The 126777-nt window shown below is 39.8% G+C and overlaps 2 protein-coding genes across 5 annotated transcripts; both read left to right on the forward strand.

Annotated features, from left to right (window-relative positions):
- Positions 1-1835: 1835 nt before the first annotated feature.
- tmem51a (transmembrane protein 51a) lies at positions 1836-6896 on the forward strand. Its single transcript, XM_039679008.2, has 3 exons — positions 1836-1978; positions 3960-4419; positions 6212-6896. The coding sequence occupies exons 2-3, from the start codon at positions 4061-4063 to the stop codon at positions 6603-6605; spliced, it is 753 nt and encodes a 250-aa protein (XP_039534942.1). The 5' UTR covers positions 1836-1978; positions 3960-4060; the 3' UTR covers positions 6606-6896.
- Positions 6897-8791: 1895 nt separating this feature from the next.
- sema3b (sema domain, immunoglobulin domain (Ig), short basic domain, secreted, (semaphorin) 3B) lies at positions 8792-72150 on the forward strand. Of its 4 annotated transcripts, XM_089119581.1 has the most exons (19): positions 8792-8984; positions 13257-13361; positions 57185-57468; positions 57551-57708; positions 58922-58984; positions 63542-63661; positions 63776-63869; positions 63961-64080; positions 64249-64391; positions 64487-64601; positions 64703-64772; positions 65632-65776; positions 66287-66506; positions 66609-66697; positions 67784-67825; positions 67939-68096; positions 68234-68289; positions 69321-69460; positions 69639-72150. In XM_089119581.1, exons 3-19 carry the CDS (start codon positions 57357-57359, stop codon positions 70116-70118), a joined length of 2325 nt encoding a protein of 774 aa, XP_088975707.1. In that variant the 5' UTR covers positions 8792-8984; positions 13257-13361; positions 57185-57356; the 3' UTR covers positions 70119-72150. The 4 variants fall into 4 exon arrangements, with proteins under 4 accessions (XP_088975707.1, XP_039534678.2, XP_088975709.1 ...); XM_039678744.2 differs by lacking the exons at positions 8792-8984; positions 13257-13361 and adding an exon at positions 39412-39906; XM_089119583.1 differs by lacking the exons at positions 8792-8984; positions 13257-13361 and adding an exon at positions 39412-39906 and having other exon boundaries at positions 65635-65776.
- Positions 72151-126777: the final 54627 nt, after the last annotated feature.

A 126777-nucleotide genomic window follows, 5' to 3' on the forward strand; every position in this document is an offset into this window, starting at 1 on the left:
CCATCATACTGCCCATATTGTGGGCACCATACTACTCCTATGTAACAATTGCCATTCTCAATTTTGAATAAAATAAAATATGATATAATAAGATAATATAATATATCATGGTATATAATATAAGATAATATAATATAAGATAACCTTCCCCCACATCTCATCAGTCCCTATCTTTTCCTTTTTTTGTGTGTGTGTGTGTGTGTGTGTTATGTGCAATGTCTAAGGTGCATTAAAATAGGGAGTACAGTGCGAGATGTCAGTTGATTAGCAGATCCATAATTAAAGTTTACTACTTAATTATTCTTTCCCAATCACAGTGTACAATTTGTTATAATATGAAATTTCTGTTGGAAGCCCATTTAAAACCCAAATGGTTCAAACCTTTTGTGTCCTAACTGTAAATCACCAACCTCATGCACATATACCACAGTTAGTATACTAACTCCAAGGTCATGCACACTGATAAGTTGTAGCAGAGGTTATTCTAATCGTCACACCAAATGTGCAAACTGCAAAGATCAGAGATATGACCTTTGAAAGTTTTTGAAGCAGTGTAAGGTGCGTTCTTATTATAGATTACAAGTTCTCCATTTAAAAAATTATATTTTATTCGGTATTCTTCTTTATGGTACCTCTTCCTTATTTTATTCTAGGACATTAAGACAAGAAACAATCAGCTATTTTTTTTATTTGCTTCTTGTGTATTTGTTTCACATTTTTCTAGTAATTCCAACAACTTCCCCACACAGGATTAATAATGTACTTTATTTACTGAGAAAAAATACGTTATACCTATCATAGCACTCCTTGTTCTGTTTACTATAAAAGTTACATGACATCCCTTAACTTGAACAGACAGTTATGAGGAAGCATATGGTCAACCTTTGCTCTACATCATTAACATTGCCCAGAATCACAACTGCCCATAAAGTAGTTAAATATTGTTGAGCGTTTGTTCCGCTCTAGGGATTTATGTTTGAGTGAACCCTGTTTTGACACATTTATGTGGGTGCTGCCGGTGATTTGACGTGCACCACCCTGACTGCCGATTAGTGTGATGCTTGTATCTTAAAACCTGGAAGAGATTGGCTATTTTCTGAGAATCATAAATAAACTCAGAATGCCAACAGATTGACAGTCTTCCTATTTTAGGGTGAAAATATTAAAAGATGAATGAAAATGAGATTAAGACTTAATTGACTGCTTGATCTGTTACAAACTCGGTTCAAAGTTCATGAGTTTATTTAAAATAAAGTTTACATTTTCTCTTTAGCTATATAATGTTTTTAGTTTTATATACTTAAAGTCTAAAAATGTGGTTCTGTAGTTTTATGGATCACACTGCCAGGGGATGGGGAACTTTTTACCCTTCAGAACACATGGGCGGGGCAGGAGCATGAATGGGTCTGTTAAAGGGTTATTTTGGACTCTAGCATATGATGTTTTTATTTTTATTCACTCTGGAATCATGCATCAATATCTGTCTCACTAAAAGTCTAAAAATGTGTTTCATAGTATAATGGACCATACTGCCAGGGGATGGAGAACTTTTGACCCCTCAGATCACATGGGCGGTGCAGGAGCCTGAATGGGTCTGTTAAAGGGTTCATTTTGTACTCTGTAGCCTATGAAGTTTTTATTTTTATTTACTCTGCATCTTGCATCAATATCTGTTTCACTAAAAGTCTCAAAATGTATATGGACCGGGGATGGAGAACGTTTTACCCCTCCGAACACATGGGCGGGGCAGAAGCTGAATGGGTCTGTTAAAGGGTTAATTCTGGACCGCTGGGACAGGAAGATGTTCATATCTGTGAAACTTAAGGCCATATCTACTGCTTTAAGGAATTCAAGTTCAGTTTCTTAAGGAATAAATGCTCCGGTATATCTTATCCGCTGTATCTTATCATAGGATTAAACGTGGTTTCATCCAGGATTGAAACGGACTGGGTAAACACAAGGAAGGGAAGTTTTCTCGGTAAGACTCTTAAAGTGAGCTTGAAATTTGGCTCGTTTTCCTGGAACGTTTGTTACTCTTTATTTTGTTTTACATAGCGCGTTAGGTTTTTCTTTTAGCATAGGCTGTTAAGAGCAACGTGATTTTTTTGTTTTTGTTTGTTTTTTTATCTTTGTCTGAGAGTGGGTTATTTCGCCCTGCAGTGTGATTATTTTGAAAAGAATTGTTTACGTTATGGGGGATCTGTTTGTGTAAAGTTGCATTTATGTCGTTAATGTTTGTGTAAAAGTTGAACTCTTCTTTATTTAGTGGTTTTGTTTAAATGTTTTACTTAATATATATATATATATATATATATATATATATATATATATATATATATATATATATATATATATTGTATTTACACAATCCTATTAACGTTATTTTTTCTTGAGTAGCCTACATACCGGTAAATACAGAGATGTTTGGAGTTGTAGGCTACGCACTGACAGCCTTGCCATTCACACGTAACATGTTTTTGCTCTTAAAAAATGCGGCATGATTTAGAGACCGAGCTTTTTCTTTTATTTCTTCTATTTTCAAACTTAAATTTGTGTGGTTTTTTTAGAACACACTGTGTGGAAATGTATTGTTTTTCTATGTAAAAATTCGCTTTACAGACGTGTTTCTTTTTTTTTTGCATCATGTCATTCTTAAAAACGCGAACGCTCAAGTTGAAATTCAACTTCAAAAGTTTACCTCAACTTTTTTTCAATTCCACTGTCTTGCGTAGATCTATGTAAATGTAAAAACATGTTCTGTCTTAACAGCGCCTTATTTTGCTTTCTCTGAATGATGAAATGTGATAGCTTGCAGTTCCATCTAAGATAGCCTACTGAGATAAACGTACAAATGGGGGTGTTGCTTAAGTTTCTGTACCCCTGGTAACCCATTGTTGCCTCAACAAGCTCCCTCAACTGTAACCTTATGGTACCCCTCTGTGTGTGTGTGAATTTACGTGGCAGTATTTTTTGTGTGTGTCTAATCTGGCCAAAGTGGCTTTTGTGAGAGAAGGAAATTCTTGCCATTCTCCAGTGTATTCACTATCAGAATTTTATCTGTCTGCATGCTTAGGCGTGCTTAGTAAACTTAGTTTTCGGTCTTATGCGTCAAGGAATTCACATTCAACAAGTCGATGTGCTGGGATGAAATTATGTCTGCCATTGGAGACTTTAATCACACTGCAAGAGTACAAACACGGAGCACGTGAGCAACCCACATTTTTCCATACACAGCATAATGTATGAGTCACTGCTGAAGGAAATAGATTCCATCATAAACCACCTGGCTCTACATGTTTGATTTACACTTATCTAAGACCAATAATTATTGGTGCTTCATTGCAGAGAAAGAGATTAATTAGGTGGTAAGAACCTGCCTCTACAGATAACCAATACAATTCCAGAAACTGTGTAGGCGTGACACAGCAGAGTTATGATGTGCTTTCTTTAGTGTGAGTTTATAACTATGAAACAATAACACATTGTCAGTAAAGAGAATTTTGTAAAAACCTTCAGAGCAGAGATGAAATTTCACCAAAGTCTGTGTTCATGAACTCTCTCTCTCTCTCTCTCTCTCTCTCTCTCTCTCTCTCTCTCTCTCTCTCTCACACACACACACACACACACTTCACTCTTGAATCGAACTCTTTCTTCCATTTTCTTGCACCTGTAACTAAAGCTTGTCAGGCGAGACACCTACTTAATCTCATGGAAGGAAGTTAGACAAACCTAACATGTCTACCGATGTGTGTGCAGACAATAAATGTGCTTTGATAAAAACTTTATCACTGCTTAAGCACAGGCCGGGTGACTGCTATGCTATTTTCACACAGGATTTATGGAGGGGCTTGGCCTGGATCTTTGACGTTTACTGATTTAAGACTCTTTTATGATGGACTGATTATTCCATCACATTTTGATGTCCGATGATTCATCCTTGTTTGATTTTCTGTTCACAGAGCGGGTCAGTGCTCCAGAAAACAGTGGAAAATGAGATAGGTGGAGTTTTCAGACATTTTGAAAGGTACAGGACGAAAGACAACGTGTCCGGAGGAAGTCCATGGTAAGGTTTGGAAGCATGTCCTACAGCGACCAGACTCCACCCAGTCCCAACAGGACCAGCGGGAATAACTCTGGGGCACAGTATGCTACCGCTGCACTGGGAGTGGGCCTCGTCGCTCTGGGGATCGTCATGATTGTGTGGAGCGTGGTGCCGGCAGGGTCCGGTGGGAACAGCTCCAGACCAGGCATGGAATCCAGTCAAGTTAAGGAGACCTCGTCCGTGGCTTTCGTCCTAGTGGGGGGAGGAGTGGCGCTGCTGCTGCTGTCTGTGTGTCTGAGCGTACGGAACAAACACCGGGCGGCCAGGGGACAGGAAGCCGGCAGTACACCCGCTGACACACAGGGGGAAGGGGCTATGTGAGTACATATTGTTAAATACACACCCAGGTGAAATCACATTCATTCACTTTATGTGATGCCATTTGCGCCAATGACGTGACGTTTTAATTCTAATAATACATTTAATTTATAGTGACTTGGATATACTTCTATGTTTTGTTTTTTTAGTTTCTCAATTAAAATAAATGTTTATTTATTTTTAGGGGAAGTGTGAAGTCATAAATATCAGGTTGATGCAACCCCCTGATCATAATGAAGAAATAAGTCTTTACATTATTATTTATATTTTTTTTAAATTATAAAGTACTTTTGCATAGTTTTGTATTATTATGTCTTAGAAAAAATATTTTAACAAAATTGTTTCACTGCTTATTAATACGCTGATTTCACGCAGCTGCCATTTTGAAATCGAAAGCGAGGCTCCGGTGGGAAGAATCCCGGAAGTACAGCTGCCGCGATTTAAACTATTAGATGTTAATATCCAATATAGGATATGTATATAGTTTGTTCCTGCTTCTTTTTTTATGTTCTGAATATATATTTAAAAAATGTATTTAAAAATTTCTCTGTATATATTGTCTAAACTAGGAAAGAAATGTATGTACATTTTTAGAATAACAAATTTTTACATTAAACACAACAATACGCCATCGCATTCGCGACTCTCCTATGATTTAAAAGCGACACTTCCGGTTTTCTTCCCACCGGAGCAATTTCAAAATGATGGCTGTATATTTGACTAACTTTTTTTCTGCCAAATCAATATCATGTGGTTTATTCAACATGCAGGATCAATAAGCAAGGCAGCACATTTCATACACTATGATAATTCAAAGTGCTTTACACAGAAAATACTTAAAACAATCAAAAATTAAAAGCAAGGAAAATTAAAACGATTATAAAAATATTTAAAAGGGTTAAAAGATCTGGCAAAACACCAGAGTATTATATATATTTCACAACTGCATGTTTTACTGTAAGATTTTCCCATGTTGATTGTACTGTGTTCTTTCGGCACGCCCAAGTAATCTATTGGGTGTCTCCAATAGATTTTTTCCCTAAAATCGAACAGGAAGAGCGCTAGAAAATGAAGTTGATCCAATATCATAAAATTTGGCATGGTTGGTTCAGGTTGTAAAATGTCTTGTGGTGATTCTCAAAAAAATATATTATTTATGAATTAATACAAATAAAGAAAATAAGACAAATGGACAAATATATATATTTTTTTTTACAAATGTTAAGATTAAGGTAGGAAAAAATACTTTTATACCACATGACTTTTTTTAGTGTAGTTGACATTTTCATTGAAAATAATCAAGGTTTAAGAACATTCTTATTTATTACATTTCTGTTTAAGTTTGGGGTCAAGATGTGCTCACCTTGCATTGATTTAAAAAAAAAAAACATTTTAAATTGTAACAATATTCACAATATTACCGTATTTACTCTAAATAATTCTTCCTGTGATAGAGAAAAAATTTCAACAGTCATTACTCCAGTCTTCAGTCACATGATCTTCATTCAATGAAAAAAATCATTATAATAAGCAGATTTTCTGCCCAAGTAACATTTCTTATTATCAGTGTTGAAAACAGTTGTGCTACTTAATATTTTTGTGGATCCATGATAAAAAAAAAAATGTAAAAAAATCAGCTTTTTTTTTTTTGTAACAATGTCTTTATTGACGCTTTAATTGATCAATTTAATGCATTCGCAAACATAAAGAATTACATTTTGGTCTAAATGGTAGTGTATAACCTAAATTTGCCTTGTATGGTTTTAAATGTGCGTTTATTTTTGTATCTAGGACGGATCAGAACTACATGGTGCCCACTTATGAGGAGGTGGTTATGAGTGGCCAGTATCCCATTACTCAGTCCTCTGAGCGACACAACAGCGTCACACAGCTGCCAGCCTATGAGGAGCTAGAGGAAGATCAGCACACCGTACTGGATGGGTCCAGCCCAGCACGCAGACCCTCATCCCAAATCGACCCCAGCACTGGAGCGGGCAGCCGCAGAAACAGTCGTCCCAGTCGCAAGCTGATTCCCCTTAAAATTAGGCGCATCAGATCGGACAACCTCAGAAGGAAAAGCTTAAGCGACATCCAGCAGAACAACGTGTTCACCATCGAACCTCTCACTCCACCCCCACAGTATGATGATAAAGACCCCCCGCTTCCTCCTAACACACAACAGTGAACCGTGCTGGAGGTTTACACTGACATTGAAGTGTCAAAATGTGATGAAGTGCGTTTACCTCCTTTTATGAAATATTACAGCACTGAACTCCATATATCCTCTGGATAGGATGTGCCACTATCAACAGCACCAAGTTCACAGTGTTCTGTAAAGGTGAAGAGCCTTCACAATGTCTTCCTGACTGTGTTGGTTGTACATTTCCTGTTTGGGGGAATGAACAAAACTTAACAAAAAAAAAAAGCTGTTTGGAATAAAACCTAACTGGATTTTTGAAAGATGTTTACTGAACAACTGCTGGTCTTGTCATTGCTGTTAAACTTGAAATTCAGCATCCGAGCTGCCCAGACCTTTATTTCATAGGACGTCCGCAAGAACTTTTGAAGAGATGTCAAACTATAAACTGTGAGTCACATCAGCACTGTTGCGTTTTTGCACTTATGGTTGTGTGTGTGTGTGTGTGTGTGTGGAAGAGGGCATGTGATGTTTTGTAAATTTTCTGCGAACTTGGGTTTAGTTTGTGTGTTGGCTTTAACTTTCTGTTTGTGTGCAAGTATGATTGTTCTTAGTGACCTTGTTGCCGGCATGACAAACCGTGAGGTCATCCGTATGTGCCTCTCCTCATGGTTTATGACACAGAGAGGTTCTTTGACCCTGCAGCTGCTTTATATCACTCTCTCACCAACACACACCACCAGACACTGAGAAATTCTTGTCTCCCTTTTCACTAACTTGGATACACAAACACTCAGTCTTTTCATCCCTTTATTTTTCAATTTCAGAGTTGTGCGAAGACAACTGTGTTTCTCATAGGGCAGCTGTGGTAGCATCTCCATGCTGTGAAGTTCAAGCTCCCTGTCATCTGTCTGAGGCTAGCACTACTCCTCTAAACACTCCAAGATTTTCACATAAAGACACACCCGTAACTGGTTGTTATTGAAATCAGTGTTTCTTTTTCTGGAGTTTTTGCTGATGACACTGCAGTTTAAGACGTGTGGATGGAAAATGTTGCTGAATTTCATGTGCTATTTAATGATGTTATTTGTTTCTTCTGTTAATTATTATTATTATTGTTTTCTCTTTTTTGGAATATTCTGTTCAGAATTGTAATATGGTATGATAAATAAAAAAGGTTTGGCATGTAGTAAAGTTTAAAAAAATTATATAATAAAAATGGTACCCTGCTTTAGATATTATTTTGTCTACAATTAATGTTGCACCTCTAGAGTGGACCCTGGTGCATCATCGTATACCATTCATTGTTATGCATACTTGTAATGCGTTACACCCAACATTGCTCATTTCAGATGATTGCTGTTTTGTCAGAGGAAAGCTATGTTAGAAATGTGTCCATCTGGAACATTAACCAAATCATCCGCTAATAAGGGTATTGGGTAAATTGACATACACTGGAGAGAGCATTTTAGTTGGGTTTCCACAGTTGTACCTTGACAGGCTCTAGAGATCTCTGGAATTACGTCCTCATGTTCTGATATCAAAGATACGTGAAGTTCAACATGTATGAAATTCAATTGCCTTTGTAATATCTTTATATATTTTATAATTTTCAAATGATTTTATTTAATTTTATTGATTGGTTTGTTAAAAACACACATGCTGTGTTTTTACTGTATTACGTTTAATACAGTCTCTCTTCAATTTAAACCATAAAGGTGGACATTTGAAAATCTCTTTAAAATTTTTTTTAAAATCAAATCGTTTTTCATGCCCTAAGTGCTATAAAAACACATAGGGGGAAAACATCCTGAGTTATCATTATTCATGCACTAAAAGGTTAAATATAAAGTGTGATTGAGTAAGAGAGATTCTGTCATCCAGAGCCTCTATTTTAGAAATATTAAAACAAAAATGTTGATCCATTGTAGATTTTTTTTTTCTTATTTACTCATCAGTAGGTGGCAGCGCATTCATACCAAAGAGGGTCTGCTACCCAACCCGAGCCCAGCCCGAGCTCAACGGACCCCGAAAAACTCACGTGCTGCGTCCCAATTCGCATACTATCCGTCCTAAATAGTATTCGAAAATAGAATTAATACGTCCCAAATCGTAGAATATAGAAATGAGTGTTTCAAAGATAGCCGGGTGGTTAACTATTTCCAATCAGAATCCGAAGATGACGACCGAGACCGGAAGTAGGATAAACGTTTTTCCGGTGAAAGCGCTTAATAGCCCCGACTAAAAGCGGTCCGTCTTGTTGCTTACCTTTTTATGATGTTTATGTCAACGCAAAGAAGAAACAACCTACTTTATCGCTTCAAAGCTTTCCGTGTTTTATGGAACAACTGGGGAGAAGTTAAATCACGTCAGACACAGACGACAAATACGACCAATTACATCGACCAATACAACAATATGACAAAAGTAAGAATAGCAGATGTTTTCAGTTTTGTTAATAGTTTTCAGTGAGCTATGAACAGATCCATTCATTTAAATGGCATGACACTTGATAACTGCTCGCATTCAACGTTAATATCGAAAAAATAAATAAATAAATAAATTGAAATTATGTCTGATTAGGCCTACAGGCTATGAGTGAAATCTAGTGGCTTCTGTTAAAAAAATTCATATTATATTTTCGTAAGGGGACAGACAGGTAAATATTGTGTAACATCATGATTAAAAAAAAAAACAAAACAACTTACAATATCACTCATTTCATTCATGCAATCTCCTGGATTAGCCTAATTAGTGATTTAAAAAATCATGATGTTACACAATATTTAACTGTCTGGGGTCCCCTAAAAAAAGAAAATATAATTCCCTATAGGGCCTAACGTTATATGAATTATCATAAATGGTTTAACAGTATTGGAAAACATACAGAATTATATGGTTTTAATACAATATATTGTACACTACACTCTAACGGCTGATATTGCCCACAACATTTCATTGCAAATAAATCTACCATGCCAGTAACACACGCAGTTTACAGTCTTGCTATTTATTTTAAAAGGATTGCATCTATAAACAGCTGGGAGTACTAGATTTGATTAGCATAAAGTGACATCTAAATGGGGGTTGACTGGTTTTCTTTGAGAGAGTCTTTTATTTTAAAGGGTCGGAGCTGATTTTAACAATCTTGTCTTTAATAGTATAGTGATAACATGATCTAGATCTAGGCCCTTTGGCCACTAATGGAAAGTAAAAAGAAAAGTGAAGTTAATATTTTGGGTTTCTTGCAAATGATTGAAATCAGAACATATCTGTGTTCAGAGGCTCATGTTGATATTGAAACATCCAGATAATGTATCCTTCGAGCCAGACTATACAGGATTTAAATGCTGAACACATATGATATTACTAGAAGTGTCTCTCTCCCACAGTGCTTTCTATGAAGTTAAAATGTCTCTTTCTGATGTTGATAGTTGTAATGGGAGGAGTTACTTAACTCTTGAAATGAAAAACTAGGGCCTGGAATGGAATCTGGATTGTTGTATTTTAGTTGTCATGGTAGGGTTTCCCCCTATGGTTTGTTTTGAAGGATAAAGGAAGATCTGTCAGTTATAATGTCACTTAAAAATGAGAGCTGGTCATTTTTAAACACACCTGGAGGCATTGACTGCTTGACCTTTGACTGAGGTAAAGAGAAATTTTGTTGAGGGAGGAAGGAAGAGGAGGATAGTCTTGTCAAGATTAAGGTGACAATTAGACATTCAGTTTGATGTGTCCATAAGGTATGCAGAAATCCGTTCAGAAGTTGAGAAATATATCTGTAAATCAGAGGTACGAGAAGTTCATTAGGGAAAACGTCTTGAGTCCCACCACCAACTAAAGGGGTAGAAATATCAGTAAGGTACGGAGAAGCGAGATTGTAAAGTGCCTTAATTGTGAGAAGCTGTGTAGCTGGAAAATTGGTGAAATGTGCACTGCTCAGTAGAAGGAGTTCTAGAAAGAACATGAGCTGCAGAGTTCTGAATCAACTGAAGTTCAAAGAGAAGTTTGGAAGGAAGACCATTAAGAAGTGTGCAACCAGTGTATGGATAAGGATTGCAGTGTTATTCATTCTGAGGGAAGGGCAGAGATGATTAATCTGATGCAGGTGAAAGTATGTAGTGGGCGTAAAGAAAAGTGTACTATTAAGAATGACACTCAGACTCTCAACCTGTGGGGAAGGACAAATTTCATTATGATCAATATCCACAGAGAAACAATCAGATTTAGTAGTATATCTTGTGCCTACAAGGAGGACCTTGGTTTAATCACTATTGTGTTTCAAAAAGTTATCTGAAAGCCAATCTTTAATTTAAGCTAAACAGCTAGACAAAGAAGGTGGAAGAAAAGAGTCAGAGGGTTTGGAAAACAGGTAGAGCTGGGTGTCATAGCAGTGAAAATAGATACCATATTTCCTAAAAATATGGAAAAGAGGGAGTAAGTAGATAATGAATGGAAGCACAGCCCAGTGACAATATTTGTTCCTTGTTAAGGGTGTAATTGGAAAATCATTGCTGAGTGTTTTCCTTGTATAGTTGTATTTCATTATAAATTGATAGATGTTTGGGCAATAGCCTATTTATTTACTTATTTATAACACTCATAGAAGTGGCATTGTGTGTTCTTGTTATCTTGAAGAACTTTGACACAACATTTATGGCTAAAATGACTTGCCCTAAAACATCTATACCCAGAAATGAGTGCCAATATGGTGTTGGGCAAAAAAACAAAAAAAATTCCAAATAAGCAAAGTCCAGTCAAGAATGCACCTATCCCCTGTACTGGTTCATTCATCCAGTAGGTGGCAGTGCAGTCATACCAGACGAACACACTCAGATGAATTACTGTGTGCTGTGACACCATGGTAAATTTGAATCCGTTTTTCTTTGAGAAACAAATGGTATTGTGTATTTCTGTCTGCCAGCCACAGCAAAAGCCCCATTAAATGAGAAAGAACGGGGGAGGAAATGGACAAACAGTACTGCATTGTGGGATGTTCAACGCTGTGGGTAGAATGTTTTGTCCCCTTTACTTACTGTGTCCCATTCTTTAGCCTTAGCTCACTTGTTTAAGTGTGTATGTGTGTAGGATGGTGTGAGGTCATACTGTGTGAGATATGAGCCTCTGTGGGGAATTCAGACACACTGACCAACACTGTGGGCATGCAGTGGAAGACTTAGTCTCTCTCTCGGGCCTTTCGCTCTCTTTCTGTAAGTCTCAGAAGAGCATAAAGAGCTGTTGTAAGTACTTTAATGTGCTCAGCATGATTGCTAGTGAGGAAAACCACACACATACTCAGAGAGTAAGTTACAGTTTTGATTTAATCAGAGGAAACTGCAAGACACTGGATATTAAAGTAAATGTTCACACTTGATGGTTAATAATAACTGACTGCATTTTACCTCTTTTTATAGAAAACATTCACCTTCATTTGTGCATTATAGAAGAAGAAAAAAAACATTTAACATATTTAAAGGTGAAGTGTTACATATTGGGACCATATCATTACTGACCAATGTTAATTGGATGAATTGAATTATGCATTAATCAAAAGTGTAAGCAAATGGATAATGTTACAAAAAAATCTTTAAAAAAATTCTGTATTTTTGTTCTTTTAGGATTCTTTGATGAATAGAAAGTTCAAATCTATCATTGTGTCCACAAAAATATTAAGTAGCACAACTGTTTTCAACATTGATAATAATAACAAATGTTTCTTGAGTAGTGTATTCAAATGATTTCTGAAGGATCATGTGACGCTGAAGTAATAATGCAAAGAATTCAGCTTTACCATCACAGGAATAAATTACATTTTAAAGTATATTAAAATTGAAAACACTTTTAATAATGTTACTGTTTTACTATATTTTTGTTTAAATAAATGCATATATACAGTATATATTCATATATACAGTACACACATTCACTTGTGTTGTTCTGACAGACAAAACATTTTTAGTGTACTAAACTATCAACTTAAATATTTTTTTTTATTAAAAATAATGGTCATAAATATATAATTTGCACAATAAGTAATGTGCCGTTTATGATATAGACCATTTTGCTAGATGTAAACAACACTTGTCCAGAAACACTTTCTGTTTCAGTTTGTAACTGTTTTCTTTATTTCACATCTTAAAGATGTTGTTTAACTTTTTGATTCAGTTTTACATGTTCTGTTGGTTGTATTTTATCCCAGCTTTTGTGTAGTGTTAAAAAACTGAAACAGGAAGTGCTTCTGGACCAGTGTTGTTTACATCTTGCAAAATGGTCTATATTATTTTCCACTCTCTCCTCCTCAGTATTTCTGCAAGTTAATTGAAAAAAAAAAAAAATGACTGTAACCTTTTGAAAACTCAGCAAGTAACACTCCTCGAACATGCAGTCAGTAAACTGTTCTGACTGTCCCGATTCAGCCTTAATTTCACTCGTCTATTAGCTGCTCTCCATCCTCTCTCTTTGTCTCCTGAGCTTGAGAACAGAAAGACCGAACATTCACACAGGACTGAAGAGCAGTTTAGAGGGGTGGGCAGCTTTAAAAAGCCCTTTTCAGTTTGGACGACATCCTCTGCTTTATTTTGCTCATTTTGTGTGCACTCCACCTCTCCCGTTCCCTCCATTCCTTTTCATCCTTTTGATTTTGTTCTGCCTTTCATCTCTCCATCCACAGGCTTTTTATCCTTTCTTTTTTTCCACCAGGTGACGCACTGCAAACACAATACAGCTGAAGAGGAAAAAAGACGGATGACTTTTGACTGCCTCCTCCTCTCTCTGTTAAAGGGCAGACATTCAGTGAGCGAGCTGGTGGGTGTTACTAAAGTTTGTGTGTGTGTGTGTGTGTCTCAGGGAGTTGGGGATTATGTGTGTTTGACTGTAGCTGCTAGTCTGAAAAGAGTCAGTTGAAACAGGTGCACCTGTGTTCCTATACTGAATAATGAATGAATGAATGAAAGAGAAACATGAAGAACTGAGAAATAAGGGGAAAAAGAGGGTTTTGTGAGGGATGGGTGTGTGAATGTTGTATGCACTGCAAAAATCATTTTAAAGCACGATTTTTGTTTTGTTTTACTAAAAATATTTTATAAATAATATATAATAAAACTGTATATATATATATATATAGGCTATTTTGTTCTGGTTGCAAGAATAAATAAACAAATAAATCTAACAACATTTAGATTTATGTTTCAAACAAGGGGGGAAACTATTTTTAAATGTATCTTGCAGAATGCTTATTCTGTATATATTTATTATTATTATTATTATTTTTTTATATAGGAAAACAAGACAAAAAAATATTGAGAACCATTTTTGCAGCATGCATTTTTTTTTGTCTTTATCCTAATCACCGTGTGAACCTTGTCCTGTGTCCTCTGTTTATTTTCTTTCTGTTCTTTCTCACGCTTGCCACATTCTGCCAATTCGATATGGTGTTTTATTCTTTTCGTATGCTCATCTCTCTTTCTCTCTGAGAGTTTGTGTCAGCGTGTGTATTTGGCAGTAAACAAAGATATGCTTGATTGTTCCCGTGGTTGCCATGCCTGCTGTGTCAGTGTCTTGGTTGGCATCAACACTAGGTTTTGTTTTCAAAATGTTCATGGTTTATTGACCTTTCAGATTATGACCTCATTTGAGTTTATGGGATTGAGTTGATAAAATTATATTTAATGCACTATTACTAATATTAATAATAATGATAATGATAATGACTAAAAATGTAAATACAGTGATGTCCAAAACTTTGAGACCACTTAATCTTACTGGGGGCAATAAGATTTTATTTTTTTATTTTTTATTAAGATTTCCCTTCTATTCAAAAGTGATTGTAAAAACCTTTACATTGGTACAAGAAATGTTCAAATAAATGCTGTTCTTTTGAACTTTCCATTCATCTAAGGATGCTGATAAAAAAATCCACAATAAGCAACATTAATGATAATAAAGAAACATTATTGAGCAGCAAATCAGCATAATAGAATGATTTCTGAAGGATCATGTGACACTGATGACTGGAGTAATGATGCTGAAAATTACATTTTAAAACATATTACAATAGAAAACAGTTATTTTAAATTAAACACAAACAAATCTTACCCACTCCAAACTTTTAAATGGGTGTATTTCTTTTTTTTTTTTAATATATATTTCATTTTTAATTCTGAGATTGAAGTATAAAACACCACAGCAATGGTCTTGTATAAATGGGTGTGTCACTGTGGCAGCATCTGGGTGTAGATTGTAAAGCTATGAGTTCTGGAAGGGCAGAGGTCGTTTCTGTGGAGATGTTAATGTGTAAGTGTGTGTGGTGCGGTGATGTCTGGGGCATACAGCTTTACCCCACCCACCTCAATGACCTCAACATTCACCTGTCAACCTGGCCTGTCGCCATAGCTACTTACAGCTCATAATAAAGTGTGAGATGACTGAGTAGCAGGTGGCAGGATGGGTGGGATTTCGGTATGTCACTGACAACAGTTCAGAGTGTTTGTTTTGAATACAGACAGATACAGGAAGGACTATGGAGAAATTGACTGACCATTTTATAAAATATTTGAAGTGGGTTTGTGTGTGTGTGTGTGTGTGTGTGTGTGTGTTTTGGATATGTAAGATTACTATCCCATCATTCTGGAGAATGGCCCATAGATCATCCAAAACAACCTTACTACACACAAACACATGCTCGCAGTTCACAGCATATCGAGTTTATCAGTGTCTACTGCCTTTGGTATTTGTGTAGGTGGGTGTGGATGCAGGTTCTTGGTGTGTCCACATTGTATGTGTGAGTGAGGGCACATTTGGCTATTTGCTATGCACCATCTGCATATTGAGTCTATTTTGGTTGTTGGTATGGATAAAGGTCGTAAAAGGTGTTCCTGTTCCTAGTGTGTAACTCTATTTAGTATGACTACAAAGTGACCCCTGGAGATCTGCTTTGGGTAGCGTGAGGGTTCATTTGTGATAAATTGTTCTGTATATGTACATTTTTTGTACTGTATATGTATGTGTGTGTGTGTGTGTGTGTGAAAATTTAGACTGAATTTAGACAGACCAAAGTTTTTGTCTTGTCTCTAGTTTCATCTGGGGTTTGCCCCAGTTACTTTTCACTACAGCTTACTGTCTCTCTCTCTCTTTCTTTCTGAATGTAGTAAAAATGGTGGTTATCTGATTTGCACCATTACTGCGGATCAACTTTCAATACCACAGAGAAAGTCTATAATTATCTTTCTGTGTGAAAATCTGTACTCCAAATTGTTGAGGTAAATGTTTGGATTTTAAAACGGGACCAGACTAAAAAAGGCTGATGTACCTGAATGTTTGTTCATAAAAGGTGACCTACAAAGGTAATTTACACGACTTATCAGTGTTCAACTTAGACCTGGCTCTGTTGAATTTCAGTTACATGAGCAAGAGCGACAAGTATGGCAGTGAAAAGTTTAACTTTCTGCATTAAGTCGCTTCATGCTTGAACTGGCATTTGGAGTAAAGATTGAGGTCCCGTTATTCATCTGCTTTCAGCTACTGTTGTTGTGTGTCGGAAAGATGCAGTGCAGTGAGTAATATCCTTTAATATACAGTTTTGATATTCCAGACCAGTGATATTTTCCAGTGGATGAGGTGTCGCTAAAAAAATGGTACTAAGGAATTGGCAAAGATTACCTGTTACTTGTGGCTTCATGGAACTACAAAATCATATTTATTTGTAAAAGATGTCATCCTTGGTCATATGATGTAAGAGTTACCATTCTAGGTCAGGATGAGTAAATATCATTGTGTAACTTTCGTTGAACAAGTCAGCCCATATATTTACGTGTAATGTTTAAAATAAGCTGCTGTAACTCATCTAAATTCTTGGCTTAAGATTTGAAAAGGCTGCATTTTCCAAGTAAAAGAGTAATTTGGAGCACCGGTAAAACTATCTCTTTGTTCCATGAATTTTTACACAAGTTTTTGAGACCATAATTTTCACATATCTAAGGTTAAATCCATGTAAACATTTCCAAAACAGGAACTGTTTCCTTCTCAGATCACTTTTATGATGTCAGATCAGATCATCCGTTACAGATTTATGATTATGATTTCAGATCGGCAGCACAGATTAGAAAGATTTTCATCTAGCATGTCCTACAGTGCTGCATTTTTTTCACCATGCAGGAACTCCCTGGGTGTCAGAGTCGTTTTTCCATACCTCTATCCATCTACCTTCTCATCCATCAATCAGAGTTATCCTCAGGGAATGTGTAAAGACCTATTGCAAAAGAGGTTGGGGTTATGCAAACACACTTTTACACACAGACACACACACACTCACACACACTGTGTTCTAATAAGTTGACCAGTAAGTTGCCACCTGTTCTAGCAAAACATTACACACAGAAGACAATATTCCTCCACCCAGGGGAGCAACCACCAAGAAAAGGTGTTAACACCAATTTTCGCCCAGGACAACTGGAAGCTGCTAGGGACTGGAAAATGCTGGCTGATCTTGATCAACGGCTTATTTTTTCTGAGATTGCCACCACTAACCTCCGACCACATATTGTTTTGTGGTCTGGATCAGCACGCATTGTTCAACTGATAGAGTTAACAGTGCCATGGGAGGATGCTGAGGCATATGAGAGGTAGAAACTGCGGTATGCTCATCTGGCCACTGAAGCGGAACAGCGAGGATGGAGAGTCCAAGTTTATCCAGTAGAAGTAGGTTGTCGAGGATTTGTGGCACACTCTACAACCCGCTTCCTCAGAGACGTCGGATTCAGTGGCCAAGAGTTGTGTCGCACGGTAAAAAACTTATCTGAAGCAGCAGAGAGGAGTTGAGACGGAAATATTCTGGCTGGCTGTGTACAGGCCGCCACGCTACAGTTTTGTAGAATTCTTGAAAAACTCGAAGTGTCTGTTAGTTTATATAGTTTTAGTAGTAATTACAGTTACGTTCCTGTGTATATTCTGTTAATGAGGGTTTGTGTTTGCGCTAGGTAGTGTGCCATACGGAACTGTTGCCACTGAACCTACTTTAATGACGACAGTGCGGCTCAACAGCCTTAGTCAAATGGGTTGGCGCGAATGGCTGGGTTGCGAAGAGATTGTGGTTTGGTCACATGTGAACTACGAGGAAGGAGCAATGTCAGCAGCAGGAGGGATGTAAAGATCAGTAAGGCTAAGCTGGGCTGAGTTGAGTGAGGAACGGAGGGGGGTGTCGTGGGCTAGTCGACAAAACACTGAGAATAGAAGGTGCCCACTTGAAGACCATAGAGATGTGCCCTACTCAGCTCAATCCAGACGGTTGTGGTGCTGGTCCACTGGGGAGACCACACTGTAGTTGCAGCCATCGTGTGTGCTGATGCGCCAAGTACACTGCAGCCGTTAACGCTGGACAGAAGGAGATTCACATCACCATATGGAAAGAAGCGTGATTGGATGGAGAAGCATATAGGTTACTGTAAAGCTACGAGTAAAGCCGCGTACAAATCAGCATGAAGTTTTAACGTCTACTCTTGTGTAATGGAAATCATTACTTTCTTATATAAGTCATTAACAAATAAGGATATAATGACATTAATTGTTTACATAGTTTTCTAAAACACTCACCTAAATCACCTATTGACACTAGTGTGTGTTTGTGTGTGAAGCAAGGACTGCTGGGACGACATTGTCCTGCAGAAGTTGAATGAGAATTTTAGAATCATAAATTTTGTGGTGGTTTGTTGGAAATTTGTTTGCAAGAAAAATGGCTTTACCCTAACAGTGGAATTTGCGTGTTTGTGTTAAAGTGGAAAAAGATTGTCCACTGAATGTGCCTGATATGTAGAACACACGCACGCACACACACACACACACAGTGATTTATATCTTAGAGAGGTACTGCAGGTCCTGTGGGTCCAGATACAGCCTGCACATGTCTACCTGCAAGTGTAATGTGCCACGCTGACACTCTCTCATTCACACACACACACACACACACACACACACACACACACACACACACACACACACACACACACACACACACACACACACACACACACACACACACACACAAACTTATTGTCCTACATTATAGCAACATTATATAATTTTTTCTATCTTGCTCTTTTTTTTTCTTTTTCTTTGTCTGTAATATTGTGTAATTCATTTCACTTTCTCCTATCACATCCTTATATGTAGACATTGGCAACTATAAGTAATCCATTTATTACCCCTGTATTATGTCAAGAATTTTGTTGCATCCCTGACCTTGCAACATTGGCCTAACTAGTGGCATAAGTTTTGAGGCGGGACTATCTGATTAATCAGGGTAAATTAATCTTTTGATGATGCAGATATTACACACTTTACCTTTAAAGAAAAATAGTTGACTTGAAATGAAAACTTAAATGTATTTCTGTTGCTCACATATGGCCATTGTATGGCTTTAGAAGATGGTATCAAACAAGTCTTGACATTGACCAAATTCTATACTTTATTTCACTATTTAGCAGGGATTATTTTCAAAAATTCACCCTTTTGTGTTACACAAAATAAAAGAAATGGTATCAGTAAAACATGACCGCATATTCATTTTGGGGTGGATTATCACTTTAATCAAAAAAAATAAAATAAAATCAGTATCAAACAGATATGCACAACTCACACATGATAGCTTTGTTTTGAGGTTGTTCCTGGAGAAATCAGGTCAGCATCAATTTTACAAGCTCCTGCGTTTCTATTCTATTTTCTGTTCACTACTTATGGAATTTAGATTTGGCCTCTCAATGACACCCAAGGAAATAGAAGTAACACACAAGCACACACACACACACACACCAATATTGTTTGCAGGATATGCAACAGGTACTGAGCATAATGCAGATGGAGCTATTACAGCAGGTGTGAACCCTGCTGACAAAGACCACCTTTAGATTCACACACATGAGTACACATACAAACAAATACATCAATAAGCAACATAAACACAACCACACACAGACTTTGAATTTTGCATTTTGCATCAGCCCTCGGAGTGCAATCACAGAGAGAGGGACAAGACCAAACACAGCTTACCACGCGCACACTCTTGGATACGTATTGCACATGGTACATACCAAGGGTAAATCACATGAGTTATGAGGAAACTGATGTCAGGGTGAATTTAGAAATGAATTTAAAAGATCTGTTCACATTAAAAGTGACACTGAGAGAGGGAGAGATGGAAACAGAAAAGGAACCAAAATATCATTGAAATTTATACACCCTAGCAACTTTATAGCCACTCGAAACACATTAGCAACCACATACTGTAGCAATACACTGGCAAGCACTGCAGTATTGAATTTTGCCTCAGGTGGCACTCACATTGTAGTCGGAATAATGTCACTGTTAACCTACAATATGGTTGTGAAATGCAGAAATATTCTTGAGGATAAGCTTTTGAGACCTGCCAGCAAAAACTGCAACGTTTGTCCAACAACGGCTAAACCACCAGACATTTAATACATCCTAATGCTTTAATACTACCCGAAACAAGCCGATTATCCCATTAATGGATATAAACCTCACTCTCTTTCTCTTATTGGATCAGCTGATGTTAACACCACCCCTTTCCTCTAGTTATTTGGGTAATGTAACCTTCTAATGTAACCCTGACTTTATTCCAGAACTTAGTGAGCTGCATACTTCCTACATATAGTTAGCTGCCTTTTTACGTCGACAATTTAACTGTTATGGAACCACAAAAGTGAGTGATTTGGAAAGGTCTATAGTTCCATTCACACAAAACTTGTTTTTCCATTGCATTTTATGTAAACACACATTAGACTGCCATGTTTGACCGTTGTGCCCGCGTCTTTCGTCTTTTGCGGTATATCCAGCGCAGTCTCATCCCAAGACGTCATACAACTTACGCTTTTGACCATACGTCAACATCCGCAGTTTTAGGGTACCCTTAAACGTCGGTTAGATGACGTTATCTAATCCTAACCCTACCCCAGACCTAAACCTACCCTGTCACCTAACTGACGTTAAAGGTAAAGCGTCAGTTGGATGATGCCCCAGGATCGTCATCTAACTGACGTTAAAGGGTACCCTAAAACGGCGGATGTTGACGTATGGTCAAAAGCGTCAGTTGTATGACGTCTTGGGATGAGACTGTGTTAGTATATCCTACATAGTTAGCTATACTGAACTATACTTTTCAGTTACTTAGGATTTGGCCAAAATGATATGTCTTAGGTGGCAGCATAGTTAAGAATGCCTACCTTTGTGTCATGAGCTGTCTTCCTCTTTCTGTTTACTCTCACTCTTACATGATGGGGAGGAGAGTGTTAAAAGTGTTACTTATTAGTTATTCAAAAATCCTGATTGCTTACAGTACATCTCTTCATATATACAAAGTGGTTTTGTGTGTTTACAAAAGAAAAAATGAGTGTGAGTGCGAGTTTGAATGTGAGTGTTGGGGAGGCAGGCCCAAACAACATGGAACCCTGAGGGTGCATTCTCTCCTTGTCCTCTTTCTCTCTCTGTCCTCTTTCTGTATATTTCTCTCCCCTTCTTGCAATGATACTATTGAGTCATAGATTAGGAATGGAGAGGCAGAATAATAGGGGCAGAAAATTTAAGAGCGAGGTGGAAAGGAATGAATGAACGTGAAAGTTTGAGAATGTGTTTACCCGTTAAGATTACCACTTAATTACATGTTTACAGTTGTGTGTCCTTTTCGTCTTTGACTGTCTGTAGTACTGCTAAAAGGAAACTAAATATTCCTGTTTGTGGGGATAAAATGGAAAAGTTCTTCCTTGAACAGTCTCATGGAAATAACTGCTAAAGGACACTATTCTGTTATGTGAGCCCATGTAAACACCATTCCTAGCACTTGTCCTTCAGAACAAGTCCACACCTGTCCAGGTGAACAGGGAGCGAAAGAGAGAGGGGCGAAATGCTGATATATGTGCTAATATAGTGCACATCCATGTGCTGCAAATGTCCCCATCAATCTTTTCTCCCCTCGCAGCGCTTGTTTTATCAATCTCTTTTTCTCCCCTGAGGAAGGTTTATTGGTGACATGTTTTTCTCAGCGTTTTGTATGATAAGGACAGATGGGAACAGGGGTCAGGTGTGTGTAGTGACGTCTGGATAATACTATTTAATATTTTAATGCATACCTGCATTGTAAAAAACAAACAAACAAACAAAAAAACGGATATATGTTCAGTGATTTAAAATTTGTAGTTGGCTTAATGTTTTATAAATTAATTCATTTCATTTGACTTGTGGTGATAATACTATTATGTTGGCATCTTTTCACAGTTTTTGGAGGTTACGCATTTAGCAGAGACTTTGATCCGAAGGAGCTAACATTGAAGTTATTTGTTTTATCAGTAATACATTTTAGCAACACCCTTAACGATGCTGCTGCTTGGTGCCATCCAAAAAAATTAATTTACCTTTTTTCTACTGTGGAGCACAAGAAATGATGTTTTGAGAATAAAAAATCTTTCTTTTTTCTTTTTTCTTTTTTTGGGCACCAAAACTTTTTGGTTCACCAATATTGACTGACCGTTCATTGCTATTGCTGAAGAGTGAATCTGTTTTAAAGTTTTTTGTAAATTAAGAATTTGCTTCAGCACAGTAATTTATAATGAGCTGGATAATCTTAGTAGTATGGGGTATTTATTGTTTACATTTAATGATTATTAGAGCCCGACCGATAAAGGATTTTAAAGGCCGATACTGATTGGGTTTTAAAATCCGATATTCCGATATATCGGCCGATATTTTATTTATTTATTTATTTATTTTTTTAAACTGGACATGATAGTCACAAATTTTGTCATGCTTATTTGAGTTAAGAGAACTGATGGGAATGTTCTTTTAATTGTTAATCAAGCAATGTATGTATCGTGACCAACTCAACGAGTGTTGCCAACAGGAACGGTGTAGAGTGCCCTCTGGTGGACAAACTATACAACTCCGACACTCATGACATGGTTCAAGCGTGTTTCGTCCGTTTTTATTTTATTTTTGAAATATTCATATCGGCCATTATAACTGCAGATACCGATAGTTTGGAAAATGCCTAATATCGGCCGATAATATCGTTCTGCCGATATATCGGTCTGGCTCTAAAGATTATTTTGAATTTGAGGAAAAATATTTCAACAGAAACTAAATTCTGTTGTCAGATAGGTTAGGCTTAATAGACAGTGAGGGATTTTCATTCTTGATTCACTATTAATTTGTTCAGAAATCAGCCTTCACTGGTTATGCTGTATGCTGGTCAAAATGTATGTTTTATGCTGAATAAAACAATTTCTCGATTTTCAACCCTACTTATTGCTGATTTAATGATTGATTAAATTTTTTTTTTTCTTATTTTAGATAAAATATTTTCCTACATTTGATTATGTATGCCTTTTTTTCTGATCTTAAATCATTAGTGTGTCGTCCCTGCTCATTCTTTTCGTTATGGCTTTCTCCCTCCTTCTGTAACGACATCTGCCAAGTTACCTTCAACCAATCCCATGCCCACTGTGCTCTGTGGTTGTGTGTATTACATGCTATGAAATCACAATTAATCACAGCCACATTTTAATTTCCTCCTTCCCTGTTGAGCAATACACACAGGGTTAAGAAGCACATGCCCGCACAAATACTCTTTCTTTAGCATTCACTAAAATATACACGCTATCTTATTGCACGCTAAGATTCAGAGATTTAGAATGGGCCATTGACTCGGTTCAGGACCATGTAACATGAAGGATATTTTCCATCTCTGTTTCTCAGTCTTTCTCTGTTGTTGACAGGTGTATGTGGCATTGAGCTCTGGGTATGCCTGAGTGTGTGTGTGGCTTGCCTCTTTACTAATTTGGCACATTGTGTGTTTTCTGTGGTTCACTGGCCAGCCAGGTAATGTTAGACAAGAGCAAGCAGAGGGTGAGACTGAAAAAAAAAACATGGTCTGTGAATGACAGGATTGTGAGTTTGTGTGGGTCGTACATAAAATTACTGGGGCGGGGCGGTACCTTGGTGCAGTGGTGGTATCAGATGCTAGTACCATTGTGGTGATTTGTACTATATGATTAAATAATTATTATTTTCATATTTATATTTATATTTACATGGTAGGTGGAGCACATGTTAGTCTGGGTGTCCATTAGTCTTCCCCTGGCCATGGATGTGAGATAGCGTGGAATTTTCTCTCAAGCCACTTCCTGCTGCTGCTTCTGATTGCTTTTAGATGGAAAAGCTGCCCACATATTTGCTGTTAGTTTCTCTGTAATAATAGTATATTGGCGAAACAGATTTGTCAAATAATCCTGTGCTTTTTTTTTTATTTTATTTTGCGCTTTGTAGAGCGTCAAAGGTTTCCATTTATAGTGTGTTTTTTCAGCATTGAGCAATGTAGCCAATCACAAACACATATCTGTTGATTTATTGAAGACAATGGTAAATCAGAGGTGTTTAAAGAGGTGGTATAATGCCCTTTTCACAATAAGTCAAATCAGTCTTGTGTCTGTCCCTTTAAATGCAAATTAGCTTCTGCTCTTAGCACAGAGGGCGGAGCTAAACACCTGTGTCAGCAGCTTCGATTACCTCACACAGACGTACTGAAAATTTAAAAGATGGAGAAACTCAAGAAGAAGTGACGAATGTGCTAGAGCTGAAATATATTATATTATATTATATTATATTATATTATATTATATTATATTATATTATATTATATTATATTATATTATATTATATTATATTATATTATATTCAGTGTGACATCCTTTCACCATGCCATCCAGTCAAGCGTTTTTGATCTTTGTTGGATTCAGAATCAGAACTGGACAGAGTTAATTGTGAATCAAATGAATCTGATTCATAGTCATTCAGTTCAAAGGCAGGTTAAATGGACAATCCATCATTGTGAACTCCCCCAGAGTCTCTCAACACTCCTTTTCTTTCAGTGGCTCTTTCTCTCCAGTGACTCAGTCTGTCCCTTTTGTGTTAACTCCTGGAGACACAACATGAGCGTGTGTGGCCAAGGACAGTTCAGATGGAGCTCTTTGTTTTCGTCTGTGTGGCCACTTGGTCCTTGCACACCTCATTAGCTGTAACCACTGCTGGTTGCCACAGAAAATGTGTGTCAGTGTGTAAGCGTTGTTCCATTCCCTGATCCTCTAAAATGAGCAGTTTTTGAGGGACCAAGAAAGGGAGGTTAAAAAATAGAGGCCAAGAAACTCTTCAAGAGCTCTGTGCAATTCACTTTAAGTTCAAACCACAAAATAAAATTGTCATGCACACACAACACAAGCACACTGTAGATATTTGGATGTGTGTGTGTGTGTGTGTGTAAGAGCAAGAGCAGTTCCTTGAGGCCTTACCAATTCTTTAGCCACATGGCATTCAGGGAAATTTAATATCCTGATGGTGCCTTATGCTGATGTGTCCTGAATTTTGCAGTGAGTAGTAGCTTAAGCTTTCATTAAATTATGAACTTGAGTGTGTGTAACTTTGTAATCATACAATATGAATGACATATTTTGGAAAATATGTACTTACAATAATGAATTACATAGTGTGAATGCACATACAAAAATACATTTATTTAGAAATGTATATAAAAATTCATTAAATACTCTCATCATATTAAAACCATATTTAACAAGCATATAACGCAATAGTAAATATTCATATTTTTAATAATGTAAGCTTATAATTAGGGCTGTGCAAAAGTTAATTGCGATTAATCGCATCCAAAATAAAAGTCTGTTTTACATAATATAGTTGAGTGTGCTGTATATAATTATTTTGTATATATAAATACCTATGCATGCATGTATATATTTAAGAATTATTTGCGCTTAAATTCTGTATATATATATAAATACATAATCTATATTATATAAATATAAATATTTTATATAGGAATAACACATTTTCTTAAACATATACATGCATGTGTGTGTATTTATATATACAAAATAATTATATACAGCACACACAAATATACTATGTAAACACAGACTTTTATTTTGGATGCGATTAATCGCAATTAACTTTTGCACAGCCCTACTTATAATTTAAAGCTGCAGCCTGTAGATCTTCCTCAAACATTGTGTTCATCCACGCTGTGCCATGTCGAGGGTGTCGAACTACAACTCACGTAAAGTTGATAATTCCGCGAATGACTGCGATTGCAGATTCGAACAGAGATGGCGACAAAGAGGAAAAATGCCAGACTGCAGCTTTAAGTAGACGCTGATGATGTGATTTCGAAAACATTGTCATTTTGAAGATTTATTTCTCGAAATACATTACGTTGTGTTCTTTTTATGCAGATTTGCAATAATGCTCTAATGTAGGATATATCAGTCAGTCCATGATTTTAATCTTTGTCTTTTTCTGACCTTTTTTCGACCAAAGACTTCTTGGTGGATCAAGAGATGATGCTCCGTTAAATATTACATAATTAAGTTTTGTATGCCTGACCTCTAAAAACATGTACGATATTAAAGTATTATATACTTTGTTACTTAATATATTTAATATCTGTATTGTATTTTTTTTAATGCATTTTTTCCATAAACAAATTACCTGTTGCACCGCTGCGCTGTATGTAGACCCTGATCTAACCGATCTCATACCCAATTATTATTACACGGACCTGTTAATATTCAACCTTCCTTCACCCCCAGAGTTCATTGCTGTCCCACATGTTTAATATTAAATGCTATGTCATTTTAGTTTCCTCATTCTCTCTTAAACACACACACACAACAGCAGCAGCAGCTCATACTAATGGAAGAGCCAGACAAACATCTGCTTTAACAATGAGCAGGATGAAAGATAGAGAAAGAAAGAAAAGCGAGAGAAAAGGAATGAGGGAATAAAGTGAATTTGGTGTCAGTGGGCGAACGGTTCGGAAAAGAAGCACGTTTCACAATTTAACACACAGTGAGGGATTTGTATCTGTAAAAGAGGAAAAAGTTTTACTTATACTTACCTGCCATTGTGTGTGTGCGTCTAGGACTACATTGAAGAGCGGTTGGTATCTGTCTAAATGGGCAGCTTTTGATATCCTGTGTGTGTCTTTAAGAATTATTGTGTGCTTACACTTCATTTTTATAAATGATATAGTACAGCACATCAAAGGGTTTGGGAACAGATCAAACAAAAGCGAAACAGTTGATTCTGAGCTAAAAAATGGGATGAAAGATGAAAGAACTTTCTTTCTTTCGGTCACTTAATTTCGAAATAGTTTTAGAGGCTTTAACAAAACAAGGTTTTGGTCATTTTTGAACACTATTCACCAAACCAATGGCATCATTTTTTAAATAGTGTTTCTTTTTTTTTCTTTTCTTTTTTGCACTGGACATCGAGTGCTGGCGACCCTGCACAGGCCCAACAATATGTACAATTATTAAGACAATATGGTCAAATTTTGTCAACATGTAAACGGCAGCAAGCATACAATTTACAGTCTTCATAGTTTGAGTGTTTGGTTTGGTTTGTCTCTTGAATGTTGATGGTTTCTGAACTCTTGGACTCTTAGCAGCTGATAATTCACTGCACAATACAAATGATGGTCGGCAAGTGTATTTATCCACATTGTAAATGGAACCATTTTTGATGTAATCATGGTAATATTGTGCTATTACTAAGTGGCAGATATATTTGCACCAAAATAACAATAAAAAATCAGATGCATGACCAATGATGTCATAACCTAAATGAACGTATGTTTCCTTGTTAACCTGTCGATTGGTCACCGACCTCATACTGTTCCACGTATCTGCTGACGCTGACCGTGAGCTCCAGCTTGCCTGTTTTAAGCTCTTTGATTGTGACAACATAACTGTTCACAACTTTTAAAATTATTTTTGGTATTTCACAAAAATGTAAATTGTCTGAAGTTTTGTATTTTGGTATATTTTTTATACAGCAAATCACCTTAAAATCTGGCAAGCAGCACTTTAAAAATGAATAACTTGATCAGTATTGGTAAATGCAGTTAACGTATTGGTGACCTGTAAAGGCCTCAACATTCTTGTGCACCAATGATTTTATTATTTACCCACCAGTTAAGAATCCACCTCTTTAGAAGATATGGCAAGAGAAAAGAGAGAAAGAGAAGGCACTTTGAGCTATAAAAAGGGTAAATTTGCAGATGGCAGGATGAAAGGGGAAAAAAACTGATTGAGAACAGATTGGGCTGATTGAATGCAATTCTTTTCAGAGCTTTTAATGAACTGTATTTGTCCATTGCATCAATGTAACTGATGTGATATGTATGCGTAGTAATAGAAGAACAATTAGCAATTCATTGGAAGACAATGTATGATGATGTCACGGTGATGTAAAAGGTCAGACAGTGCTAGTCGCACACACTTACAGTGATGTCCGTGAAATATCACACTCAGATTCCCACTCCTCCTCTATGTCCTCAATTGATAAAGTGAATTCCCCTTTCTTTCTCGTTCTTCCTTTTATCAGTTCATTTCTTATAAACATGAATATTTACTGCTTTTAGCAGATATACAAAATACAAATTTAAAGTCTTTTATAGTTTAGCTGCAATTTCCAAATCCCTCACACGTGGCTCAAGCATGTGTGTATGAGTCAGGGAAAAGCCCGAATGCTTTAAAGTCTCTCAATTACAGTGTCTGTAAAGCAGAGGGAAGTCCCAATCTTTGTGCAAACTTCTGTAAAACAGCTAATGTGTGTGTGTGTGTGTTTATAATTGGCATAAAGTTGGAGTAGAAACCACAGACAGACATCTGTACAATTATGTCACATGAATATGAAACAATTTCCTGAAAATTTGTTTCTTGTTCCGTTTCATCCTTACTTGACTAACATCTCTGTCCTCATTTCACATCTCACCATTTTCTCTTCAATTAGCCTTTTCGCTAGCATGGATTGTGTGTTTTATATGGTTTCCCAGTTTTTCTGTCTCCTTTTTAAGGACTAACACACATCTGTTACAGGAAATTGTAGCCTCTGTGGTTTGCTCTGTGGCTTAAAAGAGACAATTAAGGGGATAAACCACTGGGTAGTGTTAATGTGATTAGTAAATGAAGAAATGGGCTTCAAACCCACTGAAAAAACATACATTTGCAAACTTGGAACTGAATAACGAAATTCAATTTGATTAAATGTATTTTAATTGCCACTTCACATTAATTAACTAAAACACTTTTACGCATTACATAATTTAGTTTAAAACATAATTTGTTTTGTACAAATGGCACAATTAATACAATGAAAGAAATAATGAAAGCTAATGTGACAAAATAATTCTTTAGTTTAACATATCAGGTTTTCCCCTAGACATACAGAGCATTTATCAGCATTAAATGAACAGTAGGCTCATATAGACCAATTTGTCAAGTAAATCCAAATGGGTTCTGTGCTACACTGATGCTATTACTGTATAACCTGTCCATGTATGTGTCACATCCGGTCAGGAACGAAACAGAGAGTGAATCCAATCGCAAGCATTTATTAATTACACTAACAGATAATCCAGGGACCTCAGAACAGGGCAGAGAAACCGGCAGGAACCGAGTGACATTTAGACAACAACCGACAACCAACAACTGAAACACAGGGGTATAAATACACAGACAAACAAGCTAATCAAGCTAACAAGGGGGTGTGGTAAATAAGAAACACCTGTGGACACTGAGCAACATCATAACAAAAGACAAGACACATGGTAGGATCACATGACAAACAAGGAAACACGTGATACACAAAGCAAAACAAAACCCACAACGTGACATAGCCTCCCCCCTATGGGCGGCTCCCGACGCCCCTAGTGTAACACCCAAAACAAAACCCAAAACACAAGTTCAGGAGGGTGGTGACGCGGAGGTGGTCCTGGGGGAGGGAAGGAGGGCCAAGTCTGTGCAGGGGAACAGGACCAGACTTGGAGCAGACGACCAGGCGAAGGCCAGGGCGGAGCAGGACCAGGCGAAGGCCAGGGCGGAGCAGGACCAGGCGAAGGCCAGGGCGGAGCAGGACCAGGCGAAGGCCAGGGCGGAGCAGGACCAGGCGAAGGCCAGGGCGGAGCAGGACCAGGCGACGGCCAGGGCGGAGCAGGACCAGGCGAAGGCCAGGGCGGAGCAGGACCAGGCGAAGGCCACGGCGGTGAAGACCCCTCGGGCGGCCAGGGCGGTGAAGACCCCTCGGGCGGCCACGGCGGTGAAGACCCCTCGGGCGGCCACGGCGGCGAAGTCCCCTCGGGCGACCACGGCGGTGAATTTCCCTCGGGCGGCCACGGCGGTGAGAACCCTTCGGGCGGCCACGGCGGTGAGAGCCCTTCGGGCGGCCACGGCGGTGAGAGCCCTTCGGGCGGCCGTGGCTGGGACACTGGGCCCCCCCCCAAAAAATATTTGGGTTGAGTCCCCGGGTGAAGGGCAGATGGGGAGTGGATGGTCTCGGGCTGGACGGTCTGGACGGTCTCGGGCTGGAGGGTCTGGACGGTCTCGGGCCGGACGGTCTGGACGGTCTCTGGCTGGACGGTCTGGCCGGTCTCTGGCTGGACGGTCTGGACGGTTTCTGGCTGGACGGGCTGGACGGTCTCTGGCTGGACGGGCTGGACGGTCTCTGGAGGGCTGGACGGAACCAGCAGTAAAGAGCATCCAGTCTCTGGAGAGCTGGACGGAGCCAGCAGTGAAGAGCCTACAGTCTCTGGAGAGCTGGACGGAACCAGCAGTGAAGAGCATACAGTCTCTGGAGGGCTGGACGGAACCAGCAGCGAAGAGCATACAGTCTCTGGAGAGCTGGACGGAACCAGCGGTGAAGTGCATTCAGACTCTGGCGAGCTGGACGGAACCAGCAGTGAAGAGCATACAGTCTCTGGAGGGCTGGACGGAACCAGCAGTGAAGAGCATACAGTCTCTGGAGGGCTGGACGGAACCAGCAGTGAAGAGCCTACAGTCTCTGGCGAGCTGGACGGAACCAGCAGTGAAGAGCATACAGTCTCTGGAGAGCTGGACGGAACCAGCGGTGAAGAGCATACAGTCTCTGGAGAGCTGGACGGAACCAGCGGTGAAGTGCATTCAGACTCTGGCGAGCTGGACAGAACCAGCAGTGAAGAGCATACAGTCTCTGGAGGGCTGGACGGAACCAGCAGTGAAGAGCATACAGTCTCTGGCGAGCTGGACGGAACCAGCAGTGAAGAGCATACAGTCTCTGGAGGGCTGGACGGAACCAGCAGTGAAGAGCATACAGTCTCTGGAGAGCTGGACGGAACCAGCGGTGAAGTGCATTCAGACTCTGGCGAGCTGGACGGAACCAGCGGTGAAGAGCATTCAATCTCTGGCGAGCTGGACGGAACCAGCGGTGAAGAGCATTCAATCTCTGGAGAGCTGGACGGAACCAGCGGTGAAGAGCATTCAATCTCTGGAGAGCTGGACGGGACCAGCGGCGAAGAGCATTCAGACTCTGGAGAGCTGGACGGAACCAGCGGCGAAGAGCATTCAATCTCTGGAGAGCTGGACGGAACCAGCGTTGAAAGCTCGGGCTCGGCAGGGCTGACGGTGAGCGCAGGCTCGGCAAGGCTGACGGTGAGCGCAGGCTCGGCAGGGCTGACGGTGAGCGCAGGCTCGGCAGGGCTGACGGTGAGCGCAGGCTCGGCAGGGCTGACGGTGAGCGCAGGCTCGGCAGGGCTGACGGTGAGCTTTGGAATGAAACTCTCTTCACAAACGAAGATCGCCTCTCTCCAGTTCAGACCCGAGAGATTGGGGAGCTCCCTCGGGTTGACCTCCTTAGCCCCTAGCTGGTAACACAGCTTAATAGCCTCATCACCGAGAGAGCAGGAGGCAGCGAGAGGAACAAACCCCCAGGTATACTGGAACAAATCACAGCTATTCAGGGCCAAGGCCGCAATCTGACCAGCAAACTCCCGGATTTGTGCTGCTGGATTCATTTGAGGTCGGTTGTTCTGTCACATCCGGTCAGGAACGAAACAGAGAGTGAATCCAATCGCAAGCATTTATTAATTACACTAACAGATAATCCAGGGACCTCAGAACAGGGCAGAGAAACCGGCAGGAACCGAGTGACATTTAGACAACAACCGACAACCAACAACTGAAACACAGGGGTATAAATACACAGACAAACAAGCTAATCAAGCTAACAAGGGGGTGTGGTAAATAAGAAACACCTGTGGACACTGAGCAACATCATAACAAAAGACAAGACACATGGTAGGATCACATGACAAACAAGGAAACACGTGATACACAAAGCAAAACAAAACCCACAACGTGACAGTATGGCACACAAACAAATCAAAAAGTATACATTATGTATATATTATAATCTCTTTTGTTTTTAAATACACTACTTTTAAAATGTTTTGTTGTCTGTAAGATCTTTCTGTAAGAAGTCGATTATACTCACCAAGGTTACATTTATTTGATCAAACATAGAGCAAAAACAATAATATTGTGAAATATTACAATTTAAATATGTTTTCTATTTTATTTTATTTTAAAAAGCTATTTATTCCTGTGATGACTGAAGTCATTACTTCAGTCTTCAGTTTCACATGATCATCCTTCAGATTAGGGGTGTGCAATATGGTAAAAATATCATACCTTGATTTTTTTTTTTTTAATGGTTTTTTTTTCCAGGAAAATATATCATGATTGATTTTCATGTTGGTCTAACTATTTTGCAAGTGACCTGAGCATTACAGCCAAACTAATGACCCTATTTTAGAACAAAGCTTTACAAGGTAACAGCATCTCAAATAAAAAAATGTAGACATTTAGGCCGAAGTGGCGAAGACAGAAAATATTTGTCATTATTTTCTTTGTTATTAAAAGATGAGAATAAAGATACACATTACATATACACAACATATAATGAAATAAACAGTACTTTATTTTTTCAGCTAAAGTATTTAAGTGTACTACAGTATTTAGTATTTAGAAGCATTCAATAAAGAAATTAAATGATCAAATATAAAAATAAAACACTACATAGACTTACTTATTAAAGCTACTATTAAAGTTATCAGAGCAGTGAGTGATTTTTCTCTTTGCTTTTTGTTGTTTTATTAACAGTATTTATAATAGAAATTGTCGAAATGAAATTTCCCCCAAAAATGAAAATTGTCATCTTTTACTCTAAGTTGTTTTAAACCCAAATAAGTTTCTTTTTTTCTGTTCAAATAAAAGTTATTTTGAAGAATCTGACTAACCAAACAGTTGTTGGTCCCCAGTGTCTTCCATAATATATATTTTGCTACTATGAAAGTCAATAGGGTCCAGCAACTGTTTGATAAGCCACAATCTTCAAAATATCTTCTTTTGTGTTCAGCACAAGAAAGAATTGTATACAGTGAGTAAATAAGGACAGAATCTTTATTTTCGGGTGACGGTCCGTAACGGTGTGTCGATGTCCGTGCCAGTGTGTTGGTGTCTGTGCTGATGTCCGTGCCAATGTCTGTGCCGGTGTCCGTGTCCATGGCGGTGCCCGTGCCGGTGTGTCCTTATAGAATACACTGCACACTGTGTCTCCAGATCGTGGAGACATTTTAATTGTCCATGATCAAAAATCGTCATATAGCACACCCCTACTTCAGATATCATTCTTGGGGCACAATGTACGAAAAGTACATTTTCTTATTATCAATGATTAAAATAGTTGTGCTGCTTATTATTATTGTGGAAACTATGATACTTTTCAGGATACTTTGATGAAAGTTCAAAGGAACGGCTTTTATTTGAAGTAGAAATAGTAACATTATAAATTAGTTTACTGTCACTTTTGATCAATTTGCGTCCTTTTAGAATAAACATATTTTGTTCTTTAAAAAAAAAGAAAAGAAAACTGAGCCCAAACTTTTCAATGTTACTGTACCTGACTATTCAATTGCTTGAACATTACAGTTTAATAGTTAACACATGTTTTTCGGAGTCTAATTCTTCTGTTCTTCCAAAATATTTGTTGTGGTGACAGTGGATGGTGACTTCAAGGCCTGAGCTCATGGCATGATAAATAACAACAGACGTGTAGAGCTGAGTGATGCATACACACGCGCATAGATACTCTGTATCCAAAACACACGCACAAAGTCAAGCGTGCTTCAGCGGAACCCTCTTTTGCCAGAAAACGCTATGTCCCTCTTCTATTTCTTCACATTCTGATCCCATCCTCTTTTCTTCCATCACAATCTTCTGTCTCTCCCTCTCATCCTAACTGAGCCAGTTGTGATTGATAAACTGTTTTCAAGGTCTTGGCCACGCTGATAGCAAATGTGCCTCAATGCTTGTAGACCTTGAGTCGTGTATGTGTGTATATAGCTGATGATCACATTCATCAGCTTGCCATCATGTCACGAGTATTGTATGTTGTTGGCAGGTGACAAGTCATTATTGTGTGACATTAACACACACCTAACTTTGCAAGTGGCCTGAGACTGTAGGATCAGAACAGGCAGAGATATACAATATGTCAAAGGTCATCCCGGCAGGAACAATACTGACCAGACAGTCGGCTGTAAAATAATACACACACAATATAATAATGCATTCAGAATCTGAGGGGAGAGGGGGCTCAGCTCTGCATTTTGAAACAACATCAGAATTCCAGTACGCTTTGTGTGTGTGTGTGTGTGTGTGTGTGTGTGTGTGTGTGTGTGTGTGTGTGTGTGTGTGTGTGTGTGGAAGACTTTGGCCGGAATGCCTGAATTCCACTCAGTCCATCAGGAATGCTGGCTGAAGTGAATAACAGAGGAAGACAGAGGGATCAAGCAGGGAACATTTTAAATTTGATTCAGCTCTCTGACCAGTGAACGGGGTATTAAGTGTCGTTAATCATCATCAACATCATGTGTTCAGCAGAATTCATGTTATATACGTATATGCAATATCTCTGTTGGGCTATACTATGGCTCCCTTTTCCCCACTTCAGTTACAGTTGAGTTGTTGTTTATGTTTTAAATCATACTATTGGATAAGACAAGGAAGTAGCTGTTCTCTGATTTCTTATGATTTAGATGAAACAGTAAAATCTATTACAACTCTAAGCTTTTAATACTTAATCATTAGAGTCTTGAAGTGATTTACGGTGCCAATGAATGGACTGTGATTTGTGCTAGAACGTGGCATTTTTTCCACATTCGTTTTTCTTTCACAGCTGAATAAATTACAGTAGCAAGACTATATAAACTTCTGTTGTATAAGAGATCGGTGAATCCATTATGAGCAAACTTACCCTACCAAACATTTGAGCAGATAAGCCTTCACATGACAGTGACACTGAAAAGTCATATTTTAACAAAATAATTAAATACATGTTATAAGCTATTTTTCTTCTTAATGCATCAATGGAATCAATACTATAATGAGCCGTCACAAATTACAGCATTTGTGAGAATGATCTATTTAATTAAGTTTTGAATGTGACGTGTATTATTTATGGATGTAGGAAACATTTTAATTTAATGCAATCAATTACCAACATGGTTTAGTTGCGAAAGAAGGAACATCATAAATTAATATTATTATTGCTTGTGGTTAGGAAACGTACACCACATGGTTGTATTGTGTAAATGTAATTAAAATGTGTAAATGAAAAAGGAAGCAGGCATTAAAACGGAAAGTGTTCGAAGTGGGTTAAGGTGAGGGTGAACAAAGTCCCTTTAAAGAAAGTCAGTTCTTTTTGCAACCATCTTTGCAACACCCCCATCTTTTTTTCTGTTCTTTTTTTTTACGATTAACTAGATGGAAATCCCCAAAACTATTTGTCAAGATCACAATGGGATCATAAATGTTGCTCTCCCCCCATGTGCAAATGCATTCAAGAATAGGTGATGAAAAGCAATATCTCTATTGGCTCTTAACTAAAAGATCTGACTGCTACATCAGCTTACATTTTGAGCATTATGATTTCTCGCATTCATTTTTCGTCTCCTCCTTATACTGTCTCTGAGGTTAGAATAAGATGAGGAGTAATGGCTGTGCGGAGTAACAGCGCTGATGTGGTAACAGAGGTCACAGTTTTAATCTCCGGTTGGGGCAGCCCGTGAAATGAACGGTTACCAAGATGCCCATCATGTTCTGTCACCGCCGTGCCCTTGAGCGAGCCTCTTAACTCATAGTTGTACAGGAATACTCCTGTAATTACAGGAACCTGTCCTTATTGTAGGCCTTCTGTAAGATAAAAGGAAGCAATCTTGTCTTGGGAATTTAATGCAAGGTTGTATGTCTCTGATATGAGCCAGGTTAAATTAACACACATATTTTTGATTTGTTTAATTTCATGTGTTAGTTCATTTAGGGTGGTCCTGGCCTTAATGGCTCTCACAGCAGCAGTCCCATTTCTTGATTTGTTTCTCCACCTGGACCATTCAGGCCTACACACACACACACACACACACACACACATACACATATGAATGTGGCCTAGAGAGACCAAGTCTGTGTATATAAGTGTGTGTTCTCCATCATCCTTTAGCTGAGAGGAGAGCAATAGGAAAGTGGGATATGAGCAGGTGAAAATGCCATTGTACAAAATGTTCCAAAAGAGGGGTTCTGCAGTGATGCCATAGAACCATTCTGGGTTCCCCTTAGAACCTTTCAGTGTACAGTTCTTAAACTAACTCTCTTTTGTGAAGAACATCTTAATAATCTGAACTATAAACGTTTGGTTGAATATTTGAGTATAGATTTACATCAAAAAAACATTCTCATTTAGAAGTAATACCGTAAGCTATTTTCTGTCCTGTTTTTGACCCCCTCTTTCGAACTTGTCTCAGTTTTTCTGTTCCTTCATGTAAAATGGACTCGATGATGGTAAGATCAGACTTCGGTGTTTGCCCTACCGGCTACTGTCAGACTCCATGTGCATACAAAAATCTCACTGGATTATTATAATTAATGGCAAAAGGAATTTTGGAAACGTAAACAGCTGAATATAACTGACACTACAGCAAAAGATATAAAAACTGGCCAAAAAAAAAAATTTTTTCTTCTGGTGAATATACTAATGTGCCTAAGAATTTTGTATATAATTTGTTCATAATATATATATTTTTTGTTTCTTATGTTCAGCTATGTTACACATGTTCTTTTTAATAGTCAACTTATTTTTAGCAGTCATCTAGCTCGTAAAGACTGGTCACACATCATGTTTTCAGGCCATTTCAAGTTTGATTTCGACGTGCGACATAAAGTTGTGGTGATATTAGTCTTCCCATTAACGGCATCGTTGTCTTCATTGAGGCCAGTTCGTGAACATGCACAAAACAAGAGGAAGTATTTATCGCACAAACCATTTACATTAACATTTATTAATTTAGCTGACGCTTTTATCCAAAGCAACTTACAATTGCTATATATGTCAGAGGTCGCACGTGTCTTGAGCAACTAGGGGTTAAGTGTCTTGCTCAGGGACACATTGGTGTCTCACAGTGGATTCTAACCCGGGTCTCTCACACCAAAGGCATGTGTCTTATCCACTGCGCCATTACCACCCCATTTTTTAATTACAACAATTATATCATATCCAATTATATTGCGATGGAGACATTACCTCCTCTCACGTGACTTTCCCCCATTTATTTTAAGTTACCCCCCACTAAACTCACCGCATGCTTTAGGTGGTCTGTTTTAAGTCAATGGGGACAGAGGAGGCACGTCTTATGCTGTAACTTAATCTGAGAGTGATGCTGTTGGACAGTGTTACTTTATAAAAACGAGTGACTTTTACACAAAAAAGACCTTCCTCGGGAAAAACGCCCTCAACAACAATGTGAAACATTCATGCGTATTACATATGCTTTATAATTCTTGGTTGTGGCAAGTAAGTTTAAGTAGGCTTCTGAGTTACCACAGTTATAGTTGTCATGATAACTTTGTTTTGTGTAAATGAATTTGTCGCACTCTCCTTCTTATTGACTATGCTTTTCGATATAGAGTCATAAATTGTGTCGTGTTTTATTTCAATAAAGTTTTTATTCAGGATTATAGCGAATGGCATAGATCAAAAAAATAACAAAAACAAAATTCTTTATGTGCTTTCTTCTATATCCGGTAATCCCCGTATTAAACCCTTAAATGCTGAAGCATTCTGGTTCATAGTCTGACTGCGGAGCTACACTATAAATACTCTACAATAAATAAATACAATCTGTAACAGATTTTTTAATTTTAATTTTTTTAATTTTTTTCCTATGTCGCTTTTTATCTGTATTGGCTAATGAATAAAGTTAAGTGAAGCCAATTGGCTGTATAAACATTGTTTCAGCAAACTTACATCCAGTCCCGTCTTGCTTTATCTCCTAATGTTTTATCTCATAAACAATATCTTGTTTCAATCTGAAATATGCATGTTCTGGAAATTTAATAGGTTGCAAATGGGGGTTCACTTTGAATTTCTGTGCTACTTTTCTCAATTGCTTGTTATTGTTTTCTTGCTTAAAATATCTGATGATATGTTAAATCACTCTTACACCTGTACATGTGTGTTATTGTCTGTTTCTATGTGTGTGTGTGAAGCTAATGGAAAACAAAGGTTTACATTATATGCGGCTGACGACATCAGGTCTCCATGACAGCTTATGGTAAGTATCATATAACATGGGCCAGCTCTCTCTCGCTCTTTCTATCTCACTTCCTCTATTTCCCTTCCTCTCACTGTGCAACTTGCTACAGTTGTGTATCTCTGATTATTGTGATTTCAGGTGCCAAAGACCTAGAAATTGGAGGCATGGTGTGTGTTTGTGAAACATGGAGAGGAAAATAGAATAAAAATAAGGAGATAGAGGGAAAATGTAAATGTGTTTGAGAGCTTGATGGAATCACATTTGCTGACTGTTGCCCTCTAGAGTGTCTCATTGGTGCCATAATGACGCCACTCAGTCGAAAGTGTGTAGTGCAGCTCACACTGACCTGTGTTTGTAATGATTGCGGATGAACTGAACTGTCAGACTGATATATGTTCATGGGAAACTGTTTTAAATATAGAGTTAAAGGGATAGTTCACCTCAAAAATGAAAATGTATTCACTTTATTATTGTTCCAAACCCATATAAATGTATTCCTTTTTCTTTCTGGAACAAAAAAGTAGAGACTGTGGGGGAATAGTGTCTTACCTGCAGTTAATAAATGGTGACTGGATTTTCAAGCTTCAAAAAATGATGAAAAAAGCAACATAAAACATCATAAACGTTATTAATACAATGTGTGCACTATATTTCATGCCATCTGAAGTCATACAATATCTTTTTGTGACCAACCACGATTTGAATTTTTATTCACTGACGTCCCACCAGTGAGCTGTTAACCACTGCGACCGGATCATTGAATCTGAGAACTGTATCAGTCCAATTTGTGGACAAATCATTTACAGTAGGTTGGTTTTGTGAACTGGATCAACTGAGTCATTAAAAATATCTGACTCAAGAATGATTCGTTTATGAATCAGACATTGTTCATTTCTTATGAACTCTGATGAAAGATGTTCAGTGGATAATGACTCAGTTCTTCACACAATCTTATCATAAGGCTTCAGAAAACTTAAAAAACTAATATATATATATATATATATATATTTTTTTTTTTAATCAGTTGTTTTGAGTTCCTAAGTTGACATAAGGGTTAATTAAATTTTTTGGTAAACTATCCCTGTAATAATTTACCTCATTACACTCCTAAGTTGAACTAAAGTTGCACTGCAGTTTACTGGAACTCATCCAGAACTAATTAAAACATTCCAACGTAACAAAACACACATCTGATAGTGTACATCCCTGAATTCACAAGAGAAAGAGAGACTTTTACCTCTGTCCAGTCTCCACCCATAATAGCCTGCCATCCAGGAGGGAGTGGCTGACCGAGGGAGGGGAAAGAGAGAAAGAGAGAGAGAGAGAGAGAGAGGGGGAAAGCTGGAGAGCTCTGCGGTAGCAGTCAGCGCAAAAACCAAAGCAGAGAAAGACTGAAAGAGAGAGAGAGAGAGAGAAGGTAGATTGAGAAAGAAACTGTGGAATTAGCCTCTAAGAAATAAAAAAAATTAAGGAGAAAAGGGAAAGAAGGAAGTCTGGACAATAACTTCAGACTAGGACAGAGAGAGAGAGAGAGAGAGAGGCAAAAAAAGACAGACACATGAATTAAAATAAGTCTTGGACTTCACATTGGAGACACATGTTCATGCGTGGACTGTTTCTCTACTGCTGTGATCTGTCATTCCTCCTCACAGCGTGTGTGTCTGTTCTTGAGAGGCTGAGGAGAGTGTGTGTGTGTGAGCCTGTCGTTCCTCTGGAGTCTACGGGACCATGGCACCTGTCAGGAATGGATGAACTTGAGGCTTAAAAAACTCGTGGAAGAAAGAGATAAAAACAGAAAGAACGCTGAAAGAGTAATAGGTAAGTTTCTTTTCTAGCTATGCTGTGTGTGCATGTAGGAGTGTGTGTGGAAGGTTCTGCCTCTTTAATTTGTGATTATCTGAGATGCATCTACGTTAACCTGTATTTAATTATGTTTGATATTTGTAATACTTTCGATAAAGGCCGTACACACAGTTTAAAAAGTGAGAATATGTGTGTATATTGGGTGTAGGGAGCCCTCCAATGCGACAAGCTGTTCGACCTCTTTGTGCATGTGCATGAATGATGCCTTGGTGTTGTAGTTTTAGATATGAATACTGTTGTAAATTATAGGTGGATGCGTTGTTACGGTATTGTGTGTCTCTCTCTCTCTGTGTATGTGTGTGGACTCTAACTGGACTGTGTTTTCTTAATATAGGGTGATATTAAAAGACGAAATGGTCTGTGAATAAGCAAGGGAGATAGAGACAGATAAAGAATGGAAGAGTGATAGGGAAAGACAAGTTTGTTCTGTAAGTGTGTTTCTGCTGAAATATTTACCCTGGTGCAACTGTGACGGGTCCTGTGGTGCTCATGGGATGATGTTCTTTGGTTCACACAAAGAGCAAAAGACTGTTATCATCACTTCATCATTAACTTTTTATGATTTTATATTTTCAACCCCAAAACATCAGAGATTAATGGAAAGATGACAAGATAAGAGTGTACATTCACGCACAAACATTTTTTTTTTGAGTGGAAATGTTCCACAGACTATATATATAGTTTATTTTAAAATATAGTATAACGCTTATTAACTTAATAATTAAACAAAATAATTAACTTATTAATATTATTTATTCGTTCTTCTTAAAAATGTGTATATTACACGTTGTGTAATAATTTTAAATATTTTATAATTTTTTTGTATTTTGGTGTGTGTGTGTATACAATCAATCAATCAATCAATCATTTTTTTAAACTACGAACATCCTGGCTTCTTGTTTGTGTCAGATATTGGCCCCAAACTATAGCAAAGTATGTATACAAACTAAAACACACATAATCCATACCATGCACTACCCAAAACAGTAATTAGACACACAAACACTCACATACCTACCCTCTCTCTCTCTCACACATACACACACACACACACACACTCTCATTCACATACATTCACACACCGTGTGCTGTGTTTTTGGTCAGCTGTGTTTTGGGTGAGGGGAAGAATGTCGTGTTGTTTTAGTGGCGACTCTAAGAGAACATTGTGTGTGCATGTGCTTGATGAAATTACACGCAACAATTCGTGCAGCACACAACCGAACGGTCCCTGACTTTCTTTCAATGTGCATCACCAAATGACTTTCTTCATTTTTCTCTGGCTCCTTGATTCTTGCTCTTAGGATTGGGGGGTGGGTAGAGAGACAGAGAGAGTAAGTAAGAGAGATTGAGAGTGAGATGGCTTTTAGCCCGGTGCCTCAGCCGGTGTGGATCGTTAATTGAGCTGCTCCCATAGGGGGGTATCAGACCCCAGATTAATTTGGCTCCCCCTCCTCACACAAGCTCACACACACTCATGCTTTCACCCTCACACAAACTCACACTCTCTTTTAGGGCCCTTTATATCCATCTATTAGACCGCAGTTGTCAGATGTCGTGGAGATTGTATTCTGATTGGAGATTGCGGGTGGGTGTAGGCGAGTGTCTCTATGGTGGGGTTATCGATTGTTTTGTGGAGTGTAGTACTATTTAACTGTGGTGGGACCTGTAGGCCTAGACACATTAGGTTGTATTGTAACAAAGAAATCATTCTGTACATATACTTCTCTTATATATATATATATACTTAATATATACTTAATATATAAGTAAGTGTGTGTGTGTGTATATATGAAGAGTTCAGATGCAAAAACCTCTAAATGCCATTTGAAATTTTCTTCTTTAATGATGAGTTTAATCAAACTTGTATATTTATGTTCAGTAATTTCACTTAAATAACAATTAATAGGTAATTATCATTGCCATTTAAGTGAAATTACTGAACTTAAATATATAAGTTGGATAAAAATGATCATTAAAGAAGAAAATTTCAAATGGCATTTAGAGGCTTTTGCATCTGAACTCTTCATATATATATATATATATATATATATATATATATATGAGTATATATACTTCAACATTTCATCAGCTTGGTTCTTATCAATTAATCAGTTGAATCAGTTCACTGAATGATTCATTACCGAATCAGTCGAAATCAAAATGATTTTTTCAAAAGTATTCACTAATCACACACACCTGAAAAGGTCATGGAAAAGTGATATGTCAATTGTGTTTGCACAGACTTTGGAATATTTGGGGTAGATAAAGCAACCTCAGAAATTCATTTTAAACTTCCTTTAAATATGTTGTTACATAATCAATTCTCCATTGTTGCTTTAATATGAAAGTTACAGGCAGATGAAGACACATTCAATACTCTGTGGTATTTTGAAATTTTTTTTGTGTGTTTGAGAAAACTCGATTAGGGCCTACAGCAATGTCTTTTGAACAGCAGTGTGACTCAGTGGTTGCATCCGAATTTGAATGCTTTCCTAAAGGTGAATATCAGGATGTGATAAAAGTATGTGAACAAGTAGACAAGTGAACCATCGTCTGAATTGTTAACTATCCCATGAGGCCACGGGAGATGATTTTTGAATGTCACTGGTAGGTCACATGATAATGATAACATGGCGAATGTAGTACGTACAACAAATTACATTCATACGACACAAACTTTTTAGCGCATGCTAAGTAAGTACTTGAGACTATGCAATTTCGGATGCAGCCAGTGACTCAATATATCAATTTGAGATCTGTCCGAATGAAGATGTAACGGTATAGATCTTCAAATCCTACCTCCCATGTTCAGATGCTGTAGAATTAAGCTATTAGGATGAACAGCTGTGTCTTGTGGCCCAAAACTAGATAAAAGCGAGCATGTAACGTGGCATAAGGTGTAGTGTACGGATAGAGGAGCGATTCAATGTCTCATGTTTTTGAGATGTGCGGGATTATGTGGAAAAACATAATTTGGGATAACTACAAAACATATAAAGGTCACTCTTGGCTCTTTATAGGCTTGGTGAGCTTGAAGATTTCAGATTCTGACATGCCATTCTGACATCCGAAAGTTATTCCACTACAACATCAAGTTGACTTTTCTGATTTTATGTTATTTGCCATTTGAATTTATTAAACTACAAAGTCAGTTGATAAATAGGTCTATGAAAATAATGCTACAATGCTTACATTTATTTTTTTTGCATTTAAAATGATTGGTTTTAGTTTTTAGTGTCTTTAACTTTTCTTTTTTTTACAAAATAGTACAGAATTTTAATATTGTCAATTTATCTCTTATTGCCTATTAACTCTTCCCATCCATGTTTTTACTGTGGGGGGGCACTATTACGGATTTTCTGAAAGAGTACAGAATCTCTGGATCAAAACACAAGCGAAGAAGCAGAAACAAGCGATAGACGCATTGCACGTAAGCTAACGCAATCATTCAACATGAAATGGCAAACAAACCAAAACTGCCTAACAAACCCATGAGGAGGAATAGGGCTGTGAAGCTTTGCTGGGTTTGATGAATGTGATTTATTTCTTCTGAATCCGATTTGGACAAAGTCTTAGACAAAATAGTGAATTTCTCCACTTTTTGTTCAAAATGTTGCTTTTTGTAATTACCAAGTTGATTAAAAAAAAGGAAATGCACAAAGCTTACATAATTAGTTTTTTAAAGCAGAGGCTCTGTTCTCTCTTTTGATATATTGTGTGTTCAGACATATTTTCTGTAGTCATACATAACACCACCCTGTGTGTAATGACACTTAATTACAAGAGGTTTTGTAATCTTTTACAATCTCTTTAAGTCTAAACGAAACTTTCATTGTAGCTTGAGCAAGACCAAAGTGCTGGTTTGGTATGAAGCTTGCCGAAAGTTAATAATTTAACAATAACAGTGCTGTCTATAAAACGTTTTGTCTCTTCCTGTTTTGATTATTCAGATATGGAGTTTTACGTTGAGTGTCTTTCTTGAGAACGTCTGCCGAGAGTTTTTAGACTAGAGGATATTAAGATATTATTAGGATATTAAGCGAGAGAAGAACAGGACCGAGTCAACAAGTGCAGAAACGTTGAACAGGTCAGTTTACTGAAGGTGGGACAGCATACTGGTGGGAGAGGAGAAGATGAAAAGATAAGAAAGAATGATAGATCAGGAAGGATTAGAGAGCAGTGCAGATTTTTGTAATGATACTGTAGCATTTGCACATCATGTATGTTTGTGTGTTCACGCAGTGGTGTGTATGCAAGAGTTGTTTTATGACGTAAGTGTGTGTGCATGTGCTGATTAAGGTCATTGTGATGGTCTTTTGTGCTGCTGTTGCTACATTTCACTTCTCACTTACACACACTTTCACTATACAGAGTACACACACATACACAGTTTCACTAGACAGAAACTACCATTCAAAGTGTTAGGAGCAGTTCGATTTTTTTTTTTCTCTCTATTTCACTGACCAAGGCTGCATGTATTTGATCAATTTCAATATTTTAATAATTTAAAATAACTTTTAAAAATTGTTTTATTCAGCTTGTTAAAGCTTAATTTTCAGCCATTAACTTCAGTTGTCCAATGTCACAGGATCCTTCAGAAATCATTCTAATATGCACAAGAAACATTTCTTATTATAATGTTGAAAAACAGTTGGATATCATCACATTTTTTTCAGATTTTTTTGATAAATAGAAAGTTCAAAAGAACAGCATTTGTTTGAAAAATGGATATATTTTTTAACATTATAAAAGCTTTTTCTGTCACATTTTATTTACATTTTTTACATTTTCACATTTTAAACACATTTTATATTTTAAGTTCAATGATTCTTTGCTGAATAAAAATGCAAAATGCTTTCAAAGAAAAGAAAAAAAAAATACATCTTACTGACCCGAAACCTTTAAACAGATTTCTAATTGGAAGTGATGATATTTTCTAAACCTCAAGTCTGAATCTTATTGATATCAGTATAAAAACATGAAAGCAAAACATTTGACCCGCACAAATACTGTACAGTTAAACCTGTGCACATACAAATACTGTATACACTGCTTTCTCGGTAGATAGACGTAACACATACAACTGAGCTTGATAAACCCCTCTCAGATGAATGTGTTTGAATGAACTGAAGTATTCTCCATCACTACATGTTTATTTTTTAAGTAAAGCCTGTAGAGGTATGATGTCATTAGACAGTGCCCGCAGAAGTGTGTGTGTGTGTGAGAGCTTTCATATGGGTCTGGAAGATGACAAAACATTGCTGCTTGATTAAAAAGAGGGAGGCATTCCTGAACACATGCTTTTTAACACACAGGGATTATGTTTGTTTGTGTAGTGCATGTAAGTGTGTATGTCTGTTGTTGTGTGGCTATGATTAAAGAGGCCACAGATAAATCATGATGCCCTGCAAGTTGTAGGTTGGTATGGAAAGACACATTATGAGTTTTGTCAGTGGTATTTTATTTAAAAAAAATGGTTTAAATGAACGTTATATATGTGACCACTTTGTTTCATTTAGTATTGAAGTAATTCCAGCATTTGGTGACTACAGAGCCCCTAAAGGGACATGGTGATCGGAAGAATATGAGATGGAAAGAAAAATTATACTGTATTCAATGCTTTTGTGTTCGCTCGCAAAAGTTTTGAATTTCCCGTGAAACTTTCTGGTTCTTTGTGATAGAACCCAAAGTTTCTTGGTGGAGCACAATTCAATTGCAAGAGAACTTAAAGGTATTGACATATCATTTTTCCATCTCACTTTTTTTCTTCATCATGTCCCTTTAGGTAACAGAATTGCATTTCAGTTATCCAAATAGTTCTTCCTCAAATTCAAATGAAATGTTAATGGAAGCTTTAAGGAACAGGAATTGTTAAGAGGCATTGAAACAACTGTAAATAAAGAACATTCCTCTGTCTCCCTCTCTACTTCCTTCCCAACCTGTTTGTCATTCACCTTCGGGCTCACTAGAGCTCTTGGTTGTTATAGGGGATGGAATACAGCGTGACACCTTTGTAGAATGTGCAAATGACTGTGACACTGATAGATTTCCCCTTTAATAGAACCGGACTGAGTGTGAGTGGACACACACAGGTTGAAATCCATCGGCTAAAGATGCCACGACATAGAAAGAGAGAGGGAGACAGAGTGAAAAAGTAAGAACGATACATTAAAAAGGCATTAAGGATTATGGGTAATGGAGCAGGCCCGTCAGTGTGGATTAGCTAATGCTCATCAAGGAGTAGAAGTGTGTGTGTGTGTGTGTGTGTGTGTGCACGGCGCACATGAAAAGGGGGAGAATGTGTCCCTACATACACCCCTCAATAGTATGCTGCTCATGTCTGTGTGTGTGTGGTTATGTTGCATCCTTGCTCATTATTCCGTAGTGGTCGACTAAAGTGTGTGTTCAGCAGCAGCTTTTAAATAATGAAAGAAGATAGAAGATATTGGATGTGCACAGATAGCAGTGTGTGTGTGTGTGTGAGTGTGTGTTTGTTTGAAAAATGGAGTCCCAGGATAAAGAGAGATTGGGGGTGGTTGCAGTTTCTGATTTGATGCCCACAAACCCTTAACAAGCTACCAGCTAGAGAGAGAGAGCGAGAGGGGGAGCGAGAGAAAATAATCCTCTCTTAGCAAACTTATTTGATTTCTTAAGTGGGATAACCTTCATTTACAGTGGATATATTTACATACTGCAGAAGCAGCACTGTAGAAACGAATGATCAAGTGAAATATAATAACTGTGTGTGTGTGTAGTGTTGAATGGCCATTCCCTTTGAGATTCTACCCACTAGCACTCTCAGCCATAGTAAATCAATATCTGTCAATCACATACACACACACACACACACACACACACACACCTGGCTGCTGTACACACCCTCAATGGTTATTTGCCCTAGGGCACCTCAGAGCAGATAGTGGGGCAGTTTTGTCTGTGTATGTGTGTAGAGAGGAGAAATGTGGAATTCTGTGGTTTCCTTATTACTGTGCGGATTGTTTCTTCATGTAATCAACTCGAGTAGTCATTATCACTTGCAAATTGCAAGTTGCAATTCCCATATTTCCATTAGCATGGACACTTTCTGTACTAGATGTCAGCTGGTATTGACCTTTCCTGAATATACGTGTGTGTGTGTGTGTGTGTGTGTGTGTGTGTGTGTGTGTGTGTGTGTGTGTGTGTGTGCGTGTGTGTGTGTGTGTGTGTGTGTGTGTGTGTGTGTGTGTGTGTGTGTGTGCGCGCAAGCTCAGTGGAGAGACAATGATGAGAATTCCTGCTTGCATTCCTTTGGAAACTACTCACACACCGTACTTTGGGGTCGAACAGCATAAAATGTGTTTTATTTTAACTTTTCATTAAACCTTACCATGGTCAATCCATAACAATTAAGATATATATATATATATATATATAGTGACAGAATACATTTTTTAAGTGAACTGTACAGTCAGGGTCTGTAAATATTTCCTATCGGCCTTGTACAGCATGGTGCATTACTTATATTCTTTGTATATTTATTTAATATTTATATTTATTTAAGTATTTTATATTTATGTAATATATTTGTTTTTATGACAATGTAAAATGGAATTATTTAGCTGTTTTTTGTATGTACATTTTTGTCACACTGTGCATAAAGTATCATAGCATAAAGTTTATGAGTTGAGCCAGTCTGTGTAAAACTGCATCCGTTACAAAAATGTGAGTCACAGATGCTAGTGGCAGTGTTTTTGAGGTGCCGTGCTTGTCTGATTCTGGGTCGAGAACACAACAGTAACCGTTCTGTCTCCCTCTTCACCGTAAATACGTTCTGGATACATTTTAAGTCCATCGATCTGGATCCAATCATTTGATTTAATAACCACAAGACTAGTGGTTGAGGAGTGATTCTCTGATATTATTGTAAAGCGCTTTGAGTGTAGGCCAAGTAGACATATAAAAGCGCTATATAAATGCCTCATTCATTCATTCATAAAGCTGGATATGTCCGTCCAGTCTGAAAAGTGTTTTCCGGGTTGGTTTTCCTATAGGCTAAAGTATATTCCGGCCCAGTATATTTAATAACGTCCTTTAATGGTAGCCTAATGCTGGTAGATTGGCACCTGTTGAATTTTCTTTTGTTAAAACAAAACACACACACAAACGGAAGACTTCGACTTTAATCTCAAAATATTTTGTCTTTAATCTCGAAATGTTTTGACTTTAATCTCTCTTTTTTTTTTTTACTTTAATCTCGAAAGGCTAGATTTTTTTTTTTTTTTTTTTTTTTTTTTTTTTTTTTTTACACGTTGCGGTTCAGGGCTTCCGTAATCACCACCTGGAATTCTGGAAGAAAAAAAAAGAAAAAATCAACTGAAAGATAAACCTCTGATAGTAAATTTTGAGTACAAAAAACACTTTATTTAATCCCTAAAGCCGCTCTTTCTTCATTAGTATATATAGGCTGTTTGTTCTGTGTGAAATTACATTTGTTCAGTTCAGTTTTCCTGCAGCTGCACTCATTACTGGATTAAATTAAACATTCACCCAACTAAACACAGTCTTGAGTGTATACACACACACACGAGGCTGGCATCTGTGCTGTCCACTCCCTGTGTAGATCTGCTTATCCACGTTTAGTTACTTGACATTTGTCATGCCACATATCGTTAAAACCTGCTGTTCAGTGTTCATAGTGTTTGCGCCTATATGATCTTTTATGTGTGCGTGTTACTCGATTGTGTGTGGGTGCACAAGGTAAAGATGGAGTTTATAGGTGCATATCTCTGGATAATGATGTAAAATAATTGCATGGATGCTGCATCTGTGAATCTAATAAAGAGCTTATTTATAGAACATTTTTATTGTTTGCAGGCCATTACATGATTTGTTCCACTACAATATAACCAATTGAGGTTTCTTAGGCTTCATTTACAGATGAGTTTAGAAGTTTTGTCTCTGTCTTAGTCTGTCTGTCTGACTTTTAATAGATGGGTTTTGGATTTTTTTGGCTTTAGATGAGGAGAAAAGTGTATTTTTGTTTAATCAAAAGTGAATTGCAGAGGACTAGATGTTTTTTTATGATGTGTGTGAGATTTTTCCCTTGACCTCTTAAGTACACCTTGCTCTGTTTCTTTCTGAGGGTGATTTCCCAGCTGGGTGGTTCCTTGGAAACCATAAATGGCCCACCTGCACGGTCCAATCACACTTTTAACTGACACCTGAGAAACAAGGTGTGTGTGTGAGTGTGTAAAACCCCTCTATCTCTCTTTACTGCTGCCCCTGCCTTTCAATTACACTCTAATAGAGGGGATTTCTGCCTCTTTTGAGACAGCTCATCTAGAGGTGTGTGTGTGTGTGTGCAACAGAAAGAAAGACTCAGAGTCAGTCAAACTTCAAATTTAGCAAAACTGCAATAGAACTGACAAGGGATTAAATGTAAGTTGATAAAAGTATTATATAGTGCATTTGCACGGCTCTGATGGTCTCATTGGGTTTGTGTGGAACTGAAACCCAGAGACTTGTGGGTCGAAGGCTCAAACTCCCGCAGTGATCCGCCACTCTCTTCCCATCACGTTCCCGGCATAGTCAGTCATGCCACTGATAATCTCTCACCATCCCTATGAATAATGTGACTGCTGTGTGTGTATGATCATTAGTATTATACCAGAGGCCTTGACAGCTTCCTGACGGTATGCTGTGACACACTCACACACACTGTCTCTTCATCCAGTCACCAGAATCTCTTCTGACAGCTCTTACTGGGAGCAGATCTTCAGCCGCTCCAGGGAGTCAGGAGCTGTGTGTGAAGGCAGGGGCAGGAATGGGAAGGAGAGCAGAAAACTTGTCAAAGCGTTTTCCAAATCTACTTCCACTTCCATCCAAATAAGTGTGACCTTCACCTCAACTAGACAAAATAGAGAGTGAGGGGAAAAAAGAAGAAAAGAGAACAAGAATAAAAGGTTGAAGTCATATTAATCAGTGTCATTTTATTTATAAAGCACCTGTCAATCATCTATAATCCTACCAGGGGGTGGGGCCAGGGATTGACCCTGTCAGTTTGTGAGTGTGTGTGTTTTTTTATGTTGGATTTCCCACTGGTTCCCCTCCGCTGCTGTTTTAGGTCACGGAAAATGGCCCGATGGAAGTGGCCTGGGACTAAAGCTAAATCGGTCTCATGAGAAAATGCTTTGTGTGTGCAGCAAAAGAGCTGAAACCGATATGTGCAGCACTCTGATGATGGTTTGATCCTTTTTAGATGGTCTCTGTTCTAAAAGTAGGTGTGCATGTATGTACTTAGCTACTTTAATCAGGGGTCTTTGAACCCTTTTCAGGCCAGGACACCTTAGTGGACAAAGAAACAGAGCAGAGACCCACTTTACATATTTTATCAAATAAAGAATTGCATTTTCGGCCTGGCATTATAATAACATGAATTTAGTACTATATTAATGTGTGTTTTTATTTTTTATGTACAAATTCATATTTTATTTTACTCTAGAAGGCATTGTTAAACATTATTTAACTTAATATTGTTTTGAAAACATATTTTTCTTTTTCACAAAAATTAGCTGGAGATAATTGACAGTTCAGGTGAAGTTAAATGACTGATCCTTGCAATACCACCTCAGACCCCCTTTTCCAGATAAAAGAATCTTACAAACTTTTGGACACATCCAGGAATGTCCTTTATTGGAAGAACAGTTCATGAATAATATATTTTTTATGTTCTAGAAGTGCAAATACATCTACGATATGTCCTCATTTAGATAACTAAGTCTCTGTGTGTGTGTGTGTGTCCACTTCAAAGACATAGAGGATTATGGGTGAAAGGGTTTAACTTCATGATGGTTTGACCCTTGGGGAGAGATGGAGGGGGGTTAAGAAAGTGTGAGAGTGAAATAGACTATAGATAATGTTCAGTTTGAGAAGCATGTGGAATGTGTGCGGACCCTAATCACAGGTTCAGAGGGGACGTTTTGTGAATGTCAGAGGAGAGTGTGTGAAAAAAAAAACAGAACCATGAGAAGCAAAACTCTTAAACCGGGGCTGAAATGAGGAGCGTGTAATTTTCACCTTCTAAATGCTGTTGTGCTGTTAGCCTTAATTAGCACATTTAACTGTCAGCTGGCTAAGTTATGACATCCTCAGTCCCAAAAATGTTAAGCCAATTGCGGTGGTTCACGCCTACTGGCCAATCAGATTTGAATATTATGGCCGGACCTGAATGGATGACACTGCGATGTCGCCGTAGTGATAATCACCCTCTTAGTTCTGGAATTTGTTTAATGTCATGTTGCCGAGTCAACCACGGTCATGGTGATTAGCTACGGGTCTTACAACTCAAGTAACAATGACCCAGAATCCAACATGGGCTGATATGGACTGATGTCCCCGTGTAAGACACACAGACACACTCATACACTGTGCCATCCCGAGTTCACACAGACAGGACCCAAATCATTCTAGTGATGGTCTTTGTGCAACACACACAATTTATAGGCGTTACTTCAAATTTGGCTGATTTTTTTATTTTTTTATTTTATTAAAAATTACAGATTTGAACTATTTTGTTTTATATGGGGATCACATAAAAATAGTCTAGGAGCCTTTTTTATTATGCCTTAATCATTATATACAGTGTGTGTATATATATATATATATATAGTTTTTTTGTTTTTGTTTGGTTTGATCAGGACACTTTTTTCCAAGTCATCTCAATGGCAAAAAGTGTCCCAATCACCCATGAATTCACCATTCATTTTGTGATTTTTGCCTCAGAGCTAGACTCAAACTCAAACTATAAAAATCTAAGCAAATAGTGAAAACAAAATCAATATTGTGCGAAAAAGTGTTTAGATACATTTTCTTTTTCAATCTTTTGCCCCAGTAAAGATTCTTTGTAAAGTTACTATTTTTGAAAGAAGAGAACAGTTTAATACAGATCACTAGTCTATTTTTGTGTACTTTTCTAATATTAATTAAAAAATATTATTTAATTGTGTTTATTTATAAATTGCTAGCTGTGAAATTAACCTATTATTCCAATCATTAATAATCCAGAAATTAAGTAATATTATTCCAAAAACATTGTGTATGTCATCACTGTCATTTGCATCACAAAATTATTTTTAACACAATACATCATTTGAGATGTGATGAAAATGAGCGCTTTAATGATTTTTAGAGAAAAAGTAACCGAATTTTCCATGATGCATGCATATATCATAGACAGTGGGACATATTTGCTAGACAACATTAAATGAACTATAGTGAGAATGTGAAAAGTGTGTTTTATGAGGTTTTATTTTTATTAAGTCCACTGTGCCTTTAGTAGATTGTAGCTGAAATGACGTTACCTTCTGCATTGCATAAGAGACTTTTAAAAGTACTTTCAGGAAGAATTAGTCCTTTAACAAGAAGTGAATCCCTCATGTGAATGTGCAAGTGTGATGAATCAGCTGTTATTGACGTCAGCTGCTCATGCTGACGTAATGCTCATTTGTTAAAGTCGTGGGATGTTGTGGTGTGGGACAAGAGTTTATTACCTTCTGAACTCCAGAGTGTGTGTGTGTGTGTTTGTGTATCTGTGTCCTCTATTCAAACTTTATGAGTGAAACACCCTTTATTTATTGGCAAACATATTGAAATGACATCTTAAAGCTCACAATTCCTTTGGGTCACAACTACCAGAAACAATACGAAGAGTTCAGATGCAAAAGCCTCTAAGTGCCATTTGAAATTTTCTTCTAGAATGATCATTTTTATCAAGCTTGTATATTTAAGTTCAGTGATTTCACTTAAATGGCAATGATAATTAACTATTAATTGTTATTTAAGTGAAATTACTGAACTTAAATATACAAGTTTGATAAAAATCATCATTAAAGAAGAAAATTTCAAATGGCTTTTAGAGGCTTTTGCATCTGAACTCTTCATACATTAACAGGACATTGTGAGTGTACACACACACACACACACACACACACACACACACACACACCCTAACACACACAGCTGTAGTCTTTGAGTTTGAGTACAGTATCAGAGTACCTCTTGAAGTCAAGGGGTTTAAAGTTTTTAATAGAAAGATTATACAGCAGCACACACATCAAATACCCAACGTTACCATGGTAATCAGAAAACCAGACTGGGGTTAAGGAGCATTATTATCTGGGACAGAGAGAGTGAAAAAAGGGTTTTGTCCTATAAGTCCTTAACCCTCCAGAAGTGTTTGCACTGAGCCCCGCAACCATGGATCCTTGCCAAACACACACACGCGCACACACACGCACACACACACATTATACATTACAGATATCCTTAGGTGTGTGAGCGAATCTCTACAATCCTAAAAAGGTTTTTACATTTTGTGTTTCTAGGGGGTTGCTAGGGTAATTTTTAGTGGTTACTAGCATGATTTGGATGGTTGGCAGTGCATTGTTATCACTATGCATTTACTAAAAGGTTTTGTAGTGTGTTGCTAGGGCAAATGTTGTGGGTGGTTGCAAAGGTGTTTCTAGGTTGTGTTGTCGCTGATTGTCATTTAGTTGCAATTAAGTTACAATGGAGACTTTATGTGGTTTCCAGGGCAATTGTCAGTGGTTACCAGGGCATCACTAGGATAATCACCAGGGTGTTGCTAAGGTGCTTTCAAAGGGGCTTCAGTGTGATTTTATGCACCTCCAAGGCTGTTTTGCATGGACACAAGGGCTTTTCAATGTGGTTTCTATGGTTTTGTGGGTGGTTGCCAGAGCGTTGCTATGCGGTTTCAAGTGAGTTTATATGTGGTTGCTAGGGCAATTGTAGATGTTTGCTAGAGTGTTGTGGGAGGTTACCGGGGTGTTGCTATGCAGTTGCTAAGATGCTCTCATTGGGATATTAGTGTAGTTATGCAGTTAAGGGTGTTCTGCGTGGATGCAAGGGCTTTTCTAGGTGGTTACTATAAGGCAAAGTTACTGAAATCTAATACTTATGGTTACTGGTTTGTTCCAATCACTAACTAGCTCGTCGTACACACAGAGACTTACACAATCAGCCTGAAGAATAGCTCTGAGTCTTTTAGACCATCTGATCCCCTTTCTCTCCTTTAACTCTCTTTCTGTATCTCTCTCCCCTCCCTTTTCTTCTAATTTAAAGTTCATTCTATCTATCATTCTGACAGAGTGCCTGTGTGAGAGAGTTTTGTACTTGTGTGTATTATTTTAAATGGACTCAGGGCTCGTAGCTGACCTGGGAGATCGCTGCAGTCACACACACACTCACACTTGCCGAAACTTGCTGTTTGTTCCTGACAGGGCTAAGATCTGCCAAATTCATTATCTGGACTCCATTTGAAGGGATTTGTGTCTGTCTTTGTTATGTGTATACACAGTTTTATCTCAGAGAATGTAGTAGTTTATCTGAAGCAAGAGGGTTTTAAAGTGCATTTATGTTCACTTCTATGTGTCTGAAACACTCAGGCTGAGAGAGAGAGTCACAATTCAGAGATATAATTCATGTTAGTGTGCCAGCGTGTCCTTGTTGGACCTACAAAGACTGAAACGCAAAAGAAAAGTCAGCTAGGTTGGTTGTTTCTTTCCAGTACAAAGACTGAAAACACTTTACAAAGAATGCCATTTCTCTTTGTTTCTCCTTAAGAAGAATAACTACCTGCATTTGCTTAAATCGAATCAACTGATTCATTGAAAAGATCTGATTCAAAAGAACTGTTCATTTATGAATCAGACTTATGAACTCTCATGCGGTCGTGCAGGTTTTGAACAGCATGGGATACTAATGGCAAAATTCACTCTTTTTTGTGTGTGTGTGTGTGTGTGTGACCTATTCCTTTATTTCTCCCCTGCATGTGAGCAAAGCCTTTTCTCACGTTTCGATCTTTCCTTTCTCTTTCGCTCCCTTACTGGACGTTCTGACAGTTGGTCGCAGTCCAGAGGAGCCGTTCAGCAGAACAATCGACTCCTTTCTCCTCTTCTCTTTCACTCTCTCTCGCTCTTTCTCTCTCTTCAGGGTCTCGCTTGCACTGAGCGTCATGAACCGAGAGGCTTATGACACAGTTACCTCCTTCTCTCTCTCATTTGGCTTGTTTTGTCTGGTGTTGTCATTGTGACATTGAGGTCTTAAGGTTAATTATTGTTTGTTTATTTTGGATTTAGCAGCATTTAGTCTGGTTTTAAGCCCTGGTTCCTGTGGAAGAGCCTCCCTCCTGTGTGTGTGAGTGAGTGAGTGAGCAAGTGTGTCCTGCTACAGCCTTGGCTGTAATGATGATGTATGATTTGCTGCGTTGGCACAGGCTCTTTGCTTAAAGAGATGTGAAGGGCGCTGGGATGCACTTTTCTGCTCTACTCTTGTATAAATCTCCCAGGATGGGGGGTGTGAATCTTGCTGGATGTACTCGAATGCGGGCCTGCGGTAGCTCATATTAACTGTGTTTATAGTAAATTAGCACAGCTAATCAGTGTGACAGCGCTACAGAGGGACTGTGTGTGTGTCAATGTGTGTTTTATTATGAGACTTCTGCTGTCTGCCAGTGTGAATAGTTCCATTATTCACAGCGATAGAAACAGAAAGAGAGGAAGAAAGAACAAAGCACTTTTATATTTGGTTCGGTTTGTTCCTTAAAATACATTTTGAAAAAGTTCACACGCTGGAGGAAAGTCTTGTTTTTCAGGATTCTGTACATTTTAGCTGTGCATGTGCAAACTGCGTATGTGTGTGTGGGGGGTAAAATCTATATTCAGTGGAGTCAGTAGGTCTCCTCTCATCTTACTGGTGATGCTCACTAACACTTATTAAAATTCAACGCTGCAGTGTGTGTGCGTGTTGCTAACAGGGTTTTGGAGATGTAGCAGATTTTCAAAAATTGTAATTTATCACTCTCTGTTGTATTATCCTCTTATAACACTTATCTTTTATCTCTGTCTTCATATCAACATACAGATCATAGTGGGACATTTAGAGTTAACTTCTTTTATTTTCAAACCGAGTTAAATATATATTTCTATCATCTAGCTTAAACCTAAAACTCACACATGTATACAGTTGTGAACATACATTTACATACCCCTGTGTAATCTTCAAAATGTTCATATTTGAAGAGAATTGATAGGGATCTTAAAATACATTTTTTTAGTACTACCCCGAATAAGCTATTTTTCCACAAGACAAAGTTATGACTTAAATTTACACAAATGAATTAACTCATGTGTGCTTAATACTGTTTATTGTTACCTGGACTTTATATAAACATCTGTTAAGTGAAATAGCTTATAAAGGGCAGTTTTAGCTAAAAACCAAATGCAATTTTTTATTATCGCTCTTATTTTTTTAAAATGTTTAACATGTTGCAGATTCTGCAAATGTTGTAAACTTATGACAACAACTGTATGTACTTAAATACAGCAATAATATGTCTTTTGAACGTCAGAAAGAGATGCAGAAAGAAATGTAAAGATTTTTTTAATCTTTTAATCGTGTTTTATTTTGGCATGCATTCGATAAAAGGACTGAATGGACAAAAATGCTATAAAATGACCATACAGTTTCCTCTTAAAATCTTACATACTGAACTCCTACACACACACACACACACACAGTCTTAAACCCAAAATATGAGATAAAGTGAGAACATTAAAATCAAGAAATGTGTAAATACGTCAGTGTGTTCAAATATCTGACTGTTTTGACTAAGTGGTTGACGATTTTTGCAGTTTATCTGAATGATATGCTTCAAAATGATAGTGTATAGAGTCAGACCGCTCCTCTCTTGTTCTCTCCTCTAATTCAGTATTTCCTTACCCTCCACATGCTGAATATGACCTAGTGCAGTAAGCAAGCACACACACACGCACAGTCGCACACTGCAGCAAATAGATGTTGTTGGTCTGAAATGAGAGCTGGACGGTGTTCTGACCGAGTGGATCTTGGCTTTCAGTTTGTGCGTTCAGTGAACCTGGACCAGAACCATAAAAAGACCAAAATGAAAGGCTCTACAAAACCGAATGCTTCATATGTGTATGTGTGTGTGATATGAGATCAGATTTCTCCCTCCTCATCTCAGATAGGACAGTAGCTTTAGACCATCTGCTACTGAAATAAAGCATGTGTGAGTGTGTGCGTCTGCATATCTGAAATATCATGGCTATTATCAGACAAATGTATTGTAGGAGCGGGTGAAAAGGGGGTCAGGAAGCATTGAAAAATAGTTAGGAAAGGGAAATGAAAAGTCTTAAACACTTTTTTTTCTGATGTCCAGCTTTCGTTGTAGAGAGGAAACTCCACATCCACAGCATCACTGTCACAACAAGCAGGACGACTAAGATCCGCCACGGCAACAGCTGCCACGACAACCAGCATCCCAGTCAACCATCTGTGTGGCAGCTGTCTGCTGTTTATAACTGATAAGGAGTTCTGGTGGTCCTCAGAAGATGATGACGATGATGATATGCAGCTCGCTGGTCCTCCTCGGGCTGATCGGCATCAGTTATTCATCTAGCGGAAGTTCACCTTCCTCACCCCGGATGAAGCTGTCTTATAAAGGTGATGAAACCTTGTATGTACACAATTATGTCTGTATCCATGTGTTTGGATTTACATTTGAGTGTTTTTGTGTGTTCTCCAGATCTTCAGCAGTTTAACGGCGTTAAGCGGTTTGACTTAGAGCGTTCGTGTTGTTTCGGAGCTCTCCTATTGGACGAGGAGAGGGGGCGGCTGTTTGTTGGAGCTCGTAACTTTCTTTTATCTCTCAGCCTCGACAACATCAGCAAACAGGAACAGAAGGTAGAGCACATTACTTAAAGGAAACATCTTCCATTCTGTTTGTCAATGTCAATCATTATTTTTAACAAAATCAATCATAACTCCCTTTGGGATGGAGTCACAAAGTTCACAAGCTTGTAAGATATTTCTTAAATGCAATTCTTGAAAACTAATTCTGCAATTCTTAAAGTGTTCATAGATATTTTAAGACTATATATATATTATGTATGTATATTTTCATATACTAAATATTATATATTATATACCACTACAATATTATGGTAATAATATCTGTTTTGTTATGCTTAATATTTAAAAACAATACAATAAATTCATTCAACATCTTTCCTTTTGAGATTTATCTTAAATTTTGAGGTTATTTGCAAGGATCTGATTTCACCACAACATGTTCCTGGATCAACATTCAGATTTGAGGGACAGGTTTACAGTTTATGTCAAGTTTAGGCTTACAGCCATGTTTAGGTGTTTCTTTAGCAGTGTTATTCTCCTATTGTTCCCTCTGATTTTAGAGAGAAGTTATGGGTAGGGTTAGGTTAGGGATAGGGTTAGGACTATAATTTCGGACAGGAATGTTGTTCCAGGATCAAAAAACGTGTGTCCCAGATGTTCAACAAACTTTGTTGTTTGGTATGTTTTGTGAATCTGCTTTTAGCTTTTTTCACTCCTGTGCTCTCTATATTATATCTGTCATACATTTATTCTAATGAAGTAGTCCAGGAGCATAAACTGGCCCTGCTTATATCGACAAATTAAGTGATTACACGATTGGATATTTAAAAGCCTGTTTACACTTGTATTTTTTGCCGCCCACACGTGATTGTGTGTTTGTGCTAGAGAATCAGTGAAGAAGCTTTAGCATTTATTGTGTGTAATTTAAGTCAATCAGCCTTTAAAATCACAGCAGATGTTTTATGGTGGCCCAGGCCAATACCGATGACAGAATGACGGATTTTTATTTCTTTAGGAAGGAATGATTTGTGAGAGTTGTCAGTCACTGTGTGCAATAGCTCTAGCCTCACACAAGCACACACAGGTGTGGTTACGGGAGGATACGTCCGGATGTATTGTGCATGTGTCCATCGCCCCTGGACGTGTTTTGATAGGGTTCAGCGAGAATGTCCCTCAAGCTACTAAACACGTCTAACCCTGCAAACTAAGATCCTAACCTTAAGCTAAAACTCTTCCTCACCTCTGAACTCTCTCTGTTTGTCAGATCTACTGGCCAGCGCCTGTTGATTGGAGAGAAGAGTGCAACTGGGCCGGGAAAGATATCAACGTGAGTCTCTGCAATAATCAGATCTTGTGGTCATTAACATATCTGGTTTACACGCTTATCTGTACCATCTCTCCTATGAGCTGTTTACACACAAACACACACACACACACACAAGGCAATTAGCACTGCTATCACACAGCTCTCCTAAACGGCTCCATCATTTACAGATATCAATGTAGAAATCAATGCACAGCCAAAGTTTTCTATCAGGGGTCTGTGGGGTACTTAAAGGGGCTCACAAAGAAGATTTATAGAATATTGAATGTTCTCATAATATGAATGATTATTTGCATATCTGAAAAGCATTGTATATTGTAATAATGTTAGTTTTAGTTCGTTTTTGGGACATTTTATTATAAATCTAGTGATTTTATTAAATTATTATTAAATTATTATTTCATTAAATGAATCAAAAGTGGCAAAGTATTTCTATTTCAAATAAATGCTGTTCTTTTAAACTTTCTATTGTTTCTAACTTTTCTATTCATAAAAGAAAACATAAACTGTTTTCAACATTGATAATAATAACACGTTTCCTGAGCTCTAAATCAGCATATTAGAATGATTTCTGAAGTCATGTATTGTCATGTATTGTCTAATTCCATTACCATGGTTCTTTTGCAGTTTTCTCAGTATCTCTTTGATACTTATGTTGTAACATCGAGCATGTTTGTCAAAAGGTCATAGTTCATGTATGTTGTAGCTTGTGTGTGTTTTATCTGGATTGTTAAGCGGATGTGTGTGGGATGTTTTTGGACACCGTGTCTGTCTGAATGTTCTCTTTATTTTAAAGGGCGTGGAAGGTTGTGTAACTTCAAAATGTGTGTGTTGGGGTTCATTCTATGGTGGGACTGAGGTCAGCTGACAATGAGATCTGCCACACACACACAGACTTTGTTCAGTGCACTGACCTGTGAGTTGACCCTCATTACATGTAGGTGTGTACAGGACGACGGGGACAGAACCAGACCTCCGTGAATAAAGACTTAAGATTTTCCCTAAGACTCTCCCCCTGACCTTTCACTTTCTCATGTTATCTCTCTTTTGTTCAGTCTCAGTCTAAACTCTGATTTCACTCTCAATTTTTCTTTCAATTTACTCAGTTCCCTTAATCTCGGGTCTCTGTCTTTCAGTCTCTTTATGTCCTACTTCTTTCTCACTCCCTTTCTTTCATTCTCTGTCATATAACATCTTCTGAAGCCACACACTAGCTTCATATAAAGAGACTGAAATGAACTCTTCTCTTGAGAAACTCTGCAATTGAATCACTGAGTCAGTGAGTTGAACTGGCGAATCAAATCAGTCCAATTTGTGAACAAATCATTTTGTGAATCGCATCAACATGAATCATATACAACTTTGATTTTCAAGTTCAACTCAGTGAACTGACTCAATGATCCCTCGGCTGTTAGACAAAATCATCAACTTTAAAGAGAAGAAGATTATTTGTGAGTAATGACTTAAATTTGAATCAAATTATTTTTGAATGAATTCCTTTACTGTCATTTTAACAGTGTCTCACAAACTCACAAAGTGTGTTTGTGAAGTGTTGATAGTAGATTACTACATGTGGACAATCACAAAGGGATCCAGTGATCAGGCTAATAAGGTCAAAGTTGAAAGTTCACTGCACGCGTCTCAGCAGGAAATTCACACACACATTCGGTTTATTCCTCCTGAGAGACATTGTTCATTTTAAAGCTCTTTTTCTTTTGTTCTGCACTCTGTCTCTTTCTTTCTCTCTCTGTCTTTCTTTCTTTTTTCTTTTTCTGTCTTTTTTCTTTGTCTCGTGGGCTCACTTCAAAGAGCCCGTCAGCACACACACACACACACACATGCTCACACACATCCCTAACACGTCCTTTCCTTATTGAGGGCCGTAAAGCTCTCGAAACAGAAGCACCAGTGTGTGTGTGTACAAGAGGTAGAGAGAAAGGGAGAGACCCCTTCCTGTATAAACACAGTTTGTCAGCAACTTAATTGGTCTTCTATGATTCTGTTCCGCCACCCCCTCCGTACAGCGTACACACACACACACACACACTCTTCACAGGGTGCGTTAAGCTCAAAGAGAGGCCTTTGTTCTCCTCAAGCTCTGTATGTGTGTGTATGTGTGAGTTTGTGTGCAGGGTTTAAGCATAGCAGGAGGGCACATGTCAATCACATCTTTCTGTAGAGGCAGCAGAGCTGTTACACACGAAAACATACACACAACCTTTAAGCTGGCATGATTATGCTGTCTTCTAAGATACTTTGTTTTTACCATTTTCTAGCATCCCAGAATGCATTGTGATGAGTAAAATCTAATATGGTGGATGAAATGCAGATTATAAATATTTCATTAAATAGATTATTATAGATACACAATCAAGTTATTTTTCAACTGGTTTGCTTTGGGACAGTCCTTCAGGGGACAGTGGGTCAGTGTCACTTTGTCTTTGGGAACTTAAAGGAGAAGTGCCTAATATCTGAAGTTCAGTGCGTGTGTGAGTTTTTCTTGAGCATATTTCAACAGATGTTCAGTTCAGGGTTCATTCTGCTGCTGAAAGCCCACAGTTAGTCAGAGAGAGAAGATGGAGTGAGGCATAATTACAGTCCAAACAGCAGGAACATCTGCTTCTGAAACTGGAGAGTCCTCTCCTCTTCTCTTCTCTTCTTCTCTCCTCTTCTCTCCTCTTCTCTTCTCTTCTCTTCTCTTCTCTTCTCTTCTCTTCTCTTCTCTTCTCTTCTCTTCTCTTTGTGGAACTGATGAGACAGTTGACCACTTATTTATTTATTGCGTGAGGTTAGGCAGTCTTTTTATTGTTTTAAAACGTTTGTTTGAAGGTTTTGGTGAAGTTATCTCTGATCAATATTTTATAAGTGGTCCCAAATATACATTTCATGACAGAAGAAAAATATGCACATTCAATTTTTTGTTGGGTATGACTAAAATCGCCATTTGGAAGACTCGAAAAAAAATAAGTTATTGGGTATAGGTACTGTAGATGCAGAAAATGCTTTTAAAGGCATGGTGACTGCTAGAATTAAAATTGAATACACATATTTTCAATTGATTAATGATATTCAAAGGTTTGCCGAAATATGGTCTGTGGAAGGAGTTTTGTGTGAGGTTTTGGATGACATGTTGGTTTTTCAATTTTTAAAAATGATTGAAGTATAATTATTGTGTATATGTATTTTTTATTGCTTTTTTGGGTTGTATGATCAGATAAGAAATCTGGTATTTGGAAAAAGTTAATGTTATAATAAAGTCTTGTTAAGCCTCTCTTCTCTTCTCTTCTCCTATCCTCTCCTCTTCTCTCTTCTCCTCTCCTCTTCTCTCTTCTCCTTTCCTTTCCTATCCTCCCTTTCTCTTTACCTCTCCTCTCCTCCCTTTCTCTCTTTTTCTCCTTTTCTCATTTCATCTAGTCTCTTTTCTTCCTCTTTAAGGTTATCTCATCTCCGCTCTCGCTTCTCGTCTCTTTTTGTCTCATCTTGTCTCTTCTCCTGGTTTCTCTGGGCAGATTGTCTTTGGTTAACCCTTGTTGAATTTTCTTTTCTTGAATCATCTTCTCTTCTCGTTTTGTCTCATCTCATCTCGTGTCTTTTCTCTTTTTCATCTTGTCCCTTTCATCGCTCATCTTGTCTGTCTGTTAAATGACATAAATTCTCTTTTCTTTTCTCTAGTCATCTCATCTATTCTCTTGTTGTCTATGGTTATTTTGCCTCTGATTGTCAGTTGCTGCCTTTTCTCTTCTCTTCTTGTCTCATCTCGTCTCACATCCATTTTCTTCTCAAATCTTCTCATCTCTTGTTAACTCGTGTCTTGTTAACTCATCTTTTGTTTGTACTCTTCTCCTGTCATCACAACTTTGGTCTTCTCCTCTCATACAGTATTTTCACTTCTCTTCTCTGGTCTAGTCTTTTCTCTAGTTGTTTTTGGTTATCTTAGCTCTTGTTTTATCTTCCTGACTTAAATCTTCTCTGCTTGTCTGTTGCTGTCTCTTATTGTCTCATCTCAATCTCCTCCTCTTCCCATGTCGTCTTTTTAAGTCTCATGTCATCCTTCTTCTTGCCTCATGATGTCTCTTCTCTTTCACATTCCTCTCTTTCGGGCCATGCTTCATCCCTGCCGCCTCTCCCGGATGTTCCCGCTCGCTAATGTTGTCGTAGTGATTCTAGGCACTCTGGGAAATGTGACATGCTCCAGAGAGCACATTCACAAAGGAAAAGAGAAACAGAGAGACTATACGTGTCCATGGATGTCAGTTGAACAGTCGATGGGTCTTTGTTTTTATGTGTGAAAGAGAGAGCGTGAGAGATTACAGAGAGATCCGGGATCACAGCGAGTAGGCAAAGGTCAGTGCTCATGTCAGGCTGTCGTCAAGGATATACGTAATGCAATGACGTTTCATTTATGATCCGCCCCATACGAGGTCCCTTAAGAGATAAACCGAAAATGTTTTCGTCTGCCTGTGGCTCTGCGCTACTCGTCTCCCTGTCTCACAGATGAACTGGTGAAAGTATGTAAAATATGTCCTTCATAAAATTGATTTGTGCATGCATGTGTTGCAGACGGACTGTGTAAACTATGTGAAAGTGCTTCACCACTATAATCGGACTCACCTGTACGCCTGTGGGACTGGGGCTTTCCACCCCACCTGTGCTTATGTGGAGGTGGGACAGAAGATAGAGGTACGTTTGTGTTTGTTTGGATGCATATGAATAAGTTTGTGTGATAAAAGGCCCAGTTTGTCTTTCTTGATGGTCAAATGCACAGCTACACAATATTTTGCTCTGTCTTTATAGGATCATGTGTTTAGAATCGATCCCTCTCTGGTAGAAGATGGGAAAGGAAGAAGTCCATATGACCTACGCCACACATCAGCATCTGTTCTGATTGGTTAGCTGCCACTGTTCATCTTTCTATCTCCCACCTAAAAGACACTGTTACATCATGAACAATCAGTAACCATATCTACTTGATCATACAGGTGATGAGCTTTATGCCGGCGTCGCCACTGATTTGATGGGTCGGGACTTTACAATATTTCGCAGCATGGGACAAAGGCCTTCCATACGAACGGAACAGCACGATTCTCGCTGGCTCAATGGTGCGTTTGTGTATGATTTATTAAAAAGATGAAATTCTAAAAAGAAAACATAATTTTTTTCCTGTTATTAATCATGCATACTCTTATTTGCTATTGACCCATGTGTTTATGTGCATCTCTGTTTTTGTATAATGGCAATATGCCCTATGCTGATGATGTGTGTTTCAGAGCCCAAGTTTATTGCAGCATTTGGTGTTCCCGAGAGTGAGAATCCTGACGATGATAAAGTCTTCTTCTTCTTCAGAGAAACTGCTGTAGAAGCTCAGGGATTCGGGAAGGTTACATATTCCCGGATTGGCCAGCTTTGCAGGGTTAGGAGCCGATCATTTATCACTAAGTCTAATGGCTATTGGCTGCCGTTTATCATCTTGATTTAAATTAACATGCATGTTTTTTTTGGTTACAGAATGATATGGGAGGACAGCGCAGTCTAGTAAACAAGTGGACGACCTTTCTGAAGGCTCGTCTTGTGTGTTCTGTACCAGGCAATGATGGCACTGAAACGCATTTTGATGAACTTAGTAAGAACGCTCACAAACACACACAGACACTAGGATAAAATCACGCTGAATTAACTGACAATTGCATTTCATTGCCTGCTGACCTTTGTCTGGACCTTTAGGGGATGTGTTCCTGCTGCAGACCCGTGATAGAAAGAACCCGCTGATCTACACCGTCTTTACCACCTCCAGGTCAGAGTTCATCTAAGGCTGTTGTTTAAAGGTTTAATCTGAGATTTCAGGCCCAAAAAAAGGCCCAAACATACTGTAAATGATCACATTCATCGAATCTTTCCCAATGATCCGCTATCTGCCCGCCCCATTAGCAGGCCATCAAAAAAAATGTCTCTGTAGGCAGCCTAGGCTCTGAGATCTGCACACAAAAACAATTGGTTTCACCAACTGCTCAAAACCAAAATTAGTAGTGTTCCAACAATTCACCAATAGGGGGTGTGTGTTGTGAGGTTTTGCGCTCGTGTACGGCTGCACGTGAAGTCGGAGCTGAAGAAGAAGCTAGCGTCTATCAACGAAACCAGGTCAGCTGGGCGTCACGTTTTTTTGACCGCCTGCTTATGGGGCGGGCAGCTAGCAGATCGTTGGGAAAGATTAGATGAATGTGATCATTTATTTTTGGGACTGAAATCGCTGATACAGCCTTTAAAGGGTTAGCTCACCCGGTTTCTAAACTTTATGTTACTCCATACCTGTATGACTTTCTTTCTTTAGTGGAACACAAAATTATATATTTTTTTATTATAATTATTTTTCAAAGAACGTTTGTCAAACAAAAATGGTAAATGATAACAGAATTTTTTTTTTAGCGGAATTGTGCCTTTTAGATTAAAATAATTGGATTTGTATAGGAAGTATTTATATTCACTGTATGATATCAATCTATTTTGAAACATTTAGGATGAATTCAAGTTTTGGTAATTTCAATGAGAAAAAGTAAACCCAAATACCTGAATTCAGCGTTTGTGTGACTATTTTTATCTCCTTGTACTGTAACGTGTTAATGGTCTGTGTGTGTGTGTGTGTCTTTGTCTTACAGCAGTGTATTTCAAGGTTCTGCAGTGTGTCTCTACACCATGAATGACATTCGGCGGGCATTTTTAGGGCCTTTTGCCCATAAAGAAGGACCCAATTATCAGTGGGTTCCTTTCCAGGGTAAAGTGCCATACCCACGACCAGGCATGGTGAGAACAGATTCATACGCCTCATGCATAAGTTTGGGGTTGTAATTTTTTTTAATGGGTTTGATCAAAAATACACTCAAAACTGTTATACTGTGAAATAATATTACTGTTTCAAATGAATGTTTTCTGGTTTAATATATTTAAAAATAGAATGCATTCCTGTGATAGCCAAGCTGAATTTTCAGCAACCATTACTCTAGTCTTCAGTGTCACATTTGCTTTTTCACGATTCTTTGATGAATAGAAAGTAAATAAAAAAGTACTTTATTTGAAATAGATGATTTTTTTTGTCACATCTGATTAATTTAATGCATTCTTATTAAAACAATAAAAAAATCTTATTAACCCCTAACTTTGGACAGCATTGTAAAGTGTAGTGTAGTGTGAATGTTAGAAAGTAAATATAGGTTTGGACTTGCTGACCTCTGTAGACTATTGAAATCATGTGAATGGGTTGTGCTTCCGGATTCTACAGATATCTCTCTCTCTGTCTCTCTCTTTCTCTCTTAGTGTCCCAGTAAGACCTTCGGGAGTTTTGAGTCAACTAAAGGTTTCCCTGATAACGTAATCCAGTTTGCAAGGCACCATCCGTTAATGTTTAATCCAGTAACTCCACTGGGGGGTCGGCCAGTGTTCCTGCGTACTGGAATACCATACAGCTTCACTCAGATTACCGTAGACCGTGTCAATGCAGCTGATGGACACTATGATGTAATGTTCATCGGCACAGGTAGAATACTGTCTGAATATTGATAAAAAGGATCTAGAGTCCAGACTAAACTGTCTTTACTAGTCACAGCCCTGGTTAAAGCCCCTCTATGTTTCTCTGCAGATGTCGGCTCAGTGCTGAAGGTGATCTCTGTGCCCAAGGGAAGCTGGAGTAACACGGATCTTCTGCTGGAGGAGCTTCATGTCTTTAAGGTGAGATAAGGAATGTGGGGATTTTGTGACTGTAAGTGAGCTAAATCAGTCAAAACATGCATTTATTGATGTTCTCATATGGAAAAAAAATATTACTGCATCAAATAAAGTTTCATTCTAAAATGATTAATGCTTACTTTTTCTGGTTAAAGGGTTAGTTCACCCAAAAATGAAAATTAGCCAATGATTCACTCGCACTCAAGCCATCCTAGATGTGTATGACATTCTTCTAACAGATGAATAGAATCGGAGTTACATTAAAAAATGTCCTGGCTGTTCCGAGCTTTATAATGGCAGTGATCGGTTGTATATTTTTGGAAGTCCATGAAAGTGCATCCATCCATGATAAAAGTTCTCAAAACGGCTCAGGGGGTTAATAAAGGCCCTCTGAAGTGAAGCGAAGCGTTTGTGTAAGACAAATATACATCTAAAACTTTGACCTTGAAATGTGGAAGCACCAAAGCTTACGATACTCCTACATCCTACGTCATACATCATCAAGGGTTACTCTTTTGGCGCAAGTCGATTTGCGTAGGCCGTCTGCTGGAAGCTAGTTATTTTAGTCGATAAAGATTTAAATGTGGATATTTTTCTTACACGAACACAGTGCTTCACTTCAGAAGGCCTTTATTAACCGCAGAGCCGCGTGGAGCACTTTTATCATGGATGGATGAAAAAATCCATTATAAAGCTTGGAAGAGCCAGGACATTTTTGTATATAACTCCGATTGTATCCGTCTGAAAGAGGGATGTCATATACCTAGGATGAGTTGAGGGTGAGTTAATCATGAGCTAATTTTTTTATTTTTGGGGGAAGTATCCCTTTAAGGTTCTATTTGTTAATATTAGTTAGCTACAATAGTTAACACGAACTAACAAATAAAAATACTAACGCATTTATTAATCTCAGTTAATTATTAAAATCAAAGTTGTCTTTGTTAATGACATGAATAGTTGTATTTTTATTATCTAACATTAACAAAGATGAATAAATACTGCAACAATCGTATTGCTTATTGTTAGTTATTGACGGGGCCTTATTGTAAAGTGTTACCAACATACTCTTGCACTGCATTCTTATTGCAGGATTCTTCATCTATTACAAGTATGCAGATTTCCTCTAAACGGGTGAGAACGAGTCTTTGTTTTTATCAAACATCCGCTATTTTTAAACAATATTAAAGAATCACATGAATGCAGCATATTAGTAAGTCATGTGATCATTTTCTCTGTCTCTACAGCAACAGCTGTACATCGGCTCAGATACAGGTGTTGTCCAGGTTCCTCTGCACCGCTGCAGTATGTACGGCAAAGCCTGTGCCGAGTGCTGCCTGGCTCGAGATCCGTACTGTGCCTGGGATGGACACACCTGCACACGCTACCTGCCAAACACAAAACGGTAAAACCTTTATTAATGGCTTTAATCAAACATGTTGATTCAAATTGCAAAATAGATGCGTTTAGAGACAGTCAAACTTGATGGTGTATTTTTTGCTATGGTTTTTCTTTATTTTATATATGTTTATGCTTGTGTAGAAGGTTCCGGCGTCAGGATGTGAGGAATGGGGATCCTAATGCTCTCTGCTCTGGAGGTAACACTGCAGTACCTCTCTCAGCCTCTAAGAGGAGTCATTTCTCTGTTCTCACTATTGTTATTCATACACAATGTGAATTAAAGCAACGGTTCTAAACTGCTTGGCCACAAGTCTGCAAGTACGATAGATAAAATACACTACTATTTAAAAGTTTGGGGTCAGTAAGAGTTTTTAAAACGAAATTAATATTTTTATTCTGCGAGCAAGATTTTTATTTTTTTCAAAAGATTTTAATTTCAAATACATGCAGTTCTTTTCAACTTTCTATTCATGAAGGAATCCTGAAAAAAAAAAACAAATAAAGAAATCTGTTTTCAACTTTTCAATAATTATATGTTTCTTGAGCAGCAAATCAGCATATTAGAATGATTTCTGAAGGATCATGTGACATTGAAGGCTGGAGTAATTATGCTTTGCTATTATTATTATTTTTTTTATCTAACTTTTGAACTTAGCATAGAGTTTTAATATTGCCTATTTATCAGTTATCTGTCATAAAAAAATTTTTCTCACTTTATTTTAAAGGATTTTTCAAGTTAAAACACAAAACAAACAATGTCTCGGACTACACACACTGACAGGAGAAAAAATAAATAAATTAAAAAAATAAAAATATATGAATAAAAAAATAAACTACAATACATTACATACATACATTACATGCACACATAAAAGTACATAGTAAAAGGCTGCAAAACAGACAAGGTGCCCAGAGGGAATATGCAGCCTAAACTTTAGAGGAGTAATCTGCCATAACATTTAAATAATTATTGTGTTTTAATATCAGTGCATCCCTTTTTTACACATTGTCGAGCCTGTGCAGTCCATGTACTTCAGTGTTTGGTTTTATGGACATTTTTGTTTACTTTTTGGTAACATTTTTGTATGATAAACAATGTGTTACTGTGTTGTGTGTGTCGCCTCTTGATATCCAGTGTAAATTTTGGAAGCAAAATGATTTCTAATCTGAGTAACTAGACTGACCATGGCTAAGAAGTATAACAGTGTTTTGCGTGTGTGTCCTGCAGACCATCAGAAGCAGCGTGTCTTGGAGAAGAGGCTGTACGCTGTGGATGGAAGCAGCTCCTTCCTGGAATGTATCCCAAAATCACTACAGGCCCAGATTACATGGACCTATCAGAAGCATCCGGAAAACCCACGGGAGGAGGTGAGAGAGAGGAAAGAGAGGCAGGCTGAGGTAGATATGTGGGTTATTATGAGAAAGACGGGTGCAGACAGCATTGATAAGAGATGATAAATGTGTGTCTTTGTTGAAATTAATGACTTTCATTCTCTCTCGCCTATCAGTGTAATCACTACTGATGTGTGTGTGTGCGTGTTCACAGGTTCGTCTAGATGATCGTGTTTTGCAGACCGAGCGAGGCCTTTTGCTGAGACGAGCCATGCGTAGAGATGGCGGTGTGTATCAGTGCCATGCAATGGAACATGGATTCACCCAGAACCTCCTTGCGATCACGCTGGAGATTTTGCCTTTGGCTGGCCCCGCCCCCTCCGCCCCTAACCCTCGCAGCCCTGCACACACCAATCACGGGCAGTCCACCAATCAAAAGCTGTGGTACAGGGACTTCATGCAGTTGGTGGATCACCCAAACCTAAACACAGTCGACCAGATCTGCGAGCAAGTTTGGTCACGCAAGCACAGCCTATCAGGGAAGACCGCGCCAGGTCCAGCCAATGAGGCGCCGGCTCACGACCCGCTGCACTCTAAAAAGTGGAAGCACCTGAAGGAAGTGAGGAAAGGACGAAATCGCAGAACGCACGATGGGAGACCCGCACCCAGAGCGCCGCGGAGCGCTGGAGAGTAGCGAGGGATGAGAGGTGGAGTTGAAAGAGAGACTGAGAGACAGAAAGGAAGAGCAAAAGAACCACTGGAGGTGGACAGATTCTCACACAGCATCTCATTCATTGACTGTTTATTGCCTGTTCAGCTTTTTATTACCCCTGTGACGACACTCCACCGCCTGTTATTAGTCTCTATATACTCTATTGGCCTCATCTCCAGTCTGAAGACTCAATCTAGTGCCCCCACGACCTCAATCCCGCTCCCGTCAACATCTATTACTCCAAACCTTCCAATTCCTGATGGTTCTCCAGAAACCCATGCTCCATCCAGTTCTTCTAAAATACTAACACAAACTCAAGTTCGCGGTCCAAAAAAATCCCATTGAGTTGTAACGGGAAAATCTTCGAGACGCAAAGACATGCATGTGCTGCGTAAATCAGTAAACACAGGCTCTTGTGGACACGCATTGAGTAAATCCATGTATACTCTTCTATGTCTTCATCTGGGTGTTTGTGCTACATGTGTTCTGTAGATTAGATTAACCGGCTATCACTTTGGCCCTGACTCACCAGCACCAGATGAACATCACCACTCTTCTTGTTCTTTCACTGCTTGAACACTGCTTGAAGACTTAAAACACAACATTTCAAGCTCAAAAGACAAAAAAGGAGAAAAAAAACTGTACATTTGTGACCTGGTAAGGCTGTAGCTACCATGAGTGTTTAAGTAAAAGTTTTTTCATTTGACAGTAATTCTATACCTTAAACGTGGTCAGCGAAATTGACATTTTTGGCAGGAGGTGAATTATTATTTTGAGATACTAAGTTATGTGTCAGGTGTTCTGATTATGTATTGTATGAGACTGATATAGACACAACATTAATGTATAGGGGGATTATTGGTAATGTATTTTCCCAGACAGCAAGGAAATCTACAGAGAAACCTTTTTAGATTCTTTTAGGTCTAATCTCAGAACTAACCAGTTGAAAGCCAGAATAGTTATGTATATTTGAATGTGTCTGTGTAAGATTTTGAGAGTGAGATTTTCCTGCTTTTTATACAGCTCTACCATATTCACTGTTTAAATGAGCATTCTGTGAGCATCATTCTGTAACAGCACAGCGAATGCTAGTACATAATGGGTTAAATGAGAAAACACAGATCCAAGGCCATCTTTCAAGACGAGAAACAAGAAAAAGTGTCCAAGAAAAATGTTGTCAGCTCTCAGACAATTCAGATGAATATTTAAAATAACACATTTTGATTTAATGAACTATTCTGTCTCTGAGGAAAAGGAGTGTTGAATTAGTCAGTAAATGCATGTTTACAGACGCTTGAGCCAAATTTCTTTTTTGATGCATTGCAAATAGCTGTGTCAGCGAATCATACCGATTCCAAAAGCCAAATTCTACAAGTTTACCAGGGAGCGTCCTGGGGGGAAATACCATAGGCTATTATTATAGTCGCGACTCTAAAAATGTGGTAATTGATATCCACCACCACAAAAAGTCAGAAATTGAAAGCATTCTAAGGCTATTAAAGTTTTTTAAAGTGTTTTAGACTGTTCTGCAAGGTAAATGAATGGTGCTCGAGCAGGAGTTATAGTGGACCCGGCCTCGCTCTGTGTTGTTATGGCGCTCTCTTCTGGTGTTTGTGGTTTCTGCTGTGTCGGATGAGATAAACTTGACATTAAATTAAAAGATTCCGAATCCGATTCATTTGTAAACGGATGTAAGAATGTTTTGAGTAGAACTGGTGGGTTATCATGTGGTAGTATTTGTCTAAAAGTTATACTTAACGGTAATGTTTGCATGACTTTAAACGTCGAGTTTTTGTTTGTTTTACAATGAAAATAGTTTTAAAACTGTTCTGCGAGAGTATCTGATATTTTCATCGTATATTTATGGATCGATAAGCTAATGTGTTGTTGTGGTTTGTGAAAAAAACTGACCTATGTGTAATGAGGAGAATATCATATGAGAACATCATGTGTGTATATTTTGACATTCTTTCCCTAATTTTGAATACATAAAGACCTAACCTGACACACTCCATTTTTTAAAATCACATTCTGAGTCATTTTAACGATAACAGCCTTTCCAACAATTCTCTTTCTGCTTTGTGACGCTTCTCAGCTTTTGAGAGAGAGAGAGAGAGAGAGAGAGAGAGAGAGAGAGAGAGAGAGAGAGAGAGAGAAAGTGTGTGTGTGTGTGTGTGTGTGTGTGTGTGTGTGTGTGTGTGTGTGTGTGTGTGTGTGTGTGTGTTAATGTGAGATAGGCTGTGTGTTTGTGCTTTTAAATATTAGAATTTCTGTACATTGGGGAAGAGTGTGAGTTTCATGGACAAGTCAAAGGTCAAAGGCCAAAGTTGACATGGACACTGGGTATTTTCTCTGTGGATTGTTGAATCAGACTGTAAATGATTAACACAATAAAAAATACAATTAATTCAAAATTACTCAGTTTTAGTTTTGATAGAGCGTGTGTGAGGTAAGAGAAAGAATGATTATTGCGATAAAACTCTGTGTGCATTAGCGCAATCTCACCACTCGAGTGCGCTGCTGTGTTGTCACACTTTTAACTCAATAGAAGGTTTGTTTTGAAAAAGTAGTTTCTGTACATATGGGTGATTCTTTAATTGGAGATACATTTGAAGTCCGAAGCCATTTATTTTTAACAGCGTTACCAAAATTTTACTCCAAAAAAAACATTTTAATTTTTTAAAATTCTTTTTAAGAGTCACAAAATGTTAGAGTGTAAAACTAGAAAATATTATATTTTAAAAGCTATTTCAAGATGCTGAAAGTCAGGATATCATACTGTCCTTAGTGGGTGGTACTTTTTTTCATACAAGGGTAAAATATGCATTAAACATTTTTTAAATTACAAATTTCAGGTACAGGTTTTAATTATTTTGTTTATAAATTATTATTGGTGACAGTTTCCAAATTTTGCTAAATTAATTTGTTTAAAAATAACTTTTATTGTTGAAAAATACCAGTCCATAAATCCTGTGTCAATTCTGTTACCACATGTTATTGTCTCTTTAAATTATGCTTATCTGTCATATCAGCATCCTAAGCAATGCAAGATGATGTCACTTCCCTTTTGGTATTAAACTCTGAAGAACTAGGAGGTATGTGTTTTGTTCTCTCTGAAGCCATGTAATCTTAAAGGCACTTGCACCAAGAGTTCTTGTATAACATGTCAAAACTGTTTCAACAATCTCATGGGGAAAGCAAAGTTCAAAGATATTAACAAAGGAGGTATTAAAAGTTTTTAGAATCATCTTTAGTGTCAGGCCATGTGCTCTTAGCATTTATGCTAGCATGTGGTGTTATTAGTAAAAAATGCTAAAAATGTCAACTCTGTTACTGTCAATTACTGTCAATTCTGTTACCAAGGTATGGTAACAGAATTGACAAATGCCTTGGTTTTCACACTGCCCCTGCCTTGGTTACAATCACACAATGATGCAAACACACACAAAAATGCATAATGTGTGTTTATAGCCACACAAACACACACACACACACCCACCCAAGCATGTGTGGTTATTTGTCATGCTACCATACAATAATATAATAATAATAATAATGTAATACAATGTAATGAAGAGAGAACCGTTGGAGAAGAGAGAGCTGTTGAAGAGAGAGATACACTGGGAGAGCCAGGATGTGGTTGGACAATGGTGTGTCCTCACATATGACCATGATATCTATCCATCCTGGAGGTCAATGAGACTCGTGTGAGGGTCAAGTGCATGCACCAAATAGGAAAAAATAGATTCTGGCCTGGTCGTAAAGGTGTTCATTGGAACCCACATGAGGACATCCTCAGATTAATTCCACCCCCGACCAATGTTGTGACACGGCATGTAGAGATCCAGAGGGATATCTGGTCGAGTATTACTCAATAACTCAGCAGTTATTTTCTTGTTATAGGCATGTTCTGGTTGGTTTGGGTCAATTCTGTTACCCCCGTCAATTCTGTTACCAGATGTGTCAATTCTGTTTTTAGTCTTTCATCTTGAATATTAATGAGATAATACATTAAAATACCAAACTACTTAACATTGTTATTTTTATATTGTGTAAGAGTAAGATATATGTAATAGTTTTATCTCTACCCTGAAATGTTCAAGTAATTTGATTAAAAAAACAAGTGCACCCTTTGGATAATCCACTATTGCCTGGGGGTGAATCTAATTTTGAAGTTGTATAAATATAACATTTAATATCTGTTTTAAAGGCCTGAATAAAAGGACTACATGACAAATGAAACTAAAAAGATTTATCATTTTTTGATGTACTGTTACTTCTATATATTTGGTTGTTCGTCCGTAACAGAATTGACGAGAAAAACTATGAACAGTTGATATTTTTATAAAATAGAGAAAATAATAAAATATCTGTATTTGTATAGCACTGAATATATCAACTTTAAAGTGTTTTCAAGGTAATTCTTAAATAATGGTTCTGTATGACAACCTTTTTTTTTTCAAAAACTGAAATGCAAAATGTATCTCCAATTATAGAATCACCCATATATATGTATATATATATATATATCATTACTTTAAAACGGGGAGAGATTGGGACAGAATAATTGAAACAGAAAATGATTTAAATTAAACATAAAATTAAACATCAGATGACGCTTTTTTTTCTTTCTTTTTTTATTGCAATAATTGGACTACATAAAACGCAACAACTTGCCACACATCGTTCCGTCTGCTAATTGGTAGTAATCTCTCTCATTGTCTGTATTTCTGTGACCGCTGTAATGATTAATGATGCTAATTAGGCCTAATTAACCCTTCACTATACTCCTTAACCTCTCAGGCTCTCATTAGAGGTGTTGATTTAACCCTCGTATGGTGTTTGGGTCTGTTGGACCAGTTTTCATTTTTTATCAAAAGAAAAAAATATACAATTGGCTTTATGCACAGCTGCACTACTTCCTGAACTGAATCCAGCTCCTTGTTTCCTGTCTGCTATTATTGGCCAAACTTAATTAATTCAGGTGTGTCTGATTGAGGTCAGGCACACCAGAATTAATCAATTTGACCAATAATGGCAGACAGGAAACAAGGAGCTGGCTTAAGTTCAGGAAGTAGTGCAGCCTGTGCATAAGGCCAATTAATAATTTTTTTAAACTCACGCTGTGTCCGAAATCTCGACTCAAACCACTACTCCTTACCCCCTACATAGTAGAGCACAATATAGTAAGCTCACCAACATAATAGAAACACCACTTTCGGACACTACTCGATCGTCTCTTGGCTAAATAGATTTTTTTAAATAAATACATTACATTATATTGAGCTTATTACTCCAAAATTTAAAGACTAAAAGTCATTTCTGGCCATTTCTGTTATAATGCGCTACTCCACACATGATTATAACTTATTTTTACGATCAGCGCAATGCACGATAGTATGTAAGGCTTGGGTTAGTGACCATTGGTTGTACACTACTTTTCAAAATGCTTTTTGGGATACATTGAGTGGACTATATCACTATACATTCGGACAGCACTACAAAATGGCGAGCTCACTATATAGTACGCTATATAGTGAGTAGTGAGTAGTGGGTGTACCCCCCCCCCCCCCCTACACATTTACATTACACACAGGATGTTCAATTGGCTATTATTACTAGTGAGACTAGTGAGAGTGTGGAAACTGTAGGTCCTGTGTACCTTTACTCTGTCCTCCTCCTGTCAGTATGTGAGTGTGAATTTTGTGTTTCTGCACCTGCCGATCCCACAAAAGGTCACAACATTGCTGCAAAATTCAAGCACGGCCACCGTCTGCTCTCATGTTCCCGCACATTTTACCCTCTGCCATTAATTCTTAAATGTAATCTAACAAAGGTAAAGAGAAAATATTAACCATATATGCTGTTTATATTGCTTGTAATTGGGATGAAGGAAACATCTGCTGAGTATTTTAACATAAAATAGTTTGATTGTGTTGAATAAAAACCCCAAAATGCAGCGGACCCACGGACACTGGCTGAATAACAAAAATATGAACACCACACAAGGGTTAAGAAAGCATTGTCGCAGTGTCGACAGACTGTCTCACTAGCTATTCTTCCACACATATTTCATTTCCCGTCTTTTGCTTTGTCTCACATAAGTCAGATCAGGCAGAGCGAGAGAGTATATCAGAAGCTGGATAAAACAAACCGTGGCATCGGAGGAGAAGATACAAGATGAGCAGAGAAAGGTGAGTTTGTACAAGCGGCATAGAAAAACACAACCTGCCCAAACAATGAAAATGAGTTACTTAAGAGTTAATAAGGCTTAAGAAAATATTATTTGTGGATCTAATTATAAGGGATGTGGGAAACTGGACCGAAAAAGAGAGAAAGAATGTGTGGCCCTTAACCTGTGCTAAACTGGCTGTAATGAAGCCCCTTGACTGATTGTGAGTGAGCACTGGTGTTTCCATTCATACTTTGCCAGTGTGCATCTTTCTGTAAGGTGAGTGACTGAATATGTCTATACAGCTGTGCTGCTCAGTAGCCTAGAGTGCTAAATGTGGCTGGGGAATAATATCCTTTGTAAACAGGTATACCCGATTGGACCATGAGGGTGTTTGTTCATGTTTCTAAACAGGAAGTGGGTCAGTAGTGTGCGTCAATGATGATAGTTCCTGCAGCTGCTATTTCACTGTTTGGAGCAGTTACTTACACACACTTCTGCAGGACCACAGCCTTCGCTTAATGACTTAAGTGTTTGTGTGTGCTAAGCTTGTGTTAGAGATAAATGTGAAGTTGTGTTGGAACAGGATACAGTCAGGCAGACTTGGGATGAGGTGACCCTAAATTAACCAGATCTGTGTCCATTACAATGGACATCACATGTCAGCCCCCTTTTTTTAACTTCTGGAGCATTTCACCTAGTTTAAAGCCTGCAGTCCATGAGATTGGACGTTTGTCATCCAATCAAATGCCAGTAAAGCTCTGCATGTAGTAATTATATAGTATATATATATAAAAAAACTCACTTCACTCCAAACACAGAAGCAAGCAACATTTTCTAAGATGTATTTACATTTTGTATATAATTTTACCAGTATTTCATAGTTTGTATGTAAAATAGAAAGATTGAACTTATTAATTAAAGTTAAAAATCGACTGTAGAATTGCACGTTTTAAATCAGGAATTTTTTTAAATGTGCCTGACCGTTAGAATGGACAGTAAGTTTGAGTTTCAAGAAGATCAAAGAAACGCAAAATCGTTTTTTTTTTTCGGGTAGAAATTTTGAGTTTCGATATCTCAGCTCTGGAAGGGTCTAGAGCCTCCATTTTTGCACTCAGGTCGAAGTCTCATGGCCCTCTATCAGAATCCAGAGTTTTGAGAAGATTAGAGAAACTTATTTTCTCGCCCAAAAAAAAAAAAAATGAAAGGGGTAACACTGTCGTTTTTTTTTTTTTTCGGTTCGAAATTTTGAGTTTCGATATCTCAGCTCAGGGTCTAGAGCCTCCATTTTTGCACTCAGGTCTAAGTCTCATGGCCCTCTATCAGAATCCAGAGTTTTGAGAAAATTGGAGAAACTTAATTTCTCGCCCAAAAAAACAAAAACAAAAAGCGAAAGGGGTAAAACTGTTGTTTTTTTTTGGGGGGTCGAAATTTTGAGTTTCGATATCTCAGCTCTGGAAGGGTCTAGAGCCTCCATTTTTGCACTCAGGACTAAGTCTCATGGCCCTCTATCAGAATCTAGAGTTTTGAGAAGATTGGAGAAACTTAATTTCTCGCCCCCAAAAAAAAAAACGAACGGGGTACCACTGTCAGGTTTTTTTTCGGGTTGAAATTTTGAGTTTCGATATCTCAGCTCTGAAAGGGTCTAGAGCATCCATTTTTGCACTCAGGTCTAAGTCTCATGGCCCTCCTTCAGAATCCAGAGTTTTGAGAAGATTAGAGAAACTTAATTTCTCGCCCAAAAAAAAAAAACGAACGGGGTACCACTGTCAGGTTTTTTTTCGGGTTGAAATTTTGAGTTTCGATATCTCAGCTCTGAAAGGGTCTAGAGCCTCAATTTTTGCACTAAGGTCAAAGTATCATGGCCCTCTATCAGAATCTAGAGTTTTGAGAAGATTGGAGAAACTTAATTTCTCGCCCGGAAAAAAAAAAATCGAAAGGGGTAACACTGTCGTTTTTTTTTAGGTCGAAATTTTGAGTTTCGATATCTCAGATCTGAAAGGGTCTAGAGCATCCATTTTTGCACACAGGTCTAAGTCTCATGGCCTTCTATCAGAATCCAGAGTTTTGAAAAGATTTGAGAAACTTAATTTCTTGCCTGAAAAAAAAAAACGAAAGGGGTAACACTGTCGGGTTTTTTTTCGGGTCGAAATTTTGAGTTTCGATATCTCAGCTCTGGAAGGGTCTAGAGCCTCAATTTTTGCACTCAGGTCAAAGTATCATGGCCCTCTATCAGAATCTAGAGTTTTGAGAAGATTGGAGAAACTTAATTTCTCGCCCGAAAAAAAAAATCGAAAGGGGTCACACTGTGGGGTTTTTTTCGGGTCGAAATTTTTAATTTTGATATCTCAGCTCTGGAAGGGTCTAGAGCCTCCATTTTTGCACTCAGGTCAAAGTCTCACAGCCCTCTATCATAATCCAGAGTTTTGAGAAGATTGGAGAAACTTAATTTTTCGCCCGAAAACGAAAAAAAACGAAAGGGGTAACACTGTCGTTTTTTTTTCGGGTCGAAATTTTGAATTTTGATATCTCAGCTCTGGAAGGGTCTAGAGCCTCCATTTTTGCACTCAGGTCAAAGTCTCACAGCCCTCTGTCAGAATCCAGAGTTTTGAGAAGATTGGAGAAACTTAATTTTTCGCCCGAAAACGAAAAAAAACGAAAGGGGTAACACTGTCGTTTTTTTTTTCGGGTCGAAATTTTGAATTTTGATATCTCAGCTCTGGAAGGGTCTAGATCCTCCATTTTTGCACTCAGGTCAAAGTCTCACAGCCCTCTATCAGAATCCAGAGTTTTGAGAAGATTGGAGAAACTTAATTTTTCGCACGAAAACGAAAAAAAACGGAAGGGGTAACACTGTCGTTTTTTTTTCGGGTCGAAATTTTGAATTTCGATATCTCAGCTCTAGAAGGGTCTAGAGCCTCTATTTTTGCACTCAGGTCAAAGTCTCTTGCCCCTCTATCAGAATCCAGAGTTTTGAGAAGATTGGAGAAAATTAATTTCTCGCCCGGAAAAAAAAAAATCGAAAGGGGTAACACTGTCGTTTTTTTTAGGTCGAAATTTTGAGTTTCGATATCTCAGATCTGAAAGGGTCTAGAGCATTCATTTTTGCACACAGGTCTAAGTCTCATGGCCTTCTATCAGAATCCAGAGTTTTGAAAAGATTTGAGAAACTTAATTTCTTGCCTGAAAAAAAAAAAACGAAAGGGGTAACACTGTCGGGTTTTTTTTCGGGTCGAAATTTTGAGTTTCGATATCTCAGCTCTGGAAGGGTCTAGAGCCTCAATTTTTGCACTCAGGTCAAAGTATCATGGCCCTCTATCAGAATCTAGCGTTTTGAGAAGATTGGAGAAACTTAATTTCTCGCCCGAAAAAAAAAATCGAAAGGGGTCACACTGTGGGGTTTTTTTCGGGTCGAAATTTTGAATTTTGATATCTCAGCTCTGGAAGGGTCTAGAGCCTCCATTTTTGCATTCAGGTCAAAGTCTCACAGCCCTCTATCATAATCCAGAGTTTTGAGAAGATTGGAGAAACTTAATTTTTCGCCCGAAAACGAAAAAAAACGAAAGGGGTAACACTGTCGTTTTTTTTTTCGGGTCGAAATTTTGAATTTTGATATCTCAGCTCTGGAAGGGTCTAGAGCCTCCATTTTTGCACTCAGGTCAAAGTCTCACAACCCTCTGTCAGAATCCAGAGTTTTGAGAAGATTGGAGAAACTTAATTTTTCGCCCGAAAACGAAAAAAAACGAAAGGGGTAACACTGTCGTTTTTTTTTTCGGGTCGAAATTTTGAATTTTGATATCTCAGCTCTGGAAGGGTCTAGATCCTCCATTTTTGCACTCAGGTCAAAGTCTCACAGCCCTCTATCAGAATCCAGAGTTTTGAGAAGATTGGAGAAACTTAATTTTTTGCCCGAAAACGGAAAAAAACGAAAGGGGCAACACTGTCGTTTTTTTTTTCGGGTCGAAATTTTGAATTTTGATATCTCAGCTCTGGAACGGTCTAGAGCCTCCATTTTTGCACTCAGGTCAAAGTCTCACAGCCCTCTGTCAGAATCCAGAGTTTTGAGAAGATTGGAGAAACTTAATTTTTCGCCTGAAAACGAAAAAAAACGAAAGGGGTAACACTGTCGTTTTTTTTTCGGGTCGAAATTTTGAATTTTGATATCTCAGCTCTGGAAGGGTTTAGATCCTCCATTTTTGCACTCAGGTCAAAGTCTCACAGCCCTCTATCAGAATCCAGAGTTTTGAGAAGATTGGAGAAACTTAATTTTTCGCCCGAAAACGAAAAAAAACGAAAGGGGTAACACTGTCGTTTTTTTTTTCGGGTCGAAATTTTGAATTTTGATATCTCAGCTCTGGAAGGGTCTAGAGCCTCCATTTTTGCACTTAGGTCAAAGTCTCACAGCCCTCTGTCAGAATCCAGAGTTTTGAGAAGATTGGAGAAACTTCATTTTTCGCCCGAAAAAAAAAAAACGACAGTGGTACCCCTTCCGTTTTTTTTTTCGGGGCGAGAAATTAAGTTTCTCCAATCTTCTCAAAACTCTGGATTCTGATAGAGGGCAATGAGACTTAGACTTGAGTGCAAAAATGGAGGCTCTAGACCCTTCCAGAGCCGAGATATTGGGATCCCACGTAGCGTTTATGCCATTATAAATATCTCAATATCTCAGCTCTGGAAGGGTCTAGAGCCTCTATTTTTGCACTCAGGTCTAAGTCTTTATATTTCCTGATTTATATTTTAAGGTGAAGTGTGACCAGGATCTTGTTTTGTTGAGATTCACACACTGTCTGTGGTGTGTGTGTGTGTGTGTGTGTGTGTATGTGTTTGTGCGTGTGCACCTGCTGTCTGGTCAAGTACACAGTAGGGCAGTGCCAGATCAGTGCTGTGTGTAATAAGCCCAGCAGTGTTTATGTGGATGAGTGCGTGTTGGCGCTGATTGTGTCCTCTTCACATCCGTTGCTCCACTCCTCCAGCACCTGACTGCCAACACTCACTTCAGTCCCTAATATGAAGACATGTTGTGATGGAGCCGTGTGAATATCGGGATTCTGATAACACCTGGTTTGGCCTATACATCCTTTAACATATCTCAGCTCTGGAAGGGTCTAGAGCCTCCATTTTTGCACTCAGGTCAAAGTCTCTTGCCCCTCTATCAGAATCCAGAGTTTTGAGAAGATTGGAGAAACTTAATTTTTCGCCCGAAAACGAAAAAAAAAAAAACGAAAGGGGTAACACTGTCGTTTTTTTTTCGGGTCGAAAATTTGAATTTCGATATCTCAGCTCTAGAAGGGTCTAGAGCCTCCATTTTTGCACTCAGGTCAAAGTCTCACAGCCCTCTATCAGAATCCAGAGTTTTGAGAAGATTGGAGAAAATTAATTTTTCGCCCGAAAACGAAAAAAAAAAACGAAAGGGGTAACACTGTCGGTTTTTTTTCGGGTCGAAATTTTGAATTTCGATATCTCAGCTCTGGAAGGGTCTAGAGCCTCCATTTTTGCACTCAGGTCAAAGTCTCACAGCCCTCTGTCAGAATCCAGAGTTTTGAGAAGATTGGAGAAACTTAATTTTTCGCCCGAAAACAAAAAAAAACGAAAGGGGTAACACTGTCGTTTTTTTTTTTTCGGGTCGAAATTTTGAATTTTTATATCTCAGCTCTGGAAGGGTCTAGAGCCTCCATTTTTGCACTCAGGTCAAAGTCTCACAGCCCTCTATCATAATCCAGAGTTTTGAGAAGATTGGAGAAACTTAATTTTTCGCCCAAAAACGAAAAAAAAACGAAAGGGGTAACACTGTCGTTTTTTTTTCGGATTGAAATTTTGAATTTTGATATCTCAGCTCTGGAAGGGTCTAGAGCCTCCATTTTTGCACTCAGGTCAAAGTCTCACAGCCCTCTGTCAGAATCCAGAGTTTTGTGAAGATTGGAGAAACTTAATTTTTCGCCCAAAAACGAAAAAAAACGAAAGGGGTAACACTGTCGTTTTTTTTTTCGGATTGAAATTTTGAATTTTGATATCTCAGCTCTGGAAGGGTCTAGAGCCTCCATTTTTGCACTCAGGTCAAAGTCTCACAGCCCTCTGTCAGAATCCAGAGTTTTGAGAAGATTGGAGAAACTTAATTTTTCGCCCGAAAACGAAAAAAAACGAAAGGGGTAACACTGTCATTTTTTTTTCGGGTCGAAATTTTGAATTTTGATATCTCAGCTCTGGAAGGGTCTAGAGCCTCCATTTTTGCACTCAGGTCAAAGTCTCACAGCCCTCTGTCAGAATCCAGAGTTTTGAGAAGATTGGAGGAACTTAATTTTTCGCCCGAAAACGAAAAAAAACGAAAGGGGTAACACTGTCGTTTTTTTTTTCGGGTCGAAATTTTGAATTTTGATATCTCAGCTCTGGAAGGGTCTAGAGACTCCATTTTTGCACTTAGGTCAAAGTCTCACAGCCCTCTGTCAGAATCCAGAGTTTTGAGAAGATTGGAGAAACTTCATTTTTCGCCCGAAAAAAAAAAAAAAAAAACGACAGTGGTACCCCTTTCGTTTTTTTTTTCGGGGCGAGAAATTAAGTTTCTCCAATCTTCTCAAAACTCTGGATTCTGATAGAGGGCCATGAGACTTAGACTTGAGTGCAAAAAAGGAGGCTCTAGACCCTTCCAGAGCCGAGATATTGGGATCCCACGTAGCGTTTATGCCATTATAAATATCTCAATATCTCAGCTCTGGAAGGGTCTAGAGCCTCTATTTTTGCACTCAGGTCTAAGTCTTTATATTTCCTGATTTATATTTTAAGGTGAAGTGTGACCAGGATCTTGTTTTGTTGAGATTCACACACTGTCTGTGGTGTGTGTGTGTGTGTGTGTTTGTGCGTGTGCACCTGCTGTCTGGTCAAGTACACAGTAGGGCAGTGCCAGATCAGTGCTGTGTGTAATAAGCCCAGCAGTGTTTATGTGGATGAGTGCGTGTTGGCGCTGATTGTGTCCTCTTCACATCCGTTGCTCCACTCCTCCAGCACCTGACTGCCAACACTCACTTCAGTCCCTAATATGAAGACATGTTGTGATGGAGCCGTGTGAATATCGGGATTCTGATAACACCTGGTTTGGCCTATACATCCTTTAACATATCTCAGCTCTGGAAGGGTCTAGAGCCTCCATTTTTGCACTCAGGTCAAAGTCTCACAGCCCTCTGTCAGAATCCAGAGTTTTGAGAAGATTGGAGAAACTTAATTTTTCGCCCAAAAACGAAAAAAAAACGAAAGGGGTAACACTGTCGTTTTTTTTCGGATTGAAATTTTGAATTTTGATATCTCAGCTCTGGAAGGGTCTAGAGCCTCCATTTTTGCGCTCAGGTCAAAGTCTCGGGGCCCTCTATCATAATCCAGAGTTTTGAGAAGATTGGAGAAATTGATTTTTCGCCCGAAAACGCAAAAAAACATAAGGGGTAACACTGTCGTTTTTTTTTCGGGTCGAAATTTTGAGTTTCGATATCTGAGCTCTGGAAGGGTCTAGAGCCTCCATTTTTGCGCTCAGGGCAAAGTCTCGCGGCCCTCTATCATAATCCAGAGTTTTGAGAAGATTGGAGAAACTTAATTTTTCGCCCGAAAACGAAAAAAACGAAAGGGGTAACACTGTCGTTTTTTTTTCGGGTCGAAATTTTGAATTTTGATATCTCAGCTCTGGAAGGGTCTAGAGCCTCCATTTTTGCACTCAGGTCAAAGTCTCACAGCCCTCTGTCAGAATCCAGAGTTTTGAGAAGATTGGAGAAACTTCATTTTTCGCCCGAAAAAAAAAAAACGAAAGGGGTAACACTGTCGTTTTTTTTTTTTTCGGGTCGAAATTTTGCATTTTGATATCTCAGCTCTGGAAGGGTCTAGAGCCTACATTTTTGCACTCAGGTCAAAGTCTCTTACCCCTCTATCAGAATCCAGAGTTTTGAGAAGATCTGAGAAACTTAATTTTTCGCCCGAAAACGAAAAAAAAAAAACGAAAGGGGTAACACTGTCGTTTTTTTTTTTTTCGGGTCGAAATTTTGCATTTTGATATCTCAGCTCTGGAAGGGTCTAGAGCCTACATTTTTGCACTCAGGTCAAAGTCTCTTACCCCTCTATCAGAATCCAGAGTTTTGAGAAGATCTGAGAAACTTAATTTTTCGCCCGAAAACGAAAAAAAAAAACGAAAGGGGTAACACTGTCGTTTTTTTTTTCGGGTCGAAATTTTAAATTTTTATATCTCAGCTCTGGAAGGGTCTAGAGCCTCCATTTTTGCACTCTGGTCAAAGTCTCGTGGCCCTCTATCATAATCCAGAGTTTTAAGAAGATTGGAGAAACTTAATTTTTCGCCCGAAAACAAAAAAAAACGAAAGGGGTAACACTGTCGTTTTTTTTTTTTGGGTCGAAATTTTGAATTTTGATATCTCAGCTCTGGAAGGGTCTAGAGCCTCCATTTTTGCACTCAGGTCAAAGTCTCACAGCCCTCTGTCAGAATCCAGAGTTTTGAGAAGATTGGAGAAACTTAATTTTTTGCCCGAAAACGGAAAAAAACGAAAGGGGTAACACTGTCGTTTTTTTTCGGGTCGAAATTTTGAATTTCGATATCTCAGCTCTGGAAGGGTCTAGAGCCTCCATTTTTGCACTCAGGTCAAAGTCTCGCGGCCCTCTATCAGAATCCAGAGTTTTGAGAAGATCTGAGAAACTTAATTTTTCGCCCGAAAACGAAAAAAAAACGAAAGGGGTAACACTGTCGTTTTTTTTTTTTCGGGTCGAAATTTTGAGTTTCGATATCTCAGCTCTGGAAAGGTCTAGAGCCTCCATTTTTGCACTCTGGTCAAAGTCTCATGCCCCTCTATCAGAATCCAGAGTTTTGAGAAGATTGGAGAAACTTGATTTTTCGCCCGAAAACGCAAAAAACGTAAGGGGTAACACTGTCGTTTTTTTTTCGGGTCGAAATTTTGAGTTTCGATATCTCAGCTCTGGAAGGGTCTAGAGCCTCCATTTTTGCGCTCAGGCCAAAGTCTCGCGGCCCTCTATCATAATCCAGAGTTTTAAGAAGATTGGAGAAACTTGATTTTTCGCCCGAAAACGCAAAAAAACAAGGGGTAACACTGTCGTTTTTTTTTCGGGTCGAAATTTTGAGTTTCGATATCTCAGCTCTGGAAGGGTCTAGAGCCTCCATTTTTGCGCTCAGGCCAAAGTCTCGCGGCCCTCTATCATAATCCAGAGTTTTGAGAAGATTGGAGAAACTTGATTTTTCGCCCCAAAACGCAAAAAAAGGTAAGGGGTAACACTGTCGTTCTTTTTTTTGGGTCGAAATTTTGAGTTTCGATATCTCAGCTCTGGAAGGGTCTAGAGCCTCCATTTTTGCGCTCACGGCAAAGTCTCGCGGCCCTCTATCATAATCCAGAGTTTTGAGAAGATTGGAGAAACTTGATTTTTCGCCCGAAAACGCAAAAAAACGTAAGGGGTAACACTGTCGTTTTTTTTTTCGGGTCGAAATTTTGAGTTTCGATATCTCAGCTCTGGAAGGGTCTAGAGCCTCCATTTTTGCGCTCAGGGCAAAGTCTCGCGGCCCTCTATCATAATCCAGAGTTTTGAGAAGATTGGAGAAACTTGATTTTTCGCCCGAAAACGCAAAAAAACGTAAGGGGTAACACTGTCGTTTTTTTTTCGGGTCGAAATTTTGAGTTTCGATATCTCAGCTCTGGAAGGGTCTAGAGCCTCCATTTTTGCGCTCAGGCCAAAGTCTCGCGGCCCTCTATCATAATCCAGAGTTTTGAGAAGATTGGAGAAACTTGATTTTTCGCCCGAAAACGCAAAAAAACGTAAGGGGTAACACTGTCGTTTTTTTTTTTGGGTCGAAATTTTGAGTTTCGATATCTCAGCTCTGGAAGGGTCTAGAGCCTCCATTTTTGCGCTCAGGTCAAAGTCTCGTGGCCCTCTATCATAATCCAGAGTTTTGAGAAGATTGGAGAAACTTGATTTTTCGCCCGAAAACGCAAAAAAACGTAAGGGGTAACACTGTGGTTTTTTTTTCGGGTCGAAATTTTGAGTTTCGATATCTCAGCTCTGGAAGGGTCTAGAGCCTCCATTTTTGCGCTCAGGTCAAAGTTTTGCGGCCCTCTATCATAATCCAGAGTTTTGAGAAGGTTGGAGAAACTTGATTTTTCGCCCGAAAACGCAAAAAAACGTAAGGGGTAACACTGTCGTTTTTTTTTCGGGTCGAAATTTTGAGTTTCGATATCTCAGCTCTGGAAGGGTCTAGAGCCTCCATTTTTGCGCTCAGGGCAAAGTCTCGCGGCCCTCTATCATAATCCAGAGTTTTGAGAAGATTGGAGAAACTTGATTTTTCGCCCAAAAACGCAAAAAAACGTAAGGGGTAACACTGTCGTTTTTTTTTCGGGTCGAAATTTTGAGTTTCGATATCTCAGCTCTGGAAGGGTCTAGAGCCTCCATTTTTGCGCTCAGGCCAAAGTCTCGCGGCCCTCTATCATAATCCAGAGTTTTGAGAAGATTGGAGAAACTTGATTTTTCGCCCAAAAACGCAAAAAAAACGTAAGGGGTAACACTGTCGTTTTTTTTTCGGGTCGAAATTTTGAGTTTCGATATCTCAGCTCTGGAAGGGTCTAGAGCCTCCATTTTTGCGCTCAGGGCAAAGTCTCGCGGCCCTCTATCATAATCCAGAGTTTTGAGAAGATTGGAGAAACTTGATTTTTCGCCCGAAAACGCAAAAAAACGTAAGGGGTAACACTGTCGTTTTTTTTTCGGGTCGAAATTTTGAGTTTCGATATCTCAGCTCTGGAAGGGTCTAGAGCCTCCATTTTTGCGCTCAGGCCAAAGTCTCGCGGCCCTCTATCATAATCCAGAGTTTTGAGAAGATTGGAGAAACTTGATTTTTCGCTCGAAAACGCAAAAAAACGTAAGGGGTAACACTGTCGTTTTTTTTTCGGGTCGAAATTTTGAGTTTCGATATCTCAGCTCTGGAAGGGTCTAGAGCCTCCATTTTTGCGCTCAGGGCAAAGTCTCGCGGCCCTCTATCATAATCCAGAGTTTTGAGAAGATTGGAGAAACTTGATTTTTCGCCCGAAAACGCAAAAAAACGTAAGGGGTAACACTGTCGTTTTTTTTTCGGGTCGAAATTTTGAGTTTCGATATCTCAGCTCTGGAAGGGTCTAGAGCCTCCATTTTTGCGCTCAGGCCAAAGTCTCGCGGCCCTCTATCATAATCCAGAGTTTTGAGAAGATTGGAGAAACTTGATTTTTCGCTCGAAAACGCAAAAAAACGTAAGGGGTAACACTGTCGGTTTTTTTTCGGGTCGAAATTTTGAGTTTCGATATCTCAGCTCTGGAAGGGTCAAGAGCCTCCATTTTTGCGCTCAGGGCAAAGTCTCGCGGCCCTCTATCATAATCCAGAGTTTTGAGAAGATTGGAGAAACTTGATTTTTCGCCCAAAAACGCAAAAAAACGTAAGGGGTAACACTGTCGTTTTTTTTTCGGGTCGAAATTTTGAGTTTCGATATCTCAGCTCTGGAAGGGTCTAGAGCCTCCATTTTTGCGCTCAGGGCAAAGTCTCGCGGCCCTCTATCATAATCCAGAGTTTTGAGAAGATTGGAGAAACTTGATTTTTCGCCCGAAAACGCAAAAAAAACGTAAGGGGTAACACTGTCTTTTTTTTTTGGGTCGAAATTTTGAGTTTCGATATCTCAGCTCTGGAAGGGTCTAGAGCCTCCATTTTTGCGCTCAGGGCAAAGTCTCGCGGCCCTCTATCATAATCCAGAGTTTTGAGAAGATTGGAGAAACTTGATTTTTCGCCCGAAAACGCAAAAAAACGTAAGGGGTAACACTGTCGTTTTTTTTTCGGGTCGAAATTTTGAGTTTCGATATCTCAGCTCTGGAAGGGTCTAGAGCCTCCATTTTTGCGCTCAGGGCAAAGTCTCGCGGCCCTCTATCATAATCCAGAGTTTTGAGAAGATTGGAGAAACTTGATTTTTCGCCCGAAAACGCAAAAAAACGTAAGGGGTAACACTGTCGTTTTTTTTTTTGGGTCGAAATTTTGAGTTTCGATATCTCAGCTCTGGAAGGGTCTAGAGCCTCCATTTTTGCGCTCAGGCCAAAGTCTCGCGGCCCTCTATCATAATCCAGAGTTTTGAGAAGATTGGAGAAACTTGATTTTTCGCCCGAAAACGCAAAAAAACGTAAGGGGTAACACTGTCGTTTTTTTTTTCGGGTCGAAATTTTGAGTTTCGATATCTCAGCTCTGGAAGGGTCTAGAGCCTCCATTTTTGCGCTCAGGCCAAAGTCTCGCGGCCCTCTATCATAATCCAGAGTTTTGAGAAGATTGGAGAAACTTGATTTTTCGCCCGAAAACGCAAAAAAACGTAAGGGGTAACACTGTCGTTTTTTTTTTCGGGTCGAAATTTTGAGTTTCGATATCTCAGCTCTGGAAGGGTCTAGAGCCTCCATTTTTGCGCTCAGGCCAAAGTCTCGCGGCCCTCTATCATAATCCAGAGTTTTGAGAAGATTGGAGAAACTTGATTTTTCGCTCGAAAACGCAAAAAAACGTAAGGGGTAACACTGTCGTTTTTTTTTTCGGGTCGAAATTTTGAGTTTCGATATCTCAGCTCTGGAAGCGTCTAGAGCCTCCATTTTTGCGCTCAGGCCAAAGTCTCGCGGCCCTCTATCATAATCCAGAGTTTTGAGAAGATTGGAGAAACTTGATTTTTCGCCCGAAAACGCAAAAAAACGTAAGGGGTAACACTGTCGTTTTTTTTCGGGTCGAAATTTTGAGTTTCGATATCTCAGCTCTGGAAGGGTCTAGAGCCTCCATTTTTGCGCTCAGGTCAAAGTCTCGCGGCCCTCTATCATAATCCAGAGTTTTGAGAAGATTGGAGAAACTTGATTTTTCGCCCGAAAACGCAAAAAAACGTAAGGGGTAACACTGTCGTTTTTTTTTTCGGGTCGAAATTTTGAGTTTCGATATCTCAGCTCTGGAAGGGTCTAGAGCCTCCATTTTTGCGCTCAGGGCAAAGTCTCGCGGCCCTCTATCATAATCCAGAGTTTTGAGAAGATTGGAGAAACTTGATTTTTCGCCCGAAAACGCAAAAAAACGTAAGGGGTAACACTGTCGTTTTTTTTTCGGGTCGAAATTTTGAGTTTCGATATCTCAGCTCTGGAAGGGTCTAGAGCCTCCATTTTTGCGCTCAGGGCAAAGTCTCGCGGCCCTCTATCATAATCCAGAGTTTTGAGAAGATTGGAGAAACTTGATTTTTCGCCTGAAAACGCAAAAAAACGTAAGGGGTAACACTGTCGTTTTTTTTTCGGGTCGAAATTTTGAGTTTCGATATCTCAGCTCTGGAAGGGTCTAGAGCCTCCATTTTTGCGCTCAGGGCAAAGTCTCGCGGCCCTCTATCATAATCCAGAGTTTTGAGAAGATTGGAGAAACTTGATTTTTCGCCCGAAAACGCAAAAAAACGTAAGGGGTAACACTGTCGTTTTTTTTTTGGGGTCGAAATTTTGAGTTTCGATATCTCAGCTCTGGAAGGGTCTAGAGCCTCCATTTTTGCGCTCAGGTCAAAGTCTCGTGGCCCTCTATCATAATCCAGAGTTTTGAGAAGATTGGAGAAACTTGATTTTTCGCCCGAAAACGCAAAAAAACGTAAGGGGTAACACTGTGGTTTTTTTTTCGGGTCGAAATTTTGAGTTTCGATATCTCAGCTCTGGAAGGGTCTAGAGCCTCCATTTTTGCGCTCAGGCCAAAGTCTCGCGGCCCTCTATCATAATCCAGAGTTTTGAGAAGATTGGAGAAACTTGATTTTTCGCCCGAAAACGCAAAAAAACGTAAGGGCTAACACTGTCGTTTTTTTTCGGGTCGAAATTTTGAGTTTCGATATCTCAGCTCTGGAAGGGTCTAGAGCCTCCATTTTTGCGCTCAGGGCAAAGTCTCGCGGCCCTCTATCATAATCCAGAGTTTTGAGAAGATTGGAGAAACTTGATTTTTCGCCCAAAAACGCAAAAAAACGTAAGGGGTAACACTGTCGTTTTTTTTTCGGGTCGAAATTTTGAGTTTCGATATCTCAGCTCTGGAAGGGTCTAGAGCCTCCATTTTTGCGCTCAGGCCAAAGTCTCGCGGCCCTCTATCATAATCCAGAGTTTTGAGAAGATTGGAGAAACTTGATTTTTCGCCCGAAAACGCAAAAAAAACGTAAGGGGTAACACTGTCGTTTTTTTTTCGGGTCGAAATTTTGAGTTTCGATATCTCAGCTCTGGAAGGGTCTAGAGCCTCCATTTTTGCGCTCAGGGCAAAGTCTCGCGGCCCTCTATCATAATCCAGAGTTTTGAGAAGATTGGAGAAACTTGATTTTTCGCCCGAAAACGCAAAAAAACGTAAGGGGTAACACTGTCGTTTTTTTTTTCGGGTCGAAATTTTGAGTTTCGATATCTCAGCTCTGGAAGGGTCTAGAGCCTCCATTTTTGCGCTCAGGGCAAAGTCTCGCGGCCCTCTATCATAATCCAGAGTTTTGAGAAGATTGGAGAAACTTGATTTTTCGCCCGAAAACGCAAAAAAACGTAAGGGGTAACACTGTCGTTTTTTTTTCGGGTCGAAATTTTGAGTTTCGATATCTCAGCTCTGGAAGGGTCTAGAGCCTCCATTTTTGCGCTCAGGGCAAAGTCTCGCGGCCCTCTATCATAATCCAGAGTTTTGAGAAGATTGGAGAAACTTGATTTTTCGCCCGAAAACGCAAAAAAACGTAAGGGGTAACACTGTCGTTTTTTTTTCGGGTCGAAATTTTGAGTTTCGATATCTCAGCTCTGGAAGGGTCTAGAGCCTCCATTTTTGCGCTCAGGGCAAAGTCTCGCGGCCCTCTATCATAATACAGAGTTTTGAGAAGATTGGAGAAACTTGATTTTTCGCCCAAAAACGCAAAAAAAACGTAAGGGGTAACACTGTCGTTTTTTTTTCGGGTCGAAATTTTGAGTTTCGATATCTCAGCTCTGGAAGGGTCTAGAGCCTCCATTTTTGCGCTCTGGCCAAAGTCTCGCGGCCCTCTATCATAATCCAGAGTTTTGAGAAGATTGGAGAAACTTGATTTTTCGCCCGAAAACGCAAAAAAAACGTAAGGGGTAACACTGTCGTTTTTTTTTCGGGTCGAAATTTTGAGTTTCGATATCTCAGCTCTGGAAGGGTCTAGAGCCTCCATTTTTGCGCTCAGGGCAAAGTCTCGCGGCCCTCTATCATAATCCAGAGTTTTGAGAAGATTGGAGAAACTTGATTTTTCGCCCGAAAACGCAAAAAAACGTAAGGGGTAACACTGTCGTTTTTTTTTCGGGTCGAAATTTTGAGTTTCGATATCTCAGCTCTGGAAGGGTCTAGAGCCTCCATTTTTGCGCTCAGGGCAAAGTCTCGCGGCCCTCTATCATAATCCAGAGTTTTGAGAAGATTGGAGAAACTTGATTTTTCGCCCGAAAACGCAAAAAAACGTAAGGGGTAACACTGTCGTTTTTTTTTCGGGTCGAAATTTTGAGTTTCGATATCTCAGCTCTGGAAGGGTCTAGAGCCTCCATTTTTGCGCTCAGGGCAAAGTCTCGCGGCCCTCTATCATAATACAGAGTTTTGAGAAGATTGGAGAAACTTGATTTTTCGCCCAAAAACGCAAAAAAACGTAAGGGGTAACACTGTCGTTTTTTTTCGGGTCGAAATTTTGAGTTTCGATATCTCAGCTCTGGAAGGGTCTAGAGCCTCCATTTTTGCGCTCTGGCCAAAGTCTCGCGGCCCTCTATCATAATCCAGAGTTTTGAGAAGATTGGAGAAACTTGATTTTTCGCCCGAAAACGCAAAAAAAACGTAAGGGGTAACACTGTCGTTTTTTTTTCGGGTCGAAATTTTGAGTTTCGATATCTCAGCTCTGGAAGGGTCTAGAGCCTCCATTTTTGCGCTCAGGGCAAAGTCTCGCGGCCCTCTATCATAATCCAGAGTTTTGAGAAGATTGGAGAAACTTGATTTTTCGCCCGAAAACGCAAAAAAACGTAAGGGGTAACACTGTCGTTTTTTTTTCGGGTCGAAATTTTGAGTTTCGATATCTCAGCTCTGGAAGGGTCTAGAGCCTCCATTTTTGCGCTCGGGGCAAAGTCTCGCGGCCCTCTATCATAATCCAGAGTTTTGAGAAGATTGGAGAAACTTGATTTTTCGCCCGAAAACGCAAAAAAACGTAAGGGGTAACACTGTCGTTTTTTTTTCGGGTCGAAATTTTGAGTTTCGATATCTCAGCTCTGGAAGGGTCTAGAGCCTCCATTTTTGCGCTCAGGGCAAAGTCTCGCGGCCCTCTATCATAATCCAGAGTTTTGAGAAGATTGGAGAAACTTGATTTTTCGCCCGAAAACGCAAAAAAACGTAAGGGGTAACACTGTCGTTTTTTTTTCGGGTCGAAATTTTGAGTTTCGATATCTCAGCTCTGGAAGGGTCTAGAGCCTCCATTTTTGCGCTCAGGCCAAAGTCTCGCGGCCCTCTATCATAATCCAGAGTTTTGAGAAGATTGGAGAAACTTGATTTTTCGCCCGAAAACGCAAAAAAACGTAAGGGGTAACACTGTCGTTTTTTTTTTCGGGTCGAAATTTTGAGTTTCGATATCTCAGCTCTGGAAGGGTCTAGAGCCTCCATTTTTGCGCTCAGGCCAAAGTCTCGCGGCCCTCTATCATAATCCAGAGTTTTGAGAAGATTGGAGAAACTTGATTTTTCGCCCGAAAACGCAAAAAAACGTAAGGGGTAACACTGTCGTTTTTTTTTCGGGTCGAAATTTTGAGTTTCGATATCTCAGCTCTGGAAGGGTCTAGAGCCTCCATTTTTGCGCTCAGGGCAAAGTCTCGCGGCCCTCTATCATAATCCAGAGTTTTGAGAAGATTGGAGAAACTTGATTTTTCGCCCAAAAACGCAAAAAAACGTAAGGGGTAACACTGTCGTTTTTTTTTCGGGTCGAAATTTTGAGTTTCGATATCTCAGCTCTGGAAGGGTCTAGAGCCTCCATTTTTGCGCTCAGGCCAAAGTCTCGCGGCCCTCTATCATAATCCAGAGTTTTGAGAAGATTGGAGAAACTTGATTTTTCGCCCGAAAACGCAAAAAAAACGTAAGGGGTAACACTGTCGTTTTTTTTTCGGGTCGAAATTTTGAGTTTCGATATCTCAGCTCTGGAAGGGTCTAGAGCCTCCATTTTTGCGCTCAGGCCAAAGTCTCGCGGCCCTCTATCATAATCCAGAGTTTTGAGAAGATTGGAGAAACTTGATTTTTCGCCCGAAAACGCAAAAAAACGTAAGAGGTAACACTGTCGTTTTTTTTTTCGGGTCGAAATTTTGAGTTTCGATATCTCAGCTCTGGAAGGGTCTAGAGCCTCCATTTTTGCGCTCAGGGCAAAGTCTCGCGGCCCTCTATCATAATCCAGAGTTTTGAGAAGATTGGAGAAACTTGATTTTTCGCCCGAAAACGCAAAAAAACGTAAGGGGTAACACTGTCGTTTTTTTTTCGGGTCGAAATTTTGAGTTTCGATATCTCAGCTCTGGAAGGGTCTAGAGCCTCCATTTTTGCGCTCAGGGCAAAGTCTCGCGGCCCTCTATCATAATCCAGAGTTTTGAGAAGATTGGAGAAACTTGATTTTTCGCCCGAAAACGCAAAAAAACGTAAGGGGTAACACTGTCGTTTTTTTTTCGGGTCGAAATTTTGAGTTTCGATATCTCAGCTCTGGAAGGGTCTAGAGCCTCCATTTTTGCGCTCAGGCCAAAGTCTCGCGGCCCTCTATCATAATCCAGAGTTTTGAGAAGATTGGAGAAACTTGATTTTTTTTTCGCCCGAAAACGCAAAAAAACATAAGGGGTAACACTGTCGTTTTTTTTCCGGGTCGAAATTTTGAGTTTCGATATCTCAGCTCTGGAAGGGTCTAGAGCCTCCATTTTTGCGCTCAGGGCAAAGTCTCGCGGCCCTCTATCATAATCCAGAGTTTTGAGAAGATTGGAGAAACTTGATTTTTCGCCCAAAAACGCAAAAAAACGTAAGGGGTAACACTGTCGTTTTTTTTTTCGGGTCGAAATTTTGAGTTTCGATATCTCAGCTCTGGAAGGGTCTAGAGCCTCCATTTTTGCGCTCAGGCCAAAGTCTCGCGGCCCTCTATCATAATCCAGAGTTTTGAGAAGATTGGAGAAACTTGATTTTTCGCCCGAAAACGCAAAAAAAACGTAAGGGGTAACACTGTCGTTTTTTTTTCGGGTCGAAATTTTGAGTTTCGATATCTCAGCTCTGGAAGGGTCTAGAGCCTCCATTTTTGCGCTCAGGCCAAAGTCTCGCGGCCCTCTATCATAATCCAGAGTTTTGAGAAGATTGGAGAAACTTGATTTTTCGCCCGAAAACGCAAAAAAACGTAAGGGGTAACACTGTCGTTTTTTTTTCGGGTCGAAATTTTGAGTTTCGATATCTCAGCTCTGGAAGGGTCTAGAGCCTCCATTTTTGCGCTCAGGCCAAAGTCTCGCGGCCCTCTATCATAATCCAGAGTTTTGAGAAGATTGGAGAAACTTGATTTTTCGCCCGAAAACGCAAAAAAACGTAAGGGGTAACACTGTCGTTTTTTTTTCGGGTCGAAATTTTGAGTTTCGATATCTCAGCTCTGGAAGGGTCTAGAGCCTCCATTTTTGCGCTCAGGGCAAAGTCTCGCGGCCCTCTATCATAATCCAGAGTTTTGAGAAGATTGGAGAAACTTGATTTTTCGCCCGAAAACGCAAAAAAACGTAAGGGGTAACACTGTCGTTTTTTTTTCGGGTCGAAATTTTGAGTTTCGATATCTCAGCTCTGGAAGGGTCTAGAGCCTCCATTTTTGCGCTCAGGGCAAAGTCTCGCGGCCCTCTATCATAATCCAGAGTTTTGAGAAGATTGGAGAAACTTGATTTTTCGCCCGAAAACGCAAAAAAACGTAAGGGGTAACACTGTCGTTTTTTTTTCGGGTCGAAATTTTGAGTTTCGATATCTCAGCTCTGGAAGGGTCTAGAGCCTCCATTTTTGCGCTCAGGCCAAAGTCTCGCGGCCCTCTATCATAATCCAGAGTTTTGAGAAGATTGGAGAAACTTGATTTTTCGCCCGAAAACGCAAAAAAACGTAAGGGGTAACACTGTCGTTTTTTTTTTCGGGTCGAAATTTTGAGTTTCGATATCTCAGCTCTGGAAGGGTCTAGAGCCTCCATTTTTGCGCTCAGGGCAAAGTCTCGCGGCCCTCTATCATAATCCAGAGTTTTGAGAAGATTGGAGAAACTTGATTTTTCGCCCGAAAACGCAAAAAAACGTAAGGGGTAACACTGTCGTTTTTTTTTCGGGTCGAAATTTTGAGTTTCGATATCTCAGCTCTGGAAGGGTCTAGAGCCTCCATTTTTGCGCTCAGGGCAAAGTCTCGCGGCCCTCTATCATAATCCAGAGTTTTGAGAAGATTGGAGAAACTTGATTTTTCGCCCGAAAACGCAAAAAAACGTAAGGGGTAACACTGTCGTGTTTTTTTATGGGTCGAAATTTTGAGTTTCGATATCTCAGCTCTGGAAGGGTCTAGAGCCTCCATTTTTGCGCTCAGGCCAAAGTCTCGCGGCCCTCTATCATAATCCAGAGTTTTGAGAAGATTGGAGAAACTTGATTTTTTTTTCGCCCGAAAAAGCAAAAAAACATAAGGGGTAACACTGTCGTTTTTTTTCCGGGTCGAAATTTTGAGTTTCGATATCTCAGCTCTGGAAGGGTCTAGAGCCTCCATTTTTGCGCTCAGGGCAAAGTCTCGCGGCCCTCTATCATAATCCAGAGTTTTGAGAAGATTGGAGAAACTTGATTTTTCGCCCAAAAACGCAAAAAAACGTAAGGGGTAACACTGTCGTTTTTTTTTTCGGGTCGAAATTTTGAGTTTCGATATCTCAGCTCTGGAAGGGTCTAGAGCCTCCATTTTTGCGCTCAGGCCAAAGTCTCGCGGCCCTCTATCATAATCCAGAGTTTTGAGAAGATTGGAGAAACTTGATTTTTCGCCCGAAAACGCAAAAAAAACGTAAGGGGTAACACTGTCGTTTTTTTTTCGGGTCGAAATTTTGAGTTTCGATATCTCAGCTCTGGAAGGGTCTAGAGCCTCCATTTTTGCGCTCAGGCCAAAGTCTCGCGGCCCTCTATCATAATCCAGAGTTTTGAGAAGATTGGAGAAACTTGATTTTTCGCCCGAAAACGCAAAAAAACGTAAGGGGTAACACTGTCGTTTTTTTTTCGGGTCGAAATTTTGAGTTTCGATATCTCAGCTCTGGAAGGGTCTAGAGCCTCCATTTTTGCGCTCAGGGCAAAGTCTCGCGGCCCTCTATCATAATCCAGAGTTTTGAGAAGATTGGAGAAACTTGATTTTTCGCCCGAAAACGCAAAAAAACGTAAGGGGTAACACTGTCGTTTTTTTTTCGGGTCGAAATTTTGAGTTTCGATATCTCAGCTCTGGAAGGGTCTAGAGCCTCCATTTTTGCGCTCAGGGCAAAGTCTCGCGGCCCTCTATCATAATCCAGAGTTTTGAGAAGATTGGAGAAACTTGATTTTTCGCCCGAAAACGCAAAAAAACGTAAGGGGTAACACTGTCGTTTTTTTTTCGGGTCGAAATTTTGAGTTTCGATATCTCAGCTCTGGAAGGGTCTAGAGCCTCCATTTTTGCGCTCAGGGCAAAGTCTCGCGGCCCTCTATCATAATCCAGAGTTTTGAGAAGATTGGAGAAACTTGATTTTTCGCCCGAAAACGCAAAAAAACGTAAGGGGTAACACTGTCGTTTTTTTTTCGGGTCGAAATTTTGAGTTTCGATATCTCAGCTCTGGAAGGGTCTAGAGCCTCCATTTTTGCGCTCAGGGCAAAGTCTCGCGGCCCTCTATCATAATCCAGAGTTTTGAGAAGATTGGAGAAACTTGATTTTTCGCCCGAAAACGCAAAAAAACGTAAGGGGTAACACTGTCGTTTTTTTTTCGGGTCGAAATTTTGAGTTTCGATATCTCAGCTCTGGAAGGGTCTAGAGCCTCCATTTTTGCGCTCAAGGCAAAGTCTCGCGGCCCTCTATCATAATCCAGAGTTTTGAGAAGATTGGAGAAACTTGATTTTTCGCCCGAAAACGCAAAAAAACGTAAGGGGTAACACTGTCGTTTTTTTTTCGGGTCGAAATTTTGAGTTTCGATATCTCAGCTCTGGAAGGGTCTAGAGCCTCCATTTTTGCGCTCAGGGCAAAGTCTCGCGGCCCTCTATCATAATCCAGAGTTTTGAGAAGATTGGAGAAACTTGATTTTTCGCCCGAAAACGCAAAAAAACGTAAGGGGTAACACTGTCGTTTTTTTTTCGGGTCGAAATTTTGAGTTTCGATATCTCAGCTCTGGAAGGGTCTAGAGCCTCCATTTTTGCGCTCAGGGCAAAGTCTCGCGGCCCTCTATCATAATCCAGAGTTTTGAGAAGATTGGAGAAACTTGATTTTTCGCTCGAAAACGCAAAAAAACGTAAGGGGTAACACTGTCGGTTTTTTTTCGGGTCGAAATTTTGAGTTTCGATATCTCAGCTCTGGAAGGGTCAAGAGCCTCCATTTTTGCGCTCAGGGCAAAGTCTCGCGGCCCTCTATCATAATCCAGAGTTTTGAGAAGATTGGAGAAACTTGATTTTTCGCCCAAAAACGCAAAAAAACGTAAGGGGTAACACTGTCGTTTTTTTTTCGGGTCGAAATTTTGAGTTTCTATATCTTAGCTCTGGAAGGGTCTAGAGCCTCCATTTTTGCGCTCAGGCCAAAGTCTCGCGGCCCTCTATCATAATCCAGAGTTTTGAGAAGATTGGAGAAACTTGATTTTTCGCCCGAAAACGCAAAAAAAACGTAAGGGGTAACACTGTCGTTTTTTTTTTCGGGTCGAAATTTTGAGTTTCGATATCTCAGCTCTGGAAGGGTCTAGAGCCTCCATTTTTGCGCTCAGGGCAAAGTCTCGCGGCCCTCTATCATAATCCAGAGTTTTGAGAAGATTGGAGAAACTTGATTTTTCGTCCGAAAACGCAAAAAAACGTAAGGGGTAACACTGTCGTTTTTTTTTTCGGGTCGAAATTTTGAGTTTCGATATCTCAGCTCTGGAAGGGTCTAGAGCCTCCATTTTTGCGCTCAGGGCAAAGTCTCGCGGCCCTCTATCATAATCCAGAGTTTTGAGAAGATTGGAGAAACTTGATTTTTCGCCCGAAAACGCAAAAAAACGTAAGGGGTAACACTGTCGTTTTTTTTTCGGGTCGAAATTTTGAGTTTCGATATCTCAGCTCTGGAAGGGTCTAGAGCCTCCATTTTTGCGCTCAGGCCAAAGTCTCGCTGCCCTCTATCATAATCCAGAGTTTTGAGAAGATTGGAGAAACTTGATTTTTCGCCCGAAAACGCAAAAAAACGTAAGGGGTAACACTGTCGGTTTTTTTTCGGGTCGAAATTTTGAGTTTCGATATCTCAGCTCTGGAAGGGTCTAGAGCCTCCATTTTTGCGCTCAGGGTAAAGTCTCGCGGCCCTCTATCATAATCCAGAGTTTTGAGAAGATTGGAGAAACTTGATTTTTCGCCCGAAAACGCAAAAAAAACGTAAGGGGTAACACTGTCGTTTTTTTTTCGGGTCGAAATTTTGAGTTTCGATATCTCAGCTCTGGAAGGGTCTAGAGCCTCCATTTTTGCGCTCAGGGCAAAGTCTCGCGGCCCTCTATCATAATCCAGAGTTTTGAGAAGATTGGAGAAACTTGATTTTTCGCCCGAAAACGCAAAAAAACGTAAGGGGTAACAATGTCGTTTTTTTTTCGGGTCGAAATTTTGAGTTTCGATATCTCAGCTCTGGAAGGGTCTAGAGCCTCCATTTTTGCGCTCAGGGCAAAGTCTCGCGGCCCTCTATCATAATCCAGAGTTTTGAGAAGATTGGAGAAACTTGATTTTTCGCCCGAAAACGCAAAAAAACGTAAGGGGTAACACTGTCGTTTTTTTTTCGGGTCGAAATTTTGAGTTTCGATATCTCAGCTCTGGAAGGGTCTAGAGCCTCCATTTTTGCGCTCAGGGCAAAGTCTCGCGGCCCTCTATCATAATACAGAGTTTTGAGAAGATTGGAGAAACTTGATTTTTCGCCCAAAAACGCAAAAAAACGTAAGGGGTAACACTGTCGTTTTTTTTTCGGGTCGAAATTTTGAGTTTCGATATCTCAGCTCTGGAAGGGTCTAGAGCCTCCATTTTTGCGCTCTGGCCAAAGTCTCGCGGCCCTCTATCATAATCCAGAGTTTTGAGAAGATTGGAGAAACTTGATTTTTCGCCCGAAAACGCAAAAAAAACGTAAGGGGTAACACTGTCGTTTTTTTTTCGGGTCGAAATTTTGAGTTTCGATATCTCAGCTCTGGAAGGGTCTAGAGCCTCCATTTTTGCGCTCAGGGCAAAGTCTCGCGGCCCTCTATCATAATCCAGAGTTTTGAGAAGATTGGAGAAACTTGATTTTTCGCCCGATAACGCAAAAAAACGTAAGGGGTAACACTGTCGTTTTTTTTTCGGGTCGAAATTTTGAGTTTCGATATCTCAGCTCTGGAAGGGTCTAGAGCCTCCATTTTTGCGCTCAGGGCAAAGTCTCGCGGCCCTCTATCATAATCCAGAGTTTTGAGAAGATTGGAGAAACTTGATTTTTCGCCCGAAAACGCAAAAAAACGTAAGGGGTAACACTGTCGTTTTTTTTTCGGGTCGAAATTTTGAGTTTCGATATCTCAGCTCTGGAAGGGTCTAGAGCCTCCATTTTTGCGCTCAGGGCAAAGTCTCGCGGCCCTCTATCATAATCCAGAGTTTTGAGAAGATTGGAGAAACTTGATTTTTCGCCCGAAAACGCAAAAAAACGTAAGGGGTAACACTGTCGTTTTTTTTTCGGGTCGAAATTTTGAGTTTCGATATCTCAGCTCTGGAAGGGTCTAGAGCCTCCATTTTTGCGCTCAGGCCAAAGTCTCGCGGCCCTCTATCATAATCCAGAGTTTTGAGAAGATTGGAGAAACTTGATTTTTCGCCCGAAAACGCAAAAAAACGTAAGGGGTAACACTGTCGTTTTTTTTTTCGGGTCGAAATTTTGAGTTTCGATATCTCAGCTCTGGAAGGGTCTAGAGCCTCCATTTTTGCGCTCAGGCCAAAGTCTCGCGGCCCTCTATCATAATCCAGAGTTTTGAGAAGATTGGAGAAACTTGATTTTTCGCCCGAAAACGCAAAAAAACGTAAGGGGTAACACTGTCGTTTTTTTTTCGGGTCGAAATTTTGAGTTTCGATATCTCAGCTCTGGAAGGGTCTAGAGCCTCCATTTTTGCGCTCAGGGCAAAGTCTCGCGGCCCTCTATCATAATCCAGAGTTTTGAGAAGATTGGAGAAACTTGATTTTTCGCCCGAAAACGCAAAAAAACGTAAGGGGTAACACTGTCGTTTTTTTTTCGGGTCGAAATTTTGAGTTTCGATATCTCAGCTCTGGAAGGGTCTAGAGCCTCCATTTTTGCGCTCAGGGCAAAGTCTCGCGGCCCTCTATCATAATCCAGAGTTTTGAGAAGATTGGAGAAACTTGATTTTTCGCCCGAAAACGCAAAAAAACGTAAGGGGTAACACTGTCGTTTTTTTTTCGGGTCGAAATTTTGAGTTTCGATATCTCAGCTCTGGAAGGGTCTAGAGCCTCCATTTTTGCGCTCAGGCCAAAGTCTCGCGGCCCTCTATCATAATCCAGAGTTTTGAGAAGATTGGAGAAACTTGATTTTTCGCCCGAAAACGCAAAAAAACGTAAGGGGTAACACTGTCGTTTTTTTTTCGGGTCGAAATTTTGAGTTTCGATATCTCAGCTCTGGAAGGGTCTAGAGCCTCCATTTTTGCGCTCAGGCCAAAGTCTCGCGGCCCTCTATCATAATCCAGAGTTTTGAGAAGATTGGAGAAACTTGATTTTTCGCCCGAAAACGCAAAAAAACGTAAGGGGTAACACTGTCGTTTTTTTTCCGGGTCGAAATTTTGAGTTTCGATATCTCAGCTCTGGAAGGGTCTAGAGCCTCCATTTTTGCGCTCAGGGCAAAGTCTCGCGGCCCTCTATCATAATCCAGAGTTTTGAGAAGATTGGAGAAACTTGATTTTTCGCCCAAAAACGCAAAAAAACGTAAGGGGTAACACTGTCGTTTTTTTTTTCAGGTCGAAATTTTGAGTTTCGATATCTCAGCTCTGGAAGGGTCTAGAGCCTCCATTTTTGCGCTCAGGCCAAAGTCTCGCGGCCCTCTATCATAATACAGAGTTTTGAGAAGATTGGAGAAACTTGATTTTTCACCCGAAAACGCAAAAAAAACGTAAGGGGTAACACTGTCGTTTTTTTTTCGGGTCGAAATTTTGAGTTTCGATATCTCAGCTCTGGAAGGGTCTAGAGCCTCCATTTTTGCGCTCAGGCCAAAGTCTCGTGGCCCTCTATCATAATCCAGAGTTTTGAGAAGATTGGAGAAACTTGATTTTTCGCCCGAAAACGCAAAAAAACGTAAGGGGTAACACTGTCGTTTTTTTTTCGGGTCGAAATTTTGAGTTTCGATATCTCAGCTCTGGAAGGGTCTAGAGCCTCCATTTTTGCGCTCAGGGCAAAGTCTCGCGGCCCTCTATCATAATCCAGAGTTTTGAGAAGATTGGAGAAACTTGATTTTTCGCCCGAAAACGCAAAAAAACGTAAGGGGTAACACTGTCGTTTTTTTTTCGGGTCGAAATTTTGAGTTTCGATATCTCAGCTCTGGAAGGGTCTAGAGCCTCCATTTTTGCGCTCAGGGCAAAGTCTCGCGGCCCTCTATCATAATCCAGAGTTTTGAGAAGATTGGAGAAACTTGATTTTTCGCCCGAAAACGCAAAAAAACGTAAGGGGTAACACTGTCGTTTTTTTTTCGGGTCGAAATTTTGAGTTTCGATATCTCAGCTCTGGAAGGGTCTAGAGCCTCCATTTTTGCGCTCAAGGCAAAGTCTCGCGGCCCTCTATCATAATCCAGAGTTTTGAGAAGATTGGAGAAACTTGATTTTTCGCCCGAAAACGCAAAAAAACGTAAGGGGTAACACTGTCGTTTTTTTTTCGGGTCGAAATTTTGAGTTTCGATATCTCAGCTCTGGAAGGGTCTAGAGCCTCCATTTTTGCGCTCAGGGCAAAGTCTCGCGGCCCTCTATCATAATCCAGAGTTTTGAGAAGATTGGAGAAACTTGATTTTTCGCCCGAAAACGCAAAAAAACGTAAGGGGTAACATTGTCGTTTTTTTTTCGGGTCGAAATTTTGAGTTTCGATATCTCAGCTCTGGAAGGGTCTAGAGCCTCCATTTTTGCGCTCAGGCCAAAGTCTCGCGGCCCTCTATCATAATCCAGAGTTTTGAGAAGATTGGAGAAACTTGATTTTTCGCCCGAAAACGCAAAAAAACGTAAGGGGTAACACTGTCGTTTTTTTTTTCGGGTCGAAATTTTGAGTTTCGATATCTCAGCTCTGGAAGGGTCTAGAGCCTCCATTTTTGCGCTCAGGCCAAAGTCTCGCGGCCCTCTATCATAATCCAGAGTTTTGAGAAGATTGGAGAAACTTGATTTTTCGCCCGAAAACGCAAAAAAACGTGAGGGGTAACACTGTCGTTTTTTTTTCGGGTCGAAATTTTGAGTTTCGATATCTCAGCTCTGGAAGGGTCTAGAGCCTCCATTTTTGCGCTCAGGGCAAAGTCTCGCGGCCCTCTATCATAATCCAGAGTTTTGAGAAGATTGGAGAAACTTGATTTTTCGCCCAAAAACGCAAAAAAACGTAAGGGGTAACACTGTCGTTTTTTTTTCGGGTCGAAATTTTGAGTTTCGATATCTCAGCTCTGGAAGGGTCTAGAGCCTCCATTTTTGCGCTCAGGACAAAGTCTCGCGGCCCTCTATCATAATCCAGAGTTTTGAGAAGATTGGAGAAACTTGATTTTTCGCCCGAAAACGCAAAAAAAACGTAAGGGGTAACACTGTCGTTTTTTTTTCGGGTCGAAATTTTGAGTTTCGATATCTCAGCTCTGGAAGGGTCTAGAGCCTCCATTTTTGCGCTCAGGCCAAAGTCTCGCGGCCCTCTATCATAATCCAGAGTTTTGAGAAGATTGGAGAAACTTGATTTTTCGCCCGAAAACGCAAAAAAACGTAAGGGGTAACACTGTCGTTTTTTTTTCGGGTCGAAATTTTGAGTTTCGATATCTCAGCTCTGGAAGGGTCTAGAGCCTCCATTTTTGCGCTCAGGGCAAAGTCTCGCGGCCCTCTATCATAATCCAGAGTTTTGAGAAGATTGGAGAAACTTGATTTTTCGCCCGAAAACGCAAAAAAACGTAAGGGGTAACACTGTCGTTTTTTTTTCGGGTCGAAATTTTGAGTTTCGATATCTCAGCTCTGGAAGGGTCTAGAGCCTCCATTTTTGCGCTCAGGGCAAAGTCTCGCGGCCCTCTATCATAATCCAGAGTTTTGAGAAGATTGGAGAAACTTGATTTTTCGCCCGAAAACGCAAAAAAACGTAAGGGGTAACACTGTCGTTTTTTTTTCGGGTCGAAATTTTGAGTTTCGATATCTCAGCTCTGGAAGGGTCTAGAGCCTCCATTTTTGCGCTCAGGCCAAAGTCTCGCGGCCCTCTATCATAATCCAGAGTTTTGAGAAGATTGGAGAAACTTGATTTTTCGCCCGAAAACACAAAAAAACGTAAGGGGTAACACTGTCGTTTTTTTTTTCGGGTCGAAATTTTGAGTTTCGATATCTCAGCTCTGGAAGGGTCTAGAGCCTCCATTTTTGCGCTCAGGCCAAAGTCTCGCGGCCCTCTATCATAATCCAGAGTTTTGAGAAGATTGGAGAAACTTGATTTTTCGCCCGAAAACGCAAAAAAACGTAAGGGGTAACACTGTCGTTTTTTTTCCGGGTCGAAATTTTGAGTTTCGATATCTCAGCTCTGGAAGGGTCTAGAGCCTCCATTTTTGCGCTCAGGGCAAAGTCTCGCGGCCCTCTATCATAATCCAGAGTTTTGAGAAGATTGGAGAAACTTGATTTTTCGCCCAAAAACGCAAAAAAACGTAAGGGGTAACACTGTCGTTTTTTTTTTCGGGTCGAAATTTTGAGTTTCGATATCTCAGCTCTGGAAGGGTCTAGAGCCTCCATTTTTGCGCTCAGGCCAAAGTCTCGCGGCCCTCTATCATAATCCAGAGTTTTGAGAAGATTGGAGAAACTTGATTTTTCGCCCGAAAACGCAAAAAAAACGTAAGGGGTAACACTGTCGTTTTTTTTTCGGGTCGAAATTTTGAGTTTCGATATCTCAGCTCTGGAAGGGTCTAGAGCCTCCATTTTTGCGCTCAGGCCAAAGTCTCGCGGCCCTCTATCATAATCCAGAGTTTTGAGAAGATTGGAGAAACTTGATTTTTCGCCCGAAAACGCAAAAAAACGTAAGGGGTAACACTGTCGTTTTTTTTTCGGGTCGAAATTTTGAGTTTCGATATCTCAGCTCTGGAAGGGTCTAGAGCCTCCATTTTTGCGCTCAGGGCAAAGTCTCGCGGCCCTCTATCATAATCCAGAGTTTTGAGAAGATTGGAGAAACTTGATTTTTCGCCCGAAAACGCAAAAAAACGTAAGGGGTAACACTGTCGTTTTTTTTTTCGGGTCGAAATTTTGAGTTTCGATATCTCAGCTCTGGAAGGGTCTAGAGCCTCCATTTTTGCGCTCAGGGCAAAGTCTCGCGGCCCTCTATCATAATCCAGAGTTTTGAGAAGATTGGAGAAACTTGATTTTTCACCCGAAAATGCAAAAAAACGTAAGGGGTAACACTGTCGTTTTTTTTTCGGGTCGAAATTTTGAGTTTCGATATCTCAGCTCTGGAAGGGTCTAGAGCCTCCATTTTTGCGCTCAGGGCAAAGTCTCGCGGCCCTCTATCATAATCCAGAGTTTTGAGAAGATTGGAGAAACTTGATTTTTCGCCCGAAAACGCAAAAAAACGTAAGGGGTAACACTGTCGTTTTTTTTTCAGGTCGAAATTTTGAGTTTCGATATCTCAGCTCTGGAAGGGTCTAGAGCCTCAATTTTTGCGCTCAGGGCAAAGTCTCGCGGCCCTCTATCATAATCCAGAGTTTTGAGAAGATTGGAGAAACTTGATTTTTCGCCCGAAAACGCAAAAAAACGTAAGGGGTAACACTGTCGTTTTTTTTTTCGGGTCGAAATTTTGAGTTTCGATATCTCAGCTCTGGAAGGGTCTAGAGCCTCCATTTTTGCGCTCAGGGCAAAGTCTCGCGGCCCTCTATCATAATCCAGAGTTTTGAGAAGATTGGAGAAACTTGATTTTTCGCCCAAAAACGCAAAAAAACGTAAGGGGTAACACTGTCGTTTTTTTTTCGGGTCGAAATTTTGAGTTTCGATATCTCAGCTCTGGAAGGGTCTAGAGCCTCCATTTTTGCGCTCAGGCCAAAGTCTCGCGGCCCTCTATCATAATCCAGAGTTTTGAGAAGATTGGAGAAACTTGATTTTTCGCCCGAAAACGCAAAAAAAACGTAAGGGGTAACACTGTCGTTTTTTTTTCGGGTCGAAATTTTGAGTTTCGATATCTCAGCTCTGGAAGGGTCTAGAGCCTCCATTTTTGCGCTCAGGCCAAAGTCTCGCGGCCCTCTATCATAATCCAGAGTTTTGAGAAAATTGGAGAAACTTGATTTTTCGCCCGAAAACGCAAAAAAAACGTAAGGGGTAACACTGTCGTTTTTTTTTTCGGGTCGAAATTTTGAGTTTCGATATCTCAGCTCTGGAAGGGTCTAGAGCCTCCATTTTTGCGCTCAGGTCAAAGTCTCGCGGCCCTCTATCATAATCCAGAGTTTTGAGAAGATTGGAGAAACTTGATTTTTCGCCCGAAAACGCAAAAAAAGGTAAGGGGTAACACTGTCGTTTTTTTTTTCGGGTCGAAATTTTGAGTTTCGATATCTCAGCTCTGGAAGGGTCTAGAGCCTCCATTTTTGCGCTCAGGTCAAAGTCTCACAGCCCTCTGTCAGAATCCAGAGTTTTGAGAAGATTGGAGAAACTTCATTTTTCGCCCGAAAAAAAAAAACGACAGTGGTACCCCTTTCGTTTTTTTTTCAGGGCGAGAATATAAGTTTCTCCAATCTTCTCAAAACTCTGGATTCTGATAGAGGGCCATGAGACTTAGACTTGAGTGCAAAAATGGAGGCTCTAGACCCTTCCAGAGCCGAGATATTGGGATCCCACGCAGCGTTTATGCCATTATAAATATCTCAATATCTTAGCTCTGGAAGGGTCTAGAGCCTCTATTTTTGCACTCAGGTCTAAGTCTTTATATTTCCTGATTTATGTTTTAAGGTGAAGTGTGACCAGGATCTTGTTTTGTTGAGATTCACACACTGTCTGTGGTGTGCGTTTGTGTGTGTGTTTGTGCGTGTGCACCTGCTGTCTGGTCAAGTACACAGTAGGGCAGTGCCAGATCAGTGCTGTGTGTAATATGCCCAGCAGTGTTTATGTGCATGAGTGCGTGTTGGCGCTGATTGTGTCCTCTTCACATCCGTTGCTCCACTCCTCCAGCACCTGACTGCCAACACTCACTTCAGTCCCTAATATGAAGACATGTTGTGATGGAGCCGTGTGAATATCGGGATTCTTATAACACCTGGTTTGGCCTATACATCCTTTAACATATCTCAGCTCTGGAAGGGTCTAGAGCCTCCATTTTTGCACTCAGGTCAAAGTCTCATGCCCCTCTATCAGAATCCAGAGTTTTGAGAAGATTGGAGAAACTTCATTTTTCGCCCGAAAAAAAAAAACGACAGTGGTACCCCTTTCGTTTTTTTTTTCGGGGCGAGAATATAAGTTTCTCCAATCTTCTCAAAACTCTGGATTCTGATAGAGGGCCATGAGACTTAGACTTGAGTGCAAAAATGGAGGCTCTAGACCCTTCCAGAGCCGAGATATTGGGATCCCACGCAGCGTTTATGCCATTATAAATATCTCAATATCTCAGCTCTGGAAGGGTCTAGAGCCTCTATTTTTGCACTCAGGTCTAAGTCTTCATATTTCCTGATTTATATTTTAAGGTGAAGTGTGACCAGGATCTTGTTTTGTTGAGATTCACACACTGTCTGTGGTGTGTGCGTGTGTGTGTGTGTGTGTTTGTGCGTGTGCACCTGCTGTCTGGTCAAGTACACAGTAGGGCAGTGCCAGATCAGTGCTGTGTGTAATAAGCCCAGCAGTGTTTATGTGGATGAGTACGTGTTGGCGCTGATTGTGTCCTCTTCACATCCGTTGCTCCACTCCTCCAGCACCTGACTGCAAACACTCACTTCAGTCCCTAATATGAAGACATGTTGTGATGGAGCCGTGTGAATATCAGGATTCTGATAACACCTGGTTTGGCCTATACATCCTTTAACATATCTCAGCTCTGGAAGGGTCTAGAGCCTCCATTTTTGCACTCAGGTCAAAGTCTCCTGCCCCTCTATCAGAATCCAGAGTTTTGAGAAGATTGGAGAAACTTAATTTTTCGCCCGAAAACGAAAAAAACGAAAGGGGTAACACTGTCTGTTTTTTTTTCGGGTCGAAATTTTGAATTTTGATATCTCAGCTCTGGAAGGGTCTAGAGCCTCCATTTTTGCACTCAGGTCAAAGTCTCACAGCCCTCTGTCAGAATCCAGAGTTTTGAGAAGATTGGAGAAACTTCATTTTTCGCCCGAAAAAAAAAACGAAAGGGGTAACACTGTCGTTTTTTTTTTTTCGGGTCGAAATTTTGAATTTTGATATCTCAGCTCTGGAAGGGTCTAGAGCCTACATTTTTGCACTCAGGTCAAAGTCTCTTACCCCTCTATCAGAATCCAGAGTTTTGAGAAGATCTGAGAAACTTAATTTTTCGCCCGAAAACGAAAAAAAACGAAAGGGGTAACACTGTCGTTTTTTTTTTTTCGGGTCGAAATTTTGAATTTTGATATCTCAGCTCTGGAAAGGTCTACAGCCTCCATTTTTGCACTCTGGTCAAAGTCGCATGTCCCTCTATCAGAATCCAGAGTTTTGAGAAGATTGGAGAAACTTCATTTTTCGCCCGAAAAAAAAAACGACAGTGGTACCCCTTTCGTTTTTTTTTTTTCGGGGCGAGAAATTAAGTATCTCCAATCTTCTCAAAACTCTGGATTCTGATAGAGGGCCATGAGACTTAGACTTGAGTGCAAAAATGGAGGCTCTAGACCCTATAAATATCTCAATATCTCAGCTCTGGAAGGGTCTAGAGCCTCTATTTTTGCACTCAGGTCTAAGTCTTTATATTTCCTGATTTACATTTTAAGGTGAAGTGTGACCAGGATCTTGTTTTGTTGAGATTCACACACTGTCTGTGGTGTGCGTGTGTGTGTGTGTGTGTGTGTTTGTGCGTGTGCACCTGCTGTCTGGTCAAGTACACAGTAGGGCAGTGCCAGATCAGTGCTGTGTGTAAAAAGCCCAGCAGTGTTTATGTGGATGAGTGCGTGTTGGCGCTGATTGTGTCCTCTTGACATCCGTTGCTCCACTCCTCCAGCACCTGACTGCCAACACTCACTTCAGTCCCTAATATGAAGACATGTTGTGATGGAGCCGTGTGAATATCGGGATTCTGATAACACCTGGTTTGGCCTATACATCCTTTAACATATCTCAGCTCTGGAAGGGTCTAGAGCCTCCATTTTTACACTCAGGTCAAAGTCTCATGCCCCTCTATCAGAATCCAGAGTTTTGAGAAGATTGGAGAAACTTAATTTTTCACCCGAAAACGAAAAAAAACGAAAGGGGTAACACTGTCGTTTTTTTTTCGGGTCGAAATTTTGAATTTTGATATCTCAGCTCTGGAAGGGTCTAGAGCCTCCCTTTTTGCACTCAGGTCAAAGTCTCTTGCCCCTCTATCAGAATCCAGAGTTTTGAGAAGATTGGAGAAACTTAATTTTTCGCCCGAAAACGAAAAAAAACCAAAGGGGTAACACTGTCGTTTTTTTTTTTCGGGTCGAAATTTTGAATTTTGATATCTCAGCTCTGGAAGGGTCTAGATCCTCCATTTTTGCACTCAGGTCAAAGTCTCACAGCCCTCTGTCAGAATCCAGAGTTTTGAGAAGATTGGAGAAACTTAATTTTTCGCCCCAAAAACGAAAAAAAACGAAAGGGGTAACACTGTCGTTTTTTTTTCGGGTTGAAATTTTGAATTTTGATATCTCAGCTCTGGAAGGGTCTAGATCCTCCATTTTTGCACTCAGGTCAAAGTCTCACAGCCCTCTATCAGAATCCAGAGTTTTGAGAAGATTGGAGAAACTTAATTTTTCGCCCGAAAACGAAAAAAAACGTAAGGGGTAACACTGTCGTTTTTTTTTCGGGTCGAAATTTTGAATGTCGATATCTCAGCTCTGGAAGGGTCTAAAGCCTCCATTTTTGCACTCAGGTCAAAGTCTATTGCCCCTCTATCAGAATCCAGAGTTTTGAGAAGATTGGAGAAACTTAATTTTTCGCCCGAAAACGAAAAAAAACCAAAGGGGTAACACTGTCGTTTTTTTTTTTTCGGGTCGAAATTTTGAATTTTGATATCTCAGCTCTGGAAGGGTCTAGATCCTCCATTTTTGCACTCAGGTCAAAGTCTCACAGCCCTCTATCAGAATCCAGAGTTTTGAGAAGATTGGAGAAACTTAATTTTTCGCCCGAAAACGAAAAAAAACGTAAGGGGTAACACTGTCGTTTTTTTTTCGGGTCGAAATTTTGAATGTCGATATCTCAGCTCTGGAAGGGTCTAGAGCCTCCATTTTTGCACTCAGGTCAAAGTCTATTGCCCCTCTATCAGAATCCAGAGTTTTGAGAAGATTGGAGAAACTTAATTTTTCGCCCGAAAACGAAAAAAAAACCAAAGGGGTAACACTGTCGTTTTTTTTTTTTCGGGTCGAAATTTTGAATTTTGATATCTCAGCTCTGGAAGGGTCTAGATCCTCCATTTTTGCACTCAGGTCAAAGTCTCACAGCCCTCTGTCAGAATCCAGAGTTTTGAGAAGATTGGAGAAACTTAATTTTTCGCCCCAAAAACGAAAAAAAAAACGAAAGGGGTAACACTGTCGTTTTTTTTTCGGGTTGAAATTTTGAATTTTGATATCTCAGCTCTGGAAGGGTCTAGATCCTCCATTTTTGCACTCAGGTCAAAGTCTCACAGCCCTCTATCAGAATCCAGAGTTTTGAGAAGATTGGAGAAACTTAATTTTTCGCCCGAAAACGAAAAAAAACGTAAGGGGTAACACTGTCGTTTTTTTTTTCGGGTCGAAATTTTGAATGTCGATATCTCAGCTCTGGAAGGGTCTAGAGCCTCCATTTTTGCACTCAGGTCAAAGTCTATTGCCCCTCTATCAGAATCCAGAGTTTTGAGAAGATTGGAGAAACTTAATTTTTCGCCCGAAAACGAAAAAAAACGAAAGGGGTAACACTGTCGTTTTTTTTCGGGTCGAAATTTTGAATTTTGATATCTCAGCTCTGGAAGGGTCTAGATCCTCCATTTTTGCACTCAGGTCAAAGTCTCACAGCCCTCTATCAGAATCCAGAGTTTTGAGAAGATTGGAGAAACTTGATTTTTCGCCCGAAAACGCAAAAAAACGTAAGGGGTAACACTGTCGTTTTTTTTTCGGGTCGAAATTTTGAGTTTCGATATCTCAGCTCTGGAAGGGTCTAGAGCCTCCATTTTTGCGCTCAGGGCAAAGTCTCGCGGCCCTCTATCATAATCCAGAGTTTTGAGAAGATTGGAGAAACTTGATTTTTCGCCCGAAAACGCAAAAAAGCGTAAGGGGTAACACTGTCGTTTTTTTTTCGGGTCGAAATTTTGAGTTTCGATATCTCAGCTCTGGAAGGGTCTAGATCCTCCATTTTTGCACTCAGGTCAAAGTCTCACAGCCCTCTGTCAGAATCCAGAGTTTTGAGAAGATTGGAGAAACTTAATTTTTCGCCCCAAAAACGAAAAAAAACGAAAGGGGTAACACTGTCGTTTTTTTTTCGGGTCGAAATTTTGAATGTCGATATCTCAGCTCTGGAAGGGTCTAGAGCCTCCATTTTTGCACTCAGGTCAAAGTCTATTGCCCCTCTATCAGAATCCAGAGTTTTGAGAAGATTGGAGAAACTTAATTTTTCGCCCGAAAACGAAAAAAAACCAAAGGGGTAACACTGTCGTTTTTTTTTTTCGGGTCGAAATTTTGAATTTTGATATCTCAGCTCTGGAAGGGTCTAGATCCTCCATTTTTGCACTCAGGTCAAAGTCTCACAGCCCTCTGTCAGAATCCAGAGTTTTGAGAAGATTGGAGAAACTTAATTTTTCGCCCCAAAAACGAAAAAAAACGAAAGGGGTAACACTGTCGTTTTTTTTTCGGGTTGAAATTTTGAATTTTGATATCTCAGCTCTGGAAGGGTCTAGATCCTCCATTTTTGCACTCAGGTCAAAGTCTCACAGCCCTCTATCAGAATCCAGAGTTTTGAGAAGATTGGAGAAACTTAATTTTTCGCCCGAAAACGAAAAAAAACGTAAGGGGTAACACTGTCATTTTTTTTTTCGGGTCGAAATTTTGAATGTCGATATCTCAGCTCTGGAAGGGTCTAGAGCCTCCATTTTTGCACTCAGGTCAAAGTCTATTGCCCCTCTATCAGAATCCAGAGTTTTGAGAAGATTGGAGAAACTTAATTTTTCGCCCGAAAACGAAAAAAAACGAAAGGGGTAACACTGTCGTTTTTTTTCGGGTCGAAATTTTGAATTTTGATATCTCAGCTCTGGAAGGGTCTAGATCCTCCATTTTTGCACTCAGGTCAAAGTCTCACAGCCCTCTATCAGAATCCAGAGTTTTGAGAAGATTGGAGAAACTTGATTTTTCGCCCGAAAACGCAAAAAAACGTAAGGGGTAACACTGTCGTTTTTTTTTCGGGTCGAAATTTTGAGTTTCGATATCTCAGCTCTGGAAGGGTCTAGAGCCTCCATTTTTGCGCTCAGGGCAAAGTCTCGCGGCCCTCTATCATAATCCAGAGTTTTGAGAAGATTGGAGAAACTTGATTTTTCGCCCGAAAACGCAAAAAAGCGTAAGGGGTAACACTGTCGTTTTTTTTTTCGGGTCGAAATTTTGAGTTTCGATATCTCAGCTCTGGAAGGGTCTAGAGCCTCCATTTTTGCGCTCAGGGCAAAGTCTCGCGGCCCTCTATCATAATCCAGAGTTTTGAGAAGATTGGAGAAACTTGATTTTTCGCCCGAAAACGCAAAAAAACGTAAGGGGTAACACTGTCGGTTTTTTTTTCGGGTCGAAATTTTGAGTTTCGATATCTCAGCTCTGGAAGGGTCTAGAGCCTCCATTTTTGCGCTCAGGCCAAAGTCTCGCGGCCCTCTATCATAATCCAGAGTTTTGAGAAGATTGGAGAAACTTGATTTTTCGCCCGAAAACGCAAAAAAACGTAAGGGGTAACACTGTCGTTTTTTTTTCGGGTCGAAATTTTGAGTTTCGATATCTCAGCTCTGGAAGGGTCTAGAGCCTCCATTTTTGCACTCAGGTCAAAGTCTATTGCCCCTCTATCAGAATCCAGAGTTTTGAGAAGATTGGAGAAACTTAATTTTTCGCCCGAAAACGAAAAAAAACGAAAGGGGTAACACTGTCGTTTTTTTTCGGGTCGAAATTTTGAATTTTGATATCTCAGCTCTGGAAGGGTCTAGATCCTCCATTTTTGCACTCAGGTCAAAGTCTCACAGCCCTCTATCAGAATCCAGAGTTTTGAGAAGATTGGAGAAACTTGATTTTTCGCCCGAAAACGCAAAAAAACGTAAGGGGTAACACTGTCGTTTTTTTTCGGGTCGAAATTTTGAGTTTCGATATCTCAGCTCTGGAAGGGTCTAGAGCCTCCATTTTTGCGCTCAGGGCAAAGTCTCGCGGCCCTCTATCATAATCCAGAGTTTTGAGAAGATTGGAGAAACTTGATTTTTCGCCCGAAAACGCAAAAAAGCGTAAGGGGTAACACTGTCGTTTTTTTTTTCGGGTCGAAATTTTGAGTTTCGATATCTCAGCTCTGGAAGGGTCTAGAGCCTCCATTTTTGCGCTCAGGGCAAAGTCTCGCGGCCCTCTATCATAATCCAGAGTTTTGAGAAGATTGGAGAAACTTGATTTTTCGCCCGAAAACGCAAAAAAACGTAAGGGGTAACACTGTCGGTTTTTTTTTCGGGTCGAAATTTTGAGTTTCGATATCTCAGCTCTGGAAGGGTCTAGAGCCTCCATTTTTGCGCTCAGGCCAAAGTCTCGCGGCCCTCTATCATAATCCAGAGTTTTGAGAAGATTGGAGAAACTTGATTTTTCGCCCGAAAACGCAAAAAAACGTAAGGGGTAACACTGTCGTTTTTTTTTCGGGTCGAAATTTTGAGTTTCGATATCTCAGCTCTGGAAGGGTCTAGAGCCTCCATTTTTGCGCTCAGGGCAAAGTCTCGCGGCCCTCTATCATAATCCAGAGTTTTGAGAAGATTGGAGAAACTTGATTTTTCGCCCGAAAACGCAAAAAAACGTAAGGGGTAACACTGTCGTTTTTTTTCGGGTCGAAATTTTGAGTTTCGATATCTCAGCTCTGGAAGGGTCTAGAGCCTCCATTTTTGCGCTCAGGCCAAAGTCTCGCGGCCCTCTATCACATTCCAGAGTTTTGAGAAGATTGGAGAAACCTGATTTTTCGCCCGAAAACGCAAAAAAACGTAAGGGGTAACACTGTCGTTTTTTTTTCGGGTCGAAATTTTGAGTTTCGATATCTCAGCTCTGGAAGGGTCTAAAGCCTCCATTTTTGCGCTCAGGGCAAAGTCTCGCGGCCCTCTATCATAATCCAGAGTTTTGAGAAGATTGGAGAAACTTGATTTTTCGCCCGAAAACGCAAAAAAACGTAAGGGGTAACACTGTCGTTTTTTTTTCGGGTCGAAATTTTGAGTTTCGATATCTCAGCTCTGGAAGGGTCTTGAGCCTCCATTTTTGCGCTCAGGCCAAAGTCTCGCGGCCCTCTATCATAATCCAGAGTTTTGAGAAGATTGGAGAAACTTGATTTTTCGCCCGAAAACGCAAAAAAACGTAAGGGGTAACACTGTCGTTTTTTTTTCGGGTCGAAATTTTGAGTTTCGATATCTCAGCTCTGGAAGGGTCTAGAGCCTCCATTTTTGCGCTCAGGCCAAAGTCTCGCGGCCCTCTATCATAATCCAGAGTTTTGAGAAGATTGGAGAAACTTGATTTTTCGCTCGAAAACGCAAAAAAACGTAAGGGGTAACACTGTCGTTTTTTTTCGGGTCGAAATTTTGAGTTTAGATATCTCAGCTCTGGAAGGGTCTAGAGCCTCCATTTTTGCGCTCAGGGCAAAGTCTCGCGGCCCTCTATCATAATCCAGAGTTTTGAGAAGATTGGAGAAACTTGATTTTTCGCCCGAAAACGCAAAAAAACGTAAGGGGTAAGTAACACTGTCGTTTTTTTTTCGGGTCGAAATTTTGAGTTTCGATATCTCAGCTCTGGAAGGGTCTAGAGCCTCCATTTTTGCGCTCAGGCCAAAGTCTCGCGGCCCTCTATCATAATCCAGAGTTTTGAGAAGATTGGAGAAACTTGATTTTTCGCCCGAAAACGCAAAAAAACGTAAGGGGTAACACTGTCGTTTTTTTTCGGGTCGAAATTTTGAGTTTCGATATCTCAGCTCTGGAAGGGTCTAGAGCCTCCATTTTTGCGCTCAGGTCAAAGTCTCGCGGCCCTCTATCATAATCCAGAGTTTTGAGAAGATTGGAGAAACTTGATTTTTCGCCCGAAAACGCAAAAAAAACGTAAGGGGTAACACTGTCGTTTTTTTTTCGGGTCGAAATTTTGAGTTTCGATATCTCAGCTCTGGAAGGGTCTAGAGCCTCCATTTTTGCGCTCAGGGCAAAGTCTCGCGGCCCTCTATCATAATCCAGAGTTTTGAGAAGATTGGAGAAACTTGATTTTTCGCCCGAAAACGCAAAAAAACGTAAGGGGTAACACTGTCGTTTTTTTTTTCGGGTCGAAATTTTGAGTTTCGATATCTCAGCTCTGGAAGTGTCTAGAGCCTCCATTTTTGCGCTCAGGCCAAAGTCTCGCGGCCCTCTATCATAATCCAGAGTTTTGAGAAGATTGGAGAAACTTGATTTTTCGCCCGAAAACGCAAAAAAACGTAAGGGGTAACACTGTCGTTTTTTTTTCGGGTCGAAATTTTGAGTTTCGATATCTCAGCTCTGGAAGGGTCTAGAGCCTCCATTTTTGCGCTCAGGGCAAAGTCTCGCGGCCCTCTATCATAATCCAGAGTTTTGAGAAGATTGGAGAAACTTGATTTTTCGCCCGAAAACGCAAAAAAAAGTAAGGGGTAACACTGTCGTTTTTTTTTTTGGGTCGAAATTTTGAGTTTCGATATCTCAGCTCTGGAAGGGTCTAGAGCCTCCATTTTTGCGCTCAGGTCAAAGTCTCGCGGCCCTCTATCATAATCCAGAGTTTTGAGAAGATTGGAGAAACTTGATTTTTCGCCCGAAAACGCAAAAAAACGTAAGGGGTAATACTGTCGTTTTTTTTTCGGGTCGAAATTTTGAGTTTCGATATCTCAGCTCTGGAAGGGTCTAGAGCCTCCATTTTTGCGCTCAGGGCAAAGTCTCGCGGCCCTCTATCATAATCCAGAGTTTTGAGAAGATTGGAGAAACTTGATTTTTCGCCCGAAAACGCAAAAAAACGTAAGGGGTAACACTGTCGTTTTTTTTTCGGGTCGAAATTTTGAGTTTAGATATCTCAGCTCTGGAAGGGTCTAGAGCCTCCATTTTTGCGCTCAGGGCAAAGTCTCGCGGCCCTCTATCATAATCCAGAGTTTTGAGAAGATTGGAGAAACTTGATTTTTCGCCCGAAAACGCAAAAATACGTAAGGGGTAACACTGTCGTTTTTTTTTCGGGTCGAAATTTTGAGTTTCGATATCTCAGCTCTGGAAGGGTCTAGAGCCTCCATTTTTGCGCTCAGGGCAAAGTCTCGCGGCCCTCTATCATAATCCAGAGTTTTGAGAAGATTGGAGAAACTTGATTTTTCGCCCGAAAACGCAAAAAAACGTAAGGGGTAACACTGTCGTTTTTTTTTCGGGTCGAAATTTTGAGTTTCGATATCTCAGCTCTGGAAGGGTCTAGAGCCTCCATTTTTGCGCTCAGGCCAAAGTCTCGCGGCCCTCTATCATAATCCAGAGTTTTGAGAAGATTGGAGAAACTTGATTTTTCGCCCGAAAACGCAAAAAAACGTAAGGGGTAACACTGTCGTTTTTTTTTCGGGTCGAAATTTTGAGTTTCGATATCTCAGCTCTGGAAGGGTCTAGAGCCTCCATTTTTGCGCTCAGGTCAAAGTCTCGCCGCCCTCTATCATAATCCAGAGTTTTGAGAAGATTGGAGAAACTTGATTTTTCGCCCGAAAACGCAAAAAAACGTAAGGGGTAACACTGTCGTTTTTTTTTTCGGGTCGAAATTTTGAGTTTCGATATCTCAGCTCTGGAAGGGTCTAGAGCCTCCATTTTTGCGCTCAGGTCAAAGTCTAGCGGCCCTCTATCATAATCCAGAGTTTTGAAAAGATTGGAGAAACTTGATTTTTCGCCCGAAAACGTAAAAAAACGTAAGGGGTAACACTGTCGTTTTTTTTTCGGGTCGAAATTTTGAGTTTCGATATCTCAGCTCTGGAAGGGTCTATAGCCTCCATTTTTGCTCTCAGGCCAAAGTCTCGCGGCCCTCTATCATAATCCAGAGTTTTGAGAAGATTGGAGAAACTTGATTTTTCGTCGAAAACGCAAAAAAACGTAAGGGGTAACACTGTCGTTTTTTTTTTCGGGTCGAAATTTTGAGTTTCGATATCTCAGCTCTGGAAGGGTCTAGAGCCTCCATTTTTGCGCTCAGGCCAAAGTCTCACGGCCCTCTATCATAATCCAGAGTTTTGAGAAGATTGGAGAAACTTGATTTTTCGCCCGAAAACGCAAAAAAACGTAAGGGGTAACACTGTCGTTTTTTTTTCGGGTCGAAATTTTGAGTTTCGATATCTCAGCTCTGGAAGGGTCTAGAGCCTCCATTTTTGCGCTCAGGTCAAAGTCTCGCGGCCCTCTATCATAATCCAGAGTTTTGAGAAGATTGGAGAAACTTGATTTTTCGCCCGAAAACGCAAAAAAACGTAAGGGGTAACACTGTCGTTTTTTTTTTCGGGTCGAAATTTTGAGTTTCGATATCTCAGCTCTGGAAGGGTCTAGAGCCTCCATTTTTGCGCTCAGGTCAAAGTCTCGCGGCCCTCTATCATAATCCAGAGTTTTGAAAAGATTGGAGAAACTTGATTTTTCGCCCGAAAACGCAAAAAAACGTAAGGGGTAACACTGTCGTTTTTTTTTCGGGTCAAAATTTTGAGTTTCGATATCTCAGCTCTGGAAGGGTCTATAGCCTCCATTTTTGCGCTCAGGCCAAAGTCTCGCGGCCCTCTATCATAATCCAGAGTTTTGAGAAGATTGGAGAAACTTGATTTTTCGTCGAAAACGCAAAAAAACGTAAGGGGTAACACTGTCGTTTTTTTTTCGGGTCGAAATTTTGAGTTTCGATATCTCAGCTCTGGAAGGGTCTAGAGCCTCCATTTTTGCGCTCAGGCCAAAGTCTCGCGGCCCTCTATCATAATCCAGAGTTTTGAGAAGATTGGAGAAACTTGATTTTTCGCTCGAAAACGCAAAAAAACGTAAGGGGTAACACTGTCGTTTTTTTTTCGGGTCGAAATTTTGAGTTTAGATATCTCAGCTCTGGAAGGGTCTAGAGCCTCCATTTTTGCGCTCAGGGCAAAGTCTCGCGGCCCTCTATCATAATCCAGAGTTTTGAGAAGATTGGAGAAACTTGATTTTTCGCCCGAAAACGCAAAAAAACGTAAGGGGTAACACTGTCGTTTTTTTTTCGGGTCGAAATTTTGAGTTTCGATATCTCAGCTCTGGAAGGGTCTAGAGCCTCCATTTTTGCGCTCAGGTCAAAGTCTCGCCGCCCTCTATCATAATCCAGAGTTTTGAGAAGATTGGAGAAACTTGATTTTTCGCCCGAAAACGCAAAAAAACGTAAGGGGTAACACTGTCGTTTTTTTTTTCGGGTCGAAATTTTGAGTTTCGATATCTCAGCTCTGGAAGGGTCTAGAGCCTCCATTTTTGCGCTCAGGTCAAAGTCTAGCGGCCCTCTATCATAATCCAGAGTTTTGAGAAGATTGGAGAAACTTGATTTTTCGCCCGAAAACGCAAAAAAACGTAAGGGGTAACACTTTCGTTTTTTTTTCGGGTCGAAATTTTGAGTTTCGATATCTCAGCTCTGGAAGGGTCTAGAGCCTCCATTTTTGCGCTCAGGCCAAAGTCTCGCGGCCCTCTATCATAATCCAGAGTTTTGAGAAGATTGGAGAAACTTGATTTTTCGCTCGAAAACGCAAAAAAACGTAAGGGGTAACACTGTCGTTTTTTTTTCGGGTCGAAATTTTGAGTTTAGATATCTCAGCTCTGGAAGGGTCTAGAGCCTCCATTTTTGCGCTCAGGGCAAAGTCTCGCGGCCCTCTATCATAATCCAGAGTTTTGAGAAGATTGGAGAAACTTGATTTTTCGCCCGAAAACGCAAAAAAACGTAAGGGGTAACACTGTCGTTTTATTTTCGGGTCGAAATTTTGAGTTTCGATATCTCAGCTCTGGAAGGGTCTAGAGCCTCCATTTTTGCGCTCAGGGCAAAGTCTCGCGGCCCTCTATCATAATCCAGAGTTTTGAGAAGATTGGAGAAACTTGATTTTTCGCCCGAAAACGCAAAAAAACGTAAGGGGTAACACTGTCGTTTTTTTTCGGGTCGAAATTTTGAGTTTCGATATCTCAGCTCTGGAAGGGTCTAGAGCCTCCATTTTTGCACTCAGGCCAAAGTCTCGCGGCCCTCTATCATAATCCAGAGTTTTGAGAAGATTGGAGAAACTTGATTTTTCGCCCGAAAACGCAAAAAAACGTAAGGGGTAACACTGTCGTTTTTTTTTCGGGTCGAAATTTTGAGTTTCGATATCTCAGCTCTGGAAGGGTCTAGAGCCTCCATTTTTGCGCTCAGGTCAAAGTCTCGCCGCCCTCTATCATAATCCAGAGTTTTGAGAAGATTGGAGAAACTTGATTTTTCGCCCGAAAACGCAAAAAAACGTAAGGGGTAACACTGTCGTTTTTTTTCGGGTCGAAATTTTGAGTTTCGATATCTCAGCTCTGGAAGGGTCTAGAGCCTCCATTTTTGCACTCAGGCCAAAGTCTCGCGGCCCTCTATCATAATCCAGAGTTTTGAGAAGATTGGAGAAACTTGATTTTTCGCCCGAAAACGCAAAAAAACGTAAGGGGTAACACTGTCGTTTTTTTTTCGGGTCGAAATTTTGAGTTTCGATATCTCAGCTCTGGAAGGGTCTAGAGCCTCCATTTTTGCGCTCAGGTCAAAGTCTCGCCGCCCTCTATCATAATCCAGAGTTTTGAGAAGATTGGAGAAACTTGATTTTTCGCCCGAAAACGCAAAAAAACGTAAGGGGTAACACTGTCGTTTTTTTTTTCGGGTCGAAATTTTGAGTTTCGATATCTCAGCTCTGGAAGGGTCTAGAGCCTCCATTTTTGCGCTCAGGTCAAAGTCTAGCGGCCCTCTATCATAATCCAGAGTTTTGAAAAGATTGGAGAAACTTGATTTTTCGCCCGAAAACGCAAAAAAACGTAAGGGGTAACACTGTCGTTTTTTTTTCGGGTCGAAATTTTGAGTTTCGATATCTCAGCTCTGGAAGGGTCTATAGCCTCCATTTTTGCTCTCAGGCCAAAGTCTCGCGGCCCTCTATCATAATCCAGAGTTTTGAGAAGATTGGAGAAACTTGATTTTTCGTCGAAAACGCAAAAAAACGTAAGGGGTAACACTGTCGTTTTTTTTTTCGGGTCGAAATTTTGAGTTTCGATATCTCAGCTCTGGAAGGGTCTAGAGCCTCCATTTTTGCGCTCAGGGCAAAGTCTCGCGGCCCTCTATCATAATCCAGAGTTTTGAGAAGATTGGAGAAACTTGATTTTTCGCCCGAAAACGCAAAAAAACGTAAGGGGTAACACTGTCGTTTTTTTTTCGGGTCGAAATTTTGAGTTTCGATATCTCAGCTCTGGAAGGGTCTAGAGCCTCCATTTTTGCGCTCAGGCCAAAGTCTCACGGCCCTCTATCATAATCCAGAGTTTTGAGAAGATTGGAGAAACTTGATTTTTCGCCCGAAAACGCAAAAAAACGTAAGGGGTAACACTGTCGTTTTTTTTTCGGGTCGAAATTTTGAGTTTCGATATCTCAGCTCTGGAAGGGTCTAGAGCCTCCATTTTTGCGCTCAGGTCAAAGTCTCGCGGCCCTCTATCATAATCCAGAGTTTTGAGAAGATTGGAGAAACTTGATTTTTCGCCCGAAAACGCAAAAAAACGTAAGGGGTAACACTGTCGTTTTTTTTTTCGGGTCGAAATTTTGAGTTTCGATATCTCAGCTCTGGAAGGGTCTAGAGCCTCCATTTTTGCGCTCAGGTCAAAGTCTCGCGGCCCTCTATCATAATCCAGAGTTTTGAAAAGATTGGAGAAACTTGATTTTTCGCCCGAAAACGCAAAAAAACGTAAGGGGTAACACTGTCGTTTTTTTTTCGGGTCGAAATTTTGAGTTTCGATATCTCAGCTCTGGAAGGGTCTATAGCCTCCATTTTTGCGCTCAGGCCAAAGTCTCGCGGCCCTCTATCATAATCCAGAGTTTTGAGAAGATTGGAGAAACTTGATTTTTCGTCGAAAACGCAAAAAAACGTAAGGGGTAACACTGTCGTTTTTTTTTTCGGGTCGAAATTTTGAGTTTCGATATCTCAGCTCTGGAAGGGTCTAGAGCCTCCATTTTTGCGCTCAGGCCAAAGTCTCGCGGCCCTCTATCATAATCCAGAGTTTTGAGAAGATTGGAGAAACTTGATTTTTCGCTCGAAAACGCAAAAAAACGTAAGGGGTAACACTGTCGTTTTTTTTTCGGGTCGAAATTTTGAGTTTAGATATCTCAGCTCTGGAAGGGTCTAGAGCCTCCATTTTTGCGCTCAGGGCAAAGTCTCGCGGCCCTCTATCATAATCCAGAGTTTTGAGAAGATTGGAGAAACTTGATTTTTCGCCCGAAAACGCAAAAAAACGTAAGGGGTAACACTGTCGTTTTTTTTTCGGGTCGAAATTTTGAGTTTCGATATCTCAGCTCTGGAAGGGTCTAGAGCCTCCATTTTTGCGCTCAGGTCAAAGTCTCGCCGCTCTCTATCATAATCCAGAGTTTTGAGAAGATTGGAGAAACTTGATTTTTCGCCCGAAAACGCAAAAAAACGTAAGGGGTAACACTGTCGTTTTTTTTTTCGGGTCGAAATTTTGAGTTTCGATATCTCAGCTCTGGAAGGGTCTAGAGCCTCCATTTTTGCGCTCAGGTCAAAGTCTAGCGGCCCTCTATCATAATCCAGAGTTTTGAAAAGATTGGAGAAACTTGATTTTTCGCCCGAAAACGCAAAAAAACGTAAGGGGTAACACTGTCGTTTTTTTTTCGGGTCGAAATTTTGAGTTTCGATATCTCAGCTCTGGAAGGGTCTAGAGCCTCCATTTTTGCGCTCAGGGCAAAGTCTCGCGGCCCTCTATCATAATCCAGAGTTTTGAGAAGATTGGAGAAACTTGATTTTTCGCCCGAAAACGCAAAAAAACGTAAGGGGTAACACTGTCGTTTTTTTTTCGGGTCGAAATTTTGAGTTTCGATATCTCAGCTCTGGAAGGGTCTAGAGCCTCCATTTTTGCGCTCAGGCCAAAGTCTCACGGCCCTCTATCATAATCCAGAGTTTTGAGAAGATTGGAGAAACTTGATTTTTCGCCCGAAAACGCAAAAAGACGTAAGGGGTAACACTGTCGTTTTTTTTTCGGGTCGAAATTTTGAGTTTCGATATCTCAGCTCTGGAAGGGTCTAGAGCCTCCATTTTTGCGCTCAGGCCAAAGTCTCACGGCCCTCTATCATAATCCAGAGTTTTGAGAAGATTGGAGAAACTTGATTTTTCGCCCGAAAACGCAAAAAAACGTAAGGGGTAACACTGTCGGTTTTTTTTCGGGTCGAAATTTTGAGTTTCGATATCTCAGCTCTGGAAGGGTCTAGAGCCTCCATTTTTGCGCTCAGGTCAAAGTCTCGCGGCCCTCTATCATAATCCAGAGTTTTGAGAAGATTGGAGAAACTTGATTTTTCGCCCGAAAACGCAAAAAAACGTAAGGGGTAACACTGTCGTTTTTTTTTTCGGGTCGAAATTTTGAGTTTCGATATCTCAGCTCTGGAAGGGTCTAGAGCCTCCATTTTTGCGCTCAGGGCAAAGTCTCGCGGCCCTCTATCATAATCCAGAGTTTTGAGAAGATTGGAGAAACTTGATTTTTCGCCCGAAAACGCAAAAAAACGTAAGGGGTAACACTGTCGTTTTTTTTTCGGGTCGAAATTTTGAGTTTCGATATCTCAGCTCTGGAAGGGTCTAGAGCCTCCATTTTTGCGCTCAGGCCAAAGTCTCACGGCCCTCTATCATAATCCAGAGTTTTGAGAAGATTGGAGAAACTTGATTTTTCGCCCGAAAACGCAAAAAAACGTAAGGGGTAACACTGTCGTTTTTTTTTCGGGTCGAAATTTTGAGTTTCGATATCTCAGCTCTGGAAGGGTCTAGAGCCTCCATTTTTGCGCTCAGGCCAAAGTCTCACGGCCCTCTATCATAATCCAGAGTTTTGAGAAGATTGGAGAAACTTGATTTTTCGCCCGAAAACGCAAAAAAACGTAAGGGGTAACACTGTCGGTTTTTTTTCGGGTCGAAATTTTGAGTTTCGATATCTCAGCTCTGGAAGGGTCTAGAGCCTCCATTTTTGCGCTCAGGTCAAAGTCTCGCGGCCCTCTATCATAATCCAGAGTTTTGAGAAGATTGGAGAAACTTGATTTTTCGCCCGAAAACGCAAAAAAACGTAAGGGGTAACACTGTCGTTTTTTTTTCGGGTCGAAATTTTGAGTTTCGATATCTCAGCTCTGGAAGGGTCTATAGCCTCCATTTTTGCGCTCAGGCCAAAGTCTCGCGGCCCTCTATCATAATCCAGAGTTTTGAGAAGATTGGAGAAACTTGATTTTTCGTCGAAAACGCAAAAAAACGTAAGGGGTAACACTGTCGTTTTTTTTTCGGGTCGAAATTTTGAGTTTCGATATCTCAGCTCTGGAAGGGTCTAGAGCCTCCATTTTTGCGCTCAGGCCAAAGTCTCGCGGCCCTCTATCATAATCCAGAGTTTTGAGAAGATTGGAGAAACTTGATTTTTCGCTCGAAAACGCAAAAAAACGTAAGGGGTAACATTGTCGTTTTTTTTTCGGGTCGAAATTTTGAGTTTAGATATCTCAGCTCTGGAAGGGTCTAGAGCCTCCATTTTTGCGCTCAGGGCAAAGTCTCGCGGCCCTCTATCATAATCCAGAGTTTTGAGAAGATTGGAGAAACTTGATTTTTCGCCCGAAAACGCAAAAAAACGTAAGGGGTAACACTGTCGTTTTTTTTTCGGGTCGAAATTTTGAGTTTCGATATCTCAGCTCTGGAAGGGTCTAGAGCCTCCATTTTTGCGCTCAGGGCAAAGTCTCGCGGCCCTCTATCATAATCCAGAGTTTTGAGAAGATTGGAGAAACTTGATTTTTCGCCCGAAAACGCAAAAAAACGTAAGGGGTAACACTGTCGTTTTTTTTTCGGGTCGAAATTTTGAGTTTCGATATCTCAGCTCTGGAAGGGTCTAGAGCCTCCATTTTTGCGCTCAGGTCAAAGTCTCGCCGCCCTCTATCATAATCCAGAGTTTTGAGAAGATTGGAGAAACTTGATTTTTCGCCCGAAAACGCAAAAAAACGTAAGGGGTAACACTGTCGTTTTTTTTTTCGGGTCGAAATTTTGAGTTTCGATATCTCAGCTCTGGAAGGGTCTAGAGCCTCCATTTTTGCGCTCAGGTCAAAGTCTAGCGGCCCTCTATCATAATCCAGAGTTTTGAAAAGATTGGAGAAACTTGATTTTTCGCCCGAAAACGCAAAAAAACGTAAGGGGTAACACTGTCGTTTTTTTTTCGGGTCGAAATTTTGAGTTTCGATATCTCAGCTCTGGAAGGGTCTATAGCCTCCATTTTTGCTCTCAGGCCAAAGTCTCGCGGCCCTCTATCATAATCCAGAGTTTTGAGAAGATTGGAGAAACTTGATTTTTCGTCGAAAACGCAAAAAAACGTAAGGGGTAACACTGTCGTTTTTTTTTTCGGGTCGAAATTTTGAGTTTCGATATCTCAGCTCTGGAAGGGTCTAGAGCCTCCATTTTTGCGCTCAGGGCAAAGTCTCGCGGCCCTCTATCATAATCCAGAGTTTTGAGAAGATTGGAGAAACTTGATTTTTCGCCCGAAAACGCAAAAAAACGTAAGGGGTAACACTGTCGTTTTTTTTTCGGGTCGAAATTTTGAGTTTCGATATCTCAGCTCTGGAAGGGTCTAGAGCCTCCATTTTTGCGCTCAGGCCAAAGTCTCACGGCCCTCTATCATAATCCAGAGTTTTGAGAAGATTGGAGAAACTTGATTTTTCGCCCGAAAACGCAAAAAAACGTAAGGGGTAACACTGTCGTTTTTTTTTCGGGTCGAAATTTTGAGTTTCGATATCTCAGCTCTGGAAGGGTCTATAGCCTCCATTTTTGCGCTCAGGCCAAAGTCTCGCGGCCCTCTATCATAATCCAGAGTTTTGAGAAGATTGGAGAAACTTTATTTTTAGTTGAAAACGCAAAAAAACGTAAGGGGTAACACTGTCGTTTTTTTTTCGGGTCGAAATTTTGAGTTTCGATATCTCAGCTCTGGAAGGGTCTAGAGCCTCCATTTTTGCGCTCAGGCCAAAGTCTCGCGGCCCTCTATCATAATCCAGAGTTTTGAGAAGATTGGAGAAACTTGATTTTTCGCTCGAAAACGCAAAAAAACGTAAGGGGTAACACTGTCGTTTTTTTTCGGGTCGAAATTTTGAGTTTAGATATCTCAGCTCTGGAAGGGTCTAGAGCCTCCATTTTTGCGCTCAGGGCAAAGTCTTGCGGCCCTCTATCATAATCCAGAGTTTTGAGAAGATTGGAGAAACTTGATTTTTCGCCTGAAAACGCAAAAAAACGTAAGGGGTAACACTGTCGTTTTTTTTTCGGGTCGAAATTTTGAGTTTCGATATCTCAGCTCTGGAAGGGTCTAGAGCCTCCATTTCTGCGCTCAGGGCAAAGTCTCGCGGCCCTCTATCATAATCCAGAGTTTTGAGAAGATTGGAGAAACTTGATTTTTCGCCCGGAAACGCAAAAAAACGTAAGGGGTAACACTGTCGTTTTTTTTTTCGGGTCGATATTTTGAATTTCGATATCTCAGCTCTGGAAGGGTCTAGAGCCTCCATTTTTGCGCTCAGGTCAAAGTCTTGCGGCCCTCTATCATAATCCAGAGTTTTGAGAAGATTGGAGAAACTTAATTTTTCGCCCGAAAACGAAAAAAAACCGAAAGGGGTAACACTGTCGTTTTTTTTTTCGGGTCGAAATTTTGAATTTTGATATCTCAGCTCTGGAAGGGTCTAGAGCCTCCATTTTTGCACTCAGGTCAAAGTCTCACAGCCCACTGTCAGAATCCAAAGTTTTGAGAAGATTGGAGAAACTTAATTTTTTGCCCGAAAACGGAAAAAAACGAAAGGGGTAACACTGTCGTTTTTTTTTCGGGTCAAAATTTTGAATTTCGATATCTCAGCTCTGGAAGGGTCTAGAGCCTCCATTTTTGCACTCAGGTCAAAGTCTCACAGCCCTCTGTCAGAATCCAAAGTTTTGAGAAGATTGGAGAAACTTAATTTTTCACCCGAAAACTAAAAAAAACGAAAGGGGTAACACTGTCGTTTTTTTTTCGGGTCGAAATTTTGAATTTTGATATCTCAGCTCTGGAAGGGTCTAGAGCCTCCATTTTTGCGCTCAGGCCAAAGTCTCGCGGCCCTCTATCATAATCCAGAGTTTTGAGAAGATTGGAGAAACTTGATTTTTCGCCCGAAAACGCAAAAAAACCGTAAGGGGTAACACTGTCGTTTTTTTTTTCGGGTCGAAATTTTGAGTTTCGATATCTCAGCTCTGGAAGGGTCTAGAGCCTCCATTTTTGCGCTCAGGCCAAAGTCTCGCGGCCCTCTATCATAATCCAGAGTTTTGAGAAGATTGGAGAAACTTGATTTTTCGCCCGAAAACGCAAAAAAAACTTAAGGGGTAACACTGTCGTTTTTTTTTTCGGGTCGAAATTTTGAGTTTCGATATCTCAGCTCTGGAAGGGTCTAGAGCCTCCATTTTTGCGCTCAGGGCAAAGTCTCGCGGCCCTCTATCATAATCCAGAGTTTTGAGAAGATTGGAGAAACTTGATTTTTCGCCCGAAAACGCAAACAAACGTAAGGGGTAACACTGTCGTTTTTTTTTCG

Source organism: Pimephales promelas, chromosome 14, assembly GCF_988280905.1.
Source record: "Pimephales promelas chromosome 14, fPimPro1.hap1.1, whole genome shotgun sequence".
In the NCBI taxonomy this organism is placed as follows: domain Eukaryota; kingdom Metazoa; phylum Chordata; class Actinopteri; order Cypriniformes; family Leuciscidae; genus Pimephales; species Pimephales promelas.

Coding starts and splice junctions, on each gene's coding strand:
- tmem51a (XM_039679008.2), top strand. CDS start 4,061: ATGGTAAGGTTTGGAAGCATGTCCTACAGCGACCAGACTCCACCCAGT. Junction 4,420..6,211: donor ACACAGGGGGAAGGGGCTAT/GTGAGTACATAT, acceptor TTTTGTATCTAG/GACGGATCAGAACTACATGG.
- sema3b (XM_089119581.1), top strand. CDS start 57,357: ATGATGACGATGATGATATGCAGCTCGCTGGTCCTCCTCGGGCTGATC. Junction 65,777..66,286: donor CATACCCACGACCAGGCATG/GTGAGAACAGAT, acceptor TTTCTCTCTTAG/TGTCCCAGTAAGACCTTCGG. Junction 68,290..69,320: donor TAATGCTCTCTGCTCTGGAG/GTAACACTGCAG, acceptor TGTGTCCTGCAG/ACCATCAGAAGCAGCGTGTC.